This window comes from Symphalangus syndactylus, chromosome 9, assembly GCF_028878055.3.
Source record: "Symphalangus syndactylus isolate Jambi chromosome 9, NHGRI_mSymSyn1-v2.1_pri, whole genome shotgun sequence".
In the NCBI taxonomy this organism is placed as follows: Eukaryota; Metazoa; Chordata; class Mammalia; order Primates; family Hylobatidae; genus Symphalangus; species Symphalangus syndactylus.
The window spans coordinates 133,233,931-133,378,109 of NC_072431.2; the positions used below are offsets into that span (position 1 = coordinate 133,233,931).

Consider the following 144,179-nt stretch of genomic DNA (forward strand, 5'->3'; position numbering starts at 1 on the left):
CTAAAAATACAAAAACAAAATTAGTTGGGCGTGGTGGCAGGCGCCTGTAGTCCCATCTACTCGGGAGGCTGAGGTGGGAGAATGACGTGAACCCAGGAGATGGAGGAGCTTGCAGTGAGCTGAGACTGTGCCACTGCACTCCAGCCTGCACAACAGAGCAAGACTCTGTCTCAAAATGCCAAACAAACAAAAAAACTGAGGAAGAAATTTGTTCTGAGTGCTTAAGATTTCATTCTGGTTCTCATTACCAGTGCAAAGTAAAAAAAATGTTTCAATAGAGATGCACAATGAAAAACTCCAGAGATATAGGATCCTTTAAAACTGGTAACATAAGCCAGACAAGTGTAAAAAAGTAAAGCAAAACAAGCTGCTTTTCTGATCATAAAATATTTATTAAGGTATACTTTAGGGAATATAGTGAATATAAAATTTAGGATCACAATATGAAGCAATTTCAAATCCTCTCAAAGGTCAGCACAGCCCTCAAAACTCTGCAGATGTAAAACCACTGGTGAGACACTAAAAGCAGTTCGACTAGTACAGAAGTGGATTTTCATGAACATTTACAACTAGAGCATATGAATACCTCTTTTAAGTGCAAAACCACACCACATTACACTAATGCAGCAACAATGCATTCATTATTGTTCTCATTAGTCATTAGTAGTCAACTTGCATAAAACACCAGGAAAAAGCACAATGGAGTTCACAAAGTGGGCTAAAAAAATGAACCTGTTCTTGCAAAACACACATTGTAATGGAAGAAGAGACGTTAAAAAAGTATATGCACACTTTAGAAGCTGTGTTCATTCCAAGGATCTCAAGTGTCATTTCCTTTTCTGTAAAATCAAATTACAAGAACCAGGCACAACTAATATTTGGGAGGCAGTGTGTAGCTAAAATTTCATTTAACTAGTTATTCAATGATTTTTAAAATCCCCATAAATCTTTTCTGTCCTGAGGTAGTTGCAAAATAAATCGTAACTTGGATATCAACTAGAGCTGAGGCTTTGACTTTTTACTCATTAAAACTAGTTGTTACAGGAACTACCTTTAGATATTTAAAAGACAGTTGAGAAATGGGCCTCTTACTACACACACAAGATGATGGCTATGTGGGAAAGAGGATTAGCTGCTTCAGAACGTGAGAGATACAGTCCACCATTTCTTCCACCCTCCCCACCCATTTTAGATTCTTTATTGTCCAAAAAGCCACCATGAACAACACAGTGAAAGCAGGCATATCATCGTCCTTTACTGTAGCCAGGGAAGAAAAGGTCAAGTAGAGTCTGCAGAATCTCATTGGGAATCATGATGTAATTCTGGCCAAGATCATGTCGGCAAGCAGGGCAGGAGAAAACCTGTGCCTTAAAGGAGCGCTGTAGGCAATCCTATGGTAAAAACAAAAACATCCGATTTAATCTGAGCATAAAGCATGTAAGTACTCAGCAACTTATGCTTTTAAATAGGAACCAGAAACTGGTAATGAGAGAAATGTACAGAATGAACAAACATAAAGGCTTGAATCTGCACTATGGAAAAGGCTACAGTCATGGCTTTAGTTTCATCTCTGGCAGATATTGGGAGCCTTCAGGTAAATTATTTATGTAATTTGTGCATCGGTTTCCTCATCTACTAAAATGATGGAGTTAGAGATTACATATGGTTGCCACTAGCCTAATCTTTTGGGTTAGATTTTAACCCTGTCCTTTCTAAACAGAGCCCCAGAGGGGAAAAAAAAAATCAGGATTCCCTCGGTTAGAAATGAATTTTATACTTCACCAAATCATTTAACATATAGTGAGTCTTCCAAAAATATACTTAGCAGCCAGGCATGGTGGCTCATGCCTGTTATCCCAGCACTCTGGGAGGCTGAGGCAGGTGGATCACCTTAGGTCAGGAGTTCAAGACTAACCTGGCCAACATGGTGAAACCCTGTCTCTACTAAAAAATACAAAAATTAGCTGGGCAGGGTGGTGCATGCTTGTACTCCCAGCTACTCCGCAGGCTGAGACAGGAGAGTTGCTTGAACTGGGGAGGCAGAGGTTACAGTGAGCCCAGATCGCACCACTACACTCTACCCTGAATGACAGAGAGATTCCATCAAAAAAAAAAAAAAAAAAAAAAAAAAAAAAAAAAAAAAAAAAAATACACACACACGCACACACACACATATATATGTGTGTATATATATATATTTAGCAGTACTAAATACATTGAATGTACAGTTAACTCAAGACCAGGCACAAACTCATATGTAGATTTGTTTCCATTTTATAAAAGAAACTGAAGTTCTGAAGTTAGGGCACATAATCACCACTGGGTAGAGCAAGATTCAAACCTTGGCTTGACTAAAACACAAACTTTCCTTTTACACCACACTGAAAACACAATATTCAATTCATCTGGGCATGATGCTGGATATAAACTGTTTTATATTATTTATTAATGAAAACACTCCAGTCTGCACTATAATATATAAAACATATAAGCTATTACAGACAAGAGCAATGACCTCTTACCTTCTTTCCCATTTCAGCCCCTCCTCAAAATTCCAAACATTGATAGAATACCTCAAACGACACATATTTGAATTATTATTACTATCTAATTAAAACATGCATTTACCACCAAGATGTAACTAAATGCTTCTTAACTAGAAGGTTCCACAACTATCCTGCTTCATGGAAAATGCTTCTTAGCATGCTAAAAACAGGTATAGAGATTAGTGTGCCTTCATGCCTAACAGGGAAAGTGAGGAAGGAATTCTACTTACTTTACAGACATTGTGGAAGCACTCAGTTGTCACAGGCTGGTAAACTAGCTCCTGACAGCAAACACACATAAAAGATTGTTCCAATTTTTTCAGAAAATTCTAGAACAGTATCCAAGTATAAGGAAAGAAAAGTTAGCAGTTCATAATATGCTAATAAAATTCATCTATTGTATACTTCAAAACAGCTAGTAGAGAATAATTCAAACGTTCCCAGCATAAAAGATGTTTGTAGTGATGAACATTCCAATTATCCTGATTTGATTATTACATGTTACATGAATATATCAAAATTTCACATGTATCCCAAAATATATCCATCTATTATTTAGCAATAAAAATGTTTCAGTCACATTTAATGTCTTCTATTTAGAGGCCGGGAGTGGTGGCTCACGCCTGTAATCCCAGCACTTTGGGAGGCTGAGGCAGGAGGATCACAAGGGCAGGAGATTGACACCATCCTGGCTAATACAGTGAAACCCCGTCTCTACTAAAAATACAAAAAATTAGCCGGGAGTGGTGGCGTGTGCCTGTAGTCCCAGCTGCTGGGGAGGCTGAGGCAGTAGAATGGCGTGAACCAAGAAGGCCAAGCTTGCAGTGAGCCGAGATCGTGCCACTGCACTCCAGCCTGGGCGACATGGCGAGACTCTGTCTCAAAAAAAAAAAAAAAAGTCTTCTATTTAAAAAAATCAAGTAGTCTTGATTGTGACTACCTGAGAAGAGCAAACTTACATAAAGAAACCCCATTCCATACACATTAGTTTTAAATCACAGTATGGCGTAGGAAAAGTTGCAAAGTCAATATATGATGTTAAAAAGTCAATGTCCCCCTAAACGTCATATTGCAGGGATAAACTATTTTTCACTTAAAAAATAAAAAAATCATGGGCAACTTCTCTCAAGGTCATTACATACTGACTGCCTTTTTTTCAAAAAGCTGTTCTGCACAGTATTCCAGTGTATGAACATGTATTATCTATTCAATCTCCTGCTGTTATAAAACTTGAATATCTGCCTTTAGGAGCTTAAAAAAAAAAAAACACTAGGAAACAACTCTGTAGTATCTAATACCATAAACAAAACATTTATTTTCCTAGGATTATTCTGTGATATTTTACCTCAATCCTAAAATCCCATACCTTCCTGATGCTAATGTTTACATACAGTAGGATGAAATTATAACAAGTAGAGCCACCTAATGTAAACATGATCAAATGGATACCCTGTATTCTTCAAAAGCCATTACTGGCTCCATTTCATCTTGGCTGGGTTTTTTTTTTTTTTTTTTTAAGCTAGAAGGAAAACTAGTTTTTTTCTAAATAGTCATAAAGATAATCCTTCAGTTATTTTAGGTAGTAAGGGAGTGCATTTCATATTTATTTTTTATATTAATATAAAAAGTAAGGCCAAGCATGGTGGTTCATGCCTGTAATCCCCGTACTTTGGGAGGCTGAGGCGGGTGGATCATTTGAGGTCAGGAGTGCTAGACCAACCTGGCCAACATGGCCAAACCCGTCTCTAGAAAAAATACAAGAAATTAGCCGGGCATGGTGGCAGGTGCCTGCAATCCCAGCTACTTGGGAGGTTGTGGCAGGAGAATCACTTGAACCCAGGAGGTGGAGGTTGCAGTGAGCTGAGATCATGCTACTGTACTCCAGCCTGGGAGACAGACCACAACTCCATCTCAAAAACAAACAAAAAAACCTCACATTGTGCACATGTACCCTAAAACCCTAAAGTATAATAAAAAAAAAAAAAAATGTAAAAAAAAAAAAAAAAAAAAAAAAGAAAAATCATAAATAAAAGAACAAGAACAAACAAACAAACAAAAAAAAAAAAAAAAAAAAAGAAGTGGGCGGGTGCCAGGTTGTATCACCCCTTGAGAATTGATTACTAAATATCCAGAAAACTTGAAAGCTGGTAGTTAAACTTTTGGCAGTTTGAAATTGGCCATGATGAGAGTATTTACACCACCAAAACTGGCAAATGCTGCAAATCAGAGCTTTTCTCCACAGACAGATGCTTTACCAGCACACTACTGCAATTATGGCAAGTTTACGAATAAAAGAACATAGTGTCATGGAATTTTGGTGTTGAGAAAGCATCGGGAATCATCTAATCAAAAATCGTAAGTTCAAACAGAAAATGACCCCCAGATAAATTTAAGGGAATAAATTGCCCAGAATGAGAATTGGTGGCAATGCATAGGCTAATACCAGTCTCTTGGTAAAGAAGAGTCCTCACAAATTTACTACCTGGGCGGATGCATTAAATCATTATAAATATTAAAAAAAAAAAAAAAAAAAAAAAAAAACCTTACAAGTTTCAAATTTAAAAATTGAATGTCACATTTCAAAAGATGTCTCATATTAACTGATTTATGAACATGGATCATTAAAGTCAAATGCATTACAGACAAAGTATTATAAAGACATTTTTAAAATATGGCAATTATGGGGAGATGCTGAAAACTTTCTACCAGGTACTCTCTCCCTAACAAACTCCTTTGTAAATGACCAATATTTAACCTGGTACTTCTATAGTTCCTATAATACGGGTATATCTAATACAGGTATTTTGAGTTACAGGTAGCTCCAATGTGCTAGGCACTCATCTACAGTGGTAATAAAAAGGCAGTCTGTGCTCTCCTGGAACTTACGTTCCTACAGGAGAGTAAACAAACAAAAAACAGTTTCAGATAGTAATAACTGATGAAACAGGGCAAATTGACTCATGCCTATAAACCCTGCTACTTAGGAGGCTGAAGCGGGAGGACTGCCTGAGGCCAGGTGTTCGAGATCAGTCTGGGCAACATAGTAACCCCATCTGTTTGGATTTTTTAGACTAAATTTTAAAGAGTTGCTGCTATTTTAGAAAGGGTAGTTTGGGAAGATCTTTCTGAGGAATCTATTTATACAGACTTAAAGGATATGAAAGAGTGAGATACATGAAAAGAGAATTCCAGTCAGAGAAACAGTACATATGTAAAGGCCCAGGGTTATCAAGATGTCGAGCGTGTTTAAATAAAACAGTGACCACTGCAGTCAAGCAATCTGGGCACAAGAGTACTAGTTTAAGAGGAGACTACAGATGTAGGTAGGGCTGCTGATCACAGGGCCTTTGGAAGGAGTTTGGACATAAATATATATACACATATGTATTTATTTAAAGTCACTGTTGGCTAAACACCTGTTTTTTCTGGTTTAATAAATGTGTTCCTGGCCTATCTGAAGAGAATGGGCATGAAACTTGTCCAGGGCAATAGTACATAACATCCAGAGTAATCACTAGCAGCAAGGTCACAATAATATGATCCAGGAAGGTCAGATTCTGTCCCAGTGGGATACTACCCATAGGGAAGACAACTTTCACATCACTCAGGTGGCTTTTTCCTCCATCTGTAATTGCTTCTTTCCCACCTACAGTGGAAACTCACCTCAGTTATCACTAACAAGCCCTATCTTTCCCAACCAGAGAATAATTAGGCTGATTAACAACTGCTTCCTGTATCTTAATTTCCTATAAGTGAAAATGAGTGTGACCTAACAAAGTCAGACTCTTCTTATGCCTGGGTGTCTTGACTAAAATACAAGTAAACACTTCTCAAAGTGTAATCACTTTCCCCTGTCCTCTAAACATGTAAGCCTCATTTTGCCAAAGATAACTCAATGTATCACATTTGAGGAAGTAACAATTCCAATATAAATCCAAATATTTGATAAATTTCAGCATTTCTAAAAGTTTAAAAATCCTATTTAAAAAATTCTTCCTTAATAATAATCACTATCTCTCACAAAGGAAACTGTAGAGTTTTTGTGTTGCTGCTTTAAGTCTAGATAGAAAAGATATACAGACATAGGGGCATATCAACACTTTGGAGAGAAAGAAAACAGAAAACTAATTGTATTATAAATGACAAGGGGTCAATATTTAATAGAAGATTCAAATTTATAAGTAAAATTAAAGACACAATAAGTGAAAAAAGAATGAAGAGATAGTTCATATTTGAAGCCTCCAACTTTACGGATTTGATAAGAAAGGCTTGCTTGCAAAACACAGCTTAACACAAAACCCACACATTAATTAACCATGTGATTCCTTTTTACTTTAAAATTATGTGATTAAGAAAAAATGAAAATTTAAAAACAAAAAATACTTAATAGATAATCTGGTTAATTTTACCACTTAGTTTAACATGTAGCTTTTGAAAATTGTGCTGAACTGCTTAAGACTTATGCTGTTAGGTAACTTGGAACTGTAACAAAAACTTTCGTGGCGATTTTTAGATTAAACTGACCATGTTTCACAACTGAAAATTCTTCTGCGGAACAGTACCTCAAAGTAAAGTAACTTTGGGCATAGAGCAGTCAAAATCCAGCATCTAAGAGGTTTAAAGTAAATTTAGGTGCATGTATATGTGTTGCCTCAGATTATTTCTGAAAGGTAGTGGCAGTGGATTAGAAAACCGGGTAGAAGGATGAAGTTTTGACTGATGTGTGAAAAACATACTTCATGAGACAATTACTTATCATTTGTTAATATCAGAATGTTATTATTTAAAAAAATCTTCACATACTGGTCCTTCCACAAGATGTGCAAGCACTTCATCCCACAGCTTCTGGTTTTGACAATCTTCTCTGATGAGATGTTGCTGTTGAGGAGTTAGTTGAAAAGCCTCAATTGCTTCAGCTGAATCTGATGCTTTGTATACTTTGGAGGCGCTTGGACAGTCATCTAGATTTATTTTAAAAATTTATCAGCAGACTTACAAGTGGTTCTAAGCAGAACTATGAAACAAAAGAGTTAACTGGCACAAGTAATGTTTAGCAGAAAGATAACCAACATAAAACAGCATCTGATTTCCCCTAAAATTTAGGATACTGTTATTTCCTGCTATTTGGCTCTGACACTATTAAACAAAAGATTCATCTTCTACCATGCCCTCCCAGCCAAATCCTTTGCTTTCATTTCTTGTAAGTCTCTCAATTTATTTTCTTAATATTTCTCTTTATTAAAAAGTCTGTTGGCTGGATGCAGTGGCTTCTGCCTGTAATCCTAGCACTTTAGGAGGCTGAGGCGGGAGGATCCCTTCTGCCCAGGAGTTCAAGACCAGCTTGGGCAACATGGAGAAACCCCATCTTTACAAAAAATACAAAAATTAGCCAGGTGTGGTGGTGTACAGCCATGGGATACTTCGGAGGTTGAGGTAGGTGGATCGCTTGAGGCCAGGAGGTCAAGGCTACAGTGAGCCAAGATCTTTCCACTGCACTCCAGCGTGAGACAAGAGTGAGATCCTGTCTCAAAAAAAAAAAAAAAAAAAAAAGTATGTTGTTATGATTTATATTTTGCAATCATTACCTACCATCTGAAATTGGCCTCTTTGTGGTTCCCCTGGGCTGCTTCTTTGACTGTCCTTTAGTCTTCTTCCCTTCTTTATCTGAAGGGTAACCTGCTGGATACTGATGGGGGGAGGAGGGAGAGTACAATGCAGATTTAAGCTTCACAGAGAAGGGGGGTTTAGATCCCGGTGAGAAATTAAAAGGGAGGGGAAGACTACACTTTCTCCAACTGAAAAACTTTACATAAAAGAAATAGAATAGACATTTAAAGGAAAAGAATTCAAAGCACAGACAACTCTTAAAATCCCAATTTATGTAGCTGTGACTACTAAGAGATTCCGTTTTATAATACACTGATCTTAAGTTTGAGATCTAAGAAAGATAAGTCTTCAGGAGTTGTGATTAGATTTCCTTAAAGTTTAAGGAAAGTAGAATACAGAAGTGAAGGTAAATGAGAACCAATCATAGAGCAAAACATAACAGAAGGCAAACAGATTGGATCACAGTAAATTGTGGAGTTGATCTAAAAAAATATCAAAAACATTAAGGGTCAAACTTCTCATCTCCTAAAGTTAGGGGGAGGAGCTTTTAGAAAACCTAAAGCAATTAAATTACTAAATCCTCCACCAGCTAAGAGCTAGACTTGAAGTAATACATTCTATCTATCATCCTTATGTTCCAATGGCTACCTTCTTTGAGGGGGTGGGTGGGGTGGGAGGAGCATGCTTTGTAATAACAGTCATGCTTACACAGCACCGTATGTTTCAGGCCTCAATGACTATTACTCATCATAGCAGATGGGCTCACATGCTTCTGCTCAGTTTCAAATATAACCTATCTATAACAATGCTCTCAACAGGGACAACTGAAAAATCTTCTGAAAGTGAATTTGACAAAGTTGTTTTTATATTAAAAAGAATTATTTTAGTAGTTGTTTTAGCAGCTGATGGTCTTATTTTCAACAATCATTCTATGAGTTTAAAAAGACAACAAAACGAGAAACAGATTTGCATTACAAGACACACACTCACCTGCCTGGGTGGTCAGACACTTGCCCATAGTTCAGCCCCTACACATGCAGTGTGGGCAGAGCCAGGGGAAATGATAAAGCTGGCAGTTTTTATGGGAAGCACAACAATGGGGAATGATGGGAGATGAACTCAAACCATGCTCTGAAGTCAGTGTCAGGGACAAATTCTAGGGTATACAGGCAGTGAAGGGATTAATGCAGCCATACCATCCACTATGCACACAAAATCAACGAAGTCTTTATGGGTTAACAGCTGAGCATGGGCAAAGGGGAAAAAAGACAAAGCACTAAAGGTGGTGGCAGGGCAGGGAAGCAGCTTTGCAGGGGAAGAGAGAAAAGGGGTGAGGAAAAGTGAGAAAGGGAGAAGGCAGACCACTCTTATAAAACCACCTCCCCACCGTTCCCCTACCAGAGAGACACCCCCTGTGCCCTCTAGGATAAATGTCCTTTTCCAGGGCCTCCTATACCTAAATTTTATGAATCCCTTTCCCTCACACTTCAAGTCATTTCCAAATTGATTTGGAAATATTTTACTTTTAATTAACAAGTCCAGCTTTTCCCAAGCACAACCCTTGGTCCTACGGCAGTCTGACATCTAGGATACTACCTTTTCTCTTCTTTTCCTCTGTCTATTTGCATGATCTTATTCCTCACCCCTTATAGTCCACCAGTCAGTTGCTATGGGTTATATCCAGTGTTAAGGCATGTAGATAGTAGAGGTGTATATTTTTATGAACACACAGGCAGCTTAGACGAATGTAATCTAACCTGTAAACGTAGACATAATCTCCTTGACCGTTCTATTCCTTCAGAGGTCCAAGGAGCAGGTTCAACATCATCTCTTCTTAAAAGATAGCGCCAAACCAAGAATCCATGGCTTGATGAAATCTCTGGCCAGTATTTCACCACCTAAATCACAATATTTCAGTGCCAGTTTGAGATTTAAAGTTTAGACTTACTCATCACATCAGTGGTATCAAAATAATCTTTGCCAGAAATGCCACTTCTGAATATACTGCTTTGCTATAAGGATAGTAAGTCAAGAATATTCACTAAAACAGTTTTGACCTTAATTCCTATTACAGTACTTCCCATAAGAGGACTGCTATAAATTTAATAGAGTAACAAGATTATGCTAATTAACAGAATTTGTATCGTAAAGATGGCAGCAAATGCCTCTTTTTAAACAAAGAACGCAAATCTATTATTATGTGCTCTGCTTTGAAAATCTATTACAACTAAAATTATTCAAAAAGTATATAAAAATCAAGTTATACAACAGCCAGTTACTTAAATAGCTTTATTATAGAGAACATACACTTATATTAAAAAAAAAAAATCTTAACCCAACTCTGCCCTAGGAACTTGAAATAAGCCTTAAAGTGCTGAAGTTAAGAGTTTGCTTTATGCATCTGTTCAATTTCCAGAAAAAGTAGCAATATAAGATGGCTACTGTTTCCTCGAGCCCACCCACAGTAGTTTCTTGCAACAACCCTGCCTTGAAAGCCCAGGAAGAATGACAAACAAGATGTCATGCCAGATAGAGCACCTTATAAATGCCATCATATCTGTTGCCTTCTTCAGGAGCATATTTGCTGATCTTCCTCCCTTTAAAACTGCGTATCACTCTGACTGGCTTACCAGCTCTCCAATTCCGAGACTCTGCTCCAATTTTATCATCCAATGGAGCATCACAGTTTAGGGCCAACGCCCTAAAAAACAACAAAAAAGTCTTTATACCACGTAATTTTTCTTCAAGCATACAATCGAGTCATTAGCTCAATTAAAAGGTGAATTATACCTTACCTGATGGTTAAGAGTCTATGATTCTTTCCATATTATTCCAGATAATAGGATTATGCTTTCCCCCACCAGCAGAGAAGACAAATCAGTTTTCTGATGTCACCCCCAAGCCAGGGGATTGGTTCTCAGATAGCCTGTAGGGTTCTTCTGAAAGTAATAACATCTGTGCCACGTATAATAGAAAACAACTAGAAATACATGGAATTTTTCTGTAAATAACGTTTGTTGGGGGAAGGGAGAACGTTGGAAAACTAAAGCAAATGATTGTTTCAATAGTGATCTTTGGTAAGGGTGTGAGGTGAATTGCTGGAATAATGTAGAAAGAAATCCAGAAATATAAATTTGTGAGCAAGGTACAAATGACCTTCCCAGGTCTACTTTCCACATTCCAGACAATAGAGAATCCTTAAAGTTTAAAAGATATTAAGAATAAGTGGTGTATCAGAATATTCTTTAAAGGTCTCCATAAAAAGATAAATTTCAATAAGCCTGAAGCATCCAAATGCCTGTGCTAACGACAATGAAGACTTCTGGCTGCTTGAGATCACTACATTTTACTGATAATGCATTAATGCATGGTCAAAGAGGAACACTGAATTGGAAGTAGTAACTGACTTAGCTGGAACTTACTTAGTATATGCATTCACCTAATAGTAGTAAATCAATGAGCTTATTAGATGTTAGAAAACCTTACTCTTGGGAGAACCTAGTTGTACCAAAATCTGTATTTAAATTATTTTTAGTATTTTAAAATAACAATTTTAGAATCAGTTTAAAATTAGCATTTTCCTCTAGGACACCTACATCTTAAGGGAAAAGAAAACACTGAGAACACTTAAGGTTTAAAAAACAAAAAACAGAACTATACCCAATCTGGTGAAAGCAGATACGACATAAAATACTTCTTCAGGGTTTAATTCTTTTTATGCAGGCTCAAGTTAAAAAAATAGACTTCAAGAATATGACTAACCTATTGAAAAGAAACATCTTGACCATAGTTATATTTTTAGTGAGTAAATAAAACTGAAAGTATTTTGTTTTAAAAAATAACTTATATAGCTGTGGTCAAAGAGTTGAAGCTTCCCAAGTTACCCTTTTTTTAATCTAAAAGGAAGATGCATTAAAATTCTGGAAGGTAGAAAAAAACACAGCCATCAACTCTAGGGCTAGTATTACATCTTACTTACAGAATACCTATTGAGATATTATACCTATTTTATCTTAAAGAGCTAGGGTAAGTATTACCTTCATGCCACTGAATGGAATGCTTTAATGCTCACGGATACCTTCAGTCATAATTACTGCCACCACTAACCAGCACTGTCAACTCACTTCTGGCCTCAGGTAATTAGGCTATTCAAGTATATGAAAAGAGTCCAAGAGGATGAAACTAGGCAATACAGCAACAAAGCTCCTCCATTAATCTATCTGCCACTCAACCAGTCAGGTGCCTCTGACTGCCCTGATAAAAGATGGCCAGGTTACTTTGCTGCCCTCTTCAGTTTCTTAAAGTTGGAAGAGCTGGGAAGAAATAGGAATAAACTCAGCAGCAAGAAGGTGTCGAACTACCTCTTAGCAAAGAAGCAAAAATGAATTCAACCATACACTACTGGGGAAAGAGTATACTATGGGTCAGCGCAAAGGGCCTTTCACCTCAGTTTTCATGTTTGTAAGACATACAGGTACCTTTGCTCAAGCACCTTTACAATCACAAGGTGTATTCACAACTTAACGTATAAACTGACAGACGGGATGTTAAAGTCTCTCTGATAATTCAATTCTAAATTGTTTTCAGTTGGTATTTCATTTTCACTATCTCCTCTTTATAGCAAACATGTTTCCTGCTTGTCAATTATTTTCTAATGAGACTGTAGCGGTACTTATCAGATTATCCAAAAGTGTGAAAGGAATCTAACATGTACATTACAATGGTGGATAGTTATGAAGGAAGTTCCTTTCAAGCAAAATTATCGATTATTAAAGGGAAAAATAATTTTCAGATTTGACAACTTGAAAGAGTCCTTTTGCAAATTTGAGATACATTTTCATTGACAAAAACACATCAAAATATTTATTTTAAGACATTCTTCTTGAAGGACTGCTTTCTTGCTAGAAAAGAATAGCTAAGCTCCTGTGTCTCAAGAATGTTTTCACCAGCAAATCTGACCTGTCTCCTCTGCTGGTTCAGTAAAAATAATCCTACTGTCAGAAACAATATAGAACACATAAAAACAGAGATTCTATGTAAAGTGATACACATGAATGTCTTGAAATCACACTCGTATATTCTTTACATCACACAGTAATCAGAAATTAAGGGGACACTACTTAAAACTGAGTGATGTAGACTCAAAGTGAAAAACACTCACTTTTATTCAATCGACGAAATACCCTTAATAACAGGATATAAAAACAGTTAACTTTATGAAACGTTCACAAAAATTTCAGTAGGACAAACTATAATGTGATTTTTGCTATCTGGTGGTCTGGGTTACTTATTAATATTGGTATTAGCATGCATTTATAAAACATTTTGAAATTAATAAATTTTCTGTACCCATGGGAGCTGAGATGTCATTAGTATTTCTATAGAATAAAGGTCAGCACACGGTGGCTCTTTTGTAATGTCTTAAGGGGATTTAGTTAGAAAAGATCACTTTTGTAACTAAATGAACATTCCCTTTAACAACTCTTAGAAGATATCTGATTAGCAGACATTCTAAAAGTACATTCAGTACAGATCTGATTAAGTTACCTTATCCTTCATTTATGTACATAAATGTGGCTCCCAAACATAACTTTATTTCACATTACTGAGTTTACTCTAAAAAGGAGTTTGTCACTTTTAGCTTTGACCAATGTAGTAGTAAACAAGCCACCTTATTCTCAATTTCACTTAAATTACACAGGCTCCTTCAAAGTTGTTAACATTTTCAAATGCATACCACATGTATTCATTAAGACTAGAAATTATGGCATTTAAAAAATAACGGTATAAAGATATGTTAGGATGCTGATAAACAATTACATAATCAGGCACTGGAATTTTAATTTCAGATCTTTAACTCCCAGTTTGAAATTCTCCTCTGCAATGTAAGTTACAATTTACAGTCCTATAATAAAACTTTTATTCAATGTTCAAATTCTAAACAGTGTTTACAGTAGTACCTGTTCATGTTTGTTAATGTTTGATCAGCTGAAGGTGCACCAATTCTTTTATTACCAGCAAGATTTTTACCACCACTTCCAGTGTATGTGAATTCATCACCTCGGTCCTGTCAGAGAAGATTTTCTTTATTAAGAAAGCTAAACCCAAGTATAATTTCATCAATTCTTATTTCAGAGTCAAAACATTTCATTAGGATGTTATGAGTTGACATTTTCTCTTGAGGCATCTCCCAAAATAATGCAAAATTTAAATGCAATCTTGTGTGTAGTATACCTTCAAGTTATATAACTTGACCTAACACTTTCACTTTAAATTATACTTTTCAACATCTCCAAATATGGTTAGTCTCATGCTATATATGTAGTAAAATAATCAATAGAATGTTACAAACGAGGTAAGGTCTTATGGATTTAAATATTATATTTTATTCAATTCAATGTTAAAACTTATCAATACTAGCTTGTAGGTTCTTTATAGATAATACCACTTCAACAAACACTCCATAACCAAATTTCCAGCTGACATCTACACCGTACCTAAGTGTGCTGCCTCAAATTTCAAATTCTGGCATTGACAATAAATAAGTACTACAAAAGCAAGTTTACCTAAAAACTTCACATTAACTTTTTTTTTGAGACAGTCTTGCTCTGTCACCCAGGATGGAGTGCCATGGCATGATCTCGGCTCACTGTAGCCTCTGCCTCCCAGTTTCAATCGCTTCTCCTGCCTCAGCCTCCCAAGCAGCTGGGATTACAGGAATCTGCCACTGCGCCTGTCTAGCTTTTGTATTTTTAGTAGAGATGGGATTTCGTCATGTTGGCCATGTTGGTCTCGAACTCCCGGCCTCAAGTGATCCACCCGCCTTGGCCTCCCAAAGTGCTGGGATTACAGGCATGACCCACTGCGCCCTGGCTTTCATATTAAAATTCTAACAGCATAGTTAAGTTCCCTTTATTTCATATTCTGTGGGTTCACCCGTATCACACATTCGGGTAAAATAATCGCCTCCCATTAAGAAGAAATTTGGAAAAAATTTGAAAAATCTAAAAGTAATATAAAGTATCTACTAAAAAAAAAAAAGGCCAGAAGATGTTATATACACTAGCTCTCCGATTACTTCTACAGCAGCTACAAATTTATATGGATATTATTGTCTCTATCTGATTCAGTACTGGAAACAAATTAAAAAAAGTAGCTATCAGTGCACAATTAATTCTACTAACACTAGCAAAATAGTGATTCTTTAATGCAAGATCATTTTAATTAGTTTAGACAACTTAGACAATGATGTTTTGCGTCTACTAAATTCTTATGATAGAAGTCAATTATTTATACTTTGTTTTTCCCTTGGATTAAAAGCCACAACTAAACATCTCATAGTCTTAAAGTGTTATTGGTCCAAAACCCTTAAATTTACTTTCACCTTTTGTTAATCCAATATTAAGGTCTACATATTTTTTAAACAAGGTATTATGAAACTTAATCTTTAGTATGTATTCTATGAGAAGGAATTCTAATAAATACGTACATCTAGAACAGTTTAGAATACTTCTTAAACTGATCAAAACCAGTCTTCCACCCGGTATCTGGACAGACTCCACAATATTCATATTCATAACTCTGTCAACTTTTCAAGTTATTATGGGAGTGCCATAAAGAAAAAGTAATGGAAAGTAAGAGAGCATAGTAAGACAAATGTAAGCTAAATAGTATTTAAAACATTTCTGATTATTCTTCAAGCAGCAAATCAAGGAAACATGGCTAAAATTCTGTACCATTAACTCATTTGTACTTTAATCATTACATCAACAAAAACATATTATCACGAGGGAAAAAACTGTCAAGACTGTAAGAACTCAACCATATTATTTCAGGCTATTTTTCCTATGTAAAGGCCAGGCGCGATGGTTCATGCCTGTAATCCCAGCACTGTGGGAGGCCAAAGCAGGAGGCCTGCTTGAGCCCAGGAGTTCAAGACCAGCCTGGGTGACATAGCGAGACCTTGTCTCTATTAAAAAATAAAAATAAAATATTTTTCCTAAGGAAAAATAATCAGCCTAATTTTGTTGCATCTTCTAGTCAATGATCCATTAAATTGTGCCTGGGAGGCAGTAGCCTAAACAAGTTCTGCTGCCTGGGAAGAGCTCACATAAAGCAGCTCTGTGTACACAAGGGACATAGCACTGCTCCAAAGTAACTCAGTTCTTCAGTTATTCCCAACGTCTATTATTCTCCCAAGCTGCTAAAGCAACCGCCTAAGACAACAAGCTGGATGCTCATATTCTTGCCATCATCAAGATCAGGTGGAAGACCTTTATCCCAAACTTCTCAGCCTCCTCCCTATAGACTATCAGATAAATAATCCCAAAGCACAACAAAGACAAACATTCCCCAAACTCCTTTAATGATTTAATTCAAGGTTGTCTAGATCATAGCCTCAAATTTTACCAGTTTCTCTCATAATAACCTTTACATCCTGCAAAACTGTACCACTGCTAGTAGAACACACATCTACTACTGGGGGGTTAGGTGGTGTTAGGAGAAGCACTTTACATATAATTCATTTAAACCTCACAGCAAGCCTTTAAGTACTATAAATCTTATTTTACAGATGTGGCAGAGGTTCAGTAAATGGCCTAAAATCACACAACTAGGAAAAGAGATGGCTCCACAACCAGGACACAAAACCAGACTCTGGCTTCCGAGTCTTCTCCTCAACACTGAGCAAACGACTTCCCAAGACAACTGAGAGGATGCAGATCATCTTTGTGCGTCCTCACTTCTCAAAAGAGGTCACCAAAATACAAGGCACTAAAACTAGCATTTGATTAATTCTTAAGTTACTAGGCTAAAAGATTAACTCAGTTATCAGCAGGTACGCAAGAGTATCACATCCGTTCGTCCAGACAGAACAAAGATCACTGGCTTCATGAAATTTATATCAAATTCAAGAATTCAGGCAACTTTTTTTCTTAAATGTGAAAAGCTTATTCAGGTTTCCTTTTCCTAATCCTATAGATATACTTGCCTACGATAGAAAGATCAAAGAGTTGAAAACACTTATAAAATATATAAACATTTCCAGACACATTTTAGCTGTCGATCAAGGCCTGTATGTCATCTTAGTCCTAAAATTTTTCTTCACATTATGTAATAGACTTAACTAAGACAATTAGCAGTTCATCAGTACTTAGCTTCACAAATGTTTTAACGTTTGACTAACTATATTCAAAAACATGGAAACAAGAAAATAAACTTCATATATTTAAGATAATATTCTTTTCTTTTTTTTAAAGACAGAGTCTCACTTTGTCATCCAGGCTGGAGTACAGTGATGTGATCTTGGCTCACCGCAACCTCTGCTTCCTGGGTTCAAGTGATTCTCCTGCCTCAGCCTCCTGAGTAGCTGGGATTACAGGCATGCACCACCACGCCTGGGGAATTTTTGTACTTTTAGTAGAGACAGGGTTTCATTATGTTGGCCAGGCTGGTCTCGAAGTCCTGACCTCAAGTGATCAGCCCACCTCGAACTCCGAAAGTGCTGAGATTACAGGCATGAGCCACTGTGACTGGCCTTATTTAATATTCTGCTACAGAGAATATAACTAACATTTGAGTCCATGCTATGTGCAAAGGGCCACATAAATTATCTCGGGCCACATAAATTATCTCATTTAATGTAATCATCTTCCCGACATAAAATACTACTATTTCTTACTTTTACAGATGGGGAAGCTGAGTTATCAGAGTTAAATAATTTGGCCCAAGTCTCAAATACAACAAATGTCAGAGACCAGATCAAATACAATTGCCCAGACACTAAAAACAAATGTTAAAGAGACTACATTTCTAGTTGGTTTATTTATAAAGCCTTTAAAAAATTCCAAGAGCTGACTGTAATAAACTATGTAACATCTTTTGCATTTCTGACAAATACATAAAGACATGGCTTCAAAATATGGATGCTAAAGAAGAATGCAAAGGATGAACCTAAATATTTCCATTTTCATTTACTTTGCCATGTTAATGTAAATGCACTGCCAAATCTGCCTTTCAGAAAGACAGCACGCTTTTCTATTTCTGTCTGAAAACATACTGTATTTTGTGTTCTCTCTCCATAACTACTCGAATTGATTCATCTTTGTAACAATTCATGAAAGCAAGTAAATACCTGAAGACCACATATCTGATAAACAGTAAAAAAACAAACAACCCAATTAGAAAATGGCCAAAAAACCTGAAGCGCTATACTACTAAAGAGGCTATACAGATGGCAAATAAGCAAACGAATCACGTCCAACAATATGACTACACACCTATGAGAATGGCTAAAACAAAAAACAGCAACAACAGCGAATGCTGGTGAGATGCAGAGAAACTGGATCACTCGTATATTGCCGACAGGAACGTAAAACGGTATAGTCACTGGAGAAAACAGTTTGGCAGTTTCTCACAAAAACTGAACATGCAACTGCCACATGTGACCCAGGAATTGCACTTCTGGGGCATTTATTCCAAAGAAATAAAGACTTATGTTTACAAAAAACCTGTTCACAAATATTTACTGTAGCTTTATCTGTAATGGCTAAAAACTCAAAAGAACCCAGCTGTTCTTCCATGAGTAAATGATTAAATGAACTGTTGTACATGCACACCATGGACTAGTACTTGGCAATAAAAAGGAATGAACTATTGATACACGCCACAATCTCCAGAGAATCATGCTGAGTGGAAAAAGCCAATCCTAAAGGTTAATATATAGTATACTACATACTTCCATTTATAAAAATTCTTGAAGTGACAAAATTATAAGAATGAAGAAATGAGGCTGGGAGCAGTGGCTCACGCCTATAATCCCAGCACTTTGGGAGGCTGAAGTGGGCGGGTCACTTGAGGTCAGGAGTTTGAGACCAGCCTGGCCAACATGGTGAAACCCCATCTATACTAAAAATACAAAAATTAGTCAGACATGGTGATGCATGCCTGTAGTCCCAGCTACTCAGAAAGCTGCGCCAGGAGAATCACTTGAACCTGGGAGGCAGAGGTTGCAGTGAGCCGAGATTGCATCACTGCCTTGTAGCCTGGGAAACAGAGTGAGACTCTATCTTAAAAAAAAAAAAAAAAAAAAAAAAAGGCTCGGCACGGTGGCTTATACCTGTAACCCCAGCATTTTGGGAAGCCGAGGTGGGCAGATCACCTGAGGCCAGGAGTTCCAGACTAGCCTGGCCAGTATGGAGAAACCTCACCTCTAGTAAAAATACAAAAATTAACCGGGCGCCTGTAATCCCAGCTATTCAGGAGGCTAGTTGCAGCAAGCTGAGATGGTGCCATTGCACTCCAAGCTGGGCGACAAGGGCAAGATTCCATCTCAAAAAAAAAAAAAAAAAAAAAAAAAAAAAAAAAAAAAAAAAAAAAAAGGAGAAAAGATTAGTGGTTGTCAGAGGTTAAGAAGTAAGAAGCAGTGGGGGGCTATGTCTGATAGGTGTAGCTATAAAAGGACAACACAATAAGGGAAACTGTGGTAATATAAATGTTCAGCCCCTGACTGTACAGTGTCAATATCCTGGTTCTGATATTGTACTATATAGTTTTGCAAGATGTCACCACTGGGAGAAACTGGGTAGAGGGCACGGGATCCCCTTCCCACCTTTTTTTTTTTAAAAGGAGACAGGGTCTCGCTCTCTGTCACCCAGGCTGGAGTGCTGCACTGGCATGATCACGGCTCACTACAGCCTCGACCTCCTAGGCTCAAGCAATCCTCCTGCCTCATCCTCCTGAGTAGCCAGGACTACAGGCACATGCCACCATACCCAGCTAATTTCTCTGTTTTTTTTTTGGTAGGGACAGGACTTTGCCATGTTGCCCAGGCTGGTCTTGAACTCCTGAGCTCAAGAGATTCACCCACTTCAGCCTCTCAAAGTGCTGGCATTACAGGCATGAGCCACTGGACTCGGCCCTCTGTATTGTTTCTAATGCCACATGTGAATCTACAACTATCTCAAAATAGTAAGTTTAATTTTAAAAAATAAACTCTATAGATTTAACACGGGAACCAGTTTTTATTTTTTAAAAGAGAAAACTTAAAGAAGAGTGACAAAAAAAGCTCTATAGAGGATGGGCACCATGGCTCACGCCTATAATCCCAGCAGTTTGGGAAGCCAAGGTGGGCAGATCATCTGAGGTCAGGAGTTCCAGACCAACCTGGCCAACGTGGCGAAACCCCAGCTCTACTAAAAACTGACTGGGTGTGGTGGCTCACGCCTGTAATCCCAACATTTTGGGAGGCCAAGGCGGGAGGATCACCTGAGGTCAGGAGTTCGAGACCAGCCTGGCCATCGTGGTGAAACCCCATTTCTACTAAAAATACAAGAATTGGCCAGGCGCAGTGGTGCATACTTGTAATCCCAGCTACTCGGGAGGTGGAGGCAGGAGAATCGCTTGAACCTGGGAGGAGGAGATTGTAGTGAGCCAAGGTTGAGCCATTGCATTCCAGCCTGGGTGGCAAAAGCAAAACTCTGCCTCAAAAAATAAATACATAAAAATACAAAAATTAGCCAGGTGTGATGGCAGGCACCTGAAATCTCACATACTTGGGAGGCTGAGGCAGGAAAATCACTTGAACCCAAAGGCAGAGGTTGCAGGGAGCAGAGATCGCACCACTGCACTCCAGCCCAGGTGATATAGCGAGACTCCGTCCCAAAAAAAAAAAAAAAAAAAAAACAAAACAAGGAAAAAAATAAAAGCTCTATAGAGAATGTTTTCCTTGTAATAATCACTTCACAAACACATATAAGTCAAACCAATACATGTAAAAAATAAACACTGTCAAATGATTTACTTTCTAACTTGTATAAAACTGATTACTTCAACAAAAACTGCTAAAAAGACACAATAGTATTTGATGTATCCTAGGCAAAGCTATTGTATTTTACAAATGATCAAGGCAGGTACTAATGAGTAAGGTTGTATAATGACTTACGACTTCATCTGCAAATCCACCAGCCAGGACAAGAGAATAAGCCCCATCATTACTTCGACCATGAATTCCACCAACATGGGGTCTGTGAACACCTGCTTCGCTCACCTATAAAACAATTCAAGAGAGTCTCAAAATATCTCTGAACAGTTAAGATACATTTACAAAATGCTTTCATATATATTATTGGTACCTAAAGACCCAAGAAGTGAATCTCACAGAGTTCTATCTTTTGCTTTCTCATTTTAAATCTCCTCAAACATAACCTTTAGGTTCTGAGAATTCTAAAACTGATTGCGTAGAATTCTGAGTTGCACAATAACTAGTAAATAATTATCTTATGTCTATTGGAACTTCCAGCTCAACTCAGCTAAAAGAGGACTAGCAGCAGTCCATATCGTTTCTCTCTTATTTCTAGTCTTGGATAGTGGCCCTGTTGCCTACCTAGTTTGTGAAGTCAAAAATGCAGGAGTTATGTTAGCCCCATTCTTCTCCCTTATTATTCCTCAAACCCTTTTGGTTACAAGGATTGCTGATTTTACCTCCTAAATTTCTCAAATCCATCTTCTTTTACTTCCACTGTTCAATCTTAGTTTGAGTCATGAATGCTTACAATAGTTCCTTTTTTTTACCACCTCTAGTTTTGCTCCTTCAAACCCATCCTATCTATCACAAACTGGATGATTCTTTTAAAAATAATTCTGCATTTGACTTTCAACTGCTTAAAATATATTAAGTGGTCACACAGTATCAAACCCAGGTCAACATGATTTATTACTCTCTCTAAATATGGCTCCTATCTATTCTTCCTAGCCTTATCTGCAGCTTCTCCTTCAAGGAACATATATGCCTGAGCCAAAACTACTCAATGTTGCCCAAACATGCTATCCGTTTCTACTTTAATCATTTCTACTTCAATGGATGACTGCTTTTCCCCTTGTATCTTCATTCCTGCCTCACTGAAACAAGTGTCACTTCTTTGTGAACTTCAAACTCCCTGAAAAAGGTATTGTAGTTCATCTGTTTGTCATACAATTGGTTTTGTTTTGTTTTGTTTTGTTTTTTTGGTAGAGACAGCGGTCTCACCATGTTGCCCAGGCTGGTCTTGAACTCCTGGGCTCAAGGAATCCTCCTGCCTCAGCCCCCAAGAGTGTTGGGATTACGGCATGAGCCACCACGCCTGGCCAATACAGTTGTTCTTAGCAGAGTAAAGGAAACTGAATTCAAGCTTGCACAATAATTTGGGGCGGGGGTGGAAAGGCACTTTAGAAGCTTTTAGAAGCCAACAAGAAGGCGATAGCAACAGAACCTGGAAAGGTTTTGGCTTTTGAAACAACTCAGCAGAAGGTACCATTTGATCTCCCCACCTCAACCCTGGCCAAAATAATCAGTTTTTCCTGAATATTCCCCATTTTCTAAATAGCAAATCGATCTCACTAGTTGCTCGGGAAAACAACCTCATAGTCATCTTAGACTACACAGGGAGGCTTTCAGAGTTTAGAAAATAAATACGTGACAGACAGGTATATGAAAAAAAGACGCAAAAAAATAAGGCAATTAGAAATACACAAAGTGTATTTTTACTATATTTATAGTATTATATTCAAATTTATATACAGTTTTTTATTGTATTTATAGATCCAAAGTCATAAAAACCTAAACTTTGAATACTGGTTCAACCAAAATTATAATACAACTATTGCAAAGATAAGAGAACACAGAGAGTATTAAACTAAATGTTTCATCTTCCACAGAAAGAAGTTAATATGGCCGGGCACGGCGGCTCACACCTGTAATCCTAGCACTTTGGGAGGCCAAGGCAGGTGGATCACCTGAGGTCAGGAGTTTGAGACCAGCCTGACCAACACGGAGAAACCTCATCTCTACTAAAAATACAAAATTAGCTGGGCATGGTGGCGCAAGCCTGTAATCCCAGCTACTTGGGAGGCTGAGGCAGAAGAATTGCTTGAACCCAGGAGGCAGAGGTTGCGGGGAGCCGAGATTGTGCCACTGCACTCCAGCCTGGGCAACAACAGCAAAACTCCATCTCAAAAAAGAAAGAAAGAAGTGAATACAACTAAAAGATGAATTAAAAAAAAACAGTATAAATACATTATTTATTAATAGAAATAAGAAGGTAGGGCCAGGCACAGTGGCTCACACCTGTAATCCCAGTACTTTGGGAAACTAAGGCAGGAGGAATTGACCCCAGGGATTCAAGATCAGTCTGGGCAACATGGTGAAACCCCGACTCTACAAAAAAACACAAAAATCAGCTGGGTGTGGTGGTGTGTGCCTGTAGTCTTGGCTACTCTGGTGGCTCAGGGTAAAGGATAGCTGGAGCCCAGGAGGGGACTGTGATTATGGCACTGCATCCAGGAGGAAGGGGGAGGAGGGAAGAGGAGGAGGAGGAGGAGGAGAAGCTGCTGCCATGCCTGCCACCACCACCGCCACAAAGCCTATAATCCCAGTGCTTTGCGAGGCCAAGGCTGGAGCACTGCTTTAGGCCAGGAGTCTGAGACTAGCCTGGGCAACATAGCATGACTCTGTCTCTACCAAAAAACAAAACAAAACAAAAAAACACAGCCAGGCATGGTGGTATACATCTTTACATCTTTAGTCTTAGCTAGGTGGAATGATCACTTGAGCCCAGAAGTCTGAAGTTACAGTGAGCTGTAACTGCTACTACACTCCAGCCTGGGTGATAGAGCAAGACGCTGTCTCTTTAAAAAAAAAAAAAAAAAAAAAAGAAAGAAAGAAAGAAAGAAATAAGAAGGTAAATGCATAGGATACAACTAAAATTTTAAAGTGGCTGCCTCTGAGAAACAGAAAATGATGATGAAGCCAGGCACAGTGGCTCACTCCTATAATCCCAGCACTTTGGGAGGCTGAGATAGGCGGATCACCTGAGGTTGGGAGTTCGAGATCAGCCTGACCAACATGGACAAACCCTGTCTCTATTAAAAATACAAAATTAGCCAGGCGTGGTGGTGCATGCCTGTAATCCCAGTTACTTGGGAGGCTGAGGCAGGAGAATTGCTTGAACCCGGGAGGTGGAGGTTGTGGTGAGCCAAGATCGTGCCATTGCACTCCAGCCTGGGCAACAAGAGTGAAACTCTGTCTCCAAACAAATAAAAAAAAGATGAAAAGTAGGGTGCGTTTTTAAAATATAAATTATTTACTAGTATTTAATATATACATAGCTTTTTAAGCCATTTTTATGTATTACAGTTGGCCCACAGGTTCCACATCTGCCAAGTCAAAGAGAGTAGAAAACATTTGGGAAAAAAAAAAATAGACGGCTGTGTCTGTACTGAATCTGTCCAGACTTTTTCTTGTCATGATTCCCCAAACAATATAGTGTTAACAACTATTTACACAGCATTTACACGCTATTAGGTATTATAGGTAATCTAGAGATGATTTAACGTATAAAGGAGGATGTGCATAGGTTATATGAAAATACCGCACCATTGTATAAAGGATTTTTTTTTTTTTTTTTTTTTTTTTTGAGACAGTCTCGCTCTGTCACCTAGGCTGGAGTGCAGTGGCACAATCTCGGCTCACTGCAACCTCTGCCTCTTGGGTTCAAGCAATTCTCCTGCCTCAGCCTCCTGAGTAGCTGGGATTATAGGCGCTTGCCACCACACCCGTCTGATTTTTGTATTTTTAGTAGAGATGGGTCTCACCATGTTGGCAAGGCTGGTTTCCAACTCCTGGCCTCAAGCGATTTGGCTGCTGCGGCCTCCCAAAGTACTGGGATTACATCTGTGAGCCACCACACCAGCCTGAGCTTGTGTGCAATTTGAGCATCCACAGACTTTGGTGTCTATAGGGGATCTTGAACCAATCCCCCACAGATACCAAAGGATAAGTGTATGTTATCTAAATGTTATATTGTATTAAAGGTCTAAGTACCAGGGCCATTCAATATAAAAATTAAAGCTAGGCCGGGCGCAGTGGCTCATGCCTGTAATGGGAGGCCGAGGCAAGCGGATCACGAGGTTAGGAGATTGAGACCATCCTGGCTAACACGGTGAAACTTTATCTCTACTAAAAATACAAAAAATTAGCCGGGCATGGTGGCGGGCGCCTGTAGTCCCAGCTACTTGGGAGGCTGAGGCAGGAGAATGGCGTGAACCCGAGAGGCAGAGCTTGCAGTGAGTTGAGATCACACCACTGCACTCCAGCCTAGGCAACAGAGCAAGACTCCGTCTCAAAAAATAAAAAAAATAAAAAATAAAGCCACTCTATTTTTCAGAATCCTGGGTGTCTGTAACTGGAAACGGGAAATTATTTTATTCTCGGATTAGCTGGCACTTCCTCTGCCCAACGTCTTAGTTATTTGTTCAGGAGGATAAATCCCAAAAACAACACCTGAAACAAGCTTAGAGTTCCACGACATTCAATGAGAATTTGCCACACGATTCAAGTTTAATATTTCAAATGCTAAATTTTTGGCAAGAAAGGCTGTTTAGAAAGCTTAACAATAATGGTTACTACCATAATTACAACAGAACAGTAAAAACAAAGTGATAAAAATGCATAGTTAATGCCCAATTCTGTGACGTAGGTTCCTTTGTTAACCTCCAGGAAGAGTACACCCATCCTAAAAAATATATTTCATTCTAACAAGTGAATGTCATGTGTTAGGTTCACTTACAATCAACAGACATTAACATTGCTATAATCTGATAGCCAATTTTCCCCTTTCAACTAAGCCAATGTTAAAACATACCTGAACTCTAAATCTCCAAGTTGATCCAACAGGAATACCAGGAATGGGTCCATAATGATTAGAAGGGACAATAGTACATTCTCTCGTACGACCAACACAAGCCATTCCCTACAAGACGCAAAACAAACTTTGAGAAATCAGTTATGTTAATTTTTAATGAAAGCCCTTAATTCTGAGATGTGAATAAAATAGGAATCCAACTGTTTATGTAATTTAAGTACTATTGATATTAACAAATTAATGATACTGTTTAATCTTTTATACCATTACTACTATTGGTATTAAAACATTATATAATATAACTTGCTATTAGGAAGAAAAGGGGAATTTCTTCTTTACCCTGCCCCAGTCTCTCCGGCTTTCAGTACTAGCTGACGGCATCTTTGCTTTCTTTTTACTCATCTTGAGTCTTTCACCAGCCTTTACAACTTCACTGGAATCAGTTTTACAAGAAGGACAATACCTTCAAAAGAAAAGAACGAAGACATTTTCACAATACCATATTAAGGCTAGTAAGAGATTATTAGCCTTCCTAGGTAAGAGCAAGTTTTAAGATGTATTATTTGGTATACATTACAGAGCTTTAACTGGCATTAAAATACTAAACTTTTCAAAATATTCACATGGTTAGGTTGGCTTTAAAAATATCCTTGTCATTCCTTTAGATAACTTATAAATCCTCAAATTCAGTTCAAAACTCAAAGCTATGAGATTCAAAATGATACCATGAACTCTAAACTTATCACTAACCCTGATGATAGAAATTTGAAGTTCCTGTCATTAAAACAAAAGTAGCTAGATCTTCCTAGAACATTCAACTGTGTAACAGATACATCTCCCCATGTAAATTGGTTATTAGAATTCCCAGAGAAAAATGGTAGTTTATATAACAAGTATACAGGACTTCAAGGATGTCTGTTTATATTAACCTTATTGCTAGCTTCATTTTAATTCCTTATGCTTGTTTGTCCTTTAGCCTATTTGTAATTGATCACCCTACTGTAACTTGCATTTCATAAACTGCCTTGAATCTTTTCTAAAAAGCAAGATATATGTCTACAGAATGAGATGAGGCTATTCTTATGTCACCAAGCAAAGGACACTCTGGGAATACCCTAACAAAGATCTAATGGCTGCTGCCCAATTAATCTTAAATTTTTTTGCCCATACTTTCTATTTCACAATTATCTATTCTGTATAGCTTTTAGAGCAAAGACGACTATGCCCACAAGTCAATCCAATTATGAGATACTTTGTTGAGCACTACAGGAGAGAAAAATTTAAATAATTCAGTCCCTGATCTTGAGCAAATTATGTTTGAGAAGGCACTAAATACTATGAATTAAAGTCCTTTCTAGTTGGGAAATCAGGAAGGCTTCCAAAAATAAACTGTCCTAAAGAAAAGCTATATTTTATCTGATGGGCTCATCTTTATAACTAACTTTATTAAAGATTCTGTGATTTAAAGCAAGGATTATCTCTCTGATGAGAAAATTAGTGCACAGGTTAAATATCCAGACAACATGATTTGGAGAAGCAGAAAAGATTTAAGGTTAAGGAGTTTCAGGTGAAGTAAAAGACCTTGATACGAATGTAGAGATATACTCCAGAGTAATACAAGACACTCTTCTAATTATATCATTCTAAAGTCATCTCTGGGATTGATTCACTCCTTCAACAGGTTTGTTCAGAACCTCCTATGTGCAAGGCACTATTTTCGTGCTGGGGATAAATGTTTGTGATAAAAATGTTTGTACATAGTAGTTAAGGAAAGCCAGAACATACACGGAAAGAATTTCAGAAAGTGTTAAGTGGAAATACATCAGGGTTATATGTGACAAGAGTGACTAGAAATAGTATGCTTCTTAGAGTAAATAACCTAAGAAAAGCATTCCTAGCAAAGAAACAGTTAAGTGCAAAGGTCCTGAGGCATATAAAGAAATGGTATGCTTTGAGGAAGATAAAAGTGGGTAGAGATCAAGGTTAGTAAGTAAACAGGCTAGTGATAAGCAACCGAAGTTAGAGAGTAGATGTGGACCAGGTCATAAATGGTAAGGGCTTAGATTTTTTTTATTCTAAGTGAAATAGGAAGACATTAGAGGGTTTCAAACAGACGAATGATCTAATTCAGGCCTTTTTAAGCTCATTCTGCTGCTATGGGAGAACGGATAGCACATGGCAGCAAAGAGTCTAGTTAGACATCTGTTACAGAAGTTCAAGGAAGAGATGGTAGTTTGGGCTGGGAGGTGAGAATGGAGAAATATTAAGAACTGTCAAAATCTATTGAGGTAGAGTATGTTAAAGAACAAAAGAAGAATTGAGGATGAAGTTTAGCTTTTTGGCATGAACAAGTAGATAAAATGATTAGTACTATTTAATGAAGACTAGGGGAGGAGCAGGATTTTAGGGAGTTTGTGGAAATCACGAACTCCATCTGGACTAATTTTGTGATGCCAGTCAACTAACCAATTGCATATAGAAATATAAAGCCCAGGGGAAATTAGATATGAAGACATAAATTCAGACTATTAGCTTGGTATTTAACATCTCATAATTGGACAAGATCATCTAGGGAACAAGCATAGTTCCCTAGCATAGAAAAGAAGGGGATAGTGCTTTGGCAGGGTTGGGGTGGAGTGCTCTGAAATCTGGTAGGTGAAGGGAACCCAACAAGAGACTAAGAAGGAAAGGCCAGTAAAGTAGGTAGAAAATCGGGATTACCTGATCTCAAATCTATAAAACAGAGTAATCAGCTAAGCAGTTGAGTAAGGAATGAGAACTGACCCTTAGGTTTAGACACAAAAAGTATCTATGAACCTGACATAAGCAGATACAGTGGAAGCAAAGCCAGACTGGAGTGCTGAAGTATGAATAGGAGAGGAAATGGAAACAATTAGTAGAGATAGCTCTTGAGAATCTTTGCCGTGAAAGAAGCAGAGAAATGGGTAGGCAGCCGGTGGGAGAAATGGGATCAAGGAAGGTCTGTGTGTATTTTGAAAATTCAAGAGATTCCAGAATGCTAATGAGAATGATCTAGTAATGGCAACTTAGGAGAGGAATAAACTGAAGAAGTGAATTTTCTGGAAAGACTATGGAACTGTGAGAGCAGGTAAAAGAGTCTGTATTTTAGAGAAGCAGGAATATGTCATCCATTGAACAAGAAAGAAGGAAAATATGAGACTTCAGAGGAAACAGTTATTAGCGATGGTAAAATTCACAGTGTGATCATATGAGGTAGTAGTAGGAGGTAAAAGGAAGAAGATATATCCTTTCCCCGTTTCTCTCACCTCTACACCCTGTCATAATATAGCAACTGCCTTCCCAACAGGTTAGGGAGAGATCAAAGGAACAACCTGTTTTTCACAGACACCAATTACCCACTTGTGACACCAGTTATTTCTGACTCAGTCGTCCGTCTTACTTAAAAACGCTCAACAGTAGCAATATGGCACATAGTTTTAAAAGAAAAAACCTCCTTAACATGGTATTAAAAGGTTCAGCTTTGGAAACATTTTTCCCAGTCTCTTTTCTAATAACTTCTCTTTGTAGTTATCACCACGCCATAGAAGAATAGATTTTAGCAAGTATAATTGGAGCCTTCTTCAATGTATCAACATCACAGGATTAAATACAGTAATCCATATAAACCACTTTGTTAGTGTTTAGTAAATATTAAGTACTAATATAGAACATAACAAGGATATCTAACATGGTTAGGGGTAGAGGACCATCCATAAAGGATTACCAGAGGAAGCCACATTTAACTGAAAAGCTGAAGGATTAGTACCATCTTGAAGTTAAGCAAAGAGGATAATGTTTCCAAGATAAAAATATGTCAAGTATGACAACCTGAAAAAGAACATGGCTTACTTAAGGAGTTGAAAAATATTTAATCTGGCTACAGTGTAGAGTATTTGGGGAAATGAAAGAGGAAAGTGGTAAGAGATACAGCTGGAGAAGCAACTAAATATCACACAGGGTCCTCCTGTAAGGCAACATAAACCCTCTGAAGCAACAAAGCAACACAATCAGATTTGCATTTTTGAATGAACACAGAGTCTATTATCAGAGAAGAAACTGAAAGGATTAAAAATTGGAGCAAGAGATGGTTCAGAGGTTGTTACAGTAATTGAATAGAGCTATGAATGCTAAGTAACCACTGGTCATAACATTTTAAGCACTTTTAAATTATGTATCTTTAGAAATCTACTTTTGGTGGTTCAACTACATATTTCATGTTTAATTATTTACACAGGAAGAACAACAACAAAAACCTGATAATCATACCAGTATTCCTCTTCTGGGACTTTATCCAAAGGTGGATTCAGACAGTAAATATGATAAGCCACATTACACTCATCACATAGAAGCTGCATGTTGGGTTCATGTTTCCCACCACATACACGACAGGAGCAAGAATGACATTTCTTTTCTGGGTCTCCACCACACAGGTCACATTCAGGGTCATTTCGCCCTATTAAGAACAAAATTATAGCAAGTCTAGTCTTAAAACATTTTTTATATCTATGAATCTCATAAAGAAAAGCCCGTGGAAACAGCATTTTTTTTTTTTTTTTTTTTTTTTTTTTTTTTTTTTTTTTTTTTTTTTTTTTTGGAAATGGAGTGTTGCTCTTGTTACCCAGGCTGGAGTGCAATGGCGCAATCTTGGCTCACTGCAACCTCTGCCTCCCAGGTTCAAGCGATTCTCCCGCCTCAGCCTCCCAAGTAGCTGGGATTACAGGCATGCGCCACCACGCCTGGCTAATTTTTTTATTTTTTAGTAGAGATGGAGTTTCTCCATGTTGGTCAGGCTGGTCTCAAACTTCCAACCTCAGGTAGCTGCCTGCCTCAGCCTCCCAAAGTGCTGGGATTACAGGTGTGAGCCACCACACCCGGCCTTTTTTTTTGAGATGGAGTCTCACTGTCACCCAGGCTGGAGTGCAATGGCGCTATCTTAGCTCACTGCAGCCCCTGCCTCCTGGGTTCAAGTAATTCTCCTGCCTCAGCCTCCAGAATAGCTGGGATTACAGGCACCTGCCACCACACCCAGCTAATTTTTGTACTTTTAGTAGAGATAGCGTTTCACCATGTTGGCCAGACTAGTCTGAAACTCCTGACCCCTCAGGTGTTTCACCCACCTTTGCCTCCCAAACTGCTGTCACCCAGCCAGCAAACAGCTTTTCTAATGAAAAGAAAGGAACCAAAAATAATAATCAAGTGTGAGGTTTTAAGAACAAATGCCTGAGGCCGGGCGTGGTGGCTCACGCCTGTAATACCAGCACTTCAGGAGGCTGGGTTGGGCAGATCACGAGGTCAGGAGTTCAAGACCAACCTGGTCAACACAGTGAAACCCCGTCCCTACCAAAAATACAAAAGTCAGTCAGGTGTGGTGGCGGGCGCCTGTAATCCAAGCTACTTGAGAGGCTAAGGCAGGAGAATCGCCTGAATCCGGGAGGCAGAGGTTGCAGTGAGCTGAGATTGCGCCACTGCACTCCAGCCTGGGCAACAAGAGCAAAACTGTCTCAAAACAAAAAACAAAAAACAAACCAAAAAAGTCCCACCATGAATTAAAAGACTAGAATCTAATCCTATCTCTGTTACCAAATGTTTGACATCAAACAAGAAAAATCTATAAAATGAAGAGGTACAGCTGCATTCTAACCTTCTAATGTTTATATAAGCCTCATTTATTACCTTCCAGAAATTCAAGGCTCAATCAGCACTATAATTCTAAGGCTTTACTCGTGTAAAAATAAATCTCATAATAAACTCAACTTGGGTGGCTAACAAAATTACAGAAACAGGCTTATTCTTTGGACAGAATCTATAACAGAGGAAACAGCAGGAAACCCATCAACAGATAAAAAGACAATATGGTATATACATATACAATAAAATATTATTCTGCCATAAAAAATAATAGAATCCTTTCATTTACAACATGGATGAAACTCGAGAACATTATGTTAAGTGAAAGAAGCCAAGTACAGAAGGACAAATGTGACATGTTCTCTTTCATATGTGGGAGCCAAAAAAAATGCATCTTTTGCAGGTAGAGAATAGAATGATGATGGTTATCAGAGTCTGGGAAGGGAAGTGGGGCAGGGGATAAAGAAGGGTTGGCTATAGGGTGCAAAGATACAGTTAGACAGAAGGAATAAAATCTAGTATTCAGAAGCACGATAGGGGGACTACAGTTAACATTTACTGTATGTTTCAAAATCGCTAAAAGAATAGATTTGGAATGCTCCCAACACACACAAAAAATGATAAATGTTTGAGGTGATGAATATCCTGATTTCCCAGATTTGATCATTTACACACTGTATGCCTGTATCAAAATATCACATATACTCCTTAAATATCTACAACTATTATATATCCACAAATATTTTAAAAATAAAATAATAGCAATAAAATACCAAGATAATAGATTTCTTCAAAAATAACACTTTATCATTTAGGAAAAATTCCTTAAAACAAAATGAATCTTAGATCAAAATTGTTGTCTTGAAAATAAATTTGTATGGTCTACAGTTTTATACTTCCTTCCAAGTTATTCACTGACCAGTAAAAATAAAGTTCAATCATGTACAACACATGTAGTCTAAGCCCAAAAACAAAAATCCATACTTAAAAACTTTCCATCTGCAAATGAAAGAGGATGGGCTCCAGGTCTCTCAATCTTGAAGATTTCATCTACAGATATTATCTTGCAGTCATTTAATGTTCCTTCAGAACCCCTGTTTAAAAAAGGAAGAAAGGTTAACTTCTGCCAGCAAAATCTAACGTATATACAAATAATAATTAAAAGTCAGTTTGGAATCTCACTGAAATCTGCCTATTTATAAATTGAGATTAGAGCTATTCCAATCATTCTGAACTATTGTTTTCAATAGTAGGAAAAGTCCATAGTGATTAGTTAACATTCATAGTGTAATATGAGAAAAAAAATACAGACTTCATTAGATTATCTGGTAAGAAGTAGCTATCTTGTAAATTTAAAGACTAGATAAAATGGCACTCTGTCAATTAAAATGAAAGATTTAAATAACTTCGTGTTCAAGCTGTGCAATATTAAACCTTTCTATCAAGAAATAAGGTATGTTTTCTGTTTGTTTTGTCCTTTGGTAGAATTTTAACATTTCTTTTATGTAAGCAATATATTTTCATATACTTTTGTGAAAATGTAATTACATGGGATAATTCTCTAACAATTTATTCAAAAAATCTACAAAAAATAAATTTCCAATAAATATAACTTCTAGGCAAAAATAAAATGCTCTTTTCACAAAGTCTTTCAAATACTAAACCATACTTGTCAGACTCAATTCATATTTGTTTGTATATACTTCTTCAAAGTTTCCTACTATGGGTGTGGATTTGTACATTTCTCCATTTATTTATTCGTTTGTTTATATTATTTATTGAGATGGAGTCTCATTCTGTCACCAGGCTGGAGTGCAGTGGTGCAATCTCGGCTCACTGTAGCCTCCACCTCCTGTATTCAGGCAATTCTCCTGCCTCAGCCTACCAAGTAGCTGGGATTACAGGCCTGCGCCACCATACCCGGCTAGTTTTTGTATTTTTAGTAGAGACAGGGTTTCACCATGTTGGCTGGGCTCGTCTCGAACTCCTGACCTCAGGTGACCTGCCCGCCTCAGCCTCCCAAAGTCCTGGGATTACAGGCATGAGTTACCACACCTGGCCTATTTATCCTTTTAATCTGTTGGCTTTTGCTTTATTAGGTAAAGATTTAAGAAGCCTAAATCTTATTGAATATCTTATCTCTAGTAATGCATTCTGAATCGAAAGTTTACTTTCTTTTGGTTAGCACTTGCTTGAAGACTTTTTCCATCCTTCCACCTTTTCTTTAAAAACTTTCAATGTGAAACATATACAAATGCAGAAAACTGCATAAATGCATAGCTTAACCAATTATCAACATGCACATCCTTTGTGACCACCAATGACAGAAGACAGAGTATCAACTACCTCAGAAACCCTCACCTTGTCCCCTCACAATGACAACTTCATGTCCTCCGAAGTTATATTTACCTTGTATTTTTTTCATCATGTCACTTGTCTACCTCCCTAAAACAGTTTTGCCTGTGTTTGAAAAGTCTCTAATCTATAAATTCACATGCCATCTCTTTCCTCCTTGAAATCTGTTAACAATTCCAACCATTTGTCCTACAGTGTTTCTTACGGTGTTGATTTTTGATATTTGCATTCCCAAAGTATGGTTTAAACAGTTTTTTCTGTCATTCATATTTCTTGTACATTGGTAGTTGATCTGGAGTGTAGGTCAAAAAACTTTAAAAATAAAGTTTTATTAGAACTTAGTTATGCCATCTGATTTTTGTATTATCTATGGCTGGTTTCATGCTGTAACAGGGGAGTTAAGTAGTTGTGACAGACCATCTGGCCCCCAAGTTAAACTATTTACTATCTGGCTTTTTACAGAAGAAAAATATTGCCAACTTCTGGGCTAAAGACTCAATCTCAATCAGATTAAGGTTCATTTTCTTGGTAAGATAATTTCATAGGTCTATTTCCATCAGGAAGCACCTATTTATTTGTCTCTTTTCCTCTCCTGACGGCAGCTACTAATGCTCAATGCCTACATTAATTCTTTGGGGATTAGAAAATGTTGATATTCCCATTCTATCATTCCCCTCTCATCTCATTTACTTGGCACAATTTTATAGAGAAATGACCTCATTAACTAGTTGGTGACCCAGTAGTATAGCTCATATAACAAAGATAAAATGCTGACTTAGCAGTTTTAAAAATAAATCATTCTCTAACAACTTCCATACTGACAAGTTTTTGTGTTACTATGGACTCATGGATTTAAATATATTTGGTATGTCTCAACCCACTTTATTTTTCTTATCAATGTTCAAATTGTCTCATCTTTGACCAATGGGAGCTTCCAGTTGACTTCCAAATCCTTCTGACGAGAACTTAGCAGACTTTGTGGGATTCCTTATTTGCATGACAAGATATTCCACGTTCATCTTGCACATTTTCTGCCCCCAGGCAGGAGTTTCTTTCAGTGGGAAAGGTATTTCGAGACCATAGTTAGGCACTAGGAAAGCTTATTGCAACTGGGTTGACTACTGTTTGTACCCTATACATTTTAAACATACACATTAATATACACAAACACAAAACATCTCATGAGTTCATGCTAATATTTTATATTCAAATTCAGGTCTAAAGGATATTTACTTTTTAAAAAAATTATGTGTCTTTTTTCCTTTTTCCCCCAACCAGAAAATTCCTAGTTCTTAAGGATACCAAAATCACAATATTACAAATACTCCTTTGCTTTATCCCACATTACATGCAAGACATTGTTGCCAGCTGTCAATTACTGAAAACACTTTAAATTTTTTGCATACTTCCCTTCTATTTTTTAGTTATAATATAGCTAACCGTGTCAGGTCACAGAGCCAGTACATACTACACTTTCTCCTTTATGTTCAGTTAGTCCTGGTTCTAAATGTAAAAATATTTTAAATGTTTAGCAGAACTCTTTATTTCAAATTATCTTCAGTCATCTTGATTGTTTGAACCTCATTCTCCTGAAGATTCCTTAGGAAGCGTTCATGAGAACAATACTCCCCCAATTTTGGAAGTTAATGACAGTTTGTCTATAGCTGTTATACTAAAGGCTAGTTTGGCTAGACTTAAAATCCTTAGCTCTCCTTTACTTGACTAATGTTTTTCTGGAATGTTTTCCTTGACAAGCATGTTATACTGTTTCTTATTTTCTCACTCTCTTCTAGCTTCGTACAGAATTTAACATCGATCCTTTCGCTTATTTTCATTAGATAAATTTCCTGAACCCTTTAAAGGGTCTAACTTCACTTTTTGCTAGCAGCTATAGAGTATACATTTCTTGCAGAAACAGTCAAAATTCTGGAAACTAAAATCTAATCTGATAGAAGGCCAATCAGTGGCGGTCTGGGACCACTGCTACAGATGGTAGCAGTGACTGTAATGGGACCCAAGGTAACTTTTGGGGGTGATGAAAACATTCTGTGTTTTGATTAGTGGTGACATGCGTATATCCATTTGTCAATGTTCACAGTATTTAAGATACACTTAAGGGTAAGTACATATTACTGAATGTAAGTTATACCTCAAAAACAACTTTAAAAAGACAGCATGGAAGCTTACTTACTGAAATCTTTTGGCTCTATTCTCCTCCCCTATTTCTAACTGGACCCCTTTTTCCTCTGTCTCTATTCTCCTGGTCCTACTTAGTTTGGAACCTATTCCCACCAGTTTCTTCTCAATATGGAGCTTTAGTCCTGGAATGGAGCTTTAACCGACCTATTTGAAGAGTTTGAAGAGTACTCTAGCCCCTTCAGATTTTACTGCAAACTGCTTGTACTTACTCATATGGGGGTGGGTCAGGAATCTGGGAGTAGCTCAGCAGGGTAGTTCTGGCTTAAGATCTTTCATGAGATTGCAGTTAAGCCTTTGGCCAGGGGTGCAGTCTCATTTAAAGGCTCTCTACTCAGGGAAAATAAAAAAGCTGCCTAGATAGCCTCATCACACGCAGCTGGCTTCCCTCAGAGGGAGTGATCCAAAAGGGCGCACCCAAAATGGAAGCTGGTATCTTTTTAAAACCTCATCTTGAAGTGGTATAGCATCACTTACACCATATCCTATTGGTCACAAAGAGCCACCCTAGTAAAATATGGCTGAAAACCATATGATGGTGAGTATTGGTAAGCAGGAATCACTGGCGGTTACCTTAAAAGATGGCTACCATAGCTGCTATTTTCAAATTAGTTTGTTGAGCTAATTCATTATTTGGAATTCTCGGGCCCAATGCACATTTCTCTTGCATAGCCACTGATACTACACAGGTCTTGAAGCTTTCCACTGTTTATCCCAGCAGCTATTTGGGGGTTATGATACCATACCACCCTGTTTCATTGTAGATGTTGTCCATGAGTTTGTGAATTAGATAATTTAGTAATATTTTGCTCTATATTACCAGGACATTTAAGGGGATTTGAAAAATCTTTGCTGTTGTCATCTTCTTACAATCCCAACCATCCATCTCTTTTCAACTTCTGTGACTTTATATTTAAGGAGTCTTTCTTAAGAGTAGCATATGGATTTTTTTATTGTAATCTAGTTTGTTGATGGTTGTCTTGAAATGCTTGACTCACACACAGTTAATATAAGGGCTGATATAGCTGTGTTTGTTTCTGCCATTTTACTGTATGTTTTCTACTTTATCTGCTTCTTTTAGTCACAATTGCCTTATTTTGGATTAGACTAATATTTATTTTTTCATTTTCAATGTGTTAATTTGTTAAAAATCCTTTATTTTTAGTAGTTGCACTAGAGATTGGGCTGTGCAAACCTGATATAATCTATTTTAAATTTTACTTTCACTACTTCCCCAATGATGCCAGAATCTCACGACTTCATTTACCAACCCCATCTTCTGCATTATTGTTGTCACGCATTTTTTCTATGTATATTTTAAAGTTCACTATTTAAAAAAAAATTATTTATACCTACTCATACATTTACCCTTTCCCTGCTCTTAATTCTGTCCCATATTTCCATGTTTCCATCTGGAATCTCCTTCCTCCCACTTAGTAACTCCCTTTATTATTTCTCTTAGTGCCTGTCTGTTGATGGTGAATTCTTTCAGGTTTTGTTTGATAGTATTTTTATTTTGGCTTTATTTTTGACAGGTATCTTCATTAAAAATGTATTTTAAGTTGGGAATTTTTTTTTTTTTTTTTTTTTTCAGATGGAGTCTTGCTTTGTCACCCAGGCACAATCTCAGCTCACTGCAACCCCCACCTCCCAGGATCAAGCAGTTCTCCTGCTTCAGTCTCACAAATAGCTGGGGTTACAGGTGCGCGCTACCACGCATGGCTAATTTTTTTATTTTTAGTAGAGACAGGGTTTTGCCATGTTGGCCAGGCTGGTCTTCAATTCCTGACCTCAAGTGATCTGCCCACCTTGGCCTTCCAAAATGCTGGGATTATATAGGCGTGAGCCACCGCGCCCGGCTGGGAATGTTTTTAAATTAGTATTTTCACATGCCATTCCACTGTCTCCTAGGTTAAATTGCTTCTAATGAAAACTTGGTCATCTTCCCTGTGTTTTTATGTTTAGTTTTTAGCATTCTTATTTGTGATATACCACTGTGCATTTTCTTTATATTTATCCTGCTTAGAGTTTACAGAACTTCTCTGACCTGAACTGATATCTTTAATCGGTTTTGGAAATGTTGGTCTATTATATTTTCAAATACTGTTTTCACTCTACTCTCTTCTTTAGGAATTCCAAATATAAATACACACACACACACACACACACACACACACCTTTCACCAAGTCCTATGTGTCTAACACTCTTGTGTTTTCCATGTTTCAGTATGGGTTTTTATTGACTTATCTTCTGGTTTCCTAATCCTATCTTCTGCTGTGTCTTATTTGTTATTTTTTTACGTTTTTTTATTTTTTTTGAGACGGAGTCTCGCTCTGTCGCCAGGCTGGAGTGCAGTGGCGCAATCTCAGCTCACTGCAACCTCTGCCTCCCGGGTTCAAGTGATTCTCCTGCCTCAGCCTCCCGAGTAGCTGGGACTACAGGCACCTGCCACCACGCCCGGCTAATTTTTGTACTTTCAGTAGAGATGGGGTTTCACTATGTTGGCCAGGATAGTCTTAATCTCTTGACCTCATGATCCACCTCCCTCGGCCTCCCAAAGTGCTGGGATTACAGGCGTGTGCCACCGCGCCTGGCCCTTATTTGTTATTAAATCAATTTAACGAGGTCTTAAGAAACTATAATTCTCAGTTCTAGAATCTCCATGTAATTATTTTGTGAATTCCAATTCTCAGCTGAAATTCACCACGTTTTCAGCATATTAATCACAGTTAAAGTTTCTCTGATAACTTGAATTACCAAGATCACCTATGGGTCTATTCCTATAATTGGTATTCCTTCTGTTTTCTGATTATGTGGCATCGTCTTTTGGCAGAATGGCATTTTTGGCTACATCATGGAGCCAAAAGCTTCAGATATTATCTTATGTAAAGGAAATTTCAACCTTCCTACTGCTGGAGAGATACTGTGGTGGTTTCACATTTAATCAGCATCTATGCTGAGTCAAGGCTGGTTTACAGTTTTTAAGATTTAGTCTACCTGTATGCCTTAGCCATCCAGTTTTCAAACTAAAAGACCCACATATTCTGTGGAGCCATTACACTAGTTATCCTAAAATCTAGTGTATGCCTTCTAAGACTGCTGAAAATGCCACTTTTTACTACATTTCCAGCCTCTTGTCCAGCAGAAGTCCAGTATTCAACCAAAGCCCAAAGGTGAAAGCAAGCCATATGCTTGAGGCATCCCAAATATCTGCCAAAAGCTCTGCTGATTTCTCTTTCCATCCTACTCCTAGCTGCTCTGAACTAGATTTTACGCTGCATCCAGAATTAGCAGATTCCCCCGGGGCAAAACACAACTACAAAGCTACCTGCCTTCTGAGATTCTTACATCTCCAGAGACACAGCCGCAGTGGTTCTCTTTGATTCTCTGGTGCATTCAAAGAGATAACTATTTGATCGGGCTATTCCAGTTGTTTTAGCTAAAAGCACTAATCTACTGCCAGCTGTCCCACCCTACCTGGAAACAGGTGCTTTCCATGTACTACTTTAAGTGATTCAATAAATGTCACAAATTCAAGGCCAAAGCCACTTTTTCACTTATTTACCATTTTTGTTAAAGGCTTATCAAGACACTCCTTATGCACAAAACTAAACGCCATTGATCATAATAAAAACAAGCATATAATCAATTCATTCCCCAAGAAATATCCTATTTCACTGAATCTAATAGGCTGATAATTGTAAAACAGTTTATGTGCTACTAAAAAAGCAACTAGACTGAAATCAGGCAGTCTAAGAATTCTCAAATAAAGCTGGGACACCAAATGGTAATTAGCAACTATAAGACACATTATGTAATTTCAAGTAAGAAAAAAAGACTGTGATGAGGTGTCTAAGGAACACCTTCAAATAAAGATTAGACACCAACCCGTTCTCACAGTTAAAGTGAGAAATAAACCACCTTGCAGATAAAGAAACATTCTTGTTTCAATACTGCCACTGGGTATAAGAAAAAAAAAGCATCCTCCAAAAATTAAATGATAAGCTAGGATTCAGTCCAGTTCAGAGGCCTGAATTCATGCTACCTATGTGGTCTAAAAAGGCTCAAGCAGAGAATTTAAGTTAAAGTTAAATGGCACTCCCAAGTGACTAGTAAACAAGCAAATTCAAATCTTTGAAAGAATTCAACTTCTGTCAGCCCAACAGCAAATTTAAGATACACTTTTATTTCAGAGATGTTAAAATACAAAAAAAAAAAAAAAAACTATTCTCTCGGTATCTATGAAATACCATACTGAAAATCTATTGTAATCAGTGCCTAGAACAGCGCCTGGCACACAACAGCAAACAAAACAAAGCATTAACATTCCAATGGTATGACAGGCAGAACAATGGGCCCCAAAGAGGTTCATGTCCTAATTCCAGGAACCTATAAAGATGCTATCTCATATGGCAAAAAAGACTTTGCATATAAAAAACCTTCAAACGGGATGATTATCCACGCAGATCCAATATAATCACAGGAGAAGGGGAGGCAGAGGAGAGAACATAAAGGGGATGTATCCACAAAAAGAACTGTCAAACAGATGCAACATTGTTGGCTTTGAAGGTGGAGAAAGTAGGTAACAAGCTAAGGCATGTGGGAGGCCTCTGAAATATGGTAAAGGCAAGAAAATGGGTTCTCCCTTAGAGTCTACAAAACTGAATCATACCCCTGCTAACAATGATTTTTGCCTAGTGAAATCCAAATCTATTTAAGATTTCTAACCTCCAAACTGTACTACGATTTATTGTTTAAGCTACTATGTTTGTGGTAATTTGTTGTAGCAGCAATAGGAAACTAATACAAATGGGGTGATAATAAATAAAATAAAGAATTCAGAACTCAGAAAACGTCAGAGTAAGGGAGCATTTAAGGAGCTTATGTCTGGTATGTATGTGATTTTAAAAAGGGTGATCAAGAAAGATAACTCTGAAGATACTTTTGAGCAGAGAACTGAAATAAGAGACAGAGTAAGCCAAATGAGTATCTGTGTAGGAGGGAACATCAAGTACAAAGGCCCCAAGGCAGGAGCATGTTTGCGAGATCGAGCAACACAAGGAGCCCAGCATGGCCGAAGCACAGTGACCAGTGACTTATAACTTGATATGCATATTAAGTATATATTCTGTAAGAAGGCATGTTCAATAAGAAGTATATCATTATAGAAATTTCTTAAGTATGAAAAAAATTTAGTAAATAAATACAACTCCGTAAAAATGACACTGAACCTAAAATGTATCTATAGCTTTTTCTTTTATTCTTTTTTTTTGAGATAGAGTCTCACTCTGTCACCCAGGCTGGAGTACAGCGGCATGATCTCTGCTCACTACAACCTCAGCCTCCTGGGTTAAAGCAATTCTCCTGCCTCAGCCTCCCAAGGACTTGGAATTACAGGCATGCACCAGCATGCTCAGCTAACATTCTTATATTTTTAGTAGAGATGGCGTTTCACCACGTTGCCCAGGCTGGTCTAGAACTCCTGACCTCAGGTGATCCGCCTGCCTCAGCCTCCCAAAGTGCTGGGATTACAGGCGTGAGCCACCACACCTGGCCATAATTTTTATATTTTTAGTAGAATGGGGTTTCACCCTGTTGGCCAGGCTGGTCTTGAACTCCTGACCTCAATTGATCTGCCCGCCTCAGCCTCCCAAAGTGCTAGGATTACAGGCACAAGCCACCATGCTCGGCCTTTATCTGTAGTTTTAATAAAGTAAATTAATTTTCTTCCTATAGGATTCAAATACTACTTTACTTATAATATCTAAATCAGCATAACTTCACATGGTAGTAAATATTATATTACAATAGTAATGAACAAATTATTTTTAAAAATGTTTTTGAATCCCAACCTTGTTCTCAATTTTTTTCAAAGCTAAAATAAATAGAAAATGACAACATGAAAATAGAATTTGAGAACTAGAATTAGACAGTTCAAGCATATGTACTTTTTGGTACTCACAAATTAAAAACAGAAACAAGCATGAACTTTAACTCCAAGTTCCCTTATCAAATCTCCAAGGCAGATTAAAAATCATGTCCTCTATTTGCTTCTTCCTTTGCACCTTCAATACAATAGAGAGGATCAAAGCTGAAGGTTAGTTCTTTGTAAAAGTCTAGTAAAACTGATAAACCTCTGGTGAGAATGGTCAAAAAGTCACAAACTAAATTCAGAAATAAAAAACATCGTAACAGATTAACACATTAAAAAGATGTGGGTACCAAAAAAATTTATGACAACAGATTTTAAAATTTAGAGGCAATGGATAAATTCCTAGAAAATTAAATTCTAGTTCAAGAAATAGAAAAACACGAATAGTCCTCTGATCATTACAGAAACCGAATCGACCATAAAAGAACTTTCCCACAAAGAAAACTCAGCCCCAGATGACTTTATTGAGAAGTTCTACCAAACATTCAAAACAAGGACACAAAACTCTACCGTAAGAAAGAAAAAGAAGATTCCAAATTATTTTGTGAAACTAGCATAAATCCATGAAGGACAGTGAGATAGGAAAATTAACATGCAAATTTCACGCATTGATACAAATGTAAAAATCCTACACAAAACACTGTAAAATCTAGGAGAGCGTATCTACAAAATTCCTATTATCAAACATTGTAGTTATTGATGAAATTTTGTATGGAAAATTGGAAAGCAGGTGAAAAAGATGCCTGTTATCACTACTTATTTTCAACAATGTAATTCAGGGCCCAACTGGTGAATAAGGACAAGACGAAGAAATCAAAAGTAAAGAGAAAGACAAAACAAAAATGTAATAATTCACAGATGATTATAATTCCAAACATTTTGAAACAATCTACATGTAAATTAAAATTAGTAAATCTGGTAAAACTACTGAATCCAAGATCAAAGGATACTTGTATTCCTATATGCCAGAAAGAGAAAAGATGACTGGAAAATTCAAATGGAAGTACACAGAGCTAAGAACATATAAAACCTACTTGAAGAACAAGGCAGGATCATGTGCTCTGTTGTATTATGAAAGTGTGGAACTGATATAAAGATACACAAAAAACAGACCCATGGTACAGAATAGAGAAGTCAGAAGGATTCACCAAATGTAAGATTCTTGATATGACAGAGGTGATACTGAAGATCAATGGGAGGGAAATGGGCTTTTCAATAAACAGTGCTAAGAAAAATGTTTATTCATATGTATTGAGTTAAATTAGACCCTTACCTCACACTGTACACAAAAATCTACTCCAAGTCAATTAAAGACCTAAAGAAAGGCAAAACCACAAAGCTTTTAGAAGGTAATAAAAGAGTTTCTTTAAGAAAGACACAGAAAGTACAAGCATAAAGGAAAAAAAACTTTCTTGAACTTTGATAACCTCAACTGCATTAAAATTAAGAAAACTACTATTCAAACATCGTAAGGAGAAAAAGACAAGCCAGAGAATTAGAAAAGGTATTTTTGCCACATATAACTGAAATAGTCTAGTCTCCATAATTAGAACTCCTAAGAATGAATCAGACACATTATTTAATTAACAACAAAAAAAGTCACCAAATTGGAACCAGGTCCTCACAAAAGATATATCCAACTTGTCAATAAAAATATGAAAAGATTCTCGACCCCATTAGGAGTCAGAGAATTGCAAATCAAAGCCAAAATGAAATACTATTACATACCCACCTGATTAGTGGAAACTGAAGTCTGAAAAAACTAAGCATGGATGAGAAAACTAACAACAGGAACTCTCATACTGTTGCAGAACTGTTAACCTGGTGTAGACACTTGGTTCTATCTACTCAAGTTGAAGATGCACAGGTTCTACAACCTAGTAATTTTAATCCTAAGCAAGATACATCCTACAGAAACTAATGCACACAAGTGCCAGGATATAGGTATAGGTACAAGAACGTGATGGCAGCACTGTTTCTAACAGCCCCAAAATGCCTATCAACAGCAGAATGCATTTGTTCTTTCCACCTGTTATTTATCCATTCTTACCAGTGAGGATGAAAGATTTCTAATCATTAAAAAAAAAAAAAAATTTTCTCCAGACACGGTGGCTCATACGTATAATCCTAGCACTTTGGTAGACTGAGGCAGGCAGACTGACTGAGCTCAGGGGTTCGAAACCAGCCTGGACAACAAGGTGAAACCCTGTCTCTACTAAAATACAAAAAATGAGATGGGCGTGGTGGCGTGTGCCTGTAGTTGCAGCTACTCCGGTGGCTGGGGCAGGAGAACTGCCTGAATCCAGGAGGCGGAGGTTGCAGTGAGCTGGGATCGTGCCACTGCTATACAGCCTGGGCAACAGAGCGAGACCCCATCTCCCCCCAAAAAAAAAAATTTCTATCCATAAGCCACACTGGCTCCTTTTTAGCTATTGTGTTCCTAATGTTTCTAGTAAAAACTTTAATGACAAAGAATAATACTTTACATTTTATTGTACTGTTGGGATAGCTATCACATCACCATTCTCTTTATCAAGCCGGTATTTGCCTATCTATAATTTCCACTCAAGTCTTTTTTTTATTGAGACGAAGTTTCACTCTTGTTGCCCAGGCTGGAGTGCAATGGCATGACCTCAGCTCACAGCAACCTGCGCCTCCCAGGTTCAAGTGATTCTCCTGCCTCAGCCTTTCGAGTAGCTGGGATTACAGGCATGCAACATCGCACCCAGCTAATTTTTTATTTTTTAGTGGAGACAGGGTTTCACTAGTTGGTCGGACTGGTCTCGATCTCCTGACCTCAGGTGATCCACCCACCCTGGCCTCCCAAAGTGCTGGGATTACAGGCGTGAGCCACTGCACCTGGCCCACTCAGTCTTAGTTCCACTTCTTTTTTTTTTTTTTTTTTGAGACAGAGTCTCGCTCTTTCGCCTAGGCTGGAGTACAGTGGCGCGGTCTTGGCTCACTGCAAGCTCCGCCTCCCGGGTTCACACCATTCTCCTGCCTCAGCCTCCCGAGTAGCTGGGACTACAGGCGCCCGCCACTGCGCCCGGCTAATTTTTGTATTTTTTAGTGGAGACGGGGTTTCACCATGTTAGCCAGGATGGTCTCGATCTCCTGACCTCGTGATCCACCCGCCTCGGCCTCCCAAAGTGCTGGGATTACAGGCCTGAGCCACCGCTCCCGGCCCTTAGTTCCACTTCTAAAGCCAGTGTGTTCCCACTCTTAACTATACCTCAGGATCACTTGGGAAAATTTTTTTTTAGACGGAGTCTCGCTCTGTAGCCCAGGCTGGAGTGCAATGGCATGATCTCAGCTTACTGCAACCTCCGCCTCCTGGATTCAAGTGATTCTTCTGCCTCAGCCTCCTATGTAGCTGGGACTACAGGCACGTGCCACCACGCCCAGCTAATTTTTGTATTTTTAGTAGAGATGGGGTTTCACCATATTGGCCAGGCTGGTCTCGAACTCCTGACGTCATGATCTGCCTGCCTTGGTCTCCCAAAGTGCTGGGATTACAGGCATGAGCCACTGCACCCAGCCAGGAAATCTTTTTTTAATAGCAAGCTTTTTTAGCTCAATGCTATGTGTGCTGTTATCCTATTGTGTACACACGCTTTCTACTTCCAACACTCAAGTAGGTTATAAGGCTCCTAACATAGCCAGTTTATTTAGGGGCTTTCTCTTTCTTCATGGTTTGCATCCAAATCCAGGTTTCAAGTTGTTTAGAAGTCTGTGATTGAGCTATACCCTTAGTCTAGCAATAGAATCACACTTTTGTTTGTAAGAAGTTCTGAAATCTGTTCTCTAAAATGTTAAGTTTTCAACACCTGGCATCTTTTTTTTTTTTTTTTTTTAAATCTCAGGAGTCAGCAAACTTTTCCCATGAACAGCCAGAAAGTAAGTAGTTTTGGCTTTGCAGGCTAGATGGTCTCAGTTGCAATCATTCAACAATACTGTTGAACACAAAAATAGCCACAGATAATACATAAATCAATGGCCATTGTTGTGTTCCAATGATACTTTACAAAAATAGACAGCTAGTGGGCTATAAGCTTGCCTATCCTCGCTTTAGATTTTTAATCATTGTTCTAAGATTTGTCACCTCGTATCACTAATCCAGTTAATCAGAACTTGACACGAATATTCATTTAGCTGTTTCTCTTTTTTTTAAAAAAAAAAACAAAAATTGTCAAGGTTATTCTAAAACCCTCAGTGCTCAATACAACAAATCTAACAATTTATTCTAAAGAAAAGAAATGCACAAAAATGCATATAAAAGGATGTTTATGTAATTACTGATAATAAAGAACTGGAAACGATTAACAGATTTTATTTATTAAAAAGGAAATTAGTGACTATTCAGCAAATTATTCAGGAGCAGCAGACACAGAAGAAGAGTGACAATGTTTTACAAAGTATAAAAAAGTAACTCAAATAATGCCTAGTACTTTATCACTTTGGGAAACATCTGAACGTATTTCTTAAAAAATTAATGATAGAGAGCTGGGCGCAGTGGCTGATGCCTGTAATCCCAACACTTTGGGAGGCAGAGGCGGGTACATCACTTGAGGGCAGGAGTTGAGACCATCCTGGCTAACACGGTGAAACTCCGTCTCCACTAAAAAATACAAAAATTAGCCGGGCGCGGTGGCGGGCGCCTGTAGTCCCAGCTGCTCAGGAGGCTGAGGCAGGAGAATCGCGTGAACCCAGGAGGCAGAGCTTGCAGTGAGCCGAGATCGCGCCACTGCACTCCAGCCTGGGTGACAGAACAAGAGAGGAGAGAGAGGAAGGGAGGGGGAGGGGGAGAAGGGGAGAGGGAGAGAGGGGGAGGGAGGGAGAGAGAGAGAGAGAGAGGCAGAAAAGAAAAGAAAAGAAAAGAAAAGAAAAGAAAAGAAAAGAAAGAAATGATAGAAATATCTGAATGATTTGATTCAGGTGACATTTTGCATTCTGAATTCTCTTCATTAAGTTTAAATTCTGTAAGTTGAAAAATTACTATGAAGGAAAATTTCAGCTAGTCTTAGAAGTCCAGCAGACAGCTGGTTAAGTAGTCATCCACTGCTATTACATCAACACAGATCTTCGTAGCAATTAGAGTTATTTAAATGTTTTATATATTGTTTTGTTCAATCTATAAGAATCCAACGAGGAAGTAAGAATTTCCGTAATAAAACACTCAGTTATTTCCAACATTCATCCAAACAGTATCTTCAACCTTAAAGTTGAAGATCTAAGCCATTCTTAACTTTTAAAAAATCTTAAGAATTTATAAAAATATTCTCCTTCAGTATGGAAATTTCCATCTTTTATGGACTCCATCTTTTTTTTTACTAAGGTACACGTGCTTAATACCTAAAAATACATTCCTTGATCAATTCAGTAATTAAACAGAACCAGTGAAGACAATCTTACCCCAGGAAAATTTTCACACGAAGTTCTTTTTTGGTCCTTGAGATTGTCTTCAGTGTGGTAATTTCTGCATCAAACCAGAATCCTCTTTGTCCAGGACTTTCTACATTATAATTAACCATTACCACATCACCAACATTTAGTTCATTCCATTTCAAAATGGTTCTAGCTCGTGGTCTAAGATCCTTGACATTCATTTCTAGAGTACCGCTTTCTGGGTATCTGAGGAGAGAGAAAACCATATGGCTTATGATTACCAAAGACAACTGAAGTTTTATGCAATGTACAGAAAAATCTAATTTGCTGAGTTAATCATCTAAGAGAAAGAGTAAAATAGGTTGCAGTGTCCTTAAATAGCAGGTGTTACTTCATGCTGGTTTCTCACCTGTACTGTGATACCTACAGGGTAGTTTCTGTAAGTATGAGCATGAACCCTCTTCCCCATTCCCACTAGGCCTTGGAGATGTGATCTCTTCATGGCTTGCAGGTTGTCAGGCAAGTAACTGCTCAGCTCACATTCAAGAACCACAATCATCTACTTTGAGGGAGCTATATACTATTTTTCTAGAATAAACTATATGTAGTGTATCTATTCAGTCGCGTATTACTGTTATAATCTAGATATTCAAAAGGAGACTGAATATTTGTAATGGCACTTAAATGATATACACTCATGATTTGACTTCCCAGAGCAAAACAATTCTTGTTAAAGTCTTATTAAGACATTCACTGCTAGCTGGGAAAATACGGGACTGGGGAGGGTGATAAAAACACAAGCTCTTGCTCTGCATTTTTTTAACCCAAGTTTTGTTTTGGTTTCTGAGACAAGGTCTCACTCTGTCACCTAGGCTGCAGTCCAGTGACATGATAACAGCTCACTGTAGCCTCAAACTAATGGGCTCAAGAAATCCCCAAGCCTGAGCTGCCTGAGTAGCTGGTACTACAGGCATGTGCCACCACACCCAGCTAATATGTTTTTCTTTTGTAGAAGCAGGGTCTTACTATGTTCATGAGGCTGGTTTTGAACTCCTGGCCTCAAGAAAACCCCTGTCTTGGCCTCCCAAAGTACCGGGATTACCAGCATGAGCCACCATGTCAAGACTCAAGTTTTTGTTTGTTTGTTTTTTTGAGATGGAGTCTTACTCTGTCAGCCAGGCTGGAGTGCAGTGGTGCGATCTCAGCTCACCACCACCTCCACCTCCTGGGTTCAAGTGATTCTCCTGCCTCAGTCTCCTAAGTAGCTGGGATTACAGGCATGTGCCACCACTCCTGGTTAATTTTTGAATTTTTAGTAGAGACGGGGTTTTGCCACATTGGCCAGGCTGGTCTCGAACTCCTGACCTCAGGTGATTCACTTGCCTCAGTCTCACAAAGTGCTAGGATTACAGGCATAAGCCACCGCACCCGGCCCCAAGTTTAAGTTTTAATAGGACTAGATGATGGCCTCTTTCTGATCTTTCTACAAGTTCTTCAAGTTCTGCCATTTGCAATACTTGTAAGAACATGAACCTAGCATATTCCAATAGCCTCCATTTTCCCTGAAAGAGAAAGGAAAGATTCCAGTTTCTTTCTTTTTTTTTTCTTAAATGTAAGTTCTTGGATACCTGTGCAGAACGTGCAGGTTTGTTACCTTGGTATACATATGCCATGGTAATTTGCTGCACCCATCAACCCGTCATCTACATTAGGTATTTCTCCTAATGCTATCCTTCCCCTAGCCCCCCACCCTCCAACAGGCCCCGCTATGTTATGTTCCCCTCCCTGTGTCCATGGGTTCTCATTGTTCAACTTCCACTTATCAGTGAGAACATGCGGTGTTTGGTTTTCTGTTCCTGTGTTAGTTTGCTGAGAATGATGGTTTCCAGCTTCATCTATGTCCCTGCAAAGGACAGGAACTCATCCTTTTTTATGGCTGCATAGTATTCCGTGGTGTGTATGTGCCACATTTTCTTTATCCAGTCTATCATCGACGGGCATTTGGGTTGGTTCCAAGTCTTTGCTATTGTGAACAGTGTTGCAATAATCGTGTCTTTATAGTAGAATGATTTATAATCCTTTGGGTATATACCACCCAGTAATGGGATTGCTGGGTCAAATGGTATTTCTGGTTCTAGATCCTTGAGGAATTGTCCTCCACAATGGTTGAACTAATTTACACTCCCACCAACAGTATAAAAGCGTTCCTATTTCTCCACATCCTCTCCAGCGTTAAAAGAACTAGAGAAGCAAGAGCAAACGCATTCAAAAGCTAGCAGAAGACAAGAAATAACTAAGATGAGAACAGAACTGAAGGAGATAGAGACATGAAAAACCCTTCAAAAAAAAAAAAAAAAAAAAAAAAATCAACAATCCAGGAGCTAGTTTTTTGAAAAGAACAGCAAAACAGACCGCCAGCCAGACTAATAAAGAAAAGAAAAAAGAACCAAATAGACACAATAAAAAATGATAAACGGGATATCACCACCAATCCCACAGAAATACAAACTACCATCAGAGAATACTATAAACACCTCTACACAAATAAACTAGAAAATCTAGAAGAAATGTATAAATTCCTGGACACATACACCCTCCTAAGACTAAACCAGGAAGAAGTCGAATCCCTAAATAGACCAATAACAAGTTCCGAAATTGAGGCAGTAATTTATAGCCTACCAACCAAAAAAAGCCTAGGACCAGACGGATTCACAGCTGAATTCTACCAGAGGTACAAAGAGGAGCTGGGTACCGTTTCTTCTGAAACTATTCCCAACAATAGGAAAAGAGGAACTCCTCCCTAACTCATTTTATGAGGCCAACATCATCCTGATACCAAAACCTGGCAGAGACACAACAAAAAAAGAAATATCCCTATGAATATGGATGCGAAAATCCTCAGTAAAATACTGGCAAACTCAATATCCCTATGAACATTGATGCGAAAATCCTCAATAAAATACTGGCAAACCGAATTCAGCAGCATATATCAAAAAGCTTATCCGCCATGATCAAAGTCGGCTTCATCCCTGGGAAGCAAGGCTGGTTCAACATATGCAAATCAATAAACACAATCCATCACATAAACAGAACCAATGACAAAAATCACATGATTATCTTAACAGACGCAGAAAAGGCCTTCTACAAAATTCAACCCCTTCATGCTAAAAACTCTCAATAAACTAGGTTTTGATGGAATGTATCTCAAAATAATAAGAGCTATTTATGACCAACCCATAGCCAATATCATACTGAATGGGCAAAAACTGGAAGCATTCCCTTTGAAAACTGGCACAAGACAACACAAGGATGCCCTCTCTCACCACTCCTATTCAACACAGTATTGGCCAGGGCAATCAGGCAAGAGAAAAGAAAGTATTCAAACAGGAAAAGAGGAAGTCAAATTGTCTCTGATTGCAGATGACATGATTGTGTATTTAGAAAACCCCATCGTCTCAGCCCCAAATCTCCTCAAGCTGATAAGCAACTTCAGCAAAGTCTCAGGATACAAAATCAATGTGCAAAAATCACAAGGATTCCTATACACCAATAACAGACAAACAGAGCCAAATCATGAGTGAACTCCCATTCACAATCGCTACAAAGAGAATAAAATACCTAGGAATACAACTTACAAGGGATGTGAAAGACCTCACCAAGGAGAAATACAAACCACTGCTCAAGGAAATGAGAGGACACAAACAAATGGAACAACATTCCATGCTCGTGGATAGGAATAATCAGTATTGTGAAAATGCCCATACTTCCCAAAGTAATTTATAGACTCAATGCTGTCCCCATCAAACTGCCATTGACTTTCTTCACAGAATTATAAAAAACTACTTTAAATTTCATATGGAACTAAAAAAGAGGCCGTATAGCCAACAGTATCCTAAGCAAAAAGAACAAACCTGGTGGCATCATGCTACCTGACTTCAAACTATACAAGGCTACAGTAACCAGAACAGCATGGTACTGGTACCAAAACAGACATATAGACCAATGGAACTGAACAGAGGTCTCAGAAATAATGCCACACATCTTCAACCACCTGATCTTTGACAATCCTGACAAAAACAAGAAATGGGGAAAGGATTCCCTATTTAATAAATGGCATTGGGAAAACTGGCTAGCCATATATAGAAAACTGAAACTGGACCCTTTCCTTAAACCTTAAATAAAAATTAACTCAAGATGGATTAAAGACTTAAACGTAAGACCTAAAACCATAAAAACCCTAGAAGAAAACCTAAGCAATACCATGCCGCATAAAGGCATGGGCAAAGACTCCATGTCCAAAACACCAAAAGCAATGGCAACAGAAGCCAAAACTGACAAATGGGATCTCATTAAACTAAAGAGCTTCTGCACAGCAAAAGAAACTATCATCAGAGTGAACAGGCAATCTACAGAATGGGAGAATATTTTTGCAATCTATCCATCTGACAAAGGGCTAATATCCAGAATCTACAAAGAACTAATATCCAGAATCTACAAAGAACTTAAACAAATTTACAAGAAAAAAACAAACCACCCCATCGAAAAGTGGGCAAAGGATATGAACAGACAGTTCTCAAAAGGAGACATTTATAAGGCCAACAAACACATGAAAAAAAGCTCATCATCACTGGTCATTAGAGAAATGCAAATCAAAACAACAATGAGATACCATATCACGCCAGTCAGAATGGCGATCATTAAAAAGTCAGGAAAAAACAGATTCTAGTTTTTATATGTAGCCAGCTCTCTAGAAACATTTTAAAAAGAAAAAAGCCAAGAAATTTCATCAGAAAGTAAAACCATGTAAAGATTCTAGCAGTACCTTGGCTGTACGTGTATTTCCTAATAGTAAGTATTACAAACCTAACCTGACCTGAACCTAAAGCTTTATAAGGTTCTTCAATTTTATGTATTTTTATTTATTGTTTTTAGAGACAGGGTCTCATCTATCACCCAGGCTGGAGTGCAGTGGTGTGATCATGCTCACTGCAGCCTTGGCCTCCCAGGCTCAAGCAATCCTCTTACCTCAGCCTCCCAAGAAGCGGGGGCTACAGATGCATGCCACTACGCCCGGCTAGTTTTAAAACTTTTTGTGGAGACAGGGTCTCACCATGTTGCCCAGGCTGGTCTCAGACTCCTGGGCTCAAGCAATTCTCCTATCTTGGCCTCCCAAAGTGCTCGGATTACAGGCATAAGCAATCATGCTGAGCCAGGTTCTTCAATTTTAGGCTTAACTTCCTGATATCATCAGACCAAAGAAATCAGTAACAGTCCACACAGGCTTCTATAAAATTAAGACCTGCTGCTCCTCAAGTATGTTCATTGTGGCACTATTCACAATAGCAAAGACTTGGAACCAACCCAAATGTCCATCAATGATAGACTGGATTAAGAAAATGTGGCACATATACACCATGGAATACTATGCAGCCATAAAAAAAGGATGAGTTCATGTCTTTTGTAGGGACATGGATGAAGCTGGAAACCATCACTCTCAGCAAACTATCACAAGGACAAAAAACCAAACACCGCATGCTCTCACTCATAGGTGGGAATTGAACAATGAGAACACTTGGACACAGGAAGGGGAACATCACACACCCGGGCCTGTTGTGGGGTGGAGAGAGGGGGGAGGGATAGCATTAGGAGATACACCTAATGTAAATGACAAGTTAATGGGTGCAGCACACCAACATGGCACACGTATGCATACGTAACAAACTAGCTCGTTGTGCACATGTACCCTAGAACTTGAAAGTGGGGGACACAGCGGGACTCCGTCTCAAAAAAAAAAACAAACAAACAAACAAAAAACACTGCTGCTCCTATGTATTGCTAGGTAGTAGAGGGACAAAGAAATGAGTAACATCTGGTTCTTACTCTTAAAAAGCTCAACCTATCAAAGGTAGGCCAGGCTACTACAGCAGTGGTTCTCAAAGTATGGTCTCCAGATCAGCAGCATCAACATCATCTGGAAATCCAAATTCTTGGGCTCCATCTCAGACCCTTAGTCAGAAATTCTGGAAATGAGGTCCAGCAATCCACATTTACAAATGCCCTCAGTGATTCCAATGCATGCTCAAGTTTAAAAACCCACTGTGCCATAGAAATATAGGAATTAGTATTTATGATATTAAATATCATATCCTAGTGAGGCAGCATTAAAAAGGTAGAAACTAAGGGAAGAAATATTGAACTGTTACCCAACTAAGAGTGGCCTGCTCAAAACCAAAGTGGGCCTGAAGTTAGAAGCAGCTAGCTCTGGCTCTGCCAAATCAAACAAGGACTACATAAGCTCAGGACTCTAATAGTGTACCTAATCCATTTAGATTAAATAGATATTAATCCTGTGTGGGATCTTACAGTAGGTGATGGGGGCGGAGGGGCGGCAGTTTTAACTCTAAGAAAAGCCACTCTGCATTCACACAGTTCTGACATAAGAAAGAGAAGGTACTTGATACTAAATCAAAGATAAGCTTTTGGAACTCATTCTATGCCTTAAGTCCATGAAGAAATCGACACACTCTTGCCACAACAGATCTAATACTTAGCCTAAATGTCCCTGCCAGCCTCAATCATCTTCTTTCCTAATTCAAACCATTTTTAATGAATTTCCTTCAACTCATGTGACAAGGTTTTGGATCCTTGTATCAATCCTGGTGTCTTCACTCAAAAGATGTTTTATTTTCAGCCTGCCTAGGTTTAGATTCCCAATTTAGCTTCTCCCTCAACTTCCCACCAATCCCTCAACTTAGCTTCTGGCCACTGTGTATACTTGGGAAAGTTACCAAACCTTTTGGACTATATTTCTAATCTGTAAAATGTACCTAATGATAACTGTATCTCATATGGTGGTTTTGAGAACTAAAATGAGAAGTCTTTTAAATCACTTAGAACAGTACACAATGGGGGTAAGTAAATGTCAGTTAGTATTTTTATATTATGCAGAAATAATCTTAAAGGAACCTGACAAGCACAAAATTATGTCTATGGTTCTACTCTTCTCCATTTCAATCCTCACTTTTTTTTTTTTGAGACAGAGTCTTACTCTGTTGCCCAGGTTGGAGTGCGATGGCATGATCTTAGCTCAGTGTAACCTCCGCCTCCCGGGTTCAAGTGATTCTCCTGCCTCAGCCTCCCAAGTAACTGGGACTACAAGCGCCTGCCACCACTCCTGGTTGGTTTTTTGTTATTTTTAGTAGAGACGGGATTTCACCATGTTAGCCAGGATGGTGTCTCAATCTCCTGACCTCGTGATCCGCCCGCCTCGGCCAATCCCATTTTTTAATGGTCAAACCTAAATTTAAAGTCTGTAGCCCAACATCTGGTATTTATACACTCATGTTGTTTCACAATGGTTTGGTCAGAAAAATAATAAACATTTTTCTCAATCTATAAAATGAGGTTAAACTAGATCTTTTAGTGCTTTTCTAATTCTACAGTTGTAAATTCATTTCCTGCCTCAATATTCTTAAGTCCATGTAAGACAGAACCTGTTCTATTTCATATGATATTCCTTTCTCAGCTATAAAGTGAAATTATTTGGACAACATCATTATCATCATTCTGTATGTTTTTAATAACATTGTAAAAAGCATATTTAAGTGGCAAAAGAACCACCTCCATTAACCTAACTTTGTCAAAATTAAATACCCAGAATGGAAAAGATTTTGAACTAAGTAGAGAACCTCAACAAAGTTTTAAATTCCCTTGCTGTGGAGACAGGGCACCACAGCAAGGGAATTTAAGCTATTCCTACACCAAAACTAAATTTGTACAAACTCAGGAGACAATTATGTAGTGGATTATATATATTCTATCTGTACTCATACACGTACATAGTTAAGTCTGTAAAAGATAAGTCATGAAAATGAAGCATACATTTTTAAATTCTAGCCAAGGAGACAGTAAGTCAATTGCTAGGGGAAAAAACAAAAACAAAAACAGAAAAGGAACATAAAACTACTCTTAAAGTCGGCAACCTATTATGCGCTCAAATATTACCTAATATTTTCCTGGGCATCTTCAGCTACACATATTTTAAAATATACAGTGATAACTCTAAAGCTCCACTCTCGCCCAACCTTTTCAGATTCATATAACCATCTACACCCCGAACTGAAATGTCCCAGAAGCACCTCAAATGCAAAGCATCCAAAATGGAATCCCCCTACCCCATAATCTGCTGGTGCTCAGTATTCTCTGAGAAAAACCCTTCATGCTCTTAGAAGTGTAAGAGTTATCTCCAATTTATCTTATATTGCCTTTATCCAGTTACTTAGTCCCACTTATGATAATCTGTTAATAATTGTTTAATGTAACTCCATCTCCTTACTTAAAATCTACCTTTCTCAGACTAGGCCCAACACATTTCCCCATCTTTAGGATCACACCTTTCAATCCATACCATACTTCTACCAAAATGAAGATTCTAAGACACAGACCTACTTAAAATATTTTATGAAGTTTGATTACAATTTGTTGACAGGCTATGGGAAAACAAGTACTCTCATATATTGCTGACAAATACAAAGTGGTATTTTCCCCTCTTAGAGGGGAATCCGTTAATTACCAGAAACACTGTCTATACATTTACTTTCTGACCCAGGAATTCCATCTCTAGGACTCTATCCTGGACATAAATAAAATCCTGATGAAAAGATACACAAGGCTATTTACAGCTGCACTATTTGTAACAGGTCTAAAAACAATCAAACGTCCATAACAGAAACCCTTAAGATAACACGATACAGGTACATAATAGAATATTGTGCTCCTATAAAAAAGAAATGAGAAACATATACTATGAAGTGATCTCCAGGATATACAAACTTAAAAAAAATAAGGTGCAAACGGTTATGTGTAGTTTCTATTTTCTATCTAGTGTATATACGTATAAATACACATATATACATTAGATATGGGTATACAGCGTATATACAAATGCATATATACACAATACACTTTTATTAAAACAGAAGCATAAACCAAACTAACAAATATTGTTACTTAAAAAACTAGGTGGGAGGCTGAGGCAGGAGAATCGCTTGAACCCAGGGAGGCAGAGACTGCAGTGAGCCCAGATTGTGCCACTGCACTCCAGCCTGGTGACAGACCGAGACTCTGTCTCAAAACAAACAAACAAACAAACAATCCAAGCACTAAAGTAACAACTGGGATAGGTTAAAAATAGGTGTTAAAAGGCACTGGGAGTTCATAACAATACTTGAAAGTATCAACCTCACTGGTCAACCTTTGAAGGATTCTAGGGAATTACAATACAAGCTGGTAACAAATTTTGAGTGTATCTGGCTGACAACACCTGAATCTTACCACAGAAGAGTATTATGTGTCTCCTGACCATGCCATAGGTAAACAAACACTGTCTCCCAAGTAGTCTTATCTAATAGAGTTTAAATCAAATCAAACTTTAGATGTACTTATCAGCTTCTCAGGAAACTAACACATAACAGAAGAATGCATCAAATATCACTACAGGAATGTGATCAGTAAAATCCAGACTGAGAAAATTGTACAAGACAAATGACACAGTTTATTTAAATAAATGGGGGGGGGGAATGGGAAGAAATCTGTAGATCGAGACTTACCAACTAAATGTAATGGGTGGGGTTTGTTTTTGATCCTTATTTGAACAACCTAAGTACATTTTTAAATAGATAATTAAGCAACTGTGAACACTGATTGGTTACTGATGTTAAGGAATCATTGGGAATTTTATGTGACATTTGTTGTTACACTTTGTATATCAGCATTTCCAAGTCCATTCCCAGGTTCAACGATGTAGTGGAACTCACAGGACTCCTCTACACATTACAGCATGAAGCTATACCCATGGCTGAGTTAATATAGTCAAAAAACTAACAACAATGAAAAGCAAAATCAGCAAAGGGAAAAGGCACATGAGGTGACCAGAGGAAACCAGACACAAGCTGAGTCATCTCCTAGTAGAGTCACACAGGGCATGCTTAATGCCTCCAACAACCAACTGTGACAACACATGGCAAATATTGTCTGCTAGGGCAGATTAGAGCATTCAAGGCAATTAGGGGCTGATAATAGGTACTGCCTAGTACATACGGGAATTCCAGACTCCCAGAAGCAAGTGTTCAGCATAAACCATACTGTTTGCAAAAACAGTTTAGGCACAGAGAACTATTTTTAATCAGAAAATGGGAATGTTCTTGAAATCGAAGGTTTCCAAACAGCAGGCCAGGGCCAACCCATATAAGCTGACCATTTTAGGGATACCAGTCTCAGATCTGATGTTAACTCTTTTCCGCAATCTCTAAAAAGAATCCTTTTAAAGCCATTTTGTCCGTTGGATACTCTGGCAAACAGACAAGATGAAGGTAACACCTATGAAAGATAGGGAAAGAAAGGAGAACTAGGCAGTAAAAGCCCTTAGACCATGATGCTGGTCTATCATTTTGAAAGAAGGAAGGGGCAGTAAAAGCCTGAGTGTTGTTCAACTCTGACAACATCTTGGCCAGCCTAATGGTAAGCTCAGGTGTGAAATTAACATTGGGCAGAAATTGCCAAATCTAGAAGCACTGTCACACTTGGTCACTGGCTGAGGGAGGCCAAGAAAGAGCATAGCTTTGCTTCAAACACTGGCAGAGTTAGAAAGCGCTGTACTTGAAGATGATAAGCTAACTGCACTACTTGCAGCTGGTCAGTAAAGGTCTTTCTTCAGACCTTTACTTCTTAGGATCCACAGTTTCTAGGGCCACATATGAGGCCATTTGCAATGGAAATCATGTAAGGTTCAGGACTTGCTTCAAAATAATACAGTGGTGCTCAAAGGTGCTGCTAAAGGTAAGACAAAATTGGCTATGAGTTGATAATGGTTAAAGCAAGGTGATGGGCTCATCATATTGCTGTTCTGCAATGTTTAAAGATTTCCGTAATAAACACAAATGCTACGCAACTGAAACTCCATACACTGGCTAAACACAAAAGACTCTTCCTATTTTTTGAAGTGTTTCCTCATGTGTACAAACTTTAAAAGGTGACATTCAAGGCTTACAATGAAGACAAGTAGTCTGTCTGCTGCCACAACCTACCACATTCCTAACTCCTGTTACTCAAGAGGCAAAAACTTTCCATTCTTATCTTATTTACCTCCAAGTTTTCAAACAGCATGCTTTGTATTTTTTGTTGTTAAACCGTTACTCTTATCCACCAAATACAGTTCACTTGTCTCTATCCTCTTCTTATAATTACTAACACATGGCACTGCATTAAGTAAATGTGCACATATAACAACCCTTAGGACAGTTTGGCATTATTCTATCCCCATTTTACAGATGAAGCACAGAAGTTATTTATTAGGACGGTAATAAAAACAGAAATGTTATTCAAACTGATCATCTGGCTCTAGACTCCATACACTTAACAGAGGTTGACAAATTTTTTCTTCTTCTTAAACATATTATAGAAACTACGTAGTTTGTAAAATCAATATTTTTTACATGTTAACTAAATAGTATTCACAGATAAGTAATGAAGTATGCTTTAATTACATTTCCTTCCTTCCACAACTTTGTTTTCCTTGAGTATCTGGTTGCTCTTTTTGGTTACTATGTACCTATCATTAATTTATCCACATTCCTACACAGTTGTAAAACTGTTCAGACATCTTAGGTACTCTTTTTGCAACTTTGAAACATTTCTTCTAGAGCCTCCGTCAAATTCCAATCTGGACATCTTGCTTTGTCCAGATTGTAGGCTTTGTAGGCTTTATGCCTGGTCCACAGCTTTCATGCTAGCATCTCCTTCCATTACCTCCTATATTGAATCCTATTTCCTGGAGAGCGTGTCTTCTTTCGTTTTAAACACTAGGTAGGGTTAAAAGTGGTTAAAATGTTCTTTAATACAAATTAACCAATCCTCTTGTTTTTAGTTCTATTCCACATGCCTCCCTCCAAAGTACCTAATGAATTCAAGGCCTGAGCCTTCGCCAAAGTTCTCCAACACCAATTTGCTTGCTTTGTTTGTTGGCTTCTTGTCCATAGGTTTCAGTTTTCTCTGGCCTGCTAAACTAGGCGATGTTAGTGTTGTGCCTTCCAAAATTTTATTGCCTTCTCTTGTGTTTTGATTTCTGTGCCTTTTTTTTGTCCTCAGGGGTTTATGGATTTATTATTTTACCGTCTTCTAGGATGGTTTAGGAAGGAGTAGAAAGAAACATATATCTTAACCTGCCATGTTTAACTGGAAATCTTTATTTACCTTTAGTTTCATCTCTTCTCACTCACTATACGCTTTCTATACTCCAGCCATATTAATCTACTCTCAGGTAGCCCCATATTTTCTGCCTCTTTATCCTTGTATACTGCTGTTCTCCTTCAGGACTAAAATATCTCCTCTACCTTTATGCTCTCAAAGCTAGGTATGCATATTTCCATCGTACTGTAAAACAGCAATTTTTCATTGAGGAGCAAGTATCATGTTCAAAATATAGAGTGTTTGGGAGAGACCAGGCCTACAAATGTCTGGAAACATGTCCAACTTACTAAATAGAAAAATGTGCTTTTATATAAAAAGCTATTAATCAAATATATAATAAAGTATGACCGCCTGTCATCTATTTTGCTAATAGTAAAAACAACATAATTACGTTAAAAAATATGTATGCTGGCTGGGCGCAGTGGCTCACGCCTGTAATCCCAGCACTTTGGGAGGCGGAGGCGGGCGGATTACAAGGTCAGGAGATCAAGACCACCCTGGCTAACACGGTGAAACCCCGTCTCTACTAAAAATGCAAAAAAATTAGCTGAGTGTGGTAGCAGGCATCTGTGGTTCCAGCTACTTGGCAGGCTGAGGCAGGAAAATGGCGTGAACCCATGAGGCGGAGCTTGCAGTGAGCCGAGATTGCGCCACTGCACTCCAGCCTGGGTGACAGAGCGAGACTCCGTCTCAAAACAAAAAGTATGCCAAAAATAAAACTTCTAAGTATTATTTGTTTGTCTATTTATTTTTTGAGACGGAGTTTCACTCTGTCACCTGGGCTGGAGTGCAGTGGCACGATTTCAGCTCACTGTAATCTCCACTTCTTGGGTTCAAGTGATTCTCCTGCCTCAGTCTCCCAAGTAGCTAGGACTATAGGCGTGCACCACCACGCCAAGCAATTTTCGTACAGAGACGGGGTTTCACCACGTTGGCCAGGCTGGTCTCAAACACCTGTCCCCAAGGGATCCACCCACCTTGCCCTCCCAAACTGCTGAGATTACAGGAATAAGCCACCATGCCCAGCTCTAAGTATTATTTAAGAGTATGTAGACCGGGGCTGAGGAAGACGAATCACTTCAGCCCAGGAGTTTGAGACCAGCCTGGGCAACATGGTGAAACCCTGCTTCTAGTAAAAATTAAAAAAAAATTAGGCCAGGCATGGTGGCTCACGCCTGTAATCCCAGCACTTTGGGAGGCTGAGGCAGGTGGATCACTTGAGGCCATGAGTTCGAGACCAGCCTGGCCAACATGTTAAAACCCTGTCTCTACTAAAAATTAGCCAAGTGTGGTTGCACACGCCTGTAATCCCAGCTACCTGGGAGGCTGAGGTATGAGAATCGCTTGAACCTGGGAGGCAGAGGTTGCAGTGAGGCAAGATCGAGCCACTGCACTTCAGCCTGGTGACACAACAAGACCGTCTCGGAGCCAAGATGGCCGAAAAGGAACAGCTCCGATCTATAGCTCCCAGCATGAGCGACACAAAAGACAGGTGACTTCTGCATTTCCAAATGAGGTACCGGGTTCATCTCACTGGGGAGTGCCAGACAGTAGGTGCAGGACAGTGGGTGCAGCGCACCGTGCAGGAGCCGAAGCAGGGCAAGACATCTCCTCACCCGGAAAGCGTGAGGGGTCAGGGAATTCCCTTTGCTAGCCAAGGGAAGGGGTGACAGATGGCACCTGGAAAATCGGGTCACTCTCACCCTAATACTGCACTTTTCCAACGTGCTTAAAAAACGGCACACCAGGAGATTACATCCTGCACCTGGCTAGGAGGGTCCTACGCCCACGGAGTCTCACTCATTGCAAGCACAGCAGTCTGAGATCAAACTGCAAGACTGCAGCGAGGCTGGGAGAAGGGCGACCTCCATTGTGGAGTTAGTTGTTTGATTAGGTAAACAAAGTGACCGGAAAGCTCGAACTGGGTGGAGCCCACCACAGCTCAAGGAGGCCTGCCTGCCTCTGTAGGTTCCACCCCTGGGGGCAGGGCACAAACAAACAAAAAGACAGCAGTAACCTCTGCAGACTTAAATGTCCCCGTCTGACAGCTTTGAAAGAGTAGTGGTTCTCCCAGCACACAGCTGGAGATCTGAGAATGGGCAGACTGCCTCCTCAAGTGGTTCCCTGACCTGTGAGTCGCCTAACTAGGAGGCACCCCTCAGTAGGGGTGGACTGACACCTCACACGGCCAGGTACTCCTCTGAGACAAAACTTCCAGAGGAATGATCAGGCAGCAACATCTGCAGCTCATCAATATCCGCCGTTCTGCAGCCACGGCTGCTGATACCCAGGCAAATAGGGTCTGGAGTGGACCTCCAGCAAACTCCAACAGACCAGCAGCTGAGGGTCCTGTCTGTTAGAAGGAAAACAAACAAACAGAAAGGACATCCACATCAGAAACCCATCTGTATGTCACCATCATCAGAGACCAAAGGTAGATAAAACCATAAAGATGGGGAAAAAAACAGAGCAGAAAAACTGTAAACTCTAAAGATCAGAGCGCCTCTCCTCCTCCAAAGAACGCAGCTCCTCACCAGCAACGGAACAAAGCTGGATGGAGAATGACTTTGACGAGTTAAGAGAAGAAGGCTTCAGATGATCAAACTACTCCGAGCTACAGGAGGAAATTCGAACCAATGGGAAAGAAGTTAAAAGCTTTGAAAAAAACTTAGACGAATGGATAACTAGAATAACCAATGCAGAGAAGTCCTTAAAGGACCTGATAGAGCTGAAAACCAAGGCAGGAGAGCTACGTGACGAATGCAAAAGCCTCAACTTCTGCATTCAGTTGATCGCATGCAGCCAATGTGATCAACTGGAAGAAAGGGTATCAGTGATGGAAGACGAAACGAATGGAATGAAGCGAACAGAGAAGTTTAGAGAAAAAAGAATAAAAAGAAACGAACAAAGCCTCCAAGAAATACGGGACTATGTGAAAAGACCAAATCTACATCTGACTGGTGGACTAGAAAGTGACAGGGAGAATGGAACCAAGTTGGAAAACACTCTGCAGGATATTATCCAGGAGAATTTCCCCAATCTAGCAAGGCAGGCCAACATTCAAATTCAGGAAATACAGAGAACGCCACAAAGATGCTCCTCGAGAAGAGCAACTCCAAGACACATAATTGTCAGATTCACCAAAGCTGACATGAAGGAAAAAATGTTAAGGGCAGCCAGAGAGAAAGGTTGGGTTACCCACAAAGGGAAGCCCATCAGACTAACAGCTGATCTCTCAGCAGAAACTCTACAAGCCAGAAGAGAGTAGGGGGCAAATATTCAACATTCTTAAAGAAAAGAATTTTCAACCCAGAATCTCATATCCAGCCAAACTAAGCTTCATAAATAAAGGAGAAATAAAATCCTTTAAAGACAAGCAAATGCTGAGAGATTCTGTCACCACCAGGCCTGCCTTACAAGAGCTCCTGAAGGAAGCACTAAACATGGAAAGGAACAACCAGTACCAGCCACTGCAAAAACATGCCAAATTGTAAAGACCATCAAGGCTAGGAAGAAACTGCATCAATTAATGAGCAAAATAACCAGCTAACATCATAATGACAGGATCAAATTCACACATAACAATATAAACTTTAAATGTAAATGGGCTAAATGCTCCAATTAAAAGACACAGACTGGCAAATTGGATGAAGAGTCAAGATCCATCAGTGTGCTGTATTCAGGAAACCCATCTCACGTGCAGAGACGCACATAGGCTCAAAATAAAGGGATGGAGGAAGATCTACCAAGCAAATGGAAAACAAAAAAAGGCAGGGGTTGCAATCCTAGTCTCTGATAAAACAGACTTTAAACTAACAAAGATCAAAAGAGACAAAGAAGGCCATTACATAATGGTAAAGGGATCAATTCAACAAGAAGAGCTAACTATCCTAAATATATATGCACCTAATACAGGAGCACCCAGATTCATAAAGCAAGTCTTGAGTGACCTACAAAGAGACTTAGACTCCCACACAATAATAATGGGAGACTTTAACACCCCACTGTCAACATTAGACAGATCAACGAGACAGAAAGTTAACAAGGATACCCAGGAATTGAACTCAGCTCTGCACCAAGCGGACCTAATAGACATCTACAGTACTCTCCACCCCAAATCAACAGAATATACATTCTTTTCAGCACCACACCACACCTACTCCAAAAGTGACCACATAGCTGGAAGTAGAGCACTCCTCAGCAAACGTAAAAGAACAGAAGTTATAACAAACTGTCTCTCAGACCACAGTGCAATCAAACTAGAACTCAGGATTAAGAAACTCACTCAAAACCGCTCAACTACATGGAAACTGAACAACCTGCTCCTGAGTGACTACTGGGTACATAATGAAATGAAGGCAGAAATAAAGATGTTCTTTGAAACCAATGAGAACAAAGACACAACATACCAGAATCTCTGGAACACAATCAAAGCAGTGTGGAAAGGGAAATTTATAGCACTAAATGCCCACAAGAGAAAGCAGGAAAGATCTAAAATTGACACCCTAACATCACAATTAAAAGAACTAGAAAAGCAAGAGCAAACACATGCAAAAGCTAGCAGAAGGCAAGAAATAACTAAGACCAGAGCAGAACGAAGGAAACAGAGACACAAAAAAACCTTCAAAAAATTAATGAATCCAGGAGCTGGTTTGAAAAGATCAACAAAATTGATAGACTGTTAGCAAAACTAATAAAGAAGAAAAGAGAGAAGAATCAAATAGATGCAATAAAAAATGATAAAGGGGATATCACCACTGATCCCACAGAAATACAAATGACCATCAGAGAATACTATAAACACCTCTATGCAAATAAACTAGAAAATCTAGAAGAAATGGATAAATTCCTCGACACATACATCCTCCCAAGACTAAACCAGGAAGAAGTTGAATCTCTGAATAGACCAGTAACAGGCTCTGAAATTGAGGCAATAATCAATAGCTTACCAACCAAAAAAAGTCCAGGACCAGATGGATTCACAGCCAAATTCTACCAGAGGTACAAAGAGGAGCTGGTACCATTCCTTCGGAAACTACTCCAATCAATAGAAAAAGAGGGAATCCTCCCTAACTCATTTTATGAGGCTAGCATCATCCTGATACCAAAGCCTGGCTGAGACACAACCAAAAAAGAGAATTTTAGACCAATATCCTTGACGAACATCGATGCAAAAATCCTCAATAAAATACTGGCAAACCGAATCCAGCAGCACAGCAAAAAGCTTATCCACCACGATCAAGCGGGCTTCATCCCTGGGATGCAAGGCTGGTTCAGCATACGCAAATCAATAAATGTAATCCATCACATAAATAGAACCAAAGACAAAAACACATGATTATCTCAATAGATGCAGAAAAGGCCTTTGACAAAATTCAACAACCCTTCATGCTAAAAACTCTCAGTAAATTAGGTATTGATGGGACGTACCTCAAAATAATAAGAGCTATCTATGACAAACCCACAGCCAATATCATGCTGAATGGACAAAACTGGAAGCACTCCCTTTGAAAACTGGCACAAGACAGGGATGCCCTCTCACCACTCCTATTCAACATAGTGTTGGAAGTTCTGGCCAGGGCAATCAGGCAGGAGAAGGAAATAAAGGGTATTCAATTAGGAAAAGAGGAAGTCAAATTGTCCCTGTCTGCAGATGACATGATTGTATATCTAGAAAACCCCATTGTCTCAGCCCAAAATCTCCTCAAGGTGATAAGCAACTTCAGAAAAGTCTTAGGATACAAAATCAATGTACAAAAATCACAAGCATTCTTATATACCAATAACAGACAAACAGAGAGCCAAATCATGAGTGAACTCCCATTCACAATTGCTTCAAAGAGAATAAAATACCTGGGAATCCAACTTACAAGGGATGTGAAGGACCTCTTCAAGGAGAACTACAAACCACTGCTCAATGAAATAAAAGAGGATACAAACAAATGGAAGAACATTCCATGCTCATGGGTTGGAAGAATCAATATCGTGAAAATGGCCATACTGCCCAAGGTAATTTATAGATTCAATGCCATCCCCATCAAGCTACCAATGACTTTCTTCACAGAATTGGAAAAAACTACTTTAAAGTTCATATGGAACCAAAAAAGAGCCCGCATCGCCAAGTCAATCCTAAGCCAAAAGAACAAAGCTGGAGGCATCACGCTACCTGACTTCAAACTATACTACAAGGCTATAGTAAGCAAAACAGCATGGTACTGGTACCAAAACAGAGATATAGACCAATGGAACAGAACAGAGCCCTCAGAAATAATGTCGCATGTCTACAACTATCTGATTTTTGACAAACCTGACAAAAACAAGCAATGGGGAAAGGATTCCGTATTTAATAAATGGTGCTGGGAAAACTGGCTAGCCATATGTAGAAAGCTGAAACTGGATCCCTTCCTTACACCTTATACAAAAATTCATTCAAGATGGATTAAAGACTTACATGTTAGACCTAAAACCATAAAAACCCTAGAAGAAAACCTAAGCAATACCATTCAGGACATAGGCATGGGCAAGGACTTCATGTCTACAACACCAAAAGCAATGGCAACAAAAGCCAAAATTGACAAATGGGATCTCATTAAACTAAAGAGCTTCTGCACAGCAAAAGAAAGTATCATCAGAGTGAACAGGCAACCTACAGAATGGGAGAAAATTTTTGCAACCTACTCACATCTGACAAAGGGCTAATATCCAGAATCTACAATGAACTCAAACAAATTTACAAGAAAAAAACAAACAACCCCATCAAAAAGTGGGTGAAGGACATGAACAGACACTTCTCAAAAGAAGACATTTATGCAGCCAAAAAACAGATGAAAAAATGCTCATCATCACTGGCTTTAGAGAAATGAAAATCAAAACCACAATGAGATTACCATCTCACACCAGTTAGAATGGCGATCATTAAAAAGTCAGGAAACAACAGGTGCTGGAGAGGATGTGCAGAAATAGGAACACTTTTACACTGTTGGTGGGACTGTAAACTAGTTCAACCATTGTGGAAGTCAGTGTGGCGATTCCTCAGGAATCTAGAACTAGAAATACCATTTGACCCAGCCATCCCATTACTGGGTATATACCCAAAGGATTATAAATCATGCTGCTATAAAGACACATGCACACGTATGTTTATAGCGGCACTATTCACAACAGGAAAGACTTGGAACCAACCTAAATGTCCAACAACGATAGACTGCATTAAGAAAATGTGGCACATATACACCATGGAATACTATGCAGCCATAAAAAATGATGAGTTCATGTCCTTTGTAGGGACATGGATGAAACTGGAAACCATCATTCTTGGCAAACTATCGCAGGGACAGAGAGCCAGGCGCCGCACGTTCTCACTCATGGGTGGGAATTGAACGATAAGAACCCATGGACACAGGAAGGGGAACATCACACTCCGGGGACTGTTGTGGGGTGGGGGGAGGGGGGAGGGATAGCATTAGGAGATATACCTAATGCTAAATGACAAGTTAATGGGTGCAGCACACCAATATGGCACATGTATACGTATGTAACAAACCTGCACGCTGTGCACATGTACCCTAAAACTTAAAGTATAATAATAAAATTAAAAAAAATTCAAAACCCCATACATAAAATGTTTGCATTGTAAAATATCTAAGCCAACCAGTCTTCCAGAGCATGAGCTCTGCCTTGTGGAATAATAGGAAACTCAGTAACTGCTGAAGAAATCCATTTTCGGCATCACGTGCCTGAGATTCATTCAGTTTCTCCTTATGTTGACCAGAACTCTCTCCACACAGTAAACTTACAATGGCTTATAGTCAGAAGACCTGGGGTTGCATTCTGTCTCACGATAGCATGAGAAGAAGTTAGCTCAAGGTAAGTAACTAAAGCCTCTTTAATTCAATATCTTCAACTATAAGATAGAAAAAATACCACCTGACAGATTTGGAATGATAAAATAACGCATGCCAAAATGCATTGTCCCTTGTAAAAGTGTTTTGTCACCCTTAAAAAGGATAATAACAGTTTGAGGTCTGGGAAAAATATATGGAAAATAACCCAAACTTAGTATGCTAGTGATTTCTTATGTTTAATTATTTTTAATTTATTTTAAAAGCATATCTTTTTGCTCGATTTGCTACTCGTCTCCCCAGAAGATGCCTAACCCATTGCCTACTATAGAGTAAATACAGTCATCACTGCATGAGGACACTTTGGCCAATGACAGACCACACTATACAATGGTGTCCCCATAAGATGATAATGAAGCTGAAAATTTTGTTTTAATTAACTTTTATTTTAGGTTCAAGACTACATGTGCAGGTTGTTATATAGGTAAACTCATGTCATGGGGGTTTGTTGTATAGATTATTTCATCAACCAGATACTAAGCCTAGTACCCAGCAGCTATTTTTTTCTGATCCTGTCCCTCCTCCCACCCTCTACCCTCAAATAGGCCCCAGGGTCTGTTGTTCCCCTTCTTTGTGTCCATGTGTTCTCATCGTTTGGCTCCCACTTATGGGTGAGAATAGGCAGTGTTTGGTTTTCTGTTCCTGTGTTGGTTTGGTAAGGATATAATGGAGCTGAAAAATTCTTATCAACAAGTGACACTGTAACCATCCTAAGGTTGTAGCACAACACATTACTCGTTTGTGGTGATGCTGGTGTAAACAAACCTGCTGTGCTGCCACCCATAGAAAAGTATAGCATATACAATTATGTACTGCACATAATACTCAATAATGATAATAAATGTCTGTTACTAGTTTATGTATTTACTATACCATACTTCTTTTTTTTTTTATTATTTTATTTATTTATTTTTTGGTCATAGAGTCTCACTCTATCTCCCAGGCTGGAGTACAATGGCACAACCTTGGCTCACCAAAACCTCCACCTGCCGGGCTCAAGCAGTTCTGCCTCAGCCTCCTGAGTAGCTGGGACTACAGCTGCACGCCACCACGCCTGGCTAAGTTTTTTTATCTTTTGCAGAGATTGGTTTCGCCATGTTGCCCAGGCTGGTCTCCAACTCCTGAGCTCAGGTGATCTGCCTGCCTCAGCCTCCCAAAGTGCTGGGATTACAGATTTGAGCCACTGTGCCCAGCCTGCTATGCTATACATTTTATCATTATTTTAGAGTGTACTCTTCTACTTATTAAAAAAAAAAAAAACTTAACTGTAAAACAGCCTAAGGCTGGCCCTTCCGGAGGTATTCCAGAAGAAGGCATTGCTAACATAGGAGGTGACAGCTCTGTGTGTGTTACTGTCCCTGAAGACCTTCCAGTGGGACAAGATGTGGAGGTGGAAGACAGGGATAGTGATGACCCTGACCCTATGTAGGCCCAGGGTAATGTGTGTGTTTGTGTCTTATTCTTTCATTAAAATGTTTAAAAATAAAAAAAAAAAATAAAAAAGACGGTCTCAAAAAAAAAAAAATTATCCAGGCGAGGTGACGTATGCCTGTAGTCCCAGTTACTTAGGAGGCTAAGGCAGGAGAATCACCCAAGCCAGGGAAGTCGAGGCAGCAGTGAGCCGAGATCATGCCACTGCATTCCTGCCTGGGTTACGGGAGGGAGGCTATCTCAAAAAAAGGAAAAAAAAGAAGGGTGGCGGTGGGGGAGTATTTACCAAAACAACCTGTCTTTATTAATTAGTAAATGAAAAGCAAAAAGTTTTATCCCATATCCCATTATCACCAGGTTATTTTCAATATTATTAGAAGAAAGAGCTAGGACCAGTGGCTAATGCCTGTAAGCCGAGCACTTTGGGAGGCCAAGGGGGAAGGATTGCTTGAGCCCAGGAGTTCGAGATCAGTCTAGGCAACACAGGGAGATCTTGTCTCTACAAAAAGAAAAATTTTTTAAATTAGCCAGTTATGGTGGCATGCACCTGTGATCCCAGCTACTTAGGAGGCTGAGGTGGGAGGATCACTTGAACCCAGGAGGTCAAGGTTGCAGTGAGCTGTGGTTGTGCCACTGCACTCCAACCTGTGTGACACAGTAAGACCCTGTCTCAAAAATAAAGAGGCTAGGCGTGGTGGCTCACCTCTGCTAATTCCAGGACTTTGGGAGGCCGAGGCAGGCGGATCACTTGAGGTCAGGAGTCCTAGAACAGCCTGGCCAACATGGTGAAATCCCGTCTCTATTAAAAGTACAAAATTAGCTGAATGTGGTGGAACGCCCCTGTAATCCGTTACTCAGGAGGCTGAAAAGCAGGAGAATCGCTTGAACCTGGGAGGTGGAGGTTGCAGTGGGTCAAGATGATACCACTGCACTCCAGCCTGGAAGACAGAGCAAGACTCCATCAATCAATCAATACATAAATAACACAGGTCAAATAGTTATTTACAGATGAGGAAATTAAAAGCTGAAAAATTTAAGAGAAAACAAAAACCTTAACAATAAACTGAAGACCTGGAATTCAAACCCAATTTTTTTTTTTTTTTTTTTAAATAGAGATAGGGTTTTGCTATGTAGTCCAAGCTGGCCTCAAATTCCTGAGCTCAAACGATACTCCCACCTCGGTCTCCCAAAGTGCTAGGATTACAGGCGTGAGCCACCATGACCGGCCTCAACCCAAATTCTAAATCTAGTGCCTAAACTATATAGCCTGTGACAGAACCACTGCTCCGTATACTTAATGGCCAGGGTGGTACCTCTTTGAAAAGCAGATTCCTAGGCTGGACTTGGTGGTTCATGCCTGTAATCCCAGCACTTTGGGAGGCCGGGGCAGGTCAATCACCTAAGGTCAGGAGTTCAAAACCAGCCTGGCCAACATGGTGAAACCCTGTCTCTACTAAAAATACAAAAATTAGCTGGCCGTGGTAGTGGGTGCCTGTAATCCCAGCTACTTGGGAGGCAGAGACAGGAGAAATCACTTGAACCCTGGAAGGGGAGGATGCAGTGAGCTGAGATTATGCCACTGTACTCCAGCCTAGGCAACAAGAGCCAAGACTCAGTCTAAACAAAAAAAAAAGTGGATTCCTAGGCCCTACCCAAGGCCCACACAATGAGGAAGCAGGGAGAGAGGGTCCCCTCAGGAATCTGTTTCTAAAAACACATTACATGGGTGAAAATGTAGTGTTTCTGACCATCTTTGAGAAACATAAATGTAAAGGGATGATATATAAGCTTGAAGAGGTGAAATCAACTGGTATCTGTAAAGTTCTTTTTCTAAGTACTAAGTGATCTTGTAACACATGAGCAATGAGAAGATCAAATGCATATCTAACTTCTTCCTCCTTTTGATTACCATCCACTCAGGAGCCTACAAGTCATAGACAGTTAGAGGAAATACTCTAAGTCTTTGGTAAAGACACCAATAACAACCAAGAAGCAATCGAGCAGACAGGTTATTTTACCAGGGTTCTGAAATGAAACAACTCATTCTAGTTCCCTGTACTCAAGACTGACATGACACTTAATTCAAGAAAAATCTAATCTCTCTCCCAACAAAACCTAGAAATAATTACATTTGACACTGTTAAAAACATTTTTGGAACTCTTAGAAAAAGATCACTACATCAATATACTCAAGAAAATCAGTTTTGTTACTTTTTGGAAAAACTACTTTCATCTAAAAATACCACTTGATTTTATTCAGAATTGGCTCACTGACTTCTATTTGCAGTAGCCATAATTAAGGCTACTCAAAATCATGTACCACAGACTGAGAATAGCTCCAGAAATCTTAAAGAATGCCGGGAGCAAAGAAAACATATTTTAAGACGTTTGCCAGATGAGTTTTTAATTATAGCCTAGCCTAAGTTACTCACAAAATTCTAAGTGATGCTGTAACATTTCATTTGATTTCAATCCCATGGTAAAGCCTTGACACTGTATTAAAAGTAGCAGTTGAACCTATTTGGTTTAAGCAACCCTTTTAATACTAAAGAGTATGTGTTCTCCACAGAAATACATTCAGGTGTTTATGGACAAGTAAAAGAACTTCTCTGGTTTATAGTATCTGTTCTGTGAAAGCATTCTGACTAGAGAGAGAAACACAAATTTTTAAGTTATTTAAACAAACTGATATGCTATAGATAGATGGTGTTTTACAATAGTTTTTTTTTAAAGCATACTTCTCTTAAAATGAGAGGTTGTATGCTAGAGTAGTTGCAAGCATGTGCTTTTTGGAATCTGCCTACTACTTACTAGCTCTCTAACACTGAGCAAGTTACCTCTTTAAACCTCAGTTATTCCCACTTTACACATAAGAAAATATCTACTTCACTCAGTTTCTATGAAGATTACATGAGATAATCCAGGTAAAGTATTTGTATACTGCTTGGCACACTGTGTTATTTTAATAAGAGAATTATTGGATTAAGCTACTTTAATTTGGGCTTCACTATGAAAAGGCTCTTGGCGATCATGTGCCCACAGTTAAAGACGGCAACTTGCCTAGCCAAAGGTAATTGTTCATTCTTAAGATGAGATAAAGACATATTAACTTTCATAAGAATTTTCCTTCTCTACATACACACTTCCTTGTTCAAACTACTAGGTATTTTCTAGCTTACTTTTATTCTTATAGAAATCAGCTAAAAGTTATAACCCGAGACTCTAACTTAGACCACTAAGTTAAATAAAGGAGTAAAAGGAAAAGCAAGTCACTAACAAGAATAGTTTCCTTACACTTACCTTTTTAACTGAACTGTAAGACTGACTAACAGTACATGTTAAATCCTTGGTTTTAAGAGGATAAAGAGAACAGGTGGTAGTGTGGTAATTATGGCCTAAAAATTAAAGCCTAGACCATATCATTATGAACTTCGTGCCATGCCAGGCACAGTGGCTCAGGCCTGTACTCCCAGGACTTTAGGAGGCCGAGGTGAAAGGATCGCTTGAGCCTAGAGTTCGAGACCAGCCTGGGCAACAAAGTGAGACCCCATCTCTATCCCTCCCCCCTCAAAAAAATCAAAAATTAACTGGTCACAGTGGTGTGCACCTGTGGTCCCAGCTACATGAGAGGCTGAGGCAGGAGGATCACTTCAGCCCAAGAAGTCGAGGCTGCAGTGAGCCATGTTTCTACCACTGCATTTCAACCAGGGTGATGGAACAAGACCCTGTCTCCAAAAAACAAAAACAAAAACAAAAAACAAACCTTATGCCATGTTTAGAGAACTTCTGAACTGATTGAAAATTTATGGGTTGATTATTCTGTAATGACTAGAGACTGAGCTGCTTCATCCACTGGTAACATTTCAAGGAAAAGCATTGTACAATCAGGGAAGAATGTGACATCTAGTTCAATCCCATCTCCCATTCAGGAAGCTTGTCTTAGAAAGACTGACTGGAGGTGGTGGCTCACCCCTGTAATCCCAGCACTTTGGGAGTCTGAGGCTGGTGGATCACTTGAGGTCAGGAGTTTGAGACTGGCCTGGACAACATGGTGAAACCCTGTCTCTATTAAAAACACCAAAAGTAGCCAGACGTGGTGCCAGGCACCTGTAATCTCAGCTACTCGACAGGCTAAGGCATGAGAATTGCCTGAACCCAGGAGGCAGAGGTTGCAGTGGGCCAAGATCGTGCCACTGCACTCCAGCCTGGGCAAGAGAGCAAGAAAAACCTTAGGTCTCAGAACAGTCAACTATTACACAGTATTTCCCCCACTCAAGAATTTAACAGACAAATTTCCCCATAAATACATTATGGACATTAATTTCTATGAAAAATTAATATGGGTAAAGACTGTATAGTGGAGAAATGGTCCCACATTTAAAGTCAACTACAGATCATTTAGCTTGAATGAAATATAATTTTAGAAGACTTAGTTCCAATAATTTTGCCTATAAGGAAACAAAATGGAAAAAAAAAACAGCCACAAACCACCTAGACATACTAAAATAAGAATGAATGCTTAGATTCTTCAGGTATTGCATATCATCTTCGGTCTTTAAAACATATTCAGTTAAACTGTCATATATCAACTCCTTTCCCCCATACTGCTATTTGGCAGCAGTTGCCTGATAGTAATGGATAAGGCTGGGTCAAAAGGAGTTTATCAATGATTTGTTCTCAAACTTGGGTATGCATCAGAGTCACTCAAAGGACTTATTAGAACACATATTGCTCAGCCAACCCCAGGACTGATTCATCATACGTCTGGAGTGAGCCCAGGAATTTGCATTTCTTTTGTTTTTAATTCTGCTTTTTTTTGGGGGGGGGGGTTCGGGGGGCGTAGAGGTTCTCACCATGTCACCTAAGCTGGAATGCAATGGCACAATCTTCACTCACTGCAACCTCCACCTCCTGGTCTCAAGCCATCCTCCCACTTCAGCCTCCTGAGTAGGTGGGACTACAGGTGCACACCACCATAGCTGGCTAAGTTTTTTTTGTAGAGACCGGGTTTTGCCATGTTGCCTAGGCTGGTCTCGAACTCCTGGGCTCAAGTGATCCGCCTGCCTTGGCCTCCCAAAGTGGTAGGGTTACAGGTATGAGCCACTGCACAAGCCAAGAATTTGCATTTCTAACACACGATGCTGATGCTCCTGGCCAAGGACCATATTTTGGAATCAACGGACTAAGGCAGTGGTTCTCAACCATGGCTAGACATTAGAATCATAGGGAATTATTATCACAGGGAATCACAGGGAATGAAATAGAATCATAGGGAATGATTAGAATCATTAGAACTTTTGAAGACATCAATGCCAGGGAGAGGGAAGGGGGCTCCCTCAGAAGGATTATACTAGAAATTCTGTGCGGAGAGGTCTTGTGCACCGATTATTTTGAAAACTTCCTAGACAATGTGTAGCCAGGGTTGAGGAACACTAGTCTAAGTAATTAAAATGAATCTAAATAAAATCCACTGAAAGCAGATGCTTCTCATACATAAAAGCAGGATAAAGATTTTAACATTTGTCTGCTGATAAAGCAGCCAAATGATGAGTACAGATAAAATTTGTCAGGATAGCCTAAGTTGTTGACATACCTATGATTTAACTCAATAGAAGTTGCATGTGTGCTTTTTGCTTTAAATCCCAGGCAAAGTCTAAAGCAAGTCTTCAGGTCATACTTGCAATTAAATATTTATATAAAATGTTGACCTCTGAAGGCAACATACAAGTTGGCTACTATCAATTACATGTACCATGTCTGTGCTGAATCACAATATTGCATATTGGTTAACTCTTGGGCTCTGCAGTCAGACAGTTTAATAGATGTGACCCTTGGCTAATTATATAATTAATCCTTGGTTTCCTCATACAAGATTTAATGTAGCTAACATTATAGTCATGCTAAAGATCACGTAGCATCTCTTTAAGAAGTTATGCTCAGAGTCCGGCACATAAGACAACATTCTCTAAAATATCGTAAGCTATGCCACAGATATTATTAAAAACACTAATGGAATGACTGCCCTTCAAGACCACTACTTCCCTCAGTCAACATCCTGACTCTTCATCAATAGCTTCAGGGTCTCTACTTGCAAGACTGCTGTCAGCTTTGGGAATTTAGATGTTTAGGGCCCTTAAAAATGCTAATCTTAACTTTTAATATCTTAACTACAGAGAGGATAATCGGTGGGAATACGCAACATGGAGGAAGCTATACAACTGAACAGTACACACTTACTAAAATGAAACAAAATGTGATGTTTTCTCCCTTTTTTCTATTAACCACTTAAGGACTTATAATTGCCTCTACTACCTTAACATTTTGCTTAAGTCCTCCTCCCTTTTCTGTTCAAAATACCACTAGAAACAAGAGTTTTCATTCAAGTATAGTCTCTCTCCAGTAACCAGGGTTTGGGTAAGGGGAGGTAGTTCTCACAGCCAAGTTGTATGTGCCCACTAAAGGAGTGGTTTTAAAAATGACTTAAGAATTCCTTGAAATCTAAATCTCTAGAGTTTAAATCTAGTAATTCTACTGTCAAAGTTCTCCCTGAGTACTGATTAGGTTGAGTTCTACTACAACAAGGGTAAGGACAGACAAGTGACATAGAACAGCAATCCAGAAGAAAACTTATAAATATCTATCTACTTTGTACATGATGTGAACCCAAGGTTTGCTTTGCACTATCTGCATAAAGGTGTGAACCACAAAGTTGACAGCTTAATGTAGGCCTTAAGGCTGACAATCGAATATTCACAAGAAACCTTCAACAATTCAGGAAGGGTGTGGTGGCTCAAGCCTGTAATCCCAAAACTGAGGCGAGTGGATCACTTGAGGTCAGGAGTTCAAGACCAACCTGGCGAAACTCCATCTCTACTAAAAACACAAAAATTAGCCAGGCAGGGTGGTGCACGTCTGTGTCTTAGGAGGCTGAGACAGGAGAATTGAACCCAGGAGACAGATGTTGCAGTGAGTCAAGATCACACCACAGCACTCCAGCCCGGGCAATAGAGCAGGGCTGTCTCAAAGAAACAAACAAAAAACAATTCAGCCTATGTTCACCAAGAAATCTACAGAAAAGGACCATTTACAAGCAACTAGTAAAACTCAGATTTTAAAACATTTCAAATCTCTTAACGTAACCTGTTTTTCATGAACTTAGTGTTTGTATCTATAATTTTTGAAGGAAAAATGGAGATAAATTAGGAAACAAATTATTTGTTATATTTTAGAATTACATCCTCTACTGTATCTTAAATTTTTTTGGTTTGGTGTTTGAAACTCCTCTACCTAACAAGAAACATCATAAATCTATAATGGCTATCATTCCTCATAGACTAAAAATTGTTTTTAACTCTGCTCTGACTGGAGTAGAAGTTGAAAATGCAAGAGAATATCCATTTATCTTGACCTAATTCAGCAACCAATTCTGTTTTAATGAAGCTTCATTTCAAAGACTGATAATCTGGTCTAGTAATCTATTATGTAGATTACTATAAAAATAGCTTTTAAACAGCTCCATTTTAACTGACAAACATTGCATACCCCAGAATAATTCCAGAGGCAGGTTTCTTTTATCTCATGTACAATACATCTCCCTGCTTTTGCTAAATGACAGCTTGTTCAAACTACACTGCTACGCTCAGAGGTTTGGAGATACAACTGTGCACAGGTTTGCCAAATAATGCTTATCACTCTAGGAGAAAAATGGAAAAGTAGTTCTTTGAGAGAAATACCATAAAGCCATAAATGCAATGGGATGGTAACCTATAAGTACTTAAAGCCTATTTAGTTAAAGTACAAAAATGTGACTTTGAGAGACACTGGCTTAGAGGTAAAAATGACATGCTGTCATTAGAGGTCATCTAATACAATTACTAACTTCATAGATTCTCTTTGCAGTGCATCATCTCCAATAAGTCTTCCCGTCTATGGTTGAAAATGGCCAATGCTAGTTTACTGGCTACTTCTCAAGGCAGACCATTCTCCATCTTCAGAGAGATTTGACTGGTAGGAAGTTTAGGTTATCCTGAAACTTCCCTTCTGTGTTATACAGAACTTTCTTCTAAGAGCTTTTAAAATACGGGTACTATCATAATCCAGGTCTTTCAAGCTAAGTATTTAGTTTTTTTGGCTACTCTTCACTGTAGTTTTACATTTTGAGTCCTACTCTGAACATGCACCAGGTCCTGACGGTATTGTTTTTAAGGCATGGGAATTGGAGGACAATATTCTTAGTAGGGAATAGCCAGCCCAGTACAACAGCAGCATCATCTGGTTTGTCCTAGGTATCTTACTTCTAATGAAACTAGCTGGGTGCGGTGGCTCACACCTGTAATCTCGCACTTTGGGAGGCCAAGGTGGGTGGATCACTTGAGATCAGGAATTCAAGACCACCTTGGCCAACATGGTGAAACCCAGTCTCAACTAAAAATACAAACATTAGCCAGGTGTGGTGGTGCATGCCTATAATCCTAGCTTCTTGGGAGGCTGAGGCACGAGAATTGCTTGAAACCAGGAAGTGGAGGTTGCAGTGAGCTGAGATCGCACCACTGCACTTCAGCCTGGGCCACAGTCCAAGACTCTGTCTCAAAAATAAATAAATAAAATAAAGTAAAACAGGTTTACAGCATAACTATATGACAACCACATTCTATCGACTCACTTGGAGCTTACTACTCAATAAAAAATCTGGCCAGGTGCAGTGGCTCATACCTGTAATCCCAGCACTTTGGGAGGCTGAGGTAGGTGGATCACCTGAGGTCCAGAGTTCAAGACCAGCCTGACCAACATGGTGAAACCCCGTATCTACTAAAGAAACAAAAGTTAGCCAGGCGTGGTGGCGGGCACCTGTAATCCCAGGTACTCATGAGGCTGAGGCAGGAGAATCGCTTGAACCTGCAAGGCAGAGGTTGCAGCGAGCTGAGATCATGCCACTGCACTCCAGCCTGAGCAACAGAGTGAGACTTTGTCTAAAAAATAATAATAATAAAACAAAAAATCTGTTTATTACTACTGTTAGGCTATATCAGCTTTCTTCAATGCATCCTCCATTCAAAGAAGAACTTGTTGGATGACTTACTGAAATCAACATGTACTTCATTATATTTTATAATTCATTTTTCTAATGATCATGAAGAACGAAACTTTAACAAGCTTCGTATCACATCCATATCGCGCTCATGATTCTTTTATCCAGGAGCTTATTTATTTTATACATCTCATATTTTATATAGTCCTTTCCTCTTTTTAAAGAGGTGACATTTACCTGTTACTAAGCTTCTGTTATCTTTCATTTTTCAAAGAAAGTTCAGATATCGTATCTTTTAAGTTGCCAGCATTGAAACATTTAATTCCATCACGTAAAATTATTTAGGGCAGGTAATTTTAGTCTTTTCACACATGTTGGATTTAGATTCCCCTTTACTTAACATTCATTCTAACTGACAAAAAAAGCAGCTAAATATATGCTAAGGTACTGTGTTTTGTGCTCTAAGATAACCAAACTGAAGTGTAGGTCCTATCCATTGGATAGTCTTACTTCAAAAGCAACTTTAAGAGCCCCTAAAACTGTAAAATTTAATAAGCCTTAGTTCACTATTTAAAGTCCCTTATTCTATGTCTATGTTGTGTCATTCTGCGTAATATTATTTGCCAAACAATAACTCTTATTGGCCAGAATCCGATTCAAGGTAGTAGTTTTCCTAATTATTTCTCCCCTTTCCACAACAAAACTTAAGAACTTAAAACATTCTACTTATTTATCTCTTGTGACACAGCATTTATAAACCCAGAGACCACTTACTATTAATACACCAACTTCAACCCCTTTCTATCCCAGCCTCAGTTCAGTTCTGGCCAATCCCAGATCTAAATACTCAGATAATCGTTGGTACTATTACCATCTACCATGTCAAGCAAGCAGTGTTGGCAGCATAGTCACAACCACAATAAGTACCAGAAAAGTAAAGATTAAAGGGATCTACTTTTGATTCATTTCCAGATATCCTGGAAATCTGAATACTGAAGTGTTGTTATACTGTTTTGTGGTATGAAAAATAATAACCATTCTAGGATTTTGAACTAATACTTGGTAAGAATTTGGTAGCATAATATTTTCCATACATATTAATGTATTACTTGATTAGTGACCTAAGGTCATTTAGTGTGTTTAATATACTAAATGTGTCCCAACAGTAACTTTCGTACTACAATTTTTTAAATGGGTAAAGACAACAGTTTATTGTCAGAATCTAAACCCTCAACACAATTTCTTAATACCACTTCCATCCTAACAGTTTAAAACCTATTTTGGGCCGGTCGTGGTGGCTCAGGCCTGTAATCCCAGCATTTTGGGAAGTCAAGGTGGGTGGATCACATGAGGTCAGGAGTTCGAGACCAGCCTGGCCAACATAGTAAAACCGTGTCTCTACTAAAAAATAGAAGAATTAGCCTGGCGTGGTACCAGGCACCTGTAGCCCCCAGTTACTCAGGAGGCTGAGGTAGGAGAATCGCTTCAACCTGAAAGGTGGAAGTTGCACCAAGCCAAGATCACACCACTGCACTCCAGCCTGGGTGACAGAGCAAGACTCTGTCTCTAAATAAATAAATACATAAATCCTATTTTCTTGGGGAAGTGCGACTGGGGAGTGACTGATAATCAATATGAGATTTCTTTTTGGGGGGGTTGTTCTAAAATTAGTTTGTGGTAGTATGTCAAAAACAACGAATTATACTCTTTAAACAGGTAAACTGTACATGAACTATCTCAATAAAAAGCTGTTAAAAAAATTTTTACACTGGGCACAGTGGCACACGCCTTTAATCCCAGCACTTAGGAAAGCTGAGGCGGGAGGATCACTTGAGCCCAGGAGTTCAACACCAGCCTAAACAATATAGTGAGACCACATCTCTACAAAAAAATTAGCCAACCAGGTGTGGTGGCTTACATCTGTAATCCCAGCACTTTGGAAGGCTGAGGCGGGCAGAGCACCTGAGATCAGGAGTTCGAGACCAGCCTGGCCAACATGGTGAAACCCTATGTCTAGTAAAAATACAAAAATTAGCCAGGCATGGTGGTGCGCGCCTCTAATGCTAGCTACTTGGGAGGGTGAGGCAGGAAACTAGCTTGAACCTGGGGACGTGGAGGTTGCAGTGAGCAGAGACTGCGCCACTGTACTTCCAGCCTGAGTCACAGAGTGAGAATCTGTCTCAAAACTAAAATTAAAAAAAAATTAGCCAAGCATGGTAATACATATGCCTGTATTCTCAGCTACTTGGGAGGCTAAGGTGGGAAGATCGCTTGAGCCCAGGAGGCGGAGATTGCAGCAAGCCAGGATCACATCGCTGTACTCCAGCATGTGCAACAAAGTGAGACTCGGTCCCCACCCCCCACCCCCCCAAAACATACACATATAGATGTCACTCTAATACTATTACACTACATATTATAAAATAAAGTTTCCAGAATACTGTTAAAATACATATCAAAATACCTAATAGAGGCCAGGCACAGTGGCTCACCCCTGGAATCCCAGCACTTTGGGAGGCCAAGCGGGGCAGATCACTTGAGGTCAGGTGTTTGAGACCAGTATGGCCAACATGGTGAAACCCCATCTCTACTAAAAATACAAGAATTAACCAGGCGTGGTGATATGCACCTGTAATCCCAGCTACTTGGTAGGCTGAGGAAGGAGAATCACTTGAACCCAGGAGGCTGAGGTTGCAGTGAGGTGAGATCGTGCCATTCAGCACTCCAACTTGGGCGACAGAGAGAGACCGTCTCAAAAAAAGCCCACCTAATAGAGAAAAAGACAAACAGAAACCCATACACCCTAAATTAAGCCAGTATTATGATACTGAAAAATAAACCACTTAAGAACCAGAGATAATTGATAGCTAAAAGGCCCTTATTTATTAGAGTACAACCACCAAAACCAAAAAGTAACAAATGAACATAACCTCTAAAGGATTTCTTCAGAAAGACTATTTAAAATAATCTTGAAATAGAAGGCTTTGGTTTCTACAAATGAAAATATGAATAAAGTCCTCAATAGCTTGAGCACTTACTCATCATACTGGATACGGTAAATAACGTCTTCATCAGCAGCAACAGAGTCTGAATTAGACGTAGAGGGTACACTGTCCAATTTATTTGTGTTCTCTTTGGATTTATGCTTTATATTTCCATTAGTCCTTTTACAAGAACTGCCATTCTTCAGTGGAGTTTTGCCACGGGACTGTCCATCAGAAGCTCTAGTAACACTATGTATGTGTGCTTCAAACCAAGCACCAAGGCCGACATCTCTGGCATCCACCAATTCATTTACCTAAAAAAAGTTTAAAATTAGTTAATGAAGCTTAATTTTGTCTACTGCTTCAAAAACCTTAATATAACTCAAGTTATTTGTAGGTTATCATGGTAAACAATATTTGCAGCTACTCATGTTTAATGTGGTTAACAAGATTAGATCAAAACTATTCTGATTTGTGCTATCTTAAATCTATTGACTAAGATGAAAACTAACTTTCTTCCTGATTTCCTTCAATGAAATAGGTGTTTTCTTTACACCTTACTGACGTATACACTAGACTTTTGAAAATATAATTCCTATGCACCTAAGAGTCATTCTTGCAAGTCATCCAGTAAGAATGACACTAATGAAAAGCCAGGACTTTAAGCTAATATGACTAATCTGTTCCATTAATTTCTTCATAATCCGAAAGATAACTTACAGTCCAACCAGAAAACAGTAAAGTATTAAAAAGAAAACAAAACTTGAAAATGAGAGAATTATGCACAATAAAAAAAAAAAGAGTCTAATGAACCCATCTATACAAAATGGTGAAGTTCGATCACTAGTTAGTAACTCACTAGGCAAATACATTTATCTACCACCTCAAAGAACAAAGATAAAATATAAAAATGAACAGGGATGTAAGACACAAAATGGATGTAGTCAAGTCCAGTGGCTGATCCACAACTAACCCATGCAATCTGACAAAAGGAAGGAGTATTAAAAAACGGGTGTATCAGAGAATTAAGAGTTATGAAATGAAAGGCTTAAAAAAAAAATCCTCTCCTTTTAAACACTGTTTAAAAGATCAGGCCAGGCATGGTGGCTCACACTGTAATCCCAGCACTTTGGGAGGCCAAGGCAGGAGCGGATCACTTGAGGTCAAGACCAGCCTGGCCAACATGGTGAAACTCCGTCTCTACTAAAAATACAAAAATTAGCCAGGCGTGGTGGAGCATGCTTGTAATCCCAGCTATTCAGGAGGCTAAGGCAGGAGAATCACTTGAACCTGGGAGGTGGAGGTTGCAGTGAGCGGAGATTGTGCCAATGTACTCCAGTTTGGCCAACATAGCGAGACTCTGTCTCAAAAAGAAAAAAAAAAAAAAAAAATGGTCAGAGCCCTTTCAGGACAATAACCAAGAGAAATTCCTTCAACTTTCTTTTTAAGCTCTTAAAAACGAAAAAATGAAATCAACACAAGATCACTATTTCATCAAGTTATCTTTTCCTTGAAGGCAGAAGACACCACTCTTAAGGTGTCTAATAGATGGCATACCTTGTGGGAGAAGTATCAGTATGCCAGATATTATGCAAGGTTCTTTACTTAGATATGTCTAACCCTAACAAGTTTAATTCCTATTTTACAAAATATGGAAACAAAGGCTCTGAGAAATTAACTTCCTCTAGGTTAAAGCTAATGAAATGTAAGGTTAGGATTTGAAGACATCTTGACTTTGAAGCTTATGTTCTTGCCATCATATCATGAACCTTGATATAAATGACAAGACAGGTATACAGGAACTTCAAAGGTAAGTAAAGAACTTAGAAATAAGTTACTGAAAATATAAAAAGGTTTCAAACCACAAACTGACAGAGGGTAGAAAGAATACAGACAAAACAAAAACTATCAACTGTCACAACCAGAAGAGGTACATTTGACCAAAGGCTGTGTATGTAATGAACATGGTAGCAATGAAATAGCTTGAAAGATATAAGGTTTAATATTACACAAGAATGAACAGTTTAGGAAAAAATAAAAACCTAAGAGCCAACCATGCTGGGTATGACAAACAATCAGAGATGGAGCATGTTATACATTATATAAATTAATTCATGTATTAAATAAACATAGGCTCATTTCTCCCATACTAGTCACTGACAAATTTAAAGACATTTAGTCTCTTGTAGACAACACAGTAAAAATGAAAATAATCAACGTTAAGGTCCATCATACTTGGAGAATAAACTGAGGTTACTACTCTGTCGCAGCAAGTCAAAATGTAAGTTTCATATATTACTATAAAAATATTGCATAGCAGAGAATGTAGCATATAGTTGATACTAAAATGGTAACAGCAAAAACACATTAAGCTGTATGAACCTTACGAAGGAACACGAGGTGGCACAAATGAAGTACTGAATTTTCCTATCAAATGTAAGATACTAGCAGGCAGATCTAATAGCTGGTTACCTTAACATCTAACAATAAACTAAAGTTAACAGAAACCTAAATCAACCTCAAAATACTGCCATTGCTTGAACATCAACACACAGAACATCACAGCTCACAATGGTAGGGCATCCTTTGAATATAGTAAACCTAGATTTACAACTGGACACAAGAATTTTTTATTTTATTTTTTAAAGACAGGCTATCTGCTGCCCAGGCTGGACGCAGTGGTGTGATCACAGCTCACCGCACCCTCCTCCTCCTGAACTCAAACTCCTGAGCAGCTAGGACTACAGGTACATGCCACCACACCTAGCTAATGTTACTTCTTATAGAGACAGAGTTTGCTATGTTGCCCAGGCTGGTTTTGAACTCCTGGCCTCAAACAATCCTCTTTCCTTGGTCTTTCAGAGTGCTGAGATTACATGCACAAGGCACCCTGCCTGGCCAAAAAAAAAGAATTATCCTACTAAGTATAGTAAGTATCCTAATAAGTATTGCTGTGAGTAAGCACTCACAGAAATGCATATAAACTGGGTGGGGACAGAAATGCTCTTAAATTCAAAACTTTCTGCACATTAAGTCAGGCAAAATTCGAATAGGCCAAGACGCATGCAAGATGTTAAAGCTGTGCTATAAAGCCTGGATTTTAAAGGCAGTTCAGAGGAAAAATACTTAGGCCTGTATGATTAATATGAACACAGAAGATCCTGCCATGGTAACTAAGTAATCTAGTACAAATTAAGAACTGAAGTAATTAGCTAAAGGAGTAGCAAAATAGCAGACAACACAACAAAAGAGGAAAACAGAACTTGCCTATGTGGGAGCATCTGAATTGTACTCATGAGATTTTAATCTACTGATGTAACTAAGTGACAACATGGAGAAGCCAATGCCACTGAAAGAAGAATTACTCATTTCCCGAGAGAAGGAGAGCACTAGGTTTGGTCAGGAGGCAGAGGGTACTGGGGAAAATTAGGGCCCAGAGCCTTTATTGTGTTTTCCATGGGAAAGGCAAGGCAGGGGAAACAAGATGGCTAGTTTGAATAATGTCAGTGGGCTTTGGATTGTAGGGGTGGTCTCTAGTTGTTTGGTACCCAGCCCTGGGTGATCAGGGCGGAATACTGGCTTGGTGTTTAAGAGTTAGATAAGGGAGGTAGTTAAGTGCATGGACTCAGGATTAGATGTTTTTATATGAAAGGCAGGCTCACTGATCAGCTGTTTACTGTCTCTAGGAATAAGCTAGCCCTAGGAAGAAGGGCAGTCTCTCCTCAGCCAGTAAGGCCCCCAAAGATGTCAAAACATCATAAAATATACAATTATTTTTAAAAGATTAATATGGGGAGGAGAGGAGTTGAACTAAAAAGCTAAAAAACGTTTAAGCCAACCACATAATTCTACACTTAAGAGCTGCATTTATTCACATCAAAGATATAGCCACATTAAGGGCCAGGCACCGTGGCTCACACCTATTATCCCAGCAGTTTAGGAGGCCAGGGCGGGTGGATCACCTGAGGTCAGGAGTTCAAGACCAGCCTAGCAAACACGGCGAAACCCTGTCTCTACTAAAAGTACAAAATTAGCCGGGCATGGTGGTATGCACCTGTAATCCCAGCTACTTGGGAGGCTGAGGCAGGACAATCACTTGAACCCAGGAGGTGGAGGTTGTAATGAGCCAAGATTGTGCCATTGCACTCCAGGGCAAAAAGAGTAGAACTCCATTTAAAAAAAAAAAAAAAAAAAAAAAGCCACATTTAAAGAAAAAGTTTCCCCTGTCCAAATATTTAATATTTTTAAAACCTGAAGTATGGGAGGCAAGGGGCAATCATTAAAAAAAGAAAATACCAACAGCAAATATTTGATGGTTTTACAATATGCTAGGTACCATTTGTTCTGCAGAAAACACTCCAGCTCTGCAGGTAAACCTAGGTTCAAGTTCTTCATCTATCACCCACTAGGTGTAACCATGAACAAGTTACTTAATTTGTCCCAGTATCTTGCAGTGTATTTGAAATAAAGTGAGAAAATTCATGTAACGTGCCAACCCAGCAAGCATATAGTACACACAAATGAAACTGTCTCCTTACTAAGTACATACGTTCAATGTTAAGACTCATTAAAACTCAGAGTATAGCCCGGGTGCAGTGGCTCATGCCTGTAATCCCAGGACTTTGGGAGGCCAAGGCAGGTGGAGCACCTGAGGTCAGGAGTTCGAGACCAGTCTGGCCAACATGGCAAAACCCCCATCTCTACTAAAAAACACAAAAATTAGCCAGGCGTGGATCCCGCCACTACACTCCAGCCTGCATGACAGTGCAAGACTCTGCCTAAAAAAAACAAAAACAAACAAAAACACAAAACCTCAGAGTACAGTCTTATTACCATACTGTTAGTAAACATTAACAGATTACCATTACATACTTTACCTCCTTTAATTATAATACAAAATAATTCCCATTTTCTAATGAGGTCTAGACATGAAATACATTTGCTTAAGAGATACACAGGTAAAAAATATGGGAGTTAAGCTGAGAATACAGGTTCTGCAACTCTGAAAATCGTTCTCTCACTGTAACACCTTCCTTTTTTTTTTCTCCAGAGACAGAGTCTTGCTCTGTTGCCCAGGCTGGAGTGCAGTGGTGCAATGTTGGCTCACTGCGACCTCTGCCTCCCAGGTACAAGCAATTCTCCTGCTTCTGCCTCCTGAGTAGCTGGAATTACAGGCATCCACCACCACAGTGGCTAACCTTTTATTATTTTAGCAGAGATGGGGTTTCGCCATGTTGGCCAGGCTGGTCTTGAATCCCTGACCTCAAGTGATCCACTTGTCCTCCACCTCCCAAAGTGCTGGGATTACAGGCATGAGCCACCACACTCGGCCCCATCTTTCTTTAATCACAAATTTTAAAATGCAGGGCTGGGTGTGATGGCTCACACTGTAATCCCAGCACTTTGGAAGGAAGTGGCAGGAGGACTGTTCGAACCCAGGAGTTCAAGACCAGCCTGGACAACATAGTGAAACCCTGTCTCTACAAAAAACTGAAAATTAGCTGGGTATGGTGGCACAGACCTGTAGCCCCAGTTACTCAGGAAGCCGAGGCAGCAGGATCGCTTAAGCCCAGAAGGTTGCGGCTGCAGTAAGCTATGATCATGCCACTGCACTCCAGCCAAGTGACAGAATGAGATCGTTCAAAAAAAAAAAAAAAAGCAAAAGCAATATGGTTCCATTTACATGAAGTTCAGAAACCAGAAAATTAGGCATTAGGGTTGCATAAATAAGTTAAAGATTATTAATAGGTTGTTAAAGGTTAATATTAATAAGAAAGTTAGTAAAGAACAAAGAAATGATTACCACAGTCTGGGTAGCAGTTACAACTAGGGAAGAGGGAGTTATAATCAGGAGGAGGCACCTGGTAAGTTCCTGGGAGTATTGTTATCCTATTTCATAACTTGGATGGTGTTTATAGACAGTGATCGTACTCTCTGTATTGTCTAATACATTTCATAATCAAAAAGGTTAAACATCAAGAACTGTACTGTGCACAAAATAAATAATATAATAAGATATCAATGATAATTCTCCTCTTTCCAGTACTTTCTATTATACAATGAGCATAAGAAAACATGTAAGAAGTTTAACAGTGCCACATGCTCAGCTAAACTGTAAAGGCTTACCACCACCATTCTAAACAGTCATCATTTAGGCCAGGATGACAGCCATTTGAAAGTAAGATCTTTCTGGCATCATAAAAAGCTTCCATACACAAAAACCAAAATTAAAACCAACTTAGGTTCGAACATCCATCTTGCTTCAGAAAATCAGTTCACAATCCAGACCCAGTGTGATTCAATTTATGTTAAATGCACATACAATGTGAATGGATGGACCCAGCCTCTGTACAATCTTTCATAGGCTCGCCATATGTAGTAGTGGTATCTAGCTTCTTACAACAACATATGAAAATATCTGAAACTGGTTAAATATTGCTCAGAGTTATTAAATAGAGCAAAATAATGATATTGGGCAATACATAACTTCAGATTGAAGTTTCTCTTTTTTTTGAGATGGGGTCTTGCTATGTTGCCCAGGCAGAAGTGCAGTGGCGCGGTCTAAGCTCACTGAAACCTCCGCCTCCTGAGTTCAAGTGATTCTCCCGTCTCAGCCTCCCAAGTAGCTGGGATTAATCGTACACCACCATAGCTGGCTAATTGTTGTATTTTTAGTAGAGACAGAGTTTCGCCATGTTGGCCAGGATAGTTGCAAATGCCTGACCTCAGGTGCTCTGCCTGCCTCGACCTCCCAAAGTGCTGGGATTACAGGTATGAGCCACTGTGCCTGGCCTAAAATTTCATCTTAACATATTGTTTAAATGTTTACCTATGCCAGTTTTGAATAAAGTTAATTTGAAAATTCATCTTTTGTACCTGCTTATCATGACGTTCAAAGAATATTTCAGTCAGAAGGAAAAGTCCAAAAATGTTTGCTCATCCATAAAGCAATTTCAACTATAGAAAGCTCTACATGTATAAAAAAAATATATTTACCAAGTGGCATAACCAAGAATTCAAGACAAAAGCAATACAACGCCCAATTTTTAAGTGACTTATAATCAACTTAAAAGTTTTCATATATTAACTACTCAGACTTGCACTATGGGAAATACAAAAACCCAATGCAAATTTAAAACAAACCAATTCAGGCCAGGCACAGTGGCTCAAGCCTGTAATCCTAGCACTTTGCGAGGCCGAGGTGGGTGATCACCTGAGGTCAGGAGTTCCAGACCAGCCTAGCCAACATGGTGAAATCTCGTCTCTACTGAAAGTACAAAAATTAGCCGGGCATGGTGGCGGGTGCCTGTAATTCCAGCTACTCAAGAGGCTGAAGCAGGAGAATCACTTGAACCCAGGAGGCAGAGGTAGCAGTGAGCTGAGATGGCTCACTGCACTCCAGCCTGGGCAACAGAGTGAGATTCCATCTCAAAAATAAAATAAAATAAAAATAAAGCAAATCATTTCAAAAGTACCAGCTTCTAAATGGTTTTCAGTTTAGTCAACAAGTCAGTATGTGATAAAAATTCTGTGAAGGCAGAATACCGATTACAAACATATGCTAGATATCCAACTATTTGTGGAATGAACTATCCAGAAATATGTACTTCTATCTGAAAAAAATAAAGACACCAGTCAAAATTTCAAATACCTATGACAATTACTAAGGTTCATCCCCCAAAAAGTAAATAAATCTACAGTAGCTTCAACTAAGATTAAACACAGCTCTAAATTTATTATTGTATGAACAGCAACCTTCTGAGAATTTAATTACTACATTCCAATGTGCTCCTAAATGGGGAAAGGGAGCCTTAATGTAAAATTTACTTGCTAATTTGTATAACCAAGCAGCAGCTGAACTGAAATTTGAAACCAGGTCTCCTGGCAAAGCTCAGGTCTTTAACATCTATACTACATAGTAATAGGAAATAGAAGAGACGTCAAATAGAGTTTAAATTCTGTAGTTCACAGCCAAAGCACTAACACTGAAAATAAAAAGCAAAGATCTGCTGAGAGAAGTAATTTCTTGTAATGCTCTTCCGAATTAGATTGGGGAGGGAAGAGGAAGGAAGAGTGGGGTACCGGGAAGTTTGCTAAACAGAAATTTAAGTTGACCTGAACTGCTGAACCTTGATTAATCTCAGATGTGCAGATACATAAACTGGCCCTCCTTTGAAAGCAAATTCATCCTGTCACTGCCAAAACAATTCAAAAGCAGCAGCTTCTAAACTCTGGTCAAAGATGAAAAGTAATAATGTAAGCTTAATATACAGATAGTTACATAAATATTCATAGATGTATATATACACAGGTTAGTACAAATATGTATTATTTCCTTGCTGTCTGTTGAAGGCTCTAAAAGCAATGACACACCAATAGTAAAAAGCATACCTAGAGCCAAGATCTTGGTTTTTTTTTTTTAATTTATTTACTTTGAGACGAAGTCTCACTCACCCAGGCTGGAGTGCAGTGGCGCGATCTTGGCTCACCGTAACCTCCACTTCCTGGGTTCAAGTGACACTCCTGCCTCAGCTTCCCGAGTAGCTGGGATTACAGGAATGTGCCACAAGGCCCGGCTAAATTTTTTTTTTTTTTTAATGTTCATCAGAGATGGGGTTTCACCACGTTCACCAGGCTGACCTCAAACTCCTGACCTGCAGTGATCCACCCTCCTCGGCCTCCCAAAGTGCTGGGATTACAGGTATGAGCCACTGCGCCGGGCCCCTATCATTTGACAATTAAAGGAACCAGGGAACCTTGGAGAAATAGTTGATTCTAGGACTGAAGCAGGAAATATACAAGATGTACCTGAAGCATGCTGTAGTGCCAAAAAGTAAAATAATGTTTAAGAAAAACAAAACACTCACCATAATGGGGGTATGTCAAAGGGACATAGCCATCAAATAAACGAGTTTCTAATGGCCAAAAGTGGAACAATTTGAGCATGAGTCCATACTGATGTAAATGTCTGAATAAATACACCTCCCATGTTGAATAATTTTAACTAGTTTTTTCTAGATACTCTGCCCTCAAGGCAGTGAAGTACATTAACTTCCCACTCCTTAAGTGTGGACGTGACTTTCTCTCAAACAGTACAGTATGGAAAGGAGGTGTAGAAGTAGTTTAACAGTGGAGACACTTGACAAACACTACCCCAGCCAGATGATTAAGGTTCACATCAGTGTCAATGTTACTACTGATGTAAAACCTAAGTTATACTTAGCCAATAGAATACGGATAGTATGTGCCCTACATACGTGATGAAAATACCTCTGCGGTCTTCCTCCCCAAAACAAACCCAGACAAATAAGGAAAACAAATGAATCCTAATAGGGGGAGATTTTACAAAATACCTGACCAGAGCTCCTCAAAATGGTCGCGGTAATTGGAAAAAAAAAAAAAAAAATTCCCGAGAAATCGTCATAGTCAATGTCAAAGGAGATTTAAAAACTACACACAGTATAGTATCCTAGTGGGATTCTGGAACAAAAAGAGGACATGAGGTAAAAGCTAAGAAAATATGGGTCATTAATTTCAACAAATACACCATACTAACTTAAGATGTTAAGAGGGAAAACTAGGTGTGGGATATATGGGAACTCTCTTTACTATCTTCAATTTTGCTGTAAATCTAAAACTGTTCTAAAATAAGTTTATTTTAAAAGTAATGACAGAGGTGGTAACACAAATAAAAAAGTAATAATGTAAAAAATGTATTAAGTATTGGTATTTAAAAGGTGGATGAAATCAGAGTAACATAGAAAAAAATGGCAAGTTGGCTTTCAGTGCTAAAAATTCTCTTAATTGTGACCACTACATAGCACTGTTTTATATCTTAACTTATTCCCAGATTTTACCTTTTGTTATTGCAAATTTTCTTCCTGTTCTAATTGACATATTAATTCCTTGAGCTGTCAGTAGCTCAATGTTAACTTTGAAGATAGCCACTTTAGTGATTGCTCATAACTTTCTAAAACATTTTCTCAGCTCTCCCAGGTATCCATAGTCTGTAACTTGGCCTTCTCTAATATTTACACTTTATTTTGTTCTTCTGCCTAATTGCATTATCTAGTAGTTCCAGAAAGATGTCAAATAAGGAAGCATGAATGGCTTGTCTGGCTTCTGTCTTTAAAGGGAATACCGGTATAGAACATGGTTTAAAATATTAACCTATTCTGTCTATTCCTCTTATCAAGAGTTCCTTTTTTTTTTTTTTTTTTTTTTTAATACAGAGTCTCACTGTGTTGCCCAGGCTGGAGTGCAGTGGCGCGATCTTGGCTCACTGCAACCTCCGCCCTCCAAGTTCAAGCAACTCTCCTGCCTCAGCCTCCCGAGTAGCTGGGATTACAGACACCTGCCATCGCGTCCAGCTGATTTTTTGTATTTTTAGTAGAGACGGGGGTTTCACCATCTTGGCCAGGCTGGTCTTGAACTCCTGACCTCATGATCTACCAGCCTCGGCCTCCCAAAGTGTTGGGATTACAGGCGTGAGCCACCACGCCCGGCCAAGACTTTTCTTTAAAAGAAAAAAAAAAAAACAGAAAACATCACAAATGACTCAAATTTGTATTTAAATGCAGAAAACATTTTAAATTAATGTGTTTTCTTTGGCTTATTAGTACAATGAATTATATTGAAACATTTTATAATAACGAACTGTCCCCACATCCTGACAAACCATATTTGCTTAAAGTAATATATTTTTAATAAGCAGACATAATTTTTTAAAGCAAGTTAAATCAGCTAATACAGCCACAATTCTATTTGCTGACTAGAACTTAGGTTTTACGTCAATGTTAGTGAAGCTGATGTGCTTTTTGTCATGTTTTAGTATCAGTATTAAACTCAATTTATAAAGCAATAAGAAGCTTTCCTTCTTTATGTTGTAGGTCAGTTTAGGTAACATCATAATGATCTACTCCTCATAGGTTTAAAACCATTCAGCTACCCAAGCCTGGTACTTTCTTTGGAAACATGGTTCTATCTCTTCTTAATCTTTCTATATACATATGTAGATCTGTTGGCATTTTTCCATATATCCAAAATTATCTCCATTTGAATAATCTTGAATAGTTTACTTCGTCTACCAATTTTTTGGTCTTAAATGCTTTGAAAAACAGTATAGGTGCCCATTTATCCCAACTGGTAAGAACTAAGAAGTTACAAAGATAGGAAAGGATAAAGCAAAACTGCCATTTGATTATTTCTACACAATTTATTAGATTTGAAAAGGTTGCTGGTTACAAAAGTCAAATAAATCAATTTCATTTCTATGTATCAGGAAACAGATTACTATTTTAGAAGATAACCATATATAATAATTGCATCAAAAACGAAGCTACCAGAAATAAAGCAAAATATTAAATATGTAAAGAGAGAACTAATTAAGATGTCAAACATCTAAGTTAGCCGGGCACGGTGGCTCACGCCTGTATCCCAGCACTTTGGGAGGCCGAGCAGGAAGATCACTTGACCCCAGCAGGTCAAGGCTACAGCGAGCCGTGTTCACGTCACTGCACTACAGCCTGGGTGACAGAGCGAGACCCTGTCTCAAAAAAACAAACAACAAAAAAAAAGAAAAGATCTAAGTTAATGGAGAAGTCTTTTAATGTTCATGAATTAAAAGACTCAACATTGTAAAGATGTCGATTCTCCAAGCTGATCTATAGATGCAATCTCCATAGAATCCCATCAGATTTGTAGAGCTTTACATGCTATTTCTACAGTTTTTGTAGCAAATATTAAAAGCCAAGAGACCCTGAAAGAGAAAAGAAATTGGGGAGATAGGAGAAAGGGAGATCAAAACAGTCTATAAGGCTACAGTACTCCGAACTGTAATCCCAGCACTTTGGGAGGCCGAGGAGGGCAGACGACGAGGTCAGGAGTTTGAGACCAGCCTGACCAACATGGTGAAATCCCGTCTCTACTAGAAATACAAAAATTAGCCGGGCATAGTGGTACGCGCTAAGTAGTCCCACTACTTAGGAGGCAGAGGCAAGAGAATAGGAAGACAGATAGACAAACAGACCAATGGAACCAAGTATAGTAGTTTGGTGGTACCCTGTGGGTGAACAACTAGCACTTCTACTCCTGGGTAGAAATTCTTGAAAATATGCACCAGCATAACAGAAGGTTCAAAACAGCACTGTTTAAAACAGTTGAAACTGGAAACAGCCCAGATATCTATGAATTATGGATTAAATATACTGTGGTATGTTAATAAAATGGAATGACATAATAGTGAAAAGGAATAAAACACAGCTATATGCAGACAATCTTTCAATGCTGAGAAAAAGTAGAATTCCATTATATAAAATTCAAATATAGACAAAACATACTGCCTAGAGAAATATACGTAAGTAGCAAAAATAAAGAAAAACAAAATGAGTATAAAAGAACAAGCAGTTTACCTCTTAGGGAGACAGAGGGAGAAGTGTTCTGATAGGGACACACACGAGGCTTTAAATAGGTATTTAAGGCCGGGTGAGGTGGCTCACCCCCGTAATCCCAGCACTTTGGGGAGGCTGAGGCAGGCGGATCACCTGAGGTCAGGAGTTTGAGACTAGCCTGGCCTACATGGTGAAACCCTGTCTCTACTAAAAATACAAAAATTAGCTGGGTGTGGTGGTGCACGCCTGTAATCCCAGCTACTCAGGAGACTGAGGCAGGAGATTTGCTTGAACCTGGGAGGCAGAGGTTATAGCGAGCCAAGACTGCGTGCGCCACTGCACTCCAGCCTGGGTGGCAGAGCAAGCCTCCGTATCAAAAACAAACAAACAAACAAACAAAAAAGTATTTTAAATCAATCTACTTCTTAACCTTGGTGCAATTACACAAGTATTTCCTTTATAGCTCTTTAAAGTGTACACATACATCTTGTACATTTGTCTACGTATTTCATATCAATTTTTAAAAGACTACTTTTAAAAGTTATATTAACATTCCAATCTTTATTTTCAAATGGCAATCAATGTTTACTTATTCAAAACATCCTGAACAGAAAAGAAATTTACTTGTATTCTCACAACAGTAAGTCTGAAGAAAACAACATACCTTATATATTCCAAAGCCAGGATCAATAAGACGGACACGAGCTGATGTAGATGGCTGACTGGAAGGTCCTACCCTCAGGGCTTTCTTTACTTTAGGTGGACTATTAGAACACGGTTTAGCCTCAATCTGTGTAGATGTGCCAGGAAGATGATCTGGGTCTGGGCGAACTAGCAGCTGAATTATATCATTCAGTCCAACATCGTAGTCAAATAAGGTATATCCATTTTCCAACTAGAAAATAAAGAAAGAATAGTGAAATGCGTCTCTAAAATATATCTTACTACATTTTTAGTTGCTCAAATGTCCTAGCCAAACTTAAAATCCATAGCACTACAATTTATAGAGATTTTAAAACCATTCTTATTACTTAATGGCCTCTGATATCAGTGTCTTCTCTGGACCCCAATACATTCTCTCTCTCTTTTTTTTTTTTTTTTGTGACGGAGTCTTACTCTGTCGCCCAGGCTGGAGGGCAGTGGTGCGATCTTGGCTCACTGCCAGCTCCGCCTCCCAGGTTCACGCCATTCTCCTGCCTCAGCCTCCCTGGAGTAGCTGGGACTACAGGTGCCCGTCATCCTGTCCGGCTAATTTTTTTTTTTGTATTTTTAGTAGAGACGGGGTTTCACTGTGTTTGCCAGGATGGTCTTGATCTCTTGACCTCCTGATCCACCTGCTCGGCCTCCCAAAGTGCTGGGATTACAGGCGTGAGCCACCGCGCCCGGCCATAAATTCTTAATAATTACTCCATATTCACTACAGAGAACACTGCTAGCCATTAAAACAAAAAAAATGGGCCGGGCACGGTGGCTCACGCCTGTAATCCCAGTACTTTGGGAGGCCGAAAAGGGCAGACGATGAGGTCAGGAGTTCGAGACCAGCCTGACCAACATGGTGAAGCCCCGTCTCTACTAGAAATACAAATATTAGCCGGGTGTGGTGGTATGCACCTGTAATCCCACTACTCAGGAGGCAGAGGCAAGAGAATCTCTTGAACTCCACAAGGGGAGGTTGCAGTGAGCTGAGATTGCGCCACTGTACTCCAGCCTGGGCAACAGAGTGAGACTCTGTCAAAAAAAAAAAAAAAAAAAAAAAAAAAAAAAAAAAAAAGGTGGGGGGAGGGGGCTGGGCTCCGTGCCTCACGTCTGTAATCCCAACATTTTGGGAAGTCAAGGTGGGAGGATCACTTGAGCCCAGGACCTCCAGACCAGTCTGGGTAACCCCATCTCTACAAAAAATAAAAATAAAGTAAAAAACTTAGCCAGGTATGATTGCACATGCCTGTGGTCCCAGCTACTCAGGAGGCTGAGGTGGGAGATCACTTTAGCCCAGGAGGTCACGGCTACAGTAAGCCATGATCATGCTATTGCACTCGAGTCTGGGCAACAGAGTGAGACCCTGTCTGAAAATAAATAAATAAATAAATAAATCCCAAAACGTTTCACTGTGGCTGTGACCTTATGACCTACACAGAAAAACTCTAAACTAGATTTAATTTCTCATCAAGTTTTATTTTTAATCAGTGCTTGAATCAACTTCAAGAAATGTGAATTTTCAAAGTTGTTTTATGACCTTATTTTTCATGAAGACATTAAGTCATCGGCTCAGTGTTTCAGTTTTAAAAAACACATTAAGTCAAATATTTTATCTCTCTAAAGCATTATCAGTAGGTTTTTATTTTTTAAGTCAAGCAGAAAAAAAGCCAAGAAGGAATAATTCTAATTCTTGCTCATGTTACTCCACTTGCCTGAAGTTCTCTAATTCTAGCCATCTGCAAGAATTATCAAGTTTTATCAATAAGTCTTCCAGAAAGAATAGTGAATAAATTATTTGTAACCCACCCATATTTTGGTAAGGGTTACAGGTTCAAATCCTAATCCATGGTACTTGAGAATGTGACCTTATTTGGAAACAGAGTCTTTTAAAGAGGTAATCAGGAAATAAATTTAACAAAAGAAATGTAAAACCTACTGTTATGGGGTAAGTTGCGTCCCTGCCAAAATTTTTTTGTTAAAGTCCTAACCCCCAATACCTCAGAATGTGACTTCCTTTTGAGATAGGGTCTTTAGAGAGGTAATTAAGTTAAAACAAAGTCATTAGGGCCCTAATCCAATATGGCTAGTGTCCTCATAATAAGGGGACATTTGGAAAGATGCAGCAGGAAGACAATGTGAAGACACAGGAAAAACGCAGCCATGTGACTGGAGTGATGTACCTAATATAAGCCAAGAAAGAAAATTTCTGGCAAAGTATAAAGGGTTCTCCCCCTAGAGCTATCAGAGGATGGCCCTGTTGACACCTTGCTAGACCTCTAGAACTATGAGGACAGTAAATTTCTATTGTTTTAAACCACCCAGGTTTTGATACATTAGTACAACAGCCCTAGGAAATTAAGTCTCCATTTTGTTTCTTTATAAAGTTCAGTTGGCGATTTCACTATGATACAGTGAAACAAGAAAACTAAACTCCTTTCAGGCCAGAACTATCACTTTCCTAGAAACATAATCAATTTTTAAATTGCTTATTTTCTACTGTTCATATGTATTACTTTTCAACATTCACAACTCTAACACAGTAACACCATATTTGAGAAGTCAACCAAACGGAAATAAAAGTATGTCCTGAATTTAAAACTTTCAATCTACTAGATCAGTAATTTGAATTCAGGTGGTCCAAGAACCCAACAAGCACAATCTCAAACACTACAGGTATTCAACATTTGTCAAGTAGAAAAAGGGATCAAGAATTTCACAAGTTTCCCAGTCACGGAATTAAATTATGTACTACCTCACAAGTCAGCATGCTTTTTCTAAATAAGCCTAAGTAGTATTCCAAGTCAGTAAGCAAATAAGCCCTCATAAGGATATGGATGTGAATGTTGCTTCCTTGATTAAAAAAAAAGGAATACCCTCTAGTCTTGAACTCCTGTGGAGGGACAAGAAAAACCAAAAAACTCAAGGAGCGAACACTGCATTCACACCATCATTCTGACATTCTCCAACACCCCCACAAAAAAACCCAAACAAAATACCTTACTAATTCTGGAGGAGCTCAAAAAGCATAACATACAACTGACAAACATTATGACTATTTTTAAACGGAAGTGCTTAAAGATAATTAAAAAAAAAAAATTTTTTAAAGTATAAAACATGCAAATTAACCAGTAGGACATTTCCAAAAATGAAGATAGCAGTTAAAGTGGTAAAACTGCTGGAAATTGAAGGAATATTTTTCCACTTAGGTTTGAGGGACCAGAGTCTGAGGGACGTTGAGGGCATTTCTACAGTCAACTCCTGGTTAGTTTCTGCTGAATGATGGTCAGGAGTAAATACAAACTGTTTCAAGTGGTGCTTTTTAAAATCTGATTTGACAGGAAAAAATGTCATAAGAGCACATGTCTAACCAAATGTCTAAGCATATCAAGGCATGAGGCCTTATAATAAGTTACATCCACAGTAACATATAACCACCTCTCCTCATGCTTGCTATGACAGGCTTTTTAAACCCAGATTATCCACTCCTTCCCTAATTCATAGGTACTCCTCCAGTCTTCCTACAATAGTGACCATTTATCTACCGCAATAACAAGTTCCACACAACTTTATTCCACAAAGCTTCACATATTATGAAGAACTGTGAAGCGTTGAGATGATTTACTTGAAAAGTACTGAAGTTCTTCTATATTTAATGACAGCGAAGATTGAAAGTTATCTCTGACACTCAAATTATGCTCTAAGTAGGGAAAAAAGGAAGCGGTCATTTAGAAATTACAAACATCTGTGAGTCAGAAGCATGTAACTTAGGTCCATCAATGTCTCAAAAGTAAACGTTTGAGAACTGCCATACTCGAAGATGGAGATGCAGGATTTACAATACTTAAGAAGCAAAAATGGTTAGGATTTTTTGTCAGACCCCTCTTGAAATCTTACTGAGTTGAAAGAAGAAACTCCAGGTAACAAGAGGCAGTCAACAATGATGCAAGGGAATACTAGAAAGCAAATGCCAAGTGGAAGTGGCTGAGAGGGCAGTGGGAAGTCATTCGCAAGCAACTACTGACTAGGGATGCCAGTGAAGGGCATAAGTTAATAACTTTCACGTATCCATCACATATTATAAATGTGTATTATATATGTTATATACATCATATATAATATATACATAGATATTCCTTTAAATAGGCAAGTCCTTTTATATTCTGTGTGAAAACCAAGGTGGAGAGGCAACTTTTTTCAACTATGGTTCACGCCCCATATTGTTATCTATTTCAAGACCACCTCTATAGTGGTAAGGAGTGAAAGAATGACAGGAGACAGAATCCTTTAAAATAGGAAAAGCTCTGGATTCTTAAAAGACTTAGAGATCCACCAACATAATAACTCTTCCATAAAAAGACCCAATCCCCCGCGTGCCTCAAACTCAACTTCCCAGATAAGAATGTTCACAGCATGTTATCCTACTCTAACCAAAACTTATAGCCCTGAATTGCAGGTCTCCATTTTGACCATCAAATGTGGAGTCAAGGCTGGGCACGGTAGCTTACGCCTGTAATTCCAGTACTTTGGGAAGCCGAGGTGGGCGGATCACCTGAGGTCCTGTCCTAGATAGAGACCATCCTGTCCAAAATGGTGAAACCTTGTCTCTACTAAAATACAAAAAGTTAGCCGGGAGTGGTGGCGCAGGCCTGTAGTCCCAGCTATTTGGGAGACTGCGGCAGGGGAATCGCTTGAACCCCGGAGGCGGAGGTTGCAGTGACCTGAGATCGCGCCACTCCAGCCTGGCGACAGGGCAAGACTCCGGCTCAAAAAAAAAAACAAAAACAACAAAAAAAGTGGAGGCAATTAACACTGTCTTCTCCAACTTCACTTACATACACATCACCTGGAGATCTTGTTAAAATACAGGTTCTGCTTCAGTAGGTCAGCTTCAGTAGGTCTGGCGTGAGGATTCCAGGTAAAGCTAACGCTGCTGGTCCTGAGAATCCAGGGACCATACTTTGAATAGTAAGAGACTAGTGGGAGACTATCTTTCAACATTCATTTTCTAAACTCTGGTGTTATCAGAATCTCCCATGGGGTCTTGTTAAATTCAACTACTTGCAGTTCTGGGGTGAGCTGAATATCTATAATAAATATCCACAAGCGATTCTGATACATACCAAAGATTAAAAGCTGCAACCTAACATATGAATGGAGTATGGGGGGCGGGTACCGCTTAAATAAAAATAAATGTATTGTCTACAATTTATGACATTTTTCACTACGTGGCAGTAAAGCATTCTGAAGTAGGGATACCTTTTTCCAGTGAGGACATGGTATTTTACAGGATGGGGACTTTCTGTGATGCCAATCCAGTAGCTACCTGCTACAGGCTGGCTAACTCATCTGTGGAGCTCCAAAGACCACGAAAGATAACACTCATTGCCATAGCTACTTGTCAGCTCATAAGGAAGTGAACACACAGCTGGTACGAAGGACCTTCCTTTTCAGTCTCCAAGTTAATGGCTGGCACCAAAGGTCTATTCCTCTTCCCTGCTGGCACCAAAGGTCTATTCCTCTTCCCTACTGGTTTATCACTGGGCTGAAGAAATCAAAGTAGGGAATTACCCACTAGGACCCTGGAAGAGGAAGTACAACGGTTATCCTCAGTTTTCCCTGGAATCTGGAATGAGCTTCCTGGTTTACTTAAAGTCTACTTTGTTGCCTTGAATTTAACCCAATCCGATATGTGATAATTATTTCAGTATATTTGATAATAAAGATTTTAGGGGTGTTGCCCAGGAACATCCTTAATTTCTATCTCTGGTGCTGAAATCACCAGCGTCCTAGGAATTCATTACTATTTGTCCCCAGCTAGAAAATAAAATGCATCAGACGGTTACATGCTTTTTCACTTACGATCAAAAGGAAACCCTATCAGCCGCTTGAGGCACAGCAAAGCAAATCTATGTAGTATTTAACGAGTGTACAATTATTTCAAAAGCAAAGCTTACAACTAAATACCTGTTTTTACACGTCAAACACTAAGGAGTCGGTAAAAAACTGGCTGCAAACACAAATCAAAGGTGCTATAACATTATTTTAAACAGAGAAAGAAAGGGGGGAAAAAAAGGTCTCTCCTTCCCGAAGTGTAATTTGTTACTATGAAATTTCTGGACAGTCTTCGAAGACTAAGCCTGTGAAGGGGAGGAAAATATTCCTTTTAAGTAGTTTGCAACTGGAGACTACTTCTACCAAATCAAAGAGCTACACTTATTTCAAACCACAGGATTGGTGGCAAACTGTGTGGTCTATCAACTCAGGATGCCAACTTTTTAGTGTATTAACAACAACATGAAGACAAAGAAAAATATGATGGGTCTGAGTGGGTAGGGATCTAGATTATAAGAGACTTGTGGAATAGGAAAAAAACTTAGACTGGCCAGACCATAAAAATACCAGAGATGCCCACAGACAGCCTTCAAGTATGCACCGCTGGCTATGCTGCAATGCTGTGCTAAAAGCGTGAACGAGATGAGTATTAGAAAGCGAGAAGTAAGAAAACCAAAACAGTCTTATACTCGCTTTCACTTCGGGAATAAAACCCCTGGCCTATATAGGGCATTCGTATACCCGGCCCCCGGTTAAACCAACAGTTTCTTCATGCCCAGGTCTCTAACCTCCCTCGAGACATTCCAAACCTAGGAGAGGCGGCGAGGGAGAGGCACCATAAGTTCTGGAAACCCTTCGAATCTTCAGTTTGCGCGAATCCTACCACAGTCAGAAAGCAGAGATAGGGTTCTTCTTCTTGAGAGCTCAATGCCCGAGTTTCCCCTGTTTGAGAGTCGAAGACGCGGAAGAGCCACGGAAGCGAGGCGAACGCTCAGCCGGGTCAGCCAGCTCTCCGGGTCTCCCGCGCGGTGGCATGGCCGCCAGAACCCTCTGCCCTCCCCGCCCTCTGGGGGCCCCAGGCCCCGCCAAGCGCGGGAAGCGAGGAACCTGGGCGCCCACTGCCTACGGCCGCTGTCCTACCAAAAACAAACGGCGAAATATTTGCGCTCCGGACGCCCTCACTTCTGACCCCGCGCGGCGCACCTCCAGTTGGGACTGGCAGAGACCCACTCCCCACCATCTGGCGGGACTGGGCCCCGCACCCTGCGCCTCGCGGGGGCTGCCCACCCGCAGCGGAGCCAGGTGAGCCCTGCGCGCGCGGCGCACCGAGCCCTCGGACCTGCGAGTCCAGAGGAGCCCAGCTTTCCGGCCCCCGGCTTCGCGAGGGGCGCGGCGGGCGCGCCTCACCTGCTTGCCCCGGTAGAAGAGGCGCTGGCATTCGGGCCGCACGTCGAACAGCGCCCACACCCGCTCGCGCAGCTCCTCAATCGTGGCTTTGCGAGACACGTCCTCAATGGTGCACGTCTTGGAGCCATCAATGGTGCGAACCTGGATCCACATCTTGGCGCCTAGAGAGGAACCGGTCCCCTTTGTCTCCCCCTGAGCTCTGGGCGCCGCGCCCCGCCCGGCCCGCGCCGCTTCCCCTGCGGCTCGGGCCCTCCGCGGCAGGCGGGCGAGCGCGCGCACTGGACCGACCGGACGCCGGGCCCGACAGGCGGCGACGACTCTCAGTCCGCGCGCCCTACTAGCCGACTTCAGGGGAGACGACCGGAACCACTCTGAGGCGCTGCCGCAGACACCACCTCAAAAATAAGAAGAGGCCATGTCTGCGCCGCGCAGAGTGTTTACTTATAGAGCTGGAGCTCCCACATGGAGGTCACGGCGCCAAGCCGGATCTCGCGAGATCCACGCCGGGCTCCGCCTTAAAGAGGAAGCGGCCCGGGAGACGGTTACAGACCCGAGGGAACGAAAATGGGCAGGCGCAGAGAGGGCGGGTCGGAGGGGCGGGGCTACCAAAAGCCGTTACTTGCCCCACCGCCTGCACCTGGCCACTGGGCACGCCCTCTAGCCTTTGGGTTTCGGACAGTTGAGCGGCTACTCACATCGGTTGCCGTTTTGAGGCCTCGTTTCAGGGCTGAGGGGGCGGGTGCCTCCTCAGGCTTAGCGGATATGGTTCTTTGGTCTCAAAAACACACCAAAAATAAGAAACCCTGGCGTGCACGTGTGTAATCGTGGAAAGGGGGCGCGGGCGGGTGCGGCCTAAACTTCTGAGAAAGAACTGAAGGAAATGTGCGCGCTCCACCGCGCTCAGTAGGAAAGCTCCCGCCACGCGCCTGGCGGGTCGGGTCGCCCGGGAAAGGCCCCGGGGGCCCTCCTTCGCGAACGCGTTTCCCTCCTAGCTGCAATGCTGCTTTCGCGCGGAAACGCACTTCCGAGGGTTTCCCGTCGCCTGGCGGAGGCGGCAGCTGCAGGCCCATCCTCAGGCCGCGGGTCCCGCTGGGATCGCCCTCCGGCCTTGGAGAAGCCGGGGCAGCTGCCCGAAAGGCCGCTCTCTAACTCCGGACATTTCTGTTCGTAGACCTTCCGCGTTAGGGGTGTCTTTGGCCTAAGGGATTGCGGGTTTGCGGGAAACAGTTTTAAATAATGCAGAGCTACGCGCCTCCGAAGAAAGAACTCCAAAGATCCTACTAGGATTAAACTCTCAGAAGTAGGCCCAACGCAGCGCTACCTAACGGGGCTCCCCCACCCCCCACCCCGCCTTCTTAATCTTTCCCTACAGCTGGGGAGTCGGGGTGGGGGTGAGTGGGTTTATTATTTGTTTACTTATTTATTTATTTATTTTGAGACGGAGTCTCGCTCTGTCGCCCAGGCTGGAGTGCAGTGGCGCGATCTCAGCTCACTGCAAGCTCCGCCTCCCGGTTTCACGCCATTCTCCTGCCTCAGCCTCCCTGGGGTAGCTGGGACTACAGACGCCCGCCACCAAGCCCGCCTAATTTTTTGTATTTTTAGTAGAGTCGGGGTTTCGCCGTGTTTGCCAGGGTAGGCTCGATTTCCTGACCTCGTGATCCACCCGCCTTCCAAAGTGCTGGGATTACAGGCGTGAGCCACCGCGCCCGGCTGAGTGGGTTTATTTTAAATGAAAGTGTGTCTTCGCAAGAAGGGAGAGAGGATATAAAGGTAAACAAAACAAGACAACTTGGACTTCATATTTGCCAAAATTGGTAACTTAAATATTCACATAGGTGCTAATTATTCCCATAAAGGTACAGTACCATTTTTTTTTGTAATAAACTAATCAACAGCTAAAATAATTACAAGCACAGACAAGTCCAATAGTATATCATGAAAAAGAAGAGAAAGGCCAGGCGCAGTGGCTCAGGCCTGTAATCTCAGCGCTTTGGGAGGCCGAGGTGGGCGGATCACTTGAGGTCAGGAGTTCCAGACCAGCCTGGCCAACATGGTAAAACCCCATCTCTACTAAAAATATTAAAAAACTAGCTGAGCATGGTGGCAGGTGCCTGTAGTCCCAGCTACTCGGGAAGCTGAGGCAGGAGAATTGCTTGAACCTGGGAGGCGGAGGCTGCAGTGAGCCGAGATCACGCCACTGCACTACAGCCTGGGCGATAGAGTGAGACTCCATCTCAAAAAAAAAAGAGAGGAAAAAAAGATGGCCCAACACAGGAGAGACAGAAAAAATTAACTGCACATACATATTTTGGGTTTCTGCCCCTGTGAAAATTTCAGTCACCTGGAACCTCTAAATATAATTCACTTGTCTGCCCCTATTTTAATTAAAGCAAATATTGAGTATTTATTACATATGTAAATGAGATGATATTTAGGTTGGTGCAAAAGTGATTGCGGTTTTGCCATTACTTTCGATGGCAAAAACCACAATTACATTTGCACCAACCAAATCTACCTAAAGCACACTTACTACCTACCCCAATAAGGCGAAACTATTTATTATAAGGTTTTGCTATTTACTATTATAAAGTTATTCTATGGCTTTGTGGAGTTAGGTTAGGATTTTTTTTTTAGTTACCTCTCACAAAACAAATTACAATATAGTTGAGATAAGATTTAATAAAAACAAGATATTAAAGAATAACTTAGTACTAAACACTGATGTTGGCGCAAACCATGATTAGAGATGAGAGAAGGAGAACTAGAATGATTAAGAAAAGGGGAACCATAATGATCTGGAAGCTTAAAGATAATTGTACAACTTGACACGAGTTATGTGATACGTGGTAGTAGGAGGCAGCATTTAAATGTTCAGTTCATGGATTGAGATAGACCGGAATTGTAATCCCAGTTTTACTGCTTGCTTAAAATGTGATCTTGTACAAATTACATCCTCAATTTCCTCAATGTAAAATGGTGCTCGAAATAACCTAATGGTTGTAAAGTGGTTTGCATACTATCCCTTAGTAGTACACAATAAATTATTTTAGTGCTGTTGTTATGGAGAAGATTTAGATAAACAGAGTATGCCCAAAGAGGAAAGAGTGCTTAAACAAAGACAAAAAAATGTGCATTTTTTACAGGTCAGAAGAGACTGCAAATCAGAGAATGGTTGACTAAATAGAAAAGGGCAGTGTGTGAAAATTAGCATTCAAAGTAGATGATTTTTGTGGGCCCTAGGGAAAAATTAAGATTTTTAAGGAGTAGATGGATGTAATTAAATATGCATTTGAAATAATAGCAGAAGGAATCTGGACAGATGCCTTAGGAAAAAAGTAAGGAAGAGGGAGATGGGGGGAGAACTTATTGTCAGAAAGTTTACGGAGGAGGCAATTATGTCAGTTTTGGTGAAATTATTGGTGGTAAGTAGGAGAAGAGAGGATGTATTCCAGAGTATTCTAGAAAATTGAGCCTATAAAACTTGTAGGATTGTGGATATAAAGGATGAGGAAAATGGAATGTTGAGAACAGTTCCCAAGTTTCTAGCTTAGGAGATTTAAATTGATGGCTTGGGCAGATGGTGATGCTCTGAACTCGAAGAGGAGGCAAGTCGGGAAAATACAATGAGTTCCAAGTAAGCTTTGTTGCATTTGAAATGCATCCAAAATATAGCATCTGCCTAGCTGGAGATGTCTAACTGACCACTGGAAATAGAAGTTTGAAGTACTGAAGAGAAATAGGAAAGTTCTTAAAGAGGGACTTTTTAAGACCTGTACACACACTTATGAGATTTATCTTTCTTAATGTGGTGGGGCTTTAATGGTGAACTGCGGGGGTGGGGAGGGGATAAGACGACTGTCTCAAAATTAGATATCTACTGAGACTGTATAGGATTTGTGTATAGATCCCAAACGATCTATATTGTTAAGCACAGAGTTTAGAGATGTAAGACTCAAAAATGATGTATTTGTCCTGCAGACCAAATGAATTACATCTGGAAACATAAATTTACATATGCAGTAGGCGACTTAGGGTATACACAGATAATTGCAAGTAACGATTCTATATGTAACAAAATACACCCTTCCTGTGTTTCTCCATGTAGTACGGTGTACTGTTTTCTCTCTTTGCCTACAGTACTGTTGTGTGCTTAGGCATCTGCCCAGTTGTAAAAACAAAATAGTTCTCTGACAAAAACCGCAATATTAGACAGTTGTTTTTTGTTTGTTTGTTTGTTTTTGAGATGGAATCTCACTCTGTTGCCCAGGCTGGAGTGCAGTGGTGCAATCTCGGCTCACTGCAACCTGCGCCTCCCAGGTTCAAGCGATTCTTGTGCCTCAGCATCCCACGTAGCTGGATTATAAGCACGCACCACCACGCCTGGCAAATTTTTCTATTTTTAGTAGAGACAGCGTTTCAACATGTTGGCCAGGCTGGTCTGGAACTCCTGGCCCCCAAGGATCCACTTGGCTCAGCCTCTCAAAGTGTTGGGATTACAGGAGTGAGCCACCGTGCTCAGCCAAGACAGTTTTGGCATATCATACCTTACTACCAAGTGTGTAGCTGAAACCATTTGGACATGAACAGGGAAAAATAAAGAGAAATTATTTACATGGATGAAAAGCAAATACTAAAGTTTGTACCATCAGTCATGATCCAATATTTGTTCAAGTCAAGAGGCAAAACAGAAAAAGGCTGATTGTAGAACAAATTCCAGAATCTTATACTTCAGAATGTCTTGTTTCTTAACTACTGTCTCAAAGCCAGTAACTTATTTTTAAAGAATAAATTACAACCTATCCTCTGGAGCTGTGATTAATACCTTTTCATCTGCCATTTTATGTTGGATGTCTTCCTTTTTCTCCTCCAGGGCCACTCTTCACCTGTTTGCAGTCCTAGAGTCCAAGAGTAGGAAGAATATAGAGGCAGTACCCTCAAGCTTCCAATTGAGGTTGACCAATGGGGAGGGAGCACAGACAAAATCCTGCAGGATGCGAAGAGAATGAGACCAGGATATTCCCGTGGCTTTCTCCCTGCAAGACCAAGTCAGGCTGTCTCTTGCCTTCACATGATGTCACTTGTCCTCTTCAGGTGATCTGCTCCACATGACTCACTCTTCCATGTTCTGGTAACCTATCTTTCCCTCCCCTGTTGCTTTGGGTTCAGGGGTTGTAACATATTTGCAGTCGCTAGTCCTAGATGCATGCATATCCTTTCCATTCCCTAGATCTTGTTCCATACGCTTATCATTGGTCCCATGGGGCAGGGAAACCATTAAATTCTCTTAACTGGAGGATTTGGATTATATTCTCTAATGCTGTTTTAGAAAGGACTACATGTTACAAGAAATGCACTAGAATTTCCATTGGCTAAAAAGCACCTAATATGGTTGCTCATTACTTAAATTAGTCATATTTTAAAAGGTGTGCTCTTTCTTTTTAATAGAATCACGTATTTTTACTACGGAAATCTACTTTAGAGCTCATTCTGGTCTAACCTTCTCTTTAACAAATGGTGAAATGATTTGCACGAGGACATGTAACCAATTAAAGAGTGTGAAAGTTTAAACCTCTAGTCTCCTTCCTCCCTGGCCAGTGTTCTTTAGCTTTCAATTGACCCTCTTGTTTCTCTGGAGGCTTCCCCTTGAACTTTGTCCAAATAACTTTGAACTTTGTCCAAAGAATAAACTTCTTTTCTGCAGTGAGTGACCCTGGTTCTTTGGACAATCCAATAGCTCAGGTAGGAGTGGGGACCTGGGATTCTCACTAAAGACTTGCAGTGTATCCCCATTTTCAATCTTACGCCTTCCTCTACCTTCTGCAATTTGTCATTCCTATTGCCGAACGTTTCTGAGGGTCTTTGAATCAATTAGCTCATTTCTTATACTGAGGACAGTGTTTAACAAAATTTAGGAGGGCTGGGCGCCAGTGGCTTACACCTGTAATCCCAGCACTTTGGGAGGCCAAGGTGGGAGGACCACTTGAGGTCAGGAGTTCAAGACCAGCCTGGCTAACATGGTGAAACCCCATCTCCACTAAAAATACAAAAATTAGCCAGCCATGTTGGTGCGTGCCTGTAATCCCAGCTACTCATGCCTGTAATCCCAGCTGAGGCAGGAGAATCACTTGAACCCAGGAGACAGAGGTTGCAGTGAACTGAGATCCTGCCACTGCACTGCAGCCTGAGCAACAGAGCGAGACTCTTTCTCAAAAAAAAAAAAAAAAAAAATATTAGACTGATCCTGTACTAACCCCCAACAGACCAAACCAAACCAGCATGGAGTCATCTGTGCTAAGTGCCACATAATAAAACTGAACTTTGAAAGGGGCTAGTTTTCAAATAAATAAATAAATAAATAAACCAGGAAATTCATAGCAACACAGCCACCAATCAGAGGGGCCCCAGTTTACCTGAGCCTGCATGATAAGAAAGTTCACTCCAGGCCGGGTATGGTGGCTCACGTCTGTAATCTCAGCACTTTGGGAGGCCAAGGCAAGCGGATCACTTGAGGTCAGGAGTTCAAGACCAGCCTGGCCAACATGGTCAAACTCTGTCTCTACTAAAAATACAAAAATTAGCTGGATGTGGTGGCATACGCCTGTTGTCCCAGCTACTTGGGAGGCTAAGGCAAGAGAATCGCTTGAACCCGGGAGGTGGAGGTTGCAGTGAGCCAAAATCATGCCACTGCACTCCACCCTGGGCAACAGAGCCAGACTCTGTCTCAAAAAAGAAAAAAAAAAGTTCACTCTGTTTTAACCCTATGAGGAAAGTAACTTTGAAATGGTCAATCTGCTTTCTGCTTTCTTCAGCCGTTTGCCTATAAAGCCAACCCCCTCTGCTCAGCTTGGAAGAACACCCATTCTATTTTATAGAATGAGATGTTACCCAATTCCAGAATCACAAAAGAAAGACAATTAGATCTTTAAATTTGTTGTAATTTTGTGTGTGACATCATTTAGGGTTCAACATCCTAATGATGGGGTTAACTTAAGGTTCAACTTCCAGTTAGGTTGTCACATGCAACTTACTTTGCAAAAAAAATTTAGAGATTTATAATAAAAGTACTTTACTATCTCTAACAGTTTCTGTGGAACAGGGATTCAGAAATGGCTCAGTTTAAAAGCCTGAATCTGGCTCAAGGTCTCTCATGCCAGTATCATCAGATGGGGCCAGAACTAGAAGAACAAGGACACAGATAGTTAGGAACTAGCTAGGTCTCTCTCTCTCTCTCTCTCTCTCTTTTCCCCCCAGCCCCCCGTCTCTCTCTCTCTCTCTGTCTCTCCTCTTTCCTCCTCTCTCTCTCCCTTTCTTTAAGAAGTCTCAGGATCTCTCCATGTGGTCTCTCTCTGTGGGCTAGTTTGGACACTCTCACAGAATTGCCACCTCAGGGGCAGTCAGACTGCTTACATGGTGGTTGAAGACATCAAAGAAGGGTGAGAATTCTAGTGAGCAAAGTGGAAGGTGTATGACTTTGTGTGGCTTAGCTTTGAAAGTCACATAGTGTCATTTCTTTTGTTTGTTTGTTTTGTTGTTGTTGTTGTTTGTCTGTTTTGAGACAGGGTCTCACTCTGATGCCCAGGCTGGAGTGCAGTGGCGTGATCTCAGCTCACTGCAACTCCGCCTCCTAGGTTCAAGCGATTCTCCTGCCTCAGCCTCCCGAGTAGCTGCGATTACAGGCACACCACCATGTCTGGCTAATTTTTGTATTTTTAGTAGAGACGGGGCTTCACCATGTTGGCCAGGCTGGTCTTGAACTCCTGACCTCAAGTGATCTGCCTGCCTTGGCCTCCCAAAGTGCTGGGATTACAGGCATGAGCCACCACGCCTGGCCACAATGTCATTTCTATCACATTCTTTTGATCAAAACATTCACAAAAGCACACTCACTTTCAAGGGGAGTAAATAGAGACCCCACATCTCAGTGGGAGTAGTGTCAAAGTCACTTTGTAAGAAGAGCACATGGGATGGAAGATATTATTGCAGCCAGTTTTGGAAAATAGAATCCATTGCACAACTCTTCTATCTAATTTTTCCATCCCTTTTTAGTGCAACTACAGAGTTTTAAAATTATGAAATATGGGCTAGGCATGGTGGCTCATGTCTATAATCCCAGCACTTTGGGAGATAGAGGTGGGAGGATTGCTTGAGCTCAGGAGTTTGAGACCAGTCTGTGCAACCTACAGAGACCATGTGTCTACAAAAAAATTTTTTTAATTATTCAGATGCAGTAGTGCACATCTATAGTCCCAGCTACTTGGGAGATTGAAGCAGGAGGATCGTTTGAGCTCAGGAGCTTGTGGCTGCAGTAAGCCATGATTGTGCCACTACATTCCAGCCTGGGTAACAGAGCAAGACCCCATCTCTGTAAAAAAATTATGAAATATATTAGCCATATTTTAAAAGGTAGAGAGAATAATATAGTAAACACTCTTGTATTCACCACCTTGCTTTAGAAGTATTTCAAATAGTTAAAACCCCTCTCTGCTTACATTCCCTTTTCTCTCTTCCAAAGAGATAAACATTGTCTTGAATTGGGGATTTATTATTGTCATGTGCATCTTTATACTTTTAGTATGTGTATGTGTATTTCTAAACAATAATAAATTTGGAAGTCTTTTTAAAGTTTACATAACATGACTTTTTTATAACTTTAAAACTTGCTTTTTTAAAATCAGTATTAGTTTTCTGGGATCTGTTCATGTTGATGTGTAGCTGTAATACAAACTTTTCCTAAAAGGGTCAGAGGGTAAATATGTCAGATTTTGAAGGCAGATGATCTGTATTGCAACTACTTCATCCTACAGTTCTACAAAAGCAGCTCCACTCAGTATATAAATGAATGGATAAAACTTAGTTCTGACAAAACTTTTTTTACAAAAATAGGTAGCAGAGTATAGAATGTGGCCTGTGGGCCACAGTTTGCTGACCCTAGTTCCATGGCATTCATTTTTACTAATCTACCATATTCCATTGTTTAAGTGTACCATAATGTAATCATTGTCTCTTCTCTCTCTCTCTGTCTCTCTCTCTTTAGAGACAAAGTCTTGCTCTGTGGTCAGGGTGGAGTGCAGTGGCACGTTTCTAGCTCACTGCAACCTCAAACTCCTGGGCTCAAGTGATAATCCCACCTTAGCCTCCGAAGTAGTGAGGACTACAGGCACATGCCACCTTGCCTAAATTTTTTTTTTTTTTTTTTGGAAGAGATGAAATCTGGCTATGTTGCCCAGGCTGGTCTGGAACTTTTGGGCTCAAGCCGTCCTCCCGCTCCAGCCTCCCAAAGTGCTGGGATTATAGGCATGAGCCACCATGCCCAGCCAATCATTCTCTTTTTGATGTATATTCAGGTTGTTTCTATTTTTCACTCTTACAAACAATGTTCTAAACATTCTTGTACATTCCACTGTGTGCAGAGTTCTCTGGGGTAGAGATCAACAAGTAATCCATAGGCTTTTCATCTTCTAAGGATATGTTAGTGTCTTGTTTCTGTTCTTTTGGATTACATTAAAAATTCCTTTACTATCATTTAAATGAGGTTTTTGAGCAAGAGTTGAGTTAATCTAGCATATTTTTCATATTCTTTAATTTTTTTATTTCTCTTAATTATTGAGTTCACAGTAGATCATCTTTAGTCCAATAAACATTAGGTTGAAACTAATGACTGTTGCTTTTGGGTTTTGTTTGGTTAGCTGTTTTGTTTTGTTTGAGATATGATTTCACTATGTGGCACAGGCTGGAGTGCAGTAGTGTGATCAGGACTGACTGCAGCCTCAACCTCCTGGATTCAGGTGATCCTCCTGCCTTAGCCTCCCAATTAACTGAGACTACAAGCGCACACATCATACCCAGCTAATTTTTTTGATTTTTATTAGAGATGAGTTCTCTCCATGTTGCCCAGGCTGGTCTCCATCTCCTGAGCTCAAGCAATCCTTCCACCTCAGTCTCCCAAAGTGTTGGGTTTACAAGCATGAGCCACTGTGCCCAGCTGACTATTGATTTGGCAAACTTAATGAGTCCATCTTGCCCCCAATTGCACTGTCATTATAAGCAGTAGTTTCACGTTTTCTATTTTCTACTAAGTGGTATAAGGTAATATATACAAAATGCAACAAATTATCTAAGTAATTATCCAAACAAATCCTATTATAATGCAATAAAATGATGATATTAGTAAAGCTAAACTGTTTGGCAGGCAGGCAAGGATTTCAGGGTTTTGACAAAAATGCATTTTTAAAAAGGCGGGCAGAATTTTCCTTGCTCTCGTTGATACTCAAATGCTTTCTCAAACTCCTCAAGTTTTTTTTTTTTTGAGATGGAGTCTTGCTATTTCACCTAGGCTGGAGTGCAGTGGCACAATCTTGCATCACTGCAGCCTCTGCCTCCCAGGTTCAAGCGATTCTCCTGCCTCAGCGTCCCGAGTAGCTGGGACTACAGGTGTGTGCCACTGCTCCCCGGTAATTTTTGTATTTTTAGTAGAGATGGGGTTTCGCCATGCTGGCCAAGGTGGTCTCAAACTCCTGACCTCAAATGATTCACCTGCCTCGGCCTCCCAAAGTGCTGGGATTACATGTGTGAGCCACCAAACCCAGCCTCAAATGCTTTCCTGTATAAATTGCAATATAGTTTATAACCTGTCAAACTTGTCTCCATACACATCTCGGGATCTTTTGGCAGAGTATTTCTTACCCCAGATAATCTGTCAGTGCACCATGTGGGTCTAGCCTAGACTTATTCACACAGTGACTGGATAGGGTTCTAAGAGAGCCAGTGGAAGCCTACAGGGCCTCTTGAGGTCCAAGACTGGAAATGGCACAGGATCACCTCAACAGATTTTATTGGCTAAAGCAAGTCACAAGGCCAGCCCAGATTCAAGGAGAGGGAAAATTGATTCTTCCTCTTGATAGGAGGAGCTGCAAAGTCTCACTGCAAAGGAGTGTGTATATTGGGAGGGGAATAATTATGGTCATCTTTTTTTTTTTTTTTTTTTTGAGACAGAGTCTTGCTCTGTTGCCCAGGCTGGAGTGCAATGGCGTGATCTTGGCTCACTGCAGCCTCCTCCTCCAGGGTTCAAGCGATTCTTCTGCCTCTGCCTCCTGAGTAGCTGGTATTACAGGCATGCACCACCACATTTGGTTAATTTTGCATTTTTTTTTTTTTTTTCTGAGACAGTGTCTTGTTCTGTCGCCCAGGTTGGAGTGCAGTGGCTTGATCTCAGCTCACTGCAAGCTCCGCCTCCCAGGTTCATGCCAATCTCCTGCCTCAGCGTCCTGAGTAGCTGGGACTACAGACAGGCGCCCACCACCACGACCGGCTAATTTTTTGTATTTTTAGTAGAGACGAGGTTTCACTGTGTTAGCCAGGATGGTCTCGATCTCCTGACCTCGTGATCTGCCCGCCTAGGCCTCCCAAAGTGCTGGGATTACAGGTGTGAGCCACTGTGCCCAGCTTGGTCATCTTTATAATTAATCTAAAACACCATCTCTTCCTAACCCTAATTATAATAGATTAATAGATTACCCATTGATAACCTTTTATATCTTTGGTAACATCTTGTCCTCTATTTTTCATAATCTTTCAATCCCTCAGTGTACCACAGATTATTGTTGTAAGTATGTTTCGTACGTCGCTGGTTCAGGCTGAATTTTCTTTTTGGCTGATACCGATGACCAATTAATGCTGGTAAACTTTGACCTACCTTAAGCTTTGTGACTCAATATAATGTTTTCTAAGCCTAGCTAAGGGAAAATTATATACTTTCTTGAGTGCCTCCTCAGAATATATCATAGTGAAAGACATTAAGGATTATTGTTTTGATTGTTTAAAATTAATAGTAATTGCTATGAATAGCAATTCATAAAAATTGCTTTTAAAAAATCACAATACAGTTGATCCTTGAACAACACAGGTTTGAACTGTGTTGGTTCACTTATATGCAGAATTCTTTCTCAATCTAACACAGATAAAAAATACAGTATTGCAGGGACTTGAAATCCATTTATATGGAGGACTGACTTCAAATATGCACAGGGCCTACAGTGGGATTTGAGCATGTGCAGATTTTGGTGTACATGGTAGTCCTGGAACCAATACCCTGTAAACCCAGGGATGACTGTATTTAGTTTCTTAAAATGTGTCACAAATAAGTACAATTTTAATAATATGGGTGAACAACAACCTAACTAAAAATAGGCTCAGTGGGAGAGCGGCAGAGAAAAAATAGGCACAGGCCCTTCACAAAAGAGGACATCTAAATGGCCTCCACACCTATGAAAAGATCCTAAATATCACTATCAAAGAAATGTGTGTCCCGCTAGAATGTACTAATGATTAGAAGGCTGATAATATTGAGTGTTAGCAAGAATATAGAGCATCTGGGCCTTTCATATATTGCTGGTGGAGTGTGAGTTAATTAAACCAAGTTGGAAACCTGCTGGGTAGTTTCTATATACCTATTCTAGGAACAATTCTACTCGTAGCTATATATGCAATAGAAATTAGTGCATATGTCCAATAAAATAGGTACAAGAATATTTGTAATAGATTTAGTTGTAATTGGCCCAAATTGAAAACCACCTAAATGTCTACAAATACGAGAATGGATGAGCAAATTATAGTATATTTACATAATGGAATACTACATAGCAACGAAAAAGAATGAACTACTGATACACACCACAACATGAATTAATCTCTAAATAATTACACTGAGTAAAAAAAGCACATTCTGTATGATTAACTTCATGTAAAGTTCAAAAATATGCAAACTTAATTCATAGTGTTAGAAGTAAAAACTTTGGGGAGTGGAGAAATTGGTCATATTAACTGGGAAAGGTGCAAAGGAACCTTCTAGGTGATCATAGTATTCTATATTATGACCTGGGTAGTGACCACAGGGTGGTTTATATATATAAACATTTATTGAACTATACACCTATGATTTGTTCACTTTAATGTATGTATATTAAATGTTTACACATGCCTAAATTCACATAATTATATAGATGTTCTTGTTAGAAAAATGGGACTTTTTATTTTTATCTATTGGTGGTATAAATGAAAGCATAAATTCTATCCCTGGCCTCAAGATTGACCTGTATAGAGATATTAAAAAGGAAAGGATTTCTTCCTCCTCTTTCACAGTTTAATTAGGGTGAAAATCCAGCATAAGAATTTGATGTGGAGGCTGGGGGTAGTGGCTCACGCCTGTAATCCCAGCACTTCAGGAGGCCTAGGCAGGTGGATTACTGAGGTCAGGAGTTCGAGACCAGCCTGGCCAACATGGAGAAACCCATCTCTATTAAAAATCAAAAATTACCTGGGAGTGGTGGCACATACCTGTAGTCCCAGCTACTCGGGAGGCTGAGGTGGGAGAATGGCTTGAACCTGGGAGATGGAGGTTGCAGTGAGCCGAAATCATGCCTCTGCAATCCAGCCTGGGGACAGAGCGAGACTATGCCTCAAAAAAAAAAAAAAAAAAAAATTAATGTGGCCAAAGGTAAAGAAAAGCTACATTTATAATCTTCTATAGGTTCTGCAGCTAAGGATATTGATGAAAGATTGATTAGTTTTTCTGATTTTTGAAAGATATGGTACTGTGCATGCATGCACATGCAGGCATGTATGTATGTATATGCACACATATATGGGTATGTCTGAATGTGTGAACATGTGTGCTATGCATACATGTGTGATGCATGTGCGTGCATGCACATGGGTTTTCTACTAGATTTACACAGGAGTAAGGAGGCATAACTTCACTCTAAACTAGCAAATATTTTGGGAAAGTGTGCATACTTTGAGTCTCCCAAAATTGAACAATTCTGCTGAAGCTTCTGTGTACTATCTTTCCAGACACGATGAAAATTTAGGGAAATGTTTAGCTTCAGGTGAATTGCCCTAGGGTGTGATGGGGCACAGGGCACAGAGTCTAGGACAAGTACATCACTCCTGTGTTAGGGAATAGGATATTCCTAAAGTGACAAAGTGTAGAATCTCACTGAAAAGGGTAAAGAAGAAGCTCTCTGTGCAGAGTGAACTTTGAATGTGGGAGCAAGTCTAGGAACTGTGGTGCTCACCCTAGGAGACCCATATGAAAGGCTAATTTCTTTTCCTTTGGACCCATAGCACCGTTTATGTGCTTTTCTTTAATTTTTTTTTCTCAGTTGGGCTTTTTTTTTTTTTATTATTCCAAGACAGAGTCTTGCTATGTTGCCTAGGCTACTCTTGAACTCCTGGACTCAAGCCAGGAATTTAGCCTCAGCCTCCAGCCTCAGCCTCCCTAGTAGCTGGAATTATAGGCACATGCCACCACACCTAGTTCTATGCTTTTCTTACACTATAATTCACTCTAGCTTTTTCCCAATTCTTCAGAAAACTGTTAGCCATTCTTCAACCTCATGTTAGTCCTGTTACGTGTGCAGTGGGCAGAGAATTAAGAGACAGGCTGTAAACAGCAGAGCAGCCTGACCTGCTCCACGTCTCTCCCTAAACCAATATAACTGGAACCACATGATTCAGACAGGGAAGCTGGTGATTCTAAAATTTACAAGGCTCCCCAGGAGTGAAATAAGCTGAACTCCATTCCAAAGAGGTGGTTAGGAGCTACGTGAACACAGACTGCTGCAGCATTAACAAATGCAGGACTGGATGGAGATGAAACCCTTGAGGTGAGACAAGGGTAGGGAAAGTAGAGGAGAGTGAGCTTGACTTACAATGTGATTTAGGTTCTTCAATGAAGAGTCTAAAGGGGCATGTGAAAGAGAAGATAGAAAATAATGAGACCTACTGGAGTGTGTGTGTGTGTGTGTGTGTGTATTGAAAATATCTGATGTGTGCAATTTTTAAAAGCCAAAATAAAGAGCCAGAATGCGTTTTCATTTAGCTTTCTGAGATTGAGATTGGTGGGTGTAAACTGAAACAAGATACAACTTTTTTTAAAAGAGGGGATTATACCTAACATATATTCCTTGAGGATTTCAATTATTCTGAAATTCATAGAGCAGTGGAAGAAAAGTCATAGGTTAGGAAATGAATATGGTTGAAATTGGCACATATCAATAACTTTATACAAAAATCAGCAAATATGCTAAATGAATTTTAATTATCAAAAGGTCAAAAGACAGAGTGAATGTAATTGAGGCAGTGAATGTGCCATTGTCAGATTTTGTATTCAAGAACTTCAGAAAAATGACTTTCACCACAATTATGAAAATATTGATAAACAATTTTTGTATGTCCCATTTTTTTTTCATTGTTTTTTGTTTTGGACAGGGTCTTGCTGTGTTACCCAGGCTGGAGTGCAGTGGTGCAATCACAGCTAACTGCAGGCTTGACTGCTCAGGCTCAAGCGATTCTCCTACCTCAGCCTCCTGAGAAGCTGCAACTACAGGTGTGCAACACCATGTCCAGCTAATTTTTTTTTATTGTTAGTAGAGGTGAGGTCTTGCTGTGTTGCCCAAGCTGGTCTTTAACTCTTGGGTGCAAGGAATCCTCCTGCCTTGGCCTCCCAAAGTGCTGGTATTACAGGTGTGAGCCACCGCACTTGACGGTTCCATAGTTTTAGAAAGTTAGTAGACATAGAAAAGAGACCCCTGACTGTCTCCATCGAAGAAGAAAGTCTAGTTAGGCCAATACTAGATATAATAGCAGTGAATAGAGGAAGTACAATTCCTCTAATTTCCTTGTATCTTTTCTGGATCAGTTCCAGTCCATAGTGACTAGGATGATGGCTCTGAAGAGGGCTCAGTTCTGGAGCAGTCAACTCAACCATGGTGTCGTCATTAAAGCATCCAGACCCGTGGTCATTCTACTTTCTATTGTGTATAGAACCAGTTTATTATAGTCTTCAGTTAATTACTTTCTGTTGTATCACTTGTAAGAAGTTCGTTAGTTTTTTCTTTCTTTCTTTCTTCTTCTTTCTCTTTCTTTCTTTCTTTTCTTCTTCTTTCTTTCCTTCTATCTTTCATCTTTCCCTTCCTCCCTTCCTTTCTCCCTTCTTCCCTTCCCTCCCTCCCTTTCTTTTTTTTTTTTTGACATGGAGGCTCACTCTGTCACCTAGGCTGGAATGCAATGGCAGGATCTCAGCTCACTGGAGTCTCCACCCTCTGGGTTCAAGCAGTCCTCCCGCCTCAGCCTCTTGAGTAGTTGGGACTACAGGCATGTGCCACCATGCTTGGATAATTTTTGTATTTTTAGCAGAGATGGGGTTTTGCCATGTTGGTCAGGCTGGTCTCAAACTCCTGACCTCAGGTGATCCACCCGTCTCAGCCTTCCAAAGTGCTGGGATTACAGGTGTGAGCCACAGTGCCCAGCCAGAAGTGTTTCTTTCTATTCTCATTGGCAGGCATTTATCTATGGCTTTAAAATATTGGTGATTTAAATGCTTCAGACATTGTATTGGCTTGCTAGGGTTACCACAACAAAATACCACAAACTGAAGGTGGTTATTGAGAGAATTTCAAGTTCACGAGTGTAGCGTTACCTCATTGGCCTTTCTAGCTGCCTACTTTATGGACAAAAATTAGATCCCTGTTTGTGGATAGGAAATAAAGGAGAAAAATAGGGAAGTTCAGGAGAGTCTTCAAGACTGAAGAAAGCCTTTAAGAATGAAGCCAGGCAGTCCTGAAATGGAGTAGCTTAACAGCAGAAATTTATTTTCTTATAGTTCTGGAGGCTGAAAGTCCAAGATCAAGGCAACAGCAGGTTGGTTGTCTCCTGAGTCCTCTCTCCTTGGCTTGCAGATAGATGGCTGCTTGCTTTCTGTGTCCTCACACGGCCTTTTCTCTGTGTATGTGCATCCTCGGTGTCTCTCCCTCTTCTTCTAACAACACCAGTCAAATTGGATTAGGGCCACACCCCTATGTCCTCACTTAACCTTGTTACCTCATTAAAGATCCTCTCTCCAAATATAGTCACATTGAGGGTTAGGACTTCAACATAATGAATTTGGGTTTGAGGGCACGATTCAGTCCACAGTTGATGTCTAACTCCATTTCAGGACTGCCTGACTTCATTCTTAAAGGCTTTCTTCAGTCTTGAAGACTCCTGAACTTCCCTATTTTTCTCCTTTATTTCCTATCCACAAACAGGAATCTAATTTTTGTCCATGAAATAGGCAGCTAGAAAGGCCAATGAGGTAATGCTACACTCATGAACTTGAAATTCTCCCATTAACCACCTTCCTTTTAAGATTACAACTTACTCCCAATTATAAAGAGCAAAATACCTTAAATAAAGGATGAATTACTATTAGAAAAACCCCTGGAACAAATTTAGGGATTTAAAAATTACTTCAGCCAGATAGATACTCAGATGGCCAAAAACTGAATGAATTGTAGCCAAATGTTGAATATTGAGCTTAGAAAATTCGGTCAACTTATCTAAAATAGAAATAAGATCATTGGCAAATAACAAAAAAACAACTGAATAGAAAGCTGACACTGTGAGAAAGAATACTGATCTACTGATCTTTTTACTTTACAAGTTAAAAAATCTAGATGTGATTATTTTCAAAGCTCTTTTTTTTAATGGTTCATATTAAATCCTAAATTGGTAAAAAATTTTGCTTTTTGGAAGGCCAAAGAGGGAGGATCACTTGAGCCCAGGAGTTCAAGGCCAGTCTTGGCACCATAGTGAGACTGCCCTCTTCTTTACAAAAAAATTTTTAAATTAGCTGGGCAAAGTGGCGCATGCCTGTAGTCCCACCTACTTGTGAGTCTGAGGTCATTATTGCTTAAGCCTGGGAGGTCAAGACTGTGGTGAGCAGTGGTCATGCCACTGCATCCCAGCCTGAGTGACAGTGAGATCTTGTCTCAAACAAACAAACAAAAAAAACGAGAGATTTTGCTTTCTAAAGCTAGGTAGTTAAGATTAAATATTTTCCTTGAAAAAACAAAGGACCCAATAATTCAAATGAATACATTCTAAAAGCGTGCAGTGAGAAAACAAATATGTAGTGCACACAAAACTCAAAGACAAACAGTGTGCTGAGATAAATTGTTTTGAAAGATGATTGTTGTTCTGACTTGGCTTTCCTGCTTTATAAATAAACACAGTATAGAGGCAAGAGAAGAACCTGTGGCTGTTCTCTCTGCAGATCTGAAGTGCTTCTTGTGTGCTGGCAAGTTTTGGTGTGCTTGCTCTCAGATAATTCTTCCTCTTTTTAAAAAGTCCAAACCCGTCATCAGAGTTTCAAATATGATATTATGATCACTTAAAGTTATAGATATAGAAGGCATTCTTAATTTAATTTTCAACATTCAAGTCAGAAAAATTTACAATCTGTTCTTTTTCCCCAGCAACTATAACCGCAGAGTTTATCCATTGTAAATATCTTAATTTTCTTTGAAAATCCAGGTAACATATCTTTATTGCTTTTGCTCTATAATGTGTTCTGAGGAAAATAAATCTTTATATACGTATGTGCCTCACCTTAATATTCTCCAGAACAAAGAATATTTCTCCCCTTTTCCCCCTGCCCAACTCTGTCTCCCCCCCGACCCTTTCTCAGACATTTTTCTATGTGTGTATAGCTTTCACTTAACACTTAACAAAATAAATTTTCTTCTCATTATATGTAAACCTATTTTAATATTTTTGATGGCTCTGCATAATATTCCATTATAATACACTTCAATTGATGGACATTTTAGGAAGCTTTTAGATTTTTGCTACTATAATCAGTGCCAACGTGAGCGCACACACACACACACATCTATATTTATGAACATAAATGATTATTTTCTTAGAATAAATTCCTAGATGTATATGTTTTTTTGTTTTGTTTTTTGAAACAGAGTCTCACTCTGTTGCCCAGACTGGAATGCAGTGGTGTGATCTCAGCTCACTGCAACCTCTGCCTTCTAGGCTCAAGTGATTCTCCTGCCTCAGCCTCTCAAGTAGCTGGGATTACAGACGCCTGCCACCATGCCCAGCTAATTTTTGTATTTTCAGTAGAGACAGGGTTTCACCATGTTGGCCAGGCTTGTCTTGAACTCCTGCCCTCAAACGATCCACCAGCCTCAGCCTCCCAAAGTGCCAGGATTACAGGTGTGAGCCACCATGCCCGGCCTAGATGTACATCTAATTATTGAATTAAAGAACATGAATATTTTGACACAAAGAATAGAAGCTCACTTAACCAAAGAGACAGAAGCTGGTAAACGGCCTGTTAATCAAAACAGCTGGTTAAATAGAGAAATATAATATAATATAATATAATATTTTATAAATATATATAAAACGTTCTATTTTAACTTAAAAATATTTATTAAAAATATAAATATACCGTGGCTCATCTTTATAATCTCAACACATTGGGAGGCTGAGGTTGAAGGCTAGCTTGAGCCCAGGAGTTCAAGACCAGCCTGAGCAACATAATGAAACTCAGTCTTTACTACATAAATAAATAAATAAATAAATAAATAAATAAATAAAATTAGCCTGGCATGGTGGCATGCACCTGTAGACCCAGCTACCTAAGAGGCTAAGATGGGAGGATCTCTTGATTTTGGGAGGTCGAGGCTGCAGTGAGCAATGGTTGAGCCACTCCCTGGGTGACAGAGCAAGACCTTCTTTTTCTCCCTCTGTCTCTCTCTCTCTCTGTACACACACACACACGCACACACGCACATTCACTCACTAAAATTAGGTGAAATAAAAAATAGTGTTTAATTTTTGTGGGGACATAGTAGGTGTATATATTTATGGGGTACCTGAGATATTTTGATACAGGCTTACAATGCATAATAATCACATCAGGGTAAATGGGGTATCCATCACCTCAAGCATTAATCCTTTCTTTGTGTTACAAACAATCGAATTGTACACTTTAGTTTTCGTTGTTGTTTTGTTTTGTTTTGAGATGAAATCTCACTCTGTCACCCAGGCTGGAAGGCAATGGTGCAATCATGGCTCACTGCAACCTCCGCCTCCTGGGTTCAGGCAGTTTTTGTGCCTCAGCCTCCTGAGTAGCTGGGATTACAGGTGTGCACCACCATGCTCGGCTAATTTTTGTATTTTTAGTAGTGATAGGGTTTCCAAGTTGGCCAGGCTGGTCTCAAACTCCTGACCTCAAGTGATCTGCCTGTCCCAGCCTCCCAAACTGCTGGGATTATAGGTGTTCGCCACTGTGCCTGGCCACTTTAGTTATTTATTTTTTTTTTTTTGAGACAGAGTCTCGCTCTGTCGCCCGGGCTGGAGTGCAGTGGCGCAATCTCGGCTCACTGCAAGCTCCGCCTCCCGGGTTCACGCCATTCTCCTGCCTCAGCCTCCGAGTAGCTGGGACTACAGGCGCCCGCCACCGCGCCCGGCTAACTTTTTGTATTTTTTTTAGTAGAGACGGGGTTTCACCGTGGTCTCGATCTCCTGACCTCGTGATCCGCCCGCCTCGGCCTCCCAAAGTGCTAGGATTACAAGCGTGAGCCACCGCGCCCGGCCCACTTTAGTTATTTTTAAATGATCAACAAATTATTGTTGACTGTAGTCATCCTGTTGTGCTATCAAATACTTGATCTTATTCATTCTATCGAACTATGTTGTTACACCGATTAACCATCCGCTCTTCTCCCCCCCACTACCCTTCCCAGCCTCTGGTAACCATCATTCTATTCTCTATCTCCACGTGTTCAATTGTCTTAGCTTTTAGCTCCCGAGAATAAGTGATAACATCAAAGTTTGTCTTTCTGTGGTTGGTTTATTTCACTTAAAATAATTACCTCCAGCTTCATCTATGTTGCTGCAAATGGCAGGATCTTGTTCTTTTCTGTGGCTGAATTGAATAGTACTCCATTATGTATATGTACTACATTTCCTTTATCCATTCATATGTTGGTGGACACTTAGATTGCTTCCAAATCTTAGCTATTGTGAATAGTGCTTCAAGAAACATGACAATGCAGACATTTCTTCCATATACTAATCTTCTTTCTTTTGGGTATATGCCTAGAAGTGGAATTGCTGGATCATGTGGTAGCTCTATCTTTAGTTTTATGAGGAATTTCCAAACTGTTCTTCAAAGTGGTTTTACTAATTCACATCACCACCAACAGTGTACAAGCGTTCCTATTTTCCACATCCTTGCCAGCCTTTGTTATTTCCTGTCTTTTGGATAAAAGCCATTTTAACGGGTGAGATGATATCTCATTGTAGTTTTGAATTACATTTCTCTGAGGAACAATGATGTTGAGCACCTTTTCATATACTGGTTTGCCATTTATATGTCTTCTTTTGTGAACTGTCTATTCAGATCTTTTGCCCATTTTAATTGGATTATTAGATTTTTACCTACAGAGTTGTTTGAGCTCCTTTGATATTCTGGTTACTAATCCTTTGTCAGATGGATAGTTTGCAAATATTTTCTCCCATTCCTTGGGTTGTCTCTTCACTTTGTTGATTCTCCTTGCTGTGCAGAAGCTTTTTAACTTGATGTGATCCTATTTGTCCATTTTTGCTTTGGTTGCCTATGCTTGTGGGGTATTACTCAAGAAATCTTTGCTCACTCCAATGTCCTGTAGTTTCTCCAATATTTTGTTTTAGTAGTTTTATAGTTTGAGGTCTTAGATTTATGTCTTTAATCCAGTTTTATTTGACTTCTTGTATATAATGTGAGATAGGAGTCTAGTTTCATGCTTTTGCATATGGGTATCTAGTTTTCCTAGCACCATTTATTAAAGAGATTGTCGTTTCCCTGATGTATGTTCTTGGCACCTTCATCGAAAATGAGTTTACTGTAGATGTATGAATTTGTTTCTGGGTTCTCTATTCTGTTGCATTGGCCTATGTGGCTGTTTTTATGCCAGTACCATGCTGTTTTGGTTACTACAGCTTTGTAGTATAATTTGAAGTCAGGCAATGTAATCCTTTCAGTTTTGTTCTTTTTGCTCAGGATAGTCTTGGCTATTCTGGTCGTTTTGTAGTTCCATATAAAATTTAGGATTGTTTTTTCTATTTATGTGAAGAATGTCATTGATATTTTCATAGGGAGTATACTGAATCTGTAGAATGCTTTAGGTAGTATAGACATTTTAACAATATTGATTCTTCCAACCCATGAATATGGAATATCTTTCCATTTTTTTGTGTCCTCTTCAATTTCTTTCATCAATATTTGATAGTTTTTTTTTTTTTTTTTTTTTTTTTTTGAGACGGAGTCTCGCTCTGTCGCCCAGGCTGGAGTGCAGTGGCGCCCTCTCGGCTCACTGCAAGCTCCGCCTCCCGGGTTCACGCCATTCTCCTGCCTCAGCCTCTCCGAGTAGCTGGGACTACAGGCGCCCGCCACTACGCCCGGCTAATTTTTTTGTATTTTTAGTAGAGACGGGGTTTCACCGTGGTCTCGATCTCCTGACCTCGTGATCCGCCCGCCTCGGCCTCCCAAAGTGCTGGGATTACAAGCGTGAGCCACCGCGCCCGGCCTATTTGATAGTTTTTATTGTAGAGAACTTTCACTTCTTTGGTTAATTCCTAGGTATTTAATTTTATTCGTAGCTATTGTAAATGACATTACTTTCTTGATTTCTTTCCCAGATGGTTCACTGTTGTCATATAGAAATGCTACTGATTTTTGTATGTTGATTTTGTATCCTGAAACTTTACTGAATTTATTTATCATTTCTAATAGGTTTTTGGTAGGGGCTTTAGGTTTTTCCAAATATAATATACCATTTGCAAACAAGGATAATTTGACTTCTTCTTTTGCAATTTGAATGCCCTTTATTTATTTCTCTTGTTTGATTGCTCTAGGTAGAACTTCCAGTACTATGTCAAATAATAGTGGTGAAAGTGGGCATCCTTGTCATGTTCCAGATCTTAGAGGAAAGGTTTTCAGTTTTTCCCCATTCAGTATAATACTCACTGTGAGTCTGTCATATATGGCTTTTATTATGTTGAGGTAGTTTCATTCTAGGCCCAGCTTTTTGAAGGTTTTTATCATGAAGGGATGTTGAATTTTATCAAGTGCTTTTTCAGCATTGATTTAAATAATCATATAGATTTTGTCCTTCATTCTGTTGCTATGCTGTATCACATTGATTGATTTACATATGTTAAGCTATCCTTGCATTCCTGGGATTAAATCCCACTTGGTGGTGATGAATGTTCTTTATATTTATTTACATATTTTTTTGAGACAGGGTCTCACTCTTTTGTCCAGGCTGAAGTGCCATGGTGCAAACATAGCTCATTTCAGCTTTGACCTCCCAAGCATAAGCAACTGTGCCACCTCAGCCTCCCAAGCAGCTGAGAACAGGCATGCACCATCATGCCTAGATGATTTTTTATTTTTTGTAAAGACAGGGTCTCTACAAAACTAGGCTGATCTCAAACACCTAGACTAAAGCAATCCTCCCATCTTGGCCTCCCAAAGGTGGGATTACAGGCAGGAGCCACTGCATCTGGCTTGAATATTCTTTTTAATGTGTTGTTGAACTTGGCTTCTTAGTATTTTGTTGAGGATTTTTGCATCAATGTTCATCAAGGATCTTGGCCTGTAGTTATCTTTTTTTAAAAAAATGTGTCTTTGTCTAGTTATGGTATCAGGGTATTACTGGCCTCATAGAATGAATTTGGAAGTATTCCCTCCTCATCTATTTTCTAAAAGTAGTTTGAGTAGGATTGGTACTTACCAAACATCTTTAAATGTTTAGTAAAATTCAGCGGTGAAGCTATTGGATCCTGGGCTGTAGTTTGCTGGGAGAATTTTTATTACAGCTTTGATGTCATTTCTTGTTATGGGTCTGTTCAGATTTTGGATTTGTTCATGGTTCAATTTTGCTAGGTTGTACATGTCTAGATATTTATCCATTTCTTCTAGATTTTCCAATGTATTGATATATTGTTGCTCATAGTAGCCACTAAGGATACTTTCAATTTCTGTGGCATCAGCGGGAGAAAAGCATGTCTCCTTTTTCATCTGTGATTTTATTTATTTGACTCTTCTCTCTTTTTTCAGTTAGTCTGGCTAAAGTTTTGTTGATTTTGTTCACTTTTTCAGAAAACTAACTTTTCAATTTATTGATTTTTATATTGTTTTCTTCATTTCAGTTTCATTCATTTCTGCTCTGATCCTTATTCTTTTCTTTCTTCTAGTAATTTTGGGTTTGGTTTGCTATTGCTTTTGTTTTTCTTTAAGATGATCATTAGGTTGTTTATTTGAAGTTTTTCTTCTTTTTTGCTGTTGGCACTTCTTATAAAGTTTTCTATTTTTACTGTTTTGGGTCTTTCCCATAGGTTTGGTATATTTTGTTTTCATTATCATTTGTTTCAAGAAATGTTTAAATTTTCTTCTTAATTTCTTCATTGACCCACTGGTCATTCAGGAGCATATTGTTTCATTTGCATATGTTTGTATAGTTTCCAAAATTCCTTGTTATTGATTTCTAGTTTTATTTTATTGTTGTCAGAGAGGATTCTTAATTTCTTTTTTTTTAATTTTTAAGACTTGTTTTGTGGTGTAACATATGGCCTATCCTTGACAATATTCCATGTGCTGAACAGAATAATGTATATTTTGCAGCCATTGGATGAAATGCTCTGGAATTACCTATTAGGTCCATTTGGTCTACAGCACAGTTTAAATCTGATGTTTCTTTGTTGATTTTCTGTCAGGATGATCTGTCCAATGTTGTAAGTTAGGTGTTGAGGTCTCCAGCTATTATCATATTGGGGTCTATCTATCTCTTTTTTTTTTTTTTTGAGATGGAGTTTTGCTCTTTTTGCCCAGGCTGGAGTGCAATGGTGCGATCTCGGCTCACTGCAACCTCTGCATCCCGGGTTCAAGCGATTCTCCTCCCTCAGACTCCGGAGTAGCTAGGTTACAGGCATGTACCACCATGCCTGGCTAATTTTGTATTTTTTAGTAAAGACAGGGTTTCTCCATGTTGGCCAGGCTGGTCTTGAACTCTCGACCTCAGGTGATCCACCCGCCTTGGCTTCCCAAAGTGCTGGAATTACAGGCATGAGCCACCGCGCCCAGCCTGGGTCTATCTCTTTAGCTCTAATAATATTTGCTGTCCTTCCTTCCTTCTTTCCTTCCTTCCTTCCTTCCTTCCTTCCTTCCTTCCTTCCTTCCTTCCTTCCTTCCTTCCTTCCTTCCTTTCTTTCTTTCTTTCTTTCTTTCTTTCTTTCTTTCTTTCCCTCTCTGGCGCAGGCTACAATCTACTCACCTTGCTGCTGCCCGCGCCGCCGACTGCCTGGGACTGCCGGCGCGCGCCACCACTGCCTGCCTTTTCTCCTTTGGATGCAGGCACGTGTTCGCCATCTTGGCCACGCTGGTCGCCAGCTCCTGACGCCGAGTGCTCTGCCCGCCTCAGCCTCCCGAGGTACTGGGATACAGACGGAGTCTCGCTCACCCAGTGCTCGGTGTTGCCCGGGCTGGAGTGCGGTGGCGTGGTCTGGCCTCGCGGCAGCCTCTACCCACCGGCCGCCTGCCTTGGCCTGCCAGGGTGCTGGGATTGCAGCCCTTGCCCGGCCGCCGCCCCATCTGGAAGGTGGGGAGCGCCTCTGCCCGGCCGCCCCGTCTGGGACGTGAGGAGCACCTCTGCCCGGCCGCCCCGTCTGGGAGGTGAGGAGCGCCTCTGCCCGGCCGCCCTGTCTGGGAAGTGAGGAGCGCCTCTGCCCGGCCACCCACTGTCTGGGAAGTGAGGAGCGCCTCTGCCTGGCCGCCCCATCTGGGAAGTGAGGAGCGCCTCTGCCCGGCCACCCACCGTCTGGGAAGTGAGGAGCGCCTCTGCCCGGCCACCCACCGTCTGGGAAGTGAGGAGCGCCTCTGCCCGGCCACCCACCGTCTGGGAAGTGAGGAGCGCCTCTGCCCGGCCACCCACCGTCTGGGAAGTGAGGAGCGCCTCTGCCCGGCCGCCCCGTCTGGGAAGTGAGGAGCGCCTCTGCCCGGCCACCCATCGTCTGGGAAGTGAGGAGCGCCTCTGCCCGGCCACCCATCGTCTGGGAAGTGAGGAGCGCCTCTGCCCGGCCACCCATCGTCTGGGAAGTGAGGAGCGCCTCTGCCCGGCCACCCATCGTCTGGGAAGTGAGGAGCGCCTCTGCCCGGCCACCCTGTCTGGGAAGTGAGGAGCGCCTCTGCCCGGCCGCCCCGTCTGGGAAGTGAGGAGCGCCTCTGCCCGGCCACCCATCGTCTGGGAAGTGAGGAGTGCCTCTGCCCGGCCTCCCATCGTCTGGGAGGTGAGGAGCGCCTCTGCCTGGCCGCCCCGTCCGGGAGGAAGTGAGGAGCGCCTCTGCCCGGCCGCCCCGTCCGGGAAGAAGTGAGGAGCGCCTCTGCCCGGCCGCCCCGTCCGGGAAGAAGTGAGGAGCGCCTCTGCCCGGCCGCCCCGTCCGGGAAGAAGTGAGGAGCGCCTCTGCCCGGCCGCCCCGTCCGGGAAGAAGTGAGGAGCGCCTCTGCCCGGCCGCCCCGTCCGGGAAGAAGTGAGGAGCGCCTCTGCCCGGCCGCCCCGTCCGGGAAGAAGTGAGGAGCGCCTCTGCCCGGCCGCCCCGTCCGGGAAGAAGTGAGGAGCGCCTCTGCCCGGCCGCCCCGTCCGGGAAGAAGTGAGGAGCGCCTCTGCCCGGCCGCCCCGTCCGGGAAGAAGTGAGGAGCGCCTCTGCCCGGCCGCCCCGTCCGGGAAGAAGTGAGGAGCGCCTCTGCCCGGCCGCCCCGTCCGGGAAGAAGTGAGGAGCGCCTCTGCCCGGGCGCCCCGTCCGGGAAGAAGTGAGGAGCGCCTCTGCCCGGCCTCCCATCGTCTGGGAGGTGAGGAGCGCCTCTGCCCGGCCGCCCCGTCCGGGAGGAAGTGAGGAGCGCCTCTGCCCGGCCGCCCCGTCCGGGAAGAAGTGAGGAGCGCCTCTGCCCGGCCGCCCCGTCCGGGAAGAAGTGAGGAGCGCCTCTGCCCGGCCGCCCCGTCCGGGAAGAAGTGAGGAGCGCCTCTGCCCGGCCGCCCCGTCTGGGAAGTGAGGAGCGCCTCTGCCCGGCCGCCCCGTCCGGGAAGAAATGAGGAGTGCCTCTGCCCAGGCGCCCCATCCGGGAAGAAGTGAGGAGCGCCTCTGCCCGGCCGCCCCATCCGGGAAGAAGTGAGGAGCGCCTCTGCCCGGCCACCCATCGTCTGGGAAGTGAGGAGCGCCTCTGCCTGGCCACCCACCGTCTGGGAAGTGAGGAGCGCCTCTGCCCGGCCGCCCCGTCCGGGAAGAAGCGAGGAGCGCCTCTGCCCGGCCGCCCCGTCCGGGAAGAAGTGAGGAGTGCCTCTGCCCGGCCGCCCCGTCGGGAAGAAGTGAGGAGCGCCTCTGCCCGGCCGCCCCGTCCGGGAAGAAGTGAGGAGCGCCTCTGCCCGGCCACCCACCGTCTGGGAGGTGAGGAGCGCCTCTGCCCGGCCACCCGTCGTCTGGGAGGTGAGGAGCGCCTCTGCCCGTCCACCCATCGTCTGGGAGGTGAGGAGCGCCTCTGCCTGGCCACCCATCGTCTGGAAAGTGAGGAGCGCCTCTGCCCGGCTGCCCCATCTGGGAAGTGAGGAGTGCCTCTGCCCGGCCACCCATCGTCTGGGAGGTGAGGAGCGCCTCTGCCCGGCCGCCCATCGTCTGGGAAGTGAGGAGCGCCTCTGCCCGGCCACCCATCGTCTGGGAAGTGAGGAGCGCCTCTGCCCGGCCACCTATCGTCTGGGAAGAAGTGAGGAGCGTCTCTGCCTGGCCGCCCCGTCTGGGAAGTGAGGAGCCCCTCTGCCCGGCCGCCCCGTGTCTGGGTAGAAGTAAGGAGCTCCTCTGCCTGGCCGCTCCGTCTGGGAGGTCTACCACGGAGGCCAGAAGCAATGTGGGGGCTGGACGTGGTGGCTCACGCCTGTGGTCCCTGCACTCTGGGGGGCGAGGCGGGTTGATCACTTCGGGCTAGGAGTTCGAGACCAGTCTGGCCAACTTGGCGAAACATGAAGAATACAACAGACAAACCAACCAACCAACTCAACGACAACAAAACAGGTCTACCCTGGAGTCATACTCTAATTTTTTCTATTTTCCTCCCTTTCTGATCCTTTATCCCACTTTCTTTTTCTTCCTCTTCCTTCTCCCTCTTCTTTGTCAAATAGAGGATTGAGTTATTATCACTGATCCATATAAAGTCCCTCTCTCATTTATTTTAACTCCCACCCCCATTTCTATTCCCCGACTTCCCATGTGCAACCTTCCTAATATGTTTGATACACATCTTTTTGTTTGTATGTATTTTTAGAAAATGTTTATTGTTTTTGTATGCAAAAAAAATTTAAAAAAAAAGTAATAAAAAAATAATATTTGCTTTATATATCTGGGTGCTCCAGTATTGGGTACATGTATATTTACAACTGCTATATCCTCTTGCTGAGTTGACCCGTTTATTATTATATAATGACCTTCTTTGTCTCTTTCTATAGTTTTTGTCTTGAAATTTAATTTGCCTGATATAAGTATAGCTACTTCTGCTTCTTTTTTGGTTTCCATCTGCATGTTGCAGAATACTATAACATGTAATTGTGGTGTGTAAACTACTTATATGTTTCTTGAGTAGAAAGACTAAAAGATGAACCAGTCTATGTGTGTCTTTAGGCAACAGACTGTTGGGTCCTTTTTTTTTCTCTCTGTCTCTTTTCCTTTTTGAGACACGGTCTCACTTTGTCACCCAGGCTGGAGTGCAGTAGTGCGAACATGGTTCACTGCAGCCATGACCTCCTGTGCTCAAGAGATCCTCTCACCTCAGCTTCCTGAGTAGCTGGGACTACAAGCACTTGCCGCCATGCCCAGCTAATTTTTAGTATTTTTTTTGCAAAAACAGGGTTTTGTCATGTTACACAGGCTGGTCTTGAACTCCTGAGCTTAAGCAATCCATCTGCCTTGGCCTCCCAAAGTGCTGGAATTATAGGCATGAGCCTCTGAGCCCAGCCTCTGTGTCTTTTTATTGGAGAGTTTAGTCCATTTATATTCAATGTTACTGACAGGTAAGGACTTACTCCTGCCATTTTTTTCCTAGTTGTTTTATAGCCTTCTCTTTCTTCTTTTCTTCCTTTCTGTCTTCCTTTTAGTGAAGGTGATTTTCTCTAGTTGTATGCTTTAATTTCTTGCTGCTAATTTTTTCTGTGTATGTTCTATGTTTCTTGATTTAAAGTTATCATGAGATTTACACATGAGACAGCCAGGTGGGAGGGACAACTTGGAGAAACTCCAACCAGCTTGTCTGCTGGGGTGGAGCCTCAGGAGATTCACGCCATTTTCAGCGAGAAGGAGGCTGACCCCTCCTCTTCCTGTGTGGAACCTAAGATTCAAACAGTGGGTGGGAAGCACTCTAACAGGGACTCTGTTTTAGCAAGAGTCCCTGTTTCCTCCTTTTCTTCCTTTCCACCCAATAAAACCCTGCTTTACTCACCCCTCAGTCTGTGAGCCTAAATTTCTGTGGCTGTGGGACAGACAAGGACCCCATCCTTAGCTGAACTAAGGAAAAGTCCTGCAATAACTTGGCGCCCAATGTGGGGCTCAAGAAGTGGTGACTAAAATGGGAACTCAAAACCTGTCCTGTTGCTTCTAAGCCTTTTCATCCTCAGACTTTTGAGGGTGGGGGAAACCATGCCTCCACCTCTTATCACTCCCAGGTCTTTTCATGGCCTTTTCCTTCCTTTTTCGGGACTGACTGGTGAGCAGCAGCTACCCTCAACCCCCCAACTCCCTGCCGGGCTTGAACATATGGCCCAAGGCACTGAGGGTAGCTGGCTGGCGTTTTCTGCCATGAACCATTGGAGCCTTCCCCTTCTCTGGCCAAGAGATTCAGCAACATCAGAAAATAAACTTTTCTCCCTGGTGGAGAAACCACTTCCATAAGAATAATAGGTTCTTCCCTGGCAGTTTTAAAGTATTTTTTTCTTTCCTCTTCTCTATCCCATCCACAAGTTAACTTTTAAAGTTTATTTTTTTTTCTTTTAGAATATATTTTGCTAGGCTAGTCCACCCAACTATCACTGTTTATATTTTCTGCAAAGTTTTGTTTATGAAATCAAGCCTCCATCTTGTTTTACATTCTGAGGGCATGGCTTATAACTTTGGTGACAAGGCTTTGTTTAGCAATCCTGTCTTAGGGAATAAGTTTCTTTCTGGTTTGATATCTGCATGTTTTCCTAGTGCTGTCTCTTAAAGGGCCCCACCCAGTGCCTGGGTTTTCTTCTGCCTGTCTGTGTGTGTACTGTGTGTGATGTTTGTAAAAAGGGCTCTAATTAATTTGGCCTAAAGAAAGACAAGCACTTAGATCTAATACTGTTTAAAGGGAAGTTAAAAGCTGTGGTACCTTTCAGTTCACATGAGTTTAATCTTTTCTTTCTTTCTTTCTTTTTTTTTTTTTGATGGAGTCTCGCTCTGTCACCCAGGCTGTAGTGCAGTGGCATGATCTCAGCTCACTGCAAGCTCTGCCTTCATGCCGTTCTCCTGCCTTAGCCTCCCAAGCAGCTGGCACTACAGGTGCCCACCACCACGCTTGGCTAATTTTTTGTCTTTTTAGTTGAGACGGGGTTTCACAGTGTTAGCCAGGATGGTCTCGATCTCCTGACCTCGTGATCTGCCTGCCTCAGCCTCCCAAAGTACTGGAATTACAGGCATGAGCCAGACTTTAATCTTTAAGAAAATGTTCACATGACTTTAAGGAATAAAAATAGCACTAAAGACTATTGGTAAAATGCAGGTCAGATGCAAGGTTTGCTAAGTGTTTTGAGATTACAAATTGCCTTTTTGGTTTTGAGAACTATCTGACTTGCTGGCTTCACAACTGGTAAGGCCTGGGGACATGTGGAACTAACCATGTCCTTAACTAAGAAGGCTAACCTTGGCTGTAGTTAGCACATGATTAAGGCAACTTACCAAGTTTTACCTTAAAGTTAAAAATTGCTAGGAGTTAATTGGAGCTACTGGAAATAGATTTACATTTAAGGTGTGTAAGAACAGTAAAATATGTTTTTTAGTAAATGATTATAAGAAGGCATGGAAATATAAACTTTTGCCTAGGGTTAAAGGATTGTTTTGAGTTAAATTAGGAAAAAGTTGAAGGTTCAGAGAAGTGGTGGAAGAATTGTGGAAATCTTGCAGAAGAGGTTCTTTGTGGAACATATTGTCTAAATTCAAAAACGGGCATTATCTGGTTTTTCTGTAAAATGAGCATTGAAATAAAAGCATAACAAGGTTTTCCTAAGGCACTAATCTGCTCTATGGCAAAATTTATAAAGGGTTATAAAAGGTTTATGCTTTTTAAAAATTTCTGAGTCATCATTTTGGCAAAATAAATAACTTATAGTAGTCTGGAATTCTATTTCATAATACCAAGTGTTTTAAACCTCGAACACTTAACAGCCTTCCCAAAATAAAACTTCAGTTACAAAATTGTCTTCCCTGACACCTGGCTTTTTGAATACATCAGAGGGTCCTTGAAGTGTCCAGAAAAGAGACATAAACAGGATTATTCGACATGTCTAGGTACATGGGATTGCCAAAATGATGCTAAATCTTCTTTAGGTTATATCTTGGTGAATAATGCTAATATATGTTCCAAAATTGTATGGGATTTCTAAAATTCTAATGTCTGAATATATGCTATTGATCATAATTAAGGTTTTTATGTTAAGTTATTGTAAGCCATGGAGACAACCAAACTTCTTGGTCAATTTTGTTTCTCACTGTAACTATGCTGGATATTTTCCTTTTCACAGACAATTTTTGTCTTGTTTTAATCCTTTTTTTCTTTTTATATATATATTTTTTATTATACTTTAAGTTCTAGGGTACATGTGCACAATGTGCAGGTTTGTTACATATGTATACATGTGCCATGTTGGTGTGCTGCACCCATTAACTCGTCATTTACATTAGGTATATCTCCTAATGCTATCCCACCCTCCTCCCCTGACCCCACAACAGGCCTTGGTGTGTGATGTTCCCCTTCCTGTGTCCAAGTGTTCTTATTGTTCAGTTCCCACCTATGAGTGAGAACATGTGGTGTTTGGTTTTTGTCCTTGGGATAGTTTCCTGAGAATGATGGTTTCCAGCTTCATCCATGTCCCTACAAAGGACATGAACTCATCCTTTTTTATGGCTGCATAGTATTCCATGGTGTATACGTGCCATGTTTTCCTAATCCAGTCTATCATTGATGGACATTTGGGTATGTCCATGATTTATAATCCTTTGGGTATATACCCAGTAATGGGATTGCTGGGTCAAATGGTATTTCTAGTTCTAGATCTAGATCTCTGAGGAATCACCACACTGACTTCCTCAATGCTTGAACTAGTTTACAGTCCCACCAACAGTGTAAAAGTGTTCCTATTTCTCCACAGCTTCTCCAGCACCTGTTGTTTCCTGACTTTTTAATGATCAACATTCTAACTGGTGTGAGATGATATCTCATTGTGGTTTTGATTTGCATTTCTCTGATGGCCAGTGATGATGAACATTTTTTCATGTGTCTTTTGGCTGCATAAATATCTTCTTTTTAGAAGTATCTGTTCATATCCTTCACCCACTTGTTAATGGGGTTCTTTGTTTTTTTCTTGTAAGTTTGTTTGAGTTCTTTGTAGATTCTGGATATTAGCCATTTGTCAGATGAGTAGATTGCAAAAATTTTCTCCCATTCTGTAGGTTGTGTGTTCACTCTGATGGTAGTTTCTTTTGCTGTGCAGAAGCTCTTTAGTTTATTAGATCCCATTTGTCTTATTTTGGCTTTTGTTGCCATTGCTTTTGGTGTTTTAGTCATGAATCCTTGCCCATGCCTATGTCCTGAATGGTATTGCCTAGGTTTTCTTCTAGGGTTTTCATGGTTTTAGGTCTAACATGTAAGTCTTTAATCCACCTTGAATGAATTTTTGTATAAGGTGTAAGGAAGGGATCCAGTTTCAGCTTTCTACATACGGCTAGCCAGTTTTCCCAGCACCATTTGTTAAACAGGGAATCCCTTCCCCATTTCTTGTTTTTGTCAGGTTCATCTAAGATCAGATGGTTGTAAATGTGTGGTATTATTTCTGAGGGCTGTGTTCTGTTCCGTTGGTCCATATCTCTGTTTTGGTACCAGTACCATGCTGTTTTGGTTACTGTAGGCTTGTAGTATAGTTTGAAGTCAGGTAGTGTGATGCCTCCAGCGTTGTTCTTTTGGCTTAGGATTGACTTGGCAATGCGGGCTCTTTTTTGGTTCCATATGAACTTGAAAGTAGTTTTTCTGAATTCTGTGAAGAAAGTCATTGGTAGCTTGATGGGGATGGCATTGAATCTATAAATTACCTTGGGCAGTATGGCCATTTTCACGATACTGATTCTTCCTATCCATGAGCATGGAATGTTCTTCCATTTGTTTGTATCCTCTTTTATTTCATTGAGCAGTGGTTTGTAGTTCTCCTTGAAGAGGTCCTTCACATCCCTTGTAAGTTGCATTCCTAGGTATTTCATTTTCTTTGAAGCAATTGTGAATGGGAGTTCAATCATGATTTGGCTCTCTGTCTGTTATTGATGTAAGGGAATGCTTGTGATTTTTGCACATTGATTTTGTATCCTGAGACTTTGCTGAAGTTGCTTATCAGCTTAAGGAGATTTTGGACTGAGACAATGGGGTTTTCTAGATATACAATCATGTCATCTGCAGACAGGGACAATTTGACTTCCTCTTTTCCTAATTGAATACGCTTTATTTCTTTCTCCTGCCTGATTGCCCTGGCCAGAACTTCCAACGCTATGTTGAATACGAGTGGTGAGAGAGGGCATCCCTGTCCTGTGCCAGTTTTCAAAGGGAATGCTTCCAGTTTTTGCCCATTCAGTATGATAATGGCTGTGGGTTTGTCATAAATAGCTCTTATTATTTTGAGATACGTCCAATCAATACCTAATTTATTGAGAGTTTTTAGCACGAAGGGCTGTTGAATTTTCTTGAAGGCCTTTTCTGCATCTATTGAGATAATCATGTGGTTTTTGTCTTTGGTTCTTTTTCTATGATGTTACATTTATTGATTTTCGTATGTTGAACCAGACTTGCATCCCAGGGATGAAGCCCACTTGATCATGGTGGATAAGCTGTTTGATGTGCTGCTGGATTCCATTTGCCAGTATTTTATTGAGGATTTTCGCATTGATGTACATCAGGGATATTGGTTTAAAATTCTCTTTTTTGTGTGTGTGTCTCTGCCAGGCTTTGTTATCAGGATGATGCTGGCCTCATAAAATGAGTTAGGGAGGATTCCATCTTTTTCTACTGATTGGAATAGTTTCAGAAGGAATGGTACCAGCTCCTCTTTGTACCTCTGGTAGAATTCGGCTGTGAATCAGTCTGGTCCCGGACTTTTTTTGGTTGGTAGGCTATTAATTATTGCCTCAATTTCAGAGCCTGTTATTGGTCTATTCAGGGATTCAACTTCTTCCTGGTTTAGTCTTGGGAGGGTGTATGTGTCAAGGAATTTATCCATTTCTTCTAGATTTTCCAGTTTGTTTGCATAGAGGTGTTTATAGTATTCTCTGATGGTAGTTTGTATTTCTGTGGGATCAGTGGTGATATCCCCTTTATCATTTTTTATTGCATCTATTTGATTCTTCTCTCTTTTCTTCTTTATTATTCTTGCTAGCAGTCTATCAATTTTGTCGATCTCTTCAAAGAACCAGCTTCTGGATTCGTTGATTTTTTGAAGGGTTTTTTATGTCTCTATTTCCTTCAGTTCTGCTCTGATCTTAGTTATTTCTTGCCTTTTGCTAACTTTTGAATGTGTTTGCTCTTGATTCTCTAGTTCTTTTAATTGTGATGTTAGGGTGTCAATTTTAGATCTTTCCTGCTTTCTCTTGTGGGCATTTAGTGCTATAAATTTCCCTCTACACACTGCTTCAAATGTGTCCCAGAGATTCTGGTATGTTGTGTCTTTGTTCTCATTGATTTCAAAGAACATCTTTATTTCTGCCTTCATTTCGTTATGTACCCAGTAGTCATTCAGGAGCGGGTTGTTCCGTTTCCATGTAGTTGTGTGATTTAGAGTGAATTTCTTAATCCTGAGTTCTAGTTTGATTGCACTGTGGTCTGAGAGACAGTTTGTTATAATTTCTGTTCTTTTACATTTGCTGAGGAGTGCTTTACTTCCAACTATGTGGTCAATTTTGGAATAGATGCTGTGTGGTGCTGAGAAGAATGTATATTCTGTTGATTTGGGGCTGGGAGTTCTGTAGCTGTCTATTAGGTCCGCTTGGTGCAGAGCTGAATTCAATTCCTGGATATTCTTGTTGACTTTCAGTCTCATTGATCTGTTTAATGTTGATAGTGGGGTGTTAAAGTCTCCAATTATTGTCGTGTGGGAGTCTAAGTCTCTTTGTAGGTCTCTAAGGACTTGCTTTATGAATCTGGGTGCTCCTGTATTGGGTTCATATATATTTAGGATAGTTAGCTCTTCTTGTTGAATTGATGCCTTTACCATTATGTAATGACCTTCTTTGTCTCTGGATCTTTGTTGATTTAAAGTCTGTTTTATCAGAGACTAGGATTGCAACCTCTGCCTTTTTTTGTTTTCCATTTACTTGGTAGATCTTCGTCTATCCCTTTATTTTGAGCCTATGTGTGTCTCTGCACATGAGATGGTTCTCATGAATACAGCTCATTGATGGGTCTTGACTCTTTACCCAATTTGCCAGTCTGTGTCTTTTAATTGGAGCATTTAGCCCATTTACATTTAAGGTTAATATTGTTATGTGTGAATTGGATCCTGTCATTATGATGTTAGCTGGTTATCTTGCTCGTTAGTTGATGCAGTTTCTTCCGAGCATTGATGGTCTTTACAAATTGGCATGATTTTGGAGTGGCTGGTACCAGTTTTTCCTTTCCATGTTTAGTGCTTCCTTCAGGAGCTCTTGTAAGGCAGGCCTGGTGGTGACAAAATCTCTCAGCATTTGCTTGTCTGTAAAGAATTTTATTTCTCCTTCACTTATGAACCTTAGTTTGGCTGGATATTAATTCTGGGTTGAAAATTCTTTTCTTTAAGAATGTTGAATATTGGCCCCTACTCTCTTCTGGCTTGTAGAGTTTCTGCCGAGAGATCAGTTGTTAGTCTGATCGGCTTCCCTTTATGGGCAACCCGACCTTTCTCTCTGGCTGCCCTTAACATTTTTTCCTTCAACTTTCGTGAATCTGACAATTATGTGACTTGGAGTTGCTCTTCTCGAGGAGTATCTTTGTGGCGTTCTCTGTATTTCCTGAATTTGAATGTTGCCCTGCCTTGCTGAGTTGGGGAAGTTCTCCTGATTAATATCCTGCAGAGTGTTTACCAACTTCGTTCCATTCTCCCCGTCACTTTCAGGTACACCAATCAGATATAGATTTGGTCTTTTCACATAGTCACATATTTCTTGGAGGTTTTGTTCATTTCTTTTTAGTCTTTTTTCTCTAAACTTCTCCCTTCATTTCAATCAGTTGATCTTCAATCACTGATATCCTTTCTTCCAGTTGATCGAATCGGCTACTGAAGCTTGTGCATTCGTCGCCTAGTTCTTGTGCCATGGTTTTCGGCTCCATCAGGTCTTTTAAGGACTTCTCTGCATTGGTTATTCTAGTTAGCCATTCGCCTAATCTTCTTTCAAGGTTTTTGACTTCTTTGTGATGGGTTCAAACTTCCTCCTTTAGCTCGGAGAAGTTTGATCATCTGAAGCCTTCTTCTCTTAACTCGTCAAAGTCATTCTCCATCCAGCTTTGTTCCATTGCTGGTGAGGAGCTGCATTCCTTTGGAGAAGGAGAGGTGTTCTGATTTTTAGAATTTTGCTTTTCTGTTCTGTTTTTTCCCCTCTTTGTGGCTTTATCTACCTTTGGTCTTTGATGATGGTGATGTACAGGTGGGATTTTGGTGTGTATGTCCTTTCTGTTTCTTAGTTTACCTTCTAGCCATCAGGACCCTCAGCTGCAGGTGTGTTGGAGTTTGCTGGAGGTCCACTCCAGACCCTGTTTGCCTGGGTATCAGCAGCGGAGGCTGCAGAACAGCGAATATTGCTGAACAGCAAATGTTGCTATCTAATCGTTCCTCTGGAGGTTTCATCTCAGAGGGGTACCCGGCCCTGTGAGGTGTCAGTCTGCCCCTACTGGGGGGTACCTCCCAGACAGGCTACTCGGGGTTTAGGGACCCACTTGAGGAGGCAGTCTGCCCGTTCTCAGGTCTCAAGCTGCGTGCTGGGAGAACCTCTACTCTCTTGAAAGCTGTCAGACAGGGAAGTTTAAGTCTGCAGAAGTTTCTGCTGCCTTTTGTTCAGCTATGCCCTGCCCCCAGAGGTGTAGTCTACGGTGGCTGGCAGGACTCCTTGAGCTGCAGTGGGCTCCACCCAGTTCGAGCTTCCCAGGTGCTTTGTTTACCTACTCAGCCTCAGCAATGGTGAGCGCCCCTCCCCCAGCCTCACTGCTGCCTTGCAGTTTGATCTCAGACTGCTGTGCTAGCAACGAGTGGGGCTCTGTGGGCATGGGACCCTCCAAGCCAGGTGCAGGATGTAATCTCCTGGTGTGCCATTTGCTAAGACCATTGGAAAAGCACAGTATTAGGGTAATAGTGACCTGATTTTCCAGGTGCCATCTGTCAGAGCTTTGCTTGGCTATGAAAGGGAATTCCCTGACCCCTTGCGCTTCCCGGGTGAGGCGATGCTTCGCCCTGCTTCAGCTCACACTTGGTGCACTGCACTCACTGTCCTGCACCCACTGTCCAACAAGCCCCAGTGACATGAACCCGGTACCTCAGTTGGAAATGCAGAAATCACCTGTCTGCCGTGTCGCTCACGCTGGGAGCTGTAGACTGGAACTGTTCCTATTCAGCCATCTTCGAGAAAAATCTTTTAATCCTTTTGAAAGATGGTTTATAATAAGCTATAGAACTTTAACAGGTGCTCTCACATACAGGCTTCTGATAACTTTAGAGATTGTAACATTGGAATAAAGGAAAATGTACGGGACTCATAAAGAGCAGAAGTGTTCATGAATATCAAGGAAAACAAGATTTATCTAAATGGACTAACTCAGGAAGCTGAAGCGAACCTTTTTTTTTTTTTTTTTTGATATGGAGTCTTGCTCTGTTATTGAGGCTGGAGTGCAGTGGTGGGATCTCAGCTCACTGCAATGTCCACCTCCCAGGTTCAAGTGATTCTTCTCCCTCAGCCTCCTGAGTAGCTGAGAGTACAGACTTGTGCCACCACGCCTGGCTAAATTTTGTATTTTTAGTAGAAATGAGGTTCTCCCTGTTGGCCAGGCTGGTCTCAAATTCCTGACCTCAAGTGACCTGCCTGCCTGGGCCTTCCAAAGTGCTGGGATTACACTTGAGAGCCACTGCACCCAGCCTTAAGCAATTTTTTTTTTTTACTTTTGCTTGAAATATTACTGATCCTTGTTTTGTTTTTCAGAGTCGAGGAAACTTATTTTGAACTATTTATGGCCTTTAATAATTAAGTAAGCTATACAATCCTGTGATCAAAATTTGGAGCATGTTTGTTTCTCTCTGCCTGGTTCCTCTAGAATTTGGAAACTATCTGTGAGTATTCTTATGGCAATATAGTTGTTTGCATCAGTGCAATAAGAATTCATTTTTCTTTTGCAGCAGAAAACAATTGGAGAAAATGGTTATTTTACCAAGGCTTTGACTGGAAGGGTTTGCTTCTCTTTAGGGAGTCAATCTCAACTTGCAGAGCCAATAAAAGCTCAGTGGGGAAACTGGCCTCATACCTTTGTCTATCCAGTCCCTATACAGGGTTTCCAACCTGTGGTCAGTAAAGAATGTCACTTTCTAACAGGTTCAGGAGCTCCAAGTTTATTTTGGGACCTTAAGAGGAAAGGATCACCCAACTCACAGGTGTTTGAGGATACAAACCCATGGTTGGGCTCAACTTTAAAAGGTATTATCTGAGATTACTTGTAGAGGAAACTTCCATCAAAGCCACTCCAAAAGGCCTATGTAGAAATAATTATTCTTGCCACACCTTATGCAAATAATCAGGCGAAGTATAAGACTAAGGTCTGTTTTGAAAACCATTCAGTCGTATGATGATTTTTTAACAAAAATGAGGACTGGAGAGAGAGAAATCATGTTTCAAAACTTATCATACATTTATCATTAAATTCTAAACTCATTACTTGTTTTTAAACCCTGCTTGCCCCTGTGAACCAACCAGAAATCCCTGGCTGCAGCTCAAAAAGAACAAAAGGGATGAGTAATGTTAAAATCTGAATCAGTATTCTAGCTGAGCAATTATCCTGCAAATCCTGCCAGGTGATGGGAATAAATAGGATACCTAACACTCGGAGCTTTCCTTTTTGGGAAAGTAAGACCAAGGGAGCTAACCAAAGTGAAACACCATGCACCCAAATCTTAGCAAGCATAACTATAGCCACCAGTTATTTGGGTGTGTCACAAGACATTCTTTCCTGTCCATTGTTGGAGGAGGACTTAGTTCCACAGTTTCATCTTAGCATTTGGTTTATGACAAGGAGTCCTTGTGACCCCCCAAGACATATTTTTGTTCCAAACTCAATTCCAAGCTTTGGGTCAAAGCCCTACGAAAGAAAACTGGATCTAATGTATCCAGAGCCAAATGACAACAGAGGTTAAAAGGCACAGCGCAGGTGAGCATGGCTGATTCCTGCCAATTAAGCCAAGCCCAAGCTTCCTGTTTCATGGATAAAGGCCACATTAATATCCATGGCATAAATAAGGTCTAGGGAACTCCAAGGCAGGGTGAATAGAGGCATACATGAGATTGGATAATTACTATTCTCTAGGCACCTCCTGCTTTATGGGTTCAAGCTGCTTTGGCACTCATGGTGGGACCTGCCAAGGTCACCAGGATTCAGGGATGCAAGGATGGAAGAGGGAAAGAGGACGCTCTTCCTTCCCTCCCTCATGTACCTTGGGTATCTGCTAGGAAGAGAAGGAAACCAGGGATACCTGCTTCCCTCTTTCTAGATGGGTAGCCATTCATCTTCAGTCTGTACCTCTTTTGAATGCATCCTGAACCCTGAGACTCCTTTAAAAAAAGCCTTCTTTTTTTCCTTTCTCCTCCTCTGTCCTCTTTTCACAGATAGGCAATTGTGCCTCCAGGCCACTCATCTCAGATGCATCCTCCAAACTGGAAAAAGTTAATTTCCCAAACCTTAAACTGGTTGGCTTAGGATTGGGCTCAGGGGAAGAGAACCCAGAAGCCCAACATGCCAGCGAAAGGGTAAAGTTTCTCTGCCAGTCAGGCTTTTGGCCTCCCTCTCTCTGCAAACTGGTAAAAGGCCACAGAATCCTTACCCCTCCCCTTGTTTCATTTTATACGTGTTTTCTAATAACCTGGTTTGTCTATTCTTGCCTTCAGGCAATCAAACTCCAAACAGTCATGCAACCACAGCCTCTGACAATGGCCCCTTCTGCTGGGAACCCTTAAATAGGCCTCTGAGGGAACTTTGATTGCTGTTTCCCCAAAACAGTGCCCTCTGTCACCAGGAAGCAGTTAAGATCAGTCTTTGTCCTATCCTTAATCTAATGGCAGTTAGATGTACTTCTTTAGAGAGGGGAATGAGACAGCCAGGTGGGAGGGGTTCCCTGGAGAAACTCCAACCAATCTGTCCACTGGGTGGAGGCTTCAGACCTCATGCAAGTCCAAAATCCAATAGGGCGGTCATAAAACCTTAAAGTTCCAAAATGATCTCCTCTGACTCCATGTCTCACATCTAGGGCATGCTGATGCAAGAAGTGGGTTCTCACAGCCTTGGGTGGGTCCACCCCTGTGGCTTTGCAGGGCACAGCCCACTTCCCAGCTGCTTCCACAAGCTGGCATTGAGTGTCTGTGACTTTTCCAGGCACACAATGCAAGCTGTTGGTGGACCTACCATTCTGTGATCTGGAGGATGATGGCCCTCTTCTGATAGCTCCACCAGGCAGTGCCCCAGTGGGGACTGCCTTTTCCCTTCTGTACTGCCCTGGCAGAGGTTGTCCATGAGGGCCCCACCCTTGCAGCAAACTTCTGCCTGGACATCCAGGTGTTTCCATACTTCCTCTGAAATCCAGGTGGAGGTTCCCAAACCTCAATTTTTGACTTCTGTGCAACTGCAGAGTCAACACCATGTGGAGGCTGCCAAGGCTTGGGGCTTGCACCCTCTGAAGCCATGGCCTGAGTGCTGTACCTTGGCCCCTTTTAGCTGCAGCTGGAGCAGCTGGGACACAGGGCATCAAGACTCTAGGCTACACACAGCAGGAGGCCCTGGGCCTAGCCCAGGAAACCATTTTTTCCTTCTAGGCTAGTGGGCCTCTGTTAAATTTATCCAGCAGGGCTAGGTGCAGTGGCTCACACCTGTAATCCCAGTATTTTGGGAGGCTAAGGCAGGTGAGTCACTTGAGCCCAGGGGTTTGAGACCCACCTGGGCAACATGGCAAAACCTCCTCTCTACAAAAAAAATACAAAAATTAGCTGAGAATGGTGGCACCCACTTGTAGTCCCAACTACTTGGGAGGCTGAGGTGGGAGGATCGCTTGAGTCCAGGAGGCAGAGGATACAGTGAGCTGGGATCATACCACTGGGCACTAGCCTAGGTGACAGGGTGAGACCCTGTCTCAAAATAAAGAAAGAAATAAATTTATCTGATAGGATTCTTAATTCCTTCTCTGCGTTATCTTGAATTTCACTGAATTTCTTTAACACAGCCATTTTGAATTCTCTCTCTGAAAGGTCACATATCTCTGTCTCTCCATAATTGGTCCCTGGTGACTTATTTAGTTCATTTGGTGAGGTCATGTTTTCCTACATGGTCTTGATTCTTGTGGATGTTTGTCAGTGTCTGGGCATTAAGGAGTTAAGTATTCATTGTAGTCTTCACAGTCTGGGCTTGTTGTACCCACCCTTCTTGGGAAGGCTTTCCAGATGTTCAAAGGGACTCGGGTGTTGTGATTTAAGCTTTTGCCTATGGCAGCCATATCTGCATTAGGGGGCACCCCAAGCCCAGTATTGCTGTTGCTTTTGTAAGCTCATAGAGGTACCATATTTGTGGACTTGGATAAGATCCAGAAGAATTCTCTGGATTACCAGGCATAAGACTCTTGTTGTCTTCCCTTACTTTCTCCCACACAAACAGAGTCTCTCTTTCTGTGCTGAGCTGCTTAGAGCTAGGGGAGGGGTGACACAAGCACCATTGTGGCCCCCAGCATTGAGATTGTGCTGGGTCAGACCTGAAGCCAGCATAGCACTGGGTCTTGCTCAAGGTCTCTGGTAACCACTGCCTAGCTATACTGCCTATGTTCACTCATGGCACTAGGGCTTTTCAATCAGCAGGTAGTAAGGCCAGCCAGGACTTTGTCTTCCCTTCAGGGCAGCAAGATCCTCCCCAGCCCCAGGCAGGTCCAGAAATGCTATCTGGGAGACAGGGCCCAGAGTTTGAAACCCAAGAAATCCACCTGGTGCTCTATCCCATTGTGGCTAAGCTGGCACTGAAACAACAAGACAAAGTCCTTCCCACTCTTCCCTCCTCTTTCCACAGGCATAGGAGCCTCTCCTTGCATCCATCATCACCCCAGGCCCATGGGGAGTAGTGCCAGGGTGCTACTGATGTCCACTTAAGGCCCGAGGGCTCTTCAGTCAGCTTGTAGTGAATGCTGCCAAGCCTGGGACTCACCCTTTAGGGCAGTGGGCTCCCCTTTGGCTCAAGGTAAGTCCAGAAATGCCATCCAAAAACCAAGTCCTGGAATCAGGGACCCTAAGAGCCTGCTTGGTGCTCTACCCCATGGAGGCCAAGTTAGTACCTAAGCTACAAGACAGTCCTCTTTACTCTTCACTTCCTCTTTCTCAGGCAAGAGCCTCTCCCCATATCCACCACAGCTAGGAATGTGCTGCATCACACCTGAAGCCAGCACATCTCTGAGTCTTACCCAAGGCCCATGGGGAGTACTTCCTGGATATTGCTGCTGATTATTCAGGGATTAAGGGCTCTTTGATCAGCAAGTGATGAATC

At 40.4% G+C, this 144,179-nt stretch overlaps 1 protein-coding gene across 3 annotated transcripts; it reads right to left on the minus strand.

The window, feature by feature from the left end:
- Positions 1-371: 371 nt before the first annotated feature.
- Positions 372-101,788, minus strand: UHRF2 (ubiquitin like with PHD and ring finger domains 2). Of its 3 annotated transcripts, XM_055294291.2 has the most exons (16): positions 101,261-101,788; positions 93,990-94,220; positions 80,991-81,250; positions 47,374-47,592; positions 32,462-32,571; positions 30,116-30,302; positions 26,168-26,291; positions 25,829-25,936; positions 21,094-21,198; positions 14,114-14,220; positions 10,692-10,854; positions 9,911-10,051; positions 8,136-8,232; positions 7,350-7,507; positions 2,777-2,875; positions 372-1,391 (listed from the first exon to the last, which is right to left on the minus strand). In XM_055294291.2, exons 1-16 carry the CDS (start codon positions 101,411-101,413, stop codon positions 1,245-1,247), a joined length of 2,409 nt encoding a protein of 802 aa, XP_055150266.1. In that variant the 5' UTR covers positions 101,414-101,788; the 3' UTR covers positions 372-1,244. The 3 variants fall into 3 exon arrangements, 2 of the variants coding, with proteins under 2 accessions (XP_055150266.1, XP_063465265.1); XM_063609195.1 differs by lacking the exons at positions 372-1,391; positions 2,777-2,875 and having other exon boundaries at positions 7,450-7,560; positions 101,261-101,771; XR_010113579.1 differs by lacking the exons at positions 372-1,391; positions 2,777-2,875; positions 7,350-7,507 and having other exon boundaries at positions 10,784-10,854; positions 101,261-101,771.
- Positions 101,789-144,179: the final 42,391 nt, after the last annotated feature.

What these genes read in the sequence shown, in the direction of transcription:
- UHRF2 (XM_055294291.2), bottom strand. Translation starts at nt 101,413, where the DNA reads ATGTGGATCCAGGTTCGCACCATTGATGGCTCCAAGACGTGCACCATT. An exon ending in TCTTCTACCGGGGCAAGCAG is followed by an intron (nt 94,221 to 101,260) that starts GTGAGGCGCGCC and finishes TTTATTTTCTAG; the next exon opens with TTGGAAAATGGATATACCTT. An exon ending in CTTGGAGATTTAGAGTTCAG is followed by an intron (nt 21,199 to 25,828) that starts GTATGTTTTAAC and finishes ATTGTTTTATAG; the next exon opens with GTGAGCGAAGCAGGTGTTCA.